At 39.1% G+C, this 141,952-nt stretch overlaps 29 protein-coding genes across 29 annotated transcripts; 17 read left to right on the top strand and 12 right to left on the bottom strand.

Annotated features, from left to right (window-relative positions):
- Nucleotides 1–4,466: 4,466 nt before the first annotated feature.
- Nucleotides 4,467–5,435, top strand: LOC141011476 (olfactory receptor 11A1-like). The gene has a single exon (XM_073484641.1). It carries the CDS (start codon nt 4,467–4,469, stop codon nt 5,433–5,435), a length of 969 nt encoding a protein of 322 aa, XP_073340742.1.
- A 1,809-nt stretch (nt 5,436–7,244) lies between these two features.
- Nucleotides 7,245–8,171, top strand: LOC141011465 (olfactory receptor 51G2-like). The gene has a single exon (XM_073484630.1). It carries the CDS (start codon nt 7,245–7,247, stop codon nt 8,169–8,171), a length of 927 nt encoding a protein of 308 aa, XP_073340731.1.
- A 1,050-nt stretch (nt 8,172–9,221) lies between these two features.
- Nucleotides 9,222–10,148, top strand: LOC141011434 (olfactory receptor 51E1-like). The gene has a single exon (XM_073484595.1). The coding sequence runs from the start codon at nt 9,222–9,224 to the stop codon at nt 10,146–10,148; it is 927 nt and encodes a 308-aa protein (XP_073340696.1).
- Nucleotides 10,149–14,916: 4,768 nt separating this feature from the next.
- On the top strand, nt 14,917–15,843 carry LOC141008147 (olfactory receptor 2A14-like). The gene has a single exon (XM_073480392.1). The coding sequence runs from the start codon at nt 14,917–14,919 to the stop codon at nt 15,841–15,843; it is 927 nt and encodes a 308-aa protein (XP_073336493.1).
- A 4,812-nt stretch (nt 15,844–20,655) lies between these two features.
- LOC141011426 (olfactory receptor 4B13-like) lies at nt 20,656–21,594 on the top strand. The gene has a single exon (XM_073484583.1). The coding sequence runs from the start codon at nt 20,656–20,658 to the stop codon at nt 21,592–21,594; it is 939 nt and encodes a 312-aa protein (XP_073340684.1).
- A 4,180-nt stretch (nt 21,595–25,774) lies between these two features.
- LOC141011415 (olfactory receptor 52D1-like) lies at nt 25,775–26,704 on the top strand. Its single transcript, XM_073484572.1, has one exon. It carries the CDS (start codon nt 25,775–25,777, stop codon nt 26,702–26,704), a length of 930 nt encoding a protein of 309 aa, XP_073340673.1.
- Nucleotides 26,705–34,541: 7,837 nt separating this feature from the next.
- On the top strand, nt 34,542–36,586 carry LOC141011406 (olfactory receptor 11A1-like). The gene is made up of 3 exons (XM_073484561.1): nt 34,542–35,457; nt 36,192–36,299; nt 36,489–36,586. Exons 1-3 carry the CDS (start codon nt 34,542–34,544, stop codon nt 36,584–36,586), a joined length of 1,122 nt encoding a protein of 373 aa, XP_073340662.1.
- A 1,143-nt stretch (nt 36,587–37,729) lies between these two features.
- LOC141011398 (olfactory receptor 11A1-like) lies at nt 37,730–38,680 on the top strand. The gene has a single exon (XM_073484548.1). It carries the CDS (start codon nt 37,730–37,732, stop codon nt 38,678–38,680), a length of 951 nt encoding a protein of 316 aa, XP_073340649.1.
- A 3,686-nt stretch (nt 38,681–42,366) lies between these two features.
- LOC141011387 (olfactory receptor 11A1-like) lies at nt 42,367–43,320 on the bottom strand. Its single transcript, XM_073484536.1, has one exon. It carries the CDS (start codon nt 43,318–43,320, stop codon nt 42,367–42,369), a length of 954 nt encoding a protein of 317 aa, XP_073340637.1.
- Nucleotides 43,321–46,682: 3,362 nt separating this feature from the next.
- On the bottom strand, nt 46,683–47,609 carry LOC141018349 (olfactory receptor 4E2-like). The gene has a single exon (XM_073493301.1). The coding sequence runs from the start codon at nt 47,607–47,609 to the stop codon at nt 46,683–46,685; it is 927 nt and encodes a 308-aa protein (XP_073349402.1).
- Nucleotides 47,610–50,312: 2,703 nt separating this feature from the next.
- Nucleotides 50,313–51,260, top strand: LOC141011375 (olfactory receptor 11A1-like). The gene has a single exon (XM_073484526.1). The coding sequence runs from the start codon at nt 50,331–50,333 to the stop codon at nt 51,258–51,260; it is 930 nt and encodes a 309-aa protein (XP_073340627.1). The 5' UTR covers nt 50,313–50,330.
- Nucleotides 51,261–53,488: 2,228 nt separating this feature from the next.
- On the bottom strand, nt 53,489–68,311 carry LOC141011359 (olfactory receptor 4B13-like). Its single transcript, XM_073484525.1, has 3 exons — nt 67,925–68,311; nt 56,780–57,283; nt 53,489–53,707 (listed from the first exon to the last, which is right to left on the bottom strand). The coding sequence occupies exons 1-3, from the start codon at nt 68,309–68,311 to the stop codon at nt 53,489–53,491; spliced, it is 1,110 nt and encodes a 369-aa protein (XP_073340626.1).
- Nucleotides 63,525–66,959, top strand: LOC141016449 (uncharacterized). Its single transcript, XM_073490822.1, has 3 exons — nt 63,525–64,554; nt 64,712–64,880; nt 66,391–66,959. The coding sequence occupies exons 1-3, from the start codon at nt 63,525–63,527 to the stop codon at nt 66,518–66,520; spliced, it is 1,329 nt and encodes a 442-aa protein (XP_073346923.1). The 3' UTR covers nt 66,521–66,959.
- A 3,103-nt stretch (nt 68,312–71,414) lies between the features above and the next one.
- LOC141018323 (olfactory receptor 4B13-like) lies at nt 71,415–72,344 on the bottom strand. Its single transcript, XM_073493260.1, has one exon. It carries the CDS (start codon nt 72,342–72,344, stop codon nt 71,415–71,417), a length of 930 nt encoding a protein of 309 aa, XP_073349361.1.
- A 3,042-nt stretch (nt 72,345–75,386) lies between these two features.
- LOC141018311 (olfactory receptor 4B13-like) lies at nt 75,387–76,316 on the bottom strand. The gene has a single exon (XM_073493248.1). It carries the CDS (start codon nt 76,314–76,316, stop codon nt 75,387–75,389), a length of 930 nt encoding a protein of 309 aa, XP_073349349.1.
- A 3,123-nt stretch (nt 76,317–79,439) lies between these two features.
- On the bottom strand, nt 79,440–86,273 carry LOC141016629 (olfactory receptor 10A6-like). Its single transcript, XM_073491109.1, has 2 exons — nt 86,246–86,273; nt 79,440–80,377 (listed from the first exon to the last, which is right to left on the bottom strand). Exon 2 carries the CDS (start codon nt 80,367–80,369, stop codon nt 79,440–79,442), a length of 930 nt encoding a protein of 309 aa, XP_073347210.1. The 5' UTR covers nt 80,370–80,377; nt 86,246–86,273.
- LOC141016637 (olfactory receptor 11A1-like) lies at nt 82,662–83,606 on the top strand. Its single transcript, XM_073491121.1, has one exon. The coding sequence runs from the start codon at nt 82,680–82,682 to the stop codon at nt 83,604–83,606; it is 927 nt and encodes a 308-aa protein (XP_073347222.1). The 5' UTR covers nt 82,662–82,679.
- Nucleotides 86,274–86,990: 717 nt separating the features above from the next.
- Nucleotides 86,991–87,914, top strand: LOC141018200 (olfactory receptor 5P62-like). The gene has a single exon (XM_073493120.1). The coding sequence runs from the start codon at nt 86,991–86,993 to the stop codon at nt 87,912–87,914; it is 924 nt and encodes a 307-aa protein (XP_073349221.1).
- A 2,760-nt stretch (nt 87,915–90,674) lies between these two features.
- Nucleotides 90,675–91,601, top strand: LOC141017948 (olfactory receptor 52D1-like). Its single transcript, XM_073492772.1, has one exon. The coding sequence runs from the start codon at nt 90,675–90,677 to the stop codon at nt 91,599–91,601; it is 927 nt and encodes a 308-aa protein (XP_073348873.1).
- A 1,667-nt stretch (nt 91,602–93,268) lies between these two features.
- On the top strand, nt 93,269–94,195 carry LOC141008046 (olfactory receptor 11A1-like). The gene has a single exon (XM_073480236.1). The coding sequence runs from the start codon at nt 93,269–93,271 to the stop codon at nt 94,193–94,195; it is 927 nt and encodes a 308-aa protein (XP_073336337.1).
- A 3,402-nt stretch (nt 94,196–97,597) lies between these two features.
- On the bottom strand, nt 97,598–98,542 carry LOC141017912 (olfactory receptor 11A1-like). The gene has a single exon (XM_073492723.1). The coding sequence runs from the start codon at nt 98,522–98,524 to the stop codon at nt 97,598–97,600; it is 927 nt and encodes a 308-aa protein (XP_073348824.1). The 5' UTR covers nt 98,525–98,542.
- Nucleotides 98,543–101,056: 2,514 nt separating this feature from the next.
- On the bottom strand, nt 101,057–102,022 carry LOC141011343 (olfactory receptor 4B13-like). The gene has a single exon (XM_073484524.1). It carries the CDS (start codon nt 102,020–102,022, stop codon nt 101,057–101,059), a length of 966 nt encoding a protein of 321 aa, XP_073340625.1.
- A 4,517-nt stretch (nt 102,023–106,539) lies between these two features.
- On the bottom strand, nt 106,540–107,466 carry LOC141018640 (olfactory receptor 52K2-like). Its single transcript, XM_073493561.1, has one exon. The coding sequence runs from the start codon at nt 107,464–107,466 to the stop codon at nt 106,540–106,542; it is 927 nt and encodes a 308-aa protein (XP_073349662.1).
- Nucleotides 107,467–109,548: 2,082 nt separating this feature from the next.
- Nucleotides 109,549–110,496, top strand: LOC141011327 (olfactory receptor 4B13-like). The gene has a single exon (XM_073484523.1). It carries the CDS (start codon nt 109,549–109,551, stop codon nt 110,494–110,496), a length of 948 nt encoding a protein of 315 aa, XP_073340624.1.
- Nucleotides 110,497–113,652: 3,156 nt separating this feature from the next.
- LOC141018730 (olfactory receptor 11A1-like) lies at nt 113,653–114,582 on the bottom strand. The gene has a single exon (XM_073493567.1). It carries the CDS (start codon nt 114,577–114,579, stop codon nt 113,653–113,655), a length of 927 nt encoding a protein of 308 aa, XP_073349668.1. The 5' UTR covers nt 114,580–114,582.
- Nucleotides 114,583–116,230: 1,648 nt separating this feature from the next.
- On the top strand, nt 116,231–117,160 carry LOC140992113 (olfactory receptor 4B13-like). Its single transcript, XM_073462374.1, has one exon. It carries the CDS (start codon nt 116,231–116,233, stop codon nt 117,158–117,160), a length of 930 nt encoding a protein of 309 aa, XP_073318475.1.
- A 5,425-nt stretch (nt 117,161–122,585) lies between these two features.
- Nucleotides 122,586–123,542, bottom strand: LOC141011311 (olfactory receptor 11A1-like). Its single transcript, XM_073484522.1, has one exon. It carries the CDS (start codon nt 123,510–123,512, stop codon nt 122,586–122,588), a length of 927 nt encoding a protein of 308 aa, XP_073340623.1. The 5' UTR covers nt 123,513–123,542.
- Nucleotides 123,543–125,751: 2,209 nt separating this feature from the next.
- Nucleotides 125,752–126,681, top strand: LOC141018903 (olfactory receptor 4B13-like). The gene has a single exon (XM_073493654.1). It carries the CDS (start codon nt 125,752–125,754, stop codon nt 126,679–126,681), a length of 930 nt encoding a protein of 309 aa, XP_073349755.1.
- Nucleotides 126,682–133,815: 7,134 nt separating this feature from the next.
- On the bottom strand, nt 133,816–134,769 carry LOC141011295 (olfactory receptor 11A1-like). The gene has a single exon (XM_073484521.1). It carries the CDS (start codon nt 134,743–134,745, stop codon nt 133,816–133,818), a length of 930 nt encoding a protein of 309 aa, XP_073340622.1. The 5' UTR covers nt 134,746–134,769.
- Nucleotides 134,770–141,952: the final 7,183 nt, after the last annotated feature.

Genomic DNA, 141,952 nt, shown 5'->3' with positions numbered 1-141,952 from the left:
ATACCGACTCACCTGGGCCCTCCCTGTTTATGTCGTGGATTTTCTCTATAAAATTAATGTTTAAACTTTATTAAATTCATGGGACCTTGCAAAATTCTGTAGCTGTACTCCAAATACTTTTTAAGTTCATGAATTCTTCAGGTTTTTGGCCCTCAGAGCTAAAAATCAACATGTGTATTCTCAGCCTCACCAACATCTTTTTTTTCGCCGGGTTGGGTTAAAATTTGTCCTGAACATCCAAGAAACCGGAAGGATAATTTACAACATGTAATCATTTAAATAGTTGTTGCTGAATCTTTACAGTCATAAAATTTAATAACAATAAATCATGTTTTCACTTTGATGAACCAAATGTTGATTCTGTATAGTGATCCAGGCATTATAAGGGCTGCATATAGCTCATATTACCACACATAATGCAGTCATACTGCTCAAGAAGACCCGCCCTACTCTGCCTCTGATTGGTTGACTTGGTTGGTTTCGTTGTCAATGCTTGACTCAAACTCCTACTTCATACAGTTGCTCCGGTGATGTTGGGTTTTTCTTTGTTTGAGCTGTTGTAACACTCCGACCTCTTCACTCATTCTCCGGAGCCGCTCTTTGCTGAAAGGGTGACTCGTTAGGTGGAGCAAGCAGGACGGTCTGCAGGGCGGGCTACTGTGCTGCTTCCCCGCCACCCATCCTGTCTGCTTCACCTTATGAGGCCAAAGACACTGCAAATGTGACAGCCAAGCGGTGTGTTTACCAGCAGGGAAACTACAGATCCGCTGCATCAGCTCCGCTGCATCAGCTCCACCGCGAGCATTTTGATTTTACAAGCCATCTGCGAGAAAAACTCGAAACCATTAAAACCCGACAACCACTGAACGTACAGTTAGGAAATAATAACTTGTCAATGACGCTGACAGAGATTTTGGTGGCCCTGGTAGTCCCACTGGTCGACCAGAGGGAGGAAGGGATTTCTACTGGCTGCTGTTCTGTTTTGCAGTCTTAAATAGTCCAATGGCTACTTGTTTTGGAGACTCAGTAATTACAGGCTGGCTGCTCTCAGTTATAATTGCAGAGGGTACTATTAGAATGCACTCCCAGTCAATCTCTTTACTGCACTTTAATGCAATAAACTTGTTGGGTGTGGGGGTGTGGTTCTGAAAGATGAAGCGATACAAGGTAGCCATTAATACAACTCACTCATAATAAATGCCTTAGCATTCAATAGCCACATATCTACTACCCTGCAGTTTAGCTACAGCACACAAGCTAACAAACTAAAATTAAACTAACACCACCCTATTCAAAGTAGGGTTTTAAAGTTTAAGAGTTTGCTAGAAACTTAAATAATCTTTCACAAATACTGAATGTATCATTGGCAACATTATCTACTTAAATTACAAACGGTCAGAAACATGAACATAAACATAAAAGGCCTCTTTAGTGCCGTTTGCGGCAATAATAACACATTTTAATACTACTCATACATGCTGTAATCACAGGATTGTAACAGTGCAATGACACACAGGAATGCAAGCGGTGGATCAACTGTGGACCGAGCAGCAAAATAAAGTTGAACATACAAAAACAACTGTATAACGCTGCACTCTCTTCACTCCCATAAAACCGGTAGGTCTACTTGGCTGAGTCCTCGGCATCATCCCTAGTGGCCTCCAATTAACCTGTCCGGCTATACAATCTTCAGAACACTACTTTTTACACATGCTAAGGTCATGACTGGCTACTTTTATTTTACTATAGAAGGAAAGCAGAAGGAGATCAAGTAAAACGTAAAAAATCTGTGGACAGATTTTTGTCTGCACGATAGCGTCACAAAACTTTACTGTTGGTGTAGTTGAAATCAGAATGAAGGCTGAGTTCGGAAATGGGCATGTTCCAAGCAAAGTGGCTGGAACTTTATACCTCTTGCCGACATTCGTTTCTATATTCCTGGAGACGCCTGTTTGAAACCTGAACTGCTACAGAAGCAGTTTTGAGTACTTTGCCAGGTATTTATATGTCTGTCTGTCTGTGGACAGATTTTGTAAATGTAATAGTGTCACAACCATGCAAGATGCAGTCATGAAACTTCACAGGTGTGTTATTTAGATAAAAATGACGGCCAAGTTTGAAGATGGGCGTGTGGGAGTAATGAGTACTCTATACTATACGAAATACTATAGTAATAATTACTGAGTAGTAATGGGTTGAAATTTGAACATGTTCATAAGTGTCATGGCTGGTGTGTATATATATCTATATATATGTGTGTATATATATATGTATATATGTGTATATGTGTATATGCATATATGTGTATATATATATGTATATATGTGTATATATATATGTATATATATGTGTATATATATGTATATATATGTACGTGTATGTGTGTGTGTGTGTATATATATATATATATAAATGAAAAAATGCTATAAACTAAGAATGCTTTGAAAAATGGAAGTGTTAATAGTTTATTTTCATCAATTAACAAAATGCAGTGAGTGAACAGAAGAGAAATCTGAATCAAATCAATATTTGGTGTGACCAGCATCAGTTCTTCTAGGTTCACCTGCACACAGTTTTTGGAGGAACTCAGCTGGTAGGTTGTTCCCAACATCTTGGAGAACTAACCACAGATCTTCTGTGGATGTAGGCTTCCTCACATCCTTCTGCCTCTTCATGTTATCCAAGACAGACTTGATGATGTTGAGATCAGGGCTCTGTGGGGGCCACTGTTCACTGTTGCCTGCAGACACTCATTATTGTACCGCTCTCCAGCCCTTCAGCGAAAAACTGCCTTCTGCTACAGCCAAATATTTCACATTTGACTTATCAGCCCAGAGCACCTGCTGCCATTGTTCTGCACCCCAGTTCTTAAGTTTTCATGCATAGCAGAGTCTCTTGGCCTTGTTTCCATGTCGGAGGTCTGGCTTTTTGGCTGCAACTCTTCCATGAAGACCACTTCTGGCCAGACTTCTCCGGACAGTAGATGGTAGCTGGGTCCCACTGGTTTCTGCCCGTCCTGAGCTGATGGCACTGCTGGACATCTTCTGATTTCAAAGGGAAATGAGCTTGATGTGTTTTTCATCTGCTGCACTAAGTTTCCTTGGCCGACCACTGCGTCTACGATCCTCAACGCTGCCCGTTTCTTTGTGCTTCTTCAAAAGATCTTGAATAGCACATGTTGAAACCCCAGTCTGCTCTGAACTTTTTGTCTGGTAGAGACCTTGCTGATGCAGTATAACTACCTTGTGTCTTGTTGCTGTGCTCAGTCTTGCCATGGTGTATGACCTGGGACATGAAACTGTCTTCCACAACCTCTTCCATCATCACAACTGATGCTGGTTTGAAGGTAAAGGGTAGTAACACCAAATATTGATTTGATTTAGATTTTTCTTTTGTTCGCTCACCTTGCATTTGTAAATTGATAAAAATAAACAATTATTATTTATATTTTTGAAAGCATTCTTAGTTTACAGCATTCTGCCTAAAACTTTTGCACAGCACTGTGTGTATATATGTATGTATATGGGCCCTTTATTGTGTTCCTCGAGCTGTTCCTGAGCAGTGTTTGCGGTGTGTCAGGGCACATTGTCCTGCTGGGGGGCCACTGCCATCGGGTAGTGTTGTTGTGATGAGGGGGTGTACTTGGTCCACAACAGTGTTTGGATGGGTGGTGCGTGTCAAGTGGCATTCACATAAATGGCAGCACCCAAGGTTTCCCAGCAGAACATCACACTGTGATGAGATGATCAATGTTATTCACGTCACCTGTCAGTGGTTTTAATGTTGTGGCTGATCGGTGTGTGTGTATATATTTATACATACATCATACACAATAGTAAAAGTGAATATCGCTTTGACAAAGATGACCTTCATTAACAGATGTTTGGCTCTGAGATAGTGTCTGATATGAGGAACAGAGGACAGAGGGGGAGGAGTGAAGCTTGCCCAGTAAGAGATTTGATTGGACAGGCCTAGTGTCATTAAAATGAACCAATGGGCTGCTGCTCCCGTTTTATCCAGTCGTTAGCAGTAATTTTGGAAAAATTGCTAAGGAGCGTTGGCCCACTGGGAAAAAGACAAATTAACAACTGAACAACAACTGAAGCTTTAACAATAAGTGAAAAAATTGTATTTGTTGTCAAGAAGGTGCTGCTAACGATAGTGACGTAGACTTCACTGGCTCTTTTGGGATATAAAACAGCAGATGTTGCTGCATCCAAAAGTTAGAGATGATCGCAGCAGTCCTGAAGGAAGGATAAGGGTGGTGAGTTCAATGGTTGCGTTAGTTTCAGCTGCATATGATGCTGTATGTATACACATTAAATCTTTCCACTTAGTTTTTAAATAATTGTTTTCAAAAAGGTGCCTTTTAACAAAAATTATTTGGTGTAGGGACGTGACGTTGACAATTTTTTTTTTTTTTAAGTTTTGCGGGCTTGAGCTTTTTTTTCCCTCTTAAAACAAGAATGATGTTAAATTCAACATCATCAACTTTGTCTCATTTTGTTCTTGGAGCTTATTTGCATGTTGGAAACTTAAGATACCTGTATTTTATGTTAATAGCTTTGCTTTACATTGGTATTGTGATTGTCAACATTTCCCTCATTGTTGTTATCTGTAAAAGAAAACGCTTACATGAACCTATGTACATGTTCCTGTGCAGCCTGTTTGTAAATGAACTGTTTGGTAGTTCAGGGTTGTTTCCGTTCCTTCTGACTCAGATTCTCTCTGACATTCATACTGTTTCTGCTTCTCTTTGTTTCCTGCAGATTTTCTGTTTGTATTCTTATGCAAATGTAGAGTTTTCTAATTTAGCCGTCATGTCTTATGACAGATATCTTGCTATCTGTTGTCCTCTACAATATCACACACGTATGACATCTAAAAAGGTATTTGTGTTAATAATTGTTTTATGGTTATACTCCTTTGTGAAATGTCTGATTACTTTATCCTTAAACATCAATGTGAAGCTTTGTGGGAACATTATGAACAGTTTGTATTGTCATAACTACCTTATTGTAAAACTGGCATGTTCTGACACCAAAGTGAATAACATTTATGGACTTTTCACCGGTGCTATATCAATTTTGGTCCCTCTGTTTCCAATCCTTTTCTCTTACATGAAAATTCTTAAAGTTTGCTTTTCTGGTTCCAAACAAACCAGACAAAAAGCTGTCAGTACCTGCACACCTCACATTGCCTCTCTCATAAACTTTTCTTTTGGGTGTTTGTTTCAAATAATTCAGACGAGATTTGATACGACAAATGTTTCCAATGTCCTACTCATCTTTTTGTCGTTATATTTCGCATTACTGCAACCACTTTTGAATCCTATTATGTTTGGACTGCAAATGTCCAAAATACGAAATACATATAAACATTTGTTCTGTTATAAAATGTTGACTGGTCGCAGAAATACTGTGCAAGTGCAATGAAAAAGTGTCAGTAAAATATTTCTAATGTCTGGTCCTGGTTGGAGTGTTGAAGGCTGCGGCTACAGACCAGTATGACATCTTATGTCAGTTTTTGTGAGGATTTGTTTGTGGACTAAAACCTTCTGCATCTGCACATATAACAACAATAAATTATAATCTACAGCTAAACTCAGTTTAGGCCAACGAGGAAGCCTAGAGGTGGGTACAGAATCCTATACAACCAGCCCGAAACACATGGACTAGAATAGCAAAGCGGAGCTACACTGACTAGTTCAGAAACGATTCTGCGTCAGTGTGGAGATGCATGCAACTGTGAATCTGTGAACATCCCCCCCGCTTCCAACAATCCACAATCACATGGCTACCAAAGAAACTCTACTGCAGAACTAAATGACCACAGGCCAGTCTCCCTGACCCGTTTGGTCATGACGTTCTTTTAGAGACTCGTGGTGACCAACCTGAAGGACATCACAAGCCCCCCGCTTGACCCACTCTGCAAACAGGTCAGTGGATAATGCAGACAGCATGAGACAAAACTACATCCTGAAACACCTTGACTCCCCAGAGTCAATGCCAGGATTCTGTCTGAAGTCTTTAGCTCCGTGGTCAACTCCATCATCCCAAACTCACCCAGACTGTGCCAACCTCCAACTGTCAGTGGATCACAAACTTCCTGACAGACAGGAAGCAGCAGAGACTAGGCTGGCGAAAATCACATCCGGCACAATCAGCACTGCTGCACCTCAGGGATTTGTGCTCTGCCCACTGCTCGTCCCCATTCGCATTAAGGACTGCACCTCCCGAGACCAGTCTGTTGTCAGTCTGCAGATGACCCAGCAGTCATCGGCCCAGCAGAGGATGTACTTCCTGTTCCAGCTCTGGAATTTAAATCTGCCTCGGAGCTGCTGATTCAACTCTTCTCTGCTAACACCATGGCGAGCACGCCGGCAGCTGCTTTGTCTTCACCTTTGGCTATTAAGACTTCACACATGCCCCAGTGATGTTGACAGGTATGCGTCATGTGTCTCTGACATAAAATCCAAAAGGACGCAGTGAACTCACTATCCATGTGTCCAGGGGATGCACCATATTTTATCCGTGATAATGCTACATTGTGAGGAACAAATCCTTAGTGAGTTTCCTTTTATAATTATTTCAATATCAAGACTGGAAAAACCCGCTGGTCACCGTCTCCGACCATCTCCACACGAACAACACATAATACTTTCTGCTGCAACAAAGACCAATTCTTGACACACACATTTCAACAATCGAAGCTACAAACTTGGTATCGGTGAATAAACTAACTGGGTCACTGTCAAGAATAATCATCTCTGATCGATTCTGTATTCTCTCGTGATGATGATGACAAGCGGATGATACTTACTGTCCAGGATAATGTGCTGTATTGAAACCATAACAAAAAACTAGTATTTAGTTTATTTAAATTTTGTAGATAACTGTATCAGGATGATGGACTAATGTTACCTAATATTGCTTGATGTAACTATAAAGCCAGTTTATTGAATGGTCTGAGTTTGAATTCAACTGCTTGAGCATCAATCAATACAGTAAAAAGTAACAGGGGGAGTGCCACATTACACACCACGTTCAGTTGGTGATTTTTGGAAGGGTCATTGAATGTGTCAGCTGATTAGTTAGCTGAGACTAGTATAGACTCTGTTGATGAGGTGGGACTGACCTGCTGTGCTTCCTGTTCTGTGAAGGTATAAAGCGTCAGATGTAGCTGCAGCTGACAGAAGTGACTGCAGCAGGTGATGAGAACATGTTTCATTCACAAATGTCATAATGGTGTTAAATTCAACTTTATCAACTTCATCTTATTTTATTCTTGGAGGCTATCTGCAGGTTGGAAACTTAAGATACGTATACTTCATGCTAACTGCTTTCCTTTACGTTGTTATGGTTGTTTTAAACACATCTCTCATTGTGGTTATCTGTATGAACAGAAGCTTACATGAACCTATGTACATGTTCCTGTGCAGCCTGTTTGTAAATGAACTGTATGGTAGTTCAGGGTTGTTTCCGTTCCTTCTGACTCAGATTCTCTCTGACATTCACACTGTTTCTGCTTCATTTTGTTTCCTGCAGATTTTCTGTTTGCATACATATGGCAATGTAGAATTTACCAATTTAGCCGTCATGTCTTATGACAGATATCTCGCTATCCGTTGTCCTCTACAGTATAACACACGTATGACATTTAACAAGGCAGTTATCTTTATTTGTGTATTATGGTTGCTCTCATTTGTAAAATTCTTAATTACTTTATCTTTAAACATCCGTTTGTCACTTTGTGGGAACATCATAAACAGTTTGTATTGTCAAAATTACCTTGTTGTTAAGTTGGCCTGTTCTGACACCAAAGTGAGTAACATTTATGGACTTTTTGCAACTGCTTTCTCCATTTCAGTCCCTCTGCTTCCAATCCTGTTTTCTTACATGAAAATTCTCAAAATTTGTTTTTCTGGTTCCAAACAGACCAGACAGAAAGCTGTCAGTACCTGCACACCTCACCTTGTGTCTCTTCTGAATTTTACTTGTGGTTGCTGCTTTCAAATAGTTCAGAGTAGATTTGATATGACCAGTGTACCCAGTGTGCTGCAAATCATTCTTGCTCTGTATTTTCTCATCATACAGCCACTTTTGAATCCTGTCATGTATGGACTACAAATGTCCAAAATACGAAAAATATATAAACATCTGTTCTGTTAAAAAATGTTGCCTGGTTAGAGTGATTATTTGTAAGTGCAGTATAAAAGTGTCAGTACATTCTTCATAATAGATGAAATATGCTGATTCTAAACTGAATGAAAGAAACTTACAGTCTTTTCTCACTGTTAATGTTGAGAGTGGTGAATTGAAATAATATTCCAGTGTAACATTTAAAACAACAGAGATTAAATAATGTTTAAAAGTAACATAAGATATTTTCAGTGGTGATAATAATACATATCTTCACAACTCCCAGTAGTCATTAACTCAGAGTTAACTCGTGTGCCTCCTGAATGTTTACACTGAGGTGTATACACATATCTGGAATGACAGGCCCTCTGACTGAACTGGTTAGAGTATGTTTGAGGCTGCAGCTACAGACCACAACCCTAAGCCTTCAATGAGTGAAACTCTGTGTTTTCCACTCCAGGCAGAGAGATAACTTTAATTCTGGATCAGTTAATGCTGTAACTGACTCTGTGAACTCAACCTGCTCACTGGCAGGTTTTCTTCAACAGTCCCACAAGTTTCTCTCTGACGCCTCCCCTCCTGCTGAGTCCGAAGCAGCTGTCTGACAAACCGTTTCATTTCCTTATTCATACAGTCCACATCCAAGCTCATATCAGAAGACATTTATTTCCAGGAGTTATGTCTTTATAAACATCGAAATCCTCATTAGATATTAGTCCAATATTAAGTTTTAAAGTATTTTGTGGAAGTACCAATAATCAAACCTACAATATTGTCATAGTATCAATATTGAGGCATTTGGTCAAAAGTATTGTGATATTTGATTTTGGCACTCAGTTTTAGGCCATTCAAGAATATCTATATATATATGTTGTATCACGATACGGTCTAAAAATATTGCGATATTATTTTCATATAATCCATGTGTCAGCTGATAGACTAGTATAGACTCTGTTGATGAGGTGGGACTGACCTGCTGTGCTTCCTGTTCTGTGAAGGTATAAAGCGTCAGATGTAGCTGCAGCTGACAGAAGTGACTGCAGCAGGTGATGAGAACATGTTTCATTCACAAATGTCATAATGGTGTTTAATTCAACTTTATCAACTTCATCTTATTTTATTCTTGGAGGCTATCTGCAGGTTGGAAACACAAGATACTTATACTTTATGCTAACTGCTTTCCTTTACATTGTTATGGTAGTTTTAAACACATCTCTCATTGTGGTTATCTGTATGAACAGAAGCTTACATGAACCTATGTACATGTTCCTGTGCAGCCTGTTTGTAAATGAACTGTATGGTAGTTCAGGGTTGTTTCCGTCCCTTCTGACTCAGATTCTCTTTGACATTCACACTGTTTCTGCTTCATTTTGTTTCCTGCAGATTTTCTGTTTGTATTCTTATGCAAATGTAGAATTTACCAATTTAGCCGTCATGTCTTATGACAGATATCTCGCTATCTGTTGTCCTCTACAGTATAACACACATATGACATTTAACAAGGCAGTTATCTTTATTGTTGCATTATGGTTGTACTCATTTGTAAAATTCTTAATCACTTTATCTTTAAACATCCGTTTGTCACTTTGTGGGAACATCATAAACAGTTTGTATTGTCAAAATTACCTTGTTGTTAAGTTGGCCTGTTCTGACACCAAAGTGAATAACATTTATGGACTTTTTTCCACTACTGTCTCCATTGTAGTCCCTCTGTTTCCAATCCTGTTTTCTTACATGAAAATTCTCAAAATTTGTTTTTCTGGTTCCAAACAGACCAGACAGAAAGCTGTCAGTACCTGCACACCTCACCTTGTGTCTCTTCTGAATTTTACTTGTGGTTGCTGCTTTCAAATAGTTCAGAGTAGATTTGATATGACCAGTGTACCCAGTGTGCTGCAAATCATTCTGTCTCTGTATTTTCTCATCATACAGCCACTTTTGAATCCTGTCATGTATGGACTACAAATGTCCAAAATACGAAAAATATATAAACATCTGTTCTGTTAAAAAATGTTGCCTGGTAAGAATGATTATTTGTAAGTGCAGTATAAAAGTGTCAGTACATTCTTCATAATAGATGAAATGTGCTGATTCTAAACTGAATGAAAGAAACTGACAGTCTTTTCTCACTGTTAATGTTGAGAGTGGTGAATTGAGACAATGTTCCAGTGTAACATTTAAAACAACAGAATTTGAAAAATGTTGAAAAGTTTACATCTTATATTTATATTGGTGAAAATAATGTATTAAGAATCCACTCCAAAATCAAATCCACTCCATTCCTAATAGTCATGAACGCAGACACAAAGGTTGTGTCACCTAAATGTTTTTCACTGAGGTGTTTTTCTCCTGACTGAACTGGTTAGCATGTGTTCGAGGCTGCAGCCACAGACCTTGATGAACTAATGTTCACACAGAGGTGCATACACTTATTTGAATAATAGAAATGATGAAAACATAAAAAAAAAAATGTTTTGGACACCATGAATCTAAATTGTTTAAAAGCAGAATTAAAACTTTACTTTTTTGAGTGTAAGTGTCAAAATGACCCCTCCACAACGACACAACCACAGCATTGAAGCAGAAACCTTCGAGTCAACGTCATATCTAGCTTGTTTTCCCTTTTTAAAATTGTGGGATTATGAAATGTTTCAAATTTGTATAATAATTTTCATTGCCTTTTTATGAATTTAAATGTTAATGGTAAGTTAATGCTATATTTAATATCTTAATATAAAGTAAATACACCAGAGGTTATAACTTCTCTCAGTGTGTATCTTTTCTCCAAAATGTTTAGACATGTGAGCAGAGTCACATACTCCCCCAGGTGTGTAATGCTTTCGCCATCTCAACTAACTGACTCGGCAAAAGAAGAAAGACCAACGACAACTTGCTGTTACTCTTCCACAGTTTGAAAACATAGGCGAGTAAACGTTGGTCTTCACCAGAACAGATACCACTTCAGGTTTTTCATGCGGTTGAGGAAAATGAATGCCTCATTTCCATACAGTTTCTTTCTGTCCACTAAATTTTGGACGTACGCCCCAACTGTTCAACGCAAGAAAGTTGTTTTCTTCTCGGATGAATAGTGTTGACACTGTTCATTTTAAAGAATAGTTGCTTTTGTCTGGTTGCACATGGAGCATCTAGACAAAAACAGTACCACTAATGTATAACAACCAATAACTGAGGCAGTTGGCTTGCCGGGTGTGCAGCCAGTTCTGTGAAATATTTTGTTAAACGTTGCGTGAACCACTAATGTTACGCATGCACTCTATATATTTCACAGCTAGCATTCTGCCAGTGCTAGCTACTGTCATGGTGAAAGTTCTCATCCACTCATAAAGAACGTCTTCGTCATATCAGTCTTCAGTTCCAATGATTTCTACAGCTCTCATGTTTCCGTGATGGAATGAGGGTAACTACTTTGTCTCTCGGCCATTTTCACCTCAGGTGCTTTTGATCTCCATCCACAAGCTTCTGGTCATCCTCTGGCTGAATTTTTAACCACTCCTCGCGATAGAATCGGTGAAGTTTAACTAAATTTGTTGTCTTCATGGCACAGACTTGTTTTGTTTAGCACAGTCCACATGTTCTCGATGGGGTTCAAGTCAGGACTTTTGGAAGGCCATTCCAAAACCTCAAATCTAGCCTGATTTATCCATTCCTTACCACTTCTGATGTGTGTTTGGGATGTTGGGACCCCACAGATGAAGTTGTTCACTGTGGATTTTAAAATGGACTCTGAACTGAACTTAGTTCCCCTGAATTCCCCAGTCTTCACACCTAGGTACAAAGACTGCCAAGAGACCCAGCTTTGAGCTACTATTGGTCAGGGTGACAGACCCCCCACTGACCAGATAGTCAAAACTCCAACTCCTTCCTTTGCTCTTGCTCTTCTCCATCTCTTTCCCCACAGGGCTGCATGCCCCCAAGTTACCTTCTCCTGGATTCTTCTGGGCCTAAAAGCTGCTGACAGTTGCCAGCTGCATTTCCAGCAGGCCCAAAGAACTTCATCTCACAGCAGCGACGCAAGGTCCTGCTAGTATTCCATCTTAGTTAGTGCCAGCAGCTGCGCCGCAAAGCTCACCAGCTAACTCCAAAATCCAAGGAGCACGAAGCAAGTTAGCACTGAGCCGCTATCCCTGCAAAGGAAAGGAGCGACCAGTTTCCTCCACCTGCTGTCTTTCATCAGACCTTGCACAGCAAGAACAGCACTGTTCAGCACTGGGATTACAACCTTCTCCTGCTTGGCTCATCAGCCAAGGAACCACCTGAACCTTTTCTTCAAAACAAGGCAACGTTGAACTGCACCTAGATAGCACACAGCATAGCATAGCACGGCTAAGTATAGGACTTTTTTAACTTCTTTTTAACACGTTAGTTGAATTATGCTTCACACAGACTCAGGGTCTTTGCATGTAACTAACCATCTACTCTAACCTGGCATCACTTCACACACACACACACTCCTTCAGCCTGGACCATATCACAACTACATGTGATATCAGTGAGCTAATGGTCTGAGCACCACCATTGTCTCCTTGTTCTCTCCTATCAAAGAAACAACTGGTGATCCACGATCTTGGACCTGAGTCCAACCTACTGATCAGCCATTTTGTTTGTAGTCTTCCTTAGCCCATGCCATGCAGAGTTTGAACCCTAGCCACCATTTTGCTTTTTTTTTTTCCACGTACACACACACACACACACACACACACACACACACACACACACACACACACACACACACACACACCTGTATATAGTACATATTAGTTAGATTGTGTTTTCATTTTGTGTTAAATAAAAGACTTTTGAACCTTCATGTTGTCTATTGAATATTGTACAAGAGTGAATCTTGCCAACCTCGACTCTGTCAAGGACTCCAAAATCCTTCGACCATTACAGCTGTTATGGTCATTTTGGCTGTACTTATTAAGTTAATTATTAATCAGAGTCACCAACTGACAGTTTAGTACCTTTGTATGAGACTGATTTGGTGAATTGGCTATCTTTTCCCTCCTTCAAGGGTGGTGCCCTGAGGTGATCTAATGTAAATTTGATCTTATTATTTATCATAATTAATAATTATCCCTGACAATCATTAATTATAATTGATAGCCAAATTTAACCCAAAATTCCCTATTAATGTTGCATGAAGCACCACAGGCATCATTATCCTGTTGGAACACCCAACTGCACCCAAGACCCAATCTTCTTCTGATGATTTTAGGTTTTCCTGAAGAATTTGGAGATGATCCTCCTTCTTCATTATTCCATTTTCTTTCTTTAGAGCAGCAGATCCACTGGCAGCAGAACCGCCCCTCAGCACAATACTACCAGCACCATGCTGGACAGTAGGTCTGGTGTTCTTGGGGTTAAAGGCCTCACCTTCTCTTTTCAAACATATTGCTGCTCATTGTGGTCAAACAGCTCAGTTTTAGTTTCATGTGACCACAGAGTTTTCATCCAGAAGGTTTTTTCTTCGTCCATGTGATCAGCAGCAGACTTCAGTCCAGCTTTAAGGTTCTGCGTCTGGATCAAGAGCTTCTCTCGACACAGCAGCCTCTCAGCTCATGCTGATGTATTACAACACTTGACTGTGGACTGTGACACCTGTGACTCTTCCAGCAGCTTCTGATTCATTGCAGACTTGCTTTTTGATGGTTTCTGGTTGACTCTTGACCATCCTGACCAGTTTTCTCTCAGCAGCAGGTGATAGTTTGATTGTGGCAGTGGCACAACTGTGCTGTGAACTTTATACGTACAAACAGTTGTTTGTACAGTTGATGTTGGGACCTGTAACTGCTTTGAAATGGTTCCAAGTGACTGCCGTGACTTGTTCAAATCAATAATGTGCTCTTTCAGATCAATGCTGAGCCCTTTAGACTTTCACATTGTAGTGTTTGTGGCTGAGTCTAGTGACTGTATCAAACAAGCCCTATTAAAATGGGCCCAGAAAAGTCACCAGCTGTTGTCAATCAGAATCAGTTAAGATGCTACAAAGAACATTTGATTCACACAACTTTCTATGATCACAAGAATTGATCGTTCAAGTTACTGTATGTATATTTTTGATCTAGCAGACCTATAATAAATTAATTACTGAACCAAACTTCATGAATGTTTTTGTGACAAAGTAGTTTGTGGTCCACTCATTCATCACAGAAACATGAGAGCTGTAGGAATCACTGGAACTGAAGACTGACATGATGAACATGTTCTTTATGAGTGGATGGAAACTTTTGACCACCACTGTAGGGAAGTATGCCATTGACCTTTTCACTTAGAAAAAATGTTTCTTTATGCTTTATTTCTTCTATCATTTGGCTAATTTGATTGTGCTTATTTACTGTGAACGTCATTGTACAATCTGATATTTGATCAAGCAAAGCCCATTGTAATGTTACTTTTCCTTTCCAAGTCCACTTTCTCAGAGGTAATGGAGACAATAATTGACCAGACAAAAAGCTGTAAATACCTGCACACCTCAACCAATCTTACTTTCAGTTGCTGCTTCCAGTTACTTCATAGTAGATTTGATATGGCCAGTGTACCCAGTGGTACACTTATGCTTATGCTTTGGTTGAAAATTCAACCCAGCATGTGTCAGCTGATTAGTTAGCTGAGAGTAGTATAGTCTCTGTTGATGAGGTTGGACTGACCTGCTGTGCTTCCTGTTCTGTGAAGGTATAAAGCGCCAGATGTAGCTGCAGCTGACAGAAGTGACTGCAGCAGGTGATGAGAACATGTTTCATTCACAAATGTCATAATGGTGTTTAATTCAACTTTATCAACTTCATCTTATTTTATTCTTGGAGGCTATCTGCAGGTTGGAAACACAAGATACTTATACTTTATGCTAACTGCTTTCCTTTACGTTGTTATGGTTGTTTTAAACACATCTCTCATTGTGGTTATCTGTATGAACAGAAGCTTACATGAACCTATGTACATGTTCCTGTGCAGCCTGTTTGTAAATGAACTGTATGGTAGTTCAGGGTTGTTTCCGTCCCTTCTGACTCAGATTCTCTCTGACATTCACACTGTTTCTGCTTCATTTTGTTACCTGCAGATTTTCTGTTTGTATTCTTATGGCAATGTAGAATTTACCAATTTAGCCGTCATGTCTTATGACAGATATCTCGCTATCTGTTTTCCTCTACAGTATAACACACGTATGACATTTAACAAGGCAGTTATCTTCATTGTTGCATTATGGTTGTTCTCTTTTGTGATATTCTTAATCACTTTATCCTTAAACATCCGTTTGTCACTTTGTGGGAACATCATAAACAGTTTGTACTGTCAAAATTACCTTGTTGTTAAGTTGGCCTGTTCTGACACCAAAGTGAGTAACATTTATGGACTTTTTGCAACTGCTCTCTTCTTCTTAGTTTCTCTGTTTCCAATCCTGTTTTCTTACATGAAAATTCTCAAAATTTGTTTTTCTGGTTCCAAACAGACCAGACAGAAAGCTGTCAGTACCTGCACACCTCACCTTGTGTCTCTTCTGAATTTTACTTGTGGTTGCTGCTTTCAAATAGTTCAGAGTAGATTTGATATGACCAGTGTACCCAGTGTGCTGCAAATCATTCTTGCTCTGTATTTTCTCATCATACAGCCACTTTTGAATCCTGTCATGTATGGACTACAAATGTCCAAAATACGAAAAATATGTAAACATCTGTTCTGTTAAAAAATGTTGCCTGGTAAGAATGATTATTTGTAAGTGCAGTATAAAAGTGTCAGTACATTCTTCATAATAGATGAAATGTGCTGATTCTAAACTGAATGAAAGAAACTGACAGTCTTTTCTCACTGTTAATGTTGAGAGTGGTGAATTGAGACAATGTTCCAGTATAACATTTAAAACAACAGAATTTGAAAAATGTTGAAAAGTTTACATCTTATATTTATATTGGTGAAAATAATGTATTAGAAATCCACTCCAAAATCAAATCCACTCCATTCCTAATAGTCATGAACGCAGACACAAAGGTTGTGTCACCTAAATGTTTTTCACTGAGGTGTTTTTCTCCTGACTGAACTGGTTAGCATGTGTTTGAGGCTGCAGCCACAGACCTTGATGAACTAATGTTCACACAGAGGTGCATACACTTATTTGAATAATAGAAATGACGAAAACATTAAAAAAAAAATGTTTTGGACACCATGAATCTAAATTGTTTAAAAGCAGAATTAAAACTTTACTTTTTTGAGTGTAAGTGTCAAAATGACCCCTCCACAACAACACAACCACAGCATTGAAGCAGAAACCTTCGAGTCAACGTCATATCTAGCTTGTTTTCCCTTTTTAAAATTGTGGGATTATGAAATGTTTCAAATTTGTATAATAATTTTCATTGCCTTTTTATGAATTTAAATGTTAATGGTAAGTTAATGCTATATTTAATATCTTAATATAAAGTAAATACACCAGAGGTTATAACTTCTCTCAGTGTGTATCTTTTCTCCAAAATGTTTAGACATGTGAGCAGAGTCACATACTCCCCCAGGTGTGTAATGCTTTTGCCATCTCAACTAACTGACTCGGCAAAAGAAGAAAGACCAACGACAACTTGCTGTTACTCTTCCACAGTTTGAAAACATAGGCGAGTAAATGTTGGTCTTCACCAGAACAGATACCACTTCAGGTTTTTCATGCGGTTGAGGAAAATGAATGCCTCATTTCCATACAGTTTCTTTCTGTCCACTAAATTTTGGACGTACGCCCCAACTGTTCAACGCAAGAAAGTTGTTTTCTTCTCGGATGAATAGTGTTGACACCGTTCATTTTAAAGAATAGTTGCTTTTGTCTGGTTGCACATGGAGCATTATCTAGACAAAAACAGTACCACTAATGTATAACAACCAATAACTGAGGCAGTTGGCTTGCCGGGTGTGCAGCCAGTTTTGTGAAATATTTTGTTAAACGTTGCGTGAACCACTAATGTTACGCATGCATTCTATATATTTCACAGCTAGCATTCTGCCAGTGCTAGCTACTGTCATGGTGAAAGTTCTCATCCACTCATAAAGAACGTCTTCGTCATGTCAGTCTTCAGTTCCAATGATTTCTACAGCTCTCATGTTTCCGTGATGGAATGAGGGTAACTACTTTGTCTCTCGGCCATTTTCACCTCAGGTGCTTTTGATCTCCATCCACAAGCTTCTGGTCGTCCTCTGGCTGAATTTTTAACCACTCCTCGCGATAGAATCGGTGAAGTTTAACTAAATTTGTTGTCTTCATGGCACAGACTTGTTTTGTTTAGCACAGTCCACATGTTCTCGATGGGGTTCAAGTCAGGACTTTTGGAAGGCCATTCCAAAACCTCAAATCTAGCCTGATTTATCCATTCCTTTACCACTTCTGATGTGTGTTTGGGATGTTGGACCCCACAGATGAAGTTGTTCACTGTGGATTTCAAAATGGACTCTGAACTGAACTTAGTTCCCCTGAATTCCCCAGTCTTCACACCTAGGTACAAGGACTGCCAAGAGACCCAGCTTTGAGCTACTATTGGTCAGGGTGACAGACCAGACCAGACCACTGACCAGATAGTCAAAACTCCAACTCCTTCCTTTGTTCTTGCTCTTCTCCATCTCTTTCTCCACAGGGCTGCATGCCCCCAAGTTACCTTCTCCTGGATTCTTCTGGGCCTAAAAGCTGCTGACAGTTGCCAGCTGCATTTCCAGCAGGCCCAAAGAACTTCATCTCACAGCAGTGACGCAAGGTCCTGCTAGTATTCCATCTTAGTTAGCGCCAGCAGCTGCGCCGCAAAGCTTACCTGCTAACTCCAAAATCCAAGGAGCACGAAGCAAGTTAGCACTGAGCTGCTATCCCTGCAAAGGACAGGAGCGACCAGTTTCCTCCACCTGCTGTCTTTCATCAGACCTTGCACAGCAAGAACTGCACTGTTTAGCACTGGGATTACAACCTTCTCCTGCTTGGCTCATCAGCCAAGAAACCACCAGAACCTTTTCTTCAAAACAAGGTAACGTTGAACTGGGCCTAGATAGCACACAGCATAGCATAGCACGGCTAAGTATAGGACTTTTTAAACTTGTTTTTAACACGTTAGTTGAATTATGCTTCACACAGACTCAGGGTCTTTGCATGTAACTAACCATCTACTCTAACCTGGCATCACACACACACACACACACTCCTTCAGCCTGGACCATATCACAACTACATGTGATATCAGTGAGCTAATGGTCTGAGCACCACCATTGTCTCTTTGTTCTCTCCTATCAAAGAAACAACTGGTGATCCACGATCTTGGACCTGAGTCCAACCTACTGATGAGCCATTTTGTAGTCCCTTTTGATCAGCCATTTTGTTTGTAGTCTTCCTTAGCCCATGCCATGCAGAGTGGCACTTTGAACCCTAGCCACCATTTTGCTTTTGTTCTTCCACGTACACACACACACACACACACACACACACACACACACACACACACACACACACACACACACACACACACCTGTATATAGTACATGTTAGTTAGATTGTGTGTTTTCATTTTGTGTTAAATAAAAGACTTTTGAACCTTCATGCTGTCTATTGAATATTGTACAAGAGTGAATGTTGCCAACCTCGACTCTGTCAAGGACTCCAAAATCCTTCGACCATTACAGCTGTTATGGTCATTTTGGCTGTACTTATTAAGTTAATTATTAATCAGAGTCACCAATTGACAGTTTAGTATCTTTTTATGAGACTGATTTGGTGAATTGGCTATCTTTTCCCTCCTTCAAGGGTGGTGCCCTGAGGTGATCTAATGTAAATTTGATCTTATTATTTATCATAATTAATAATTATCCCTGACAATCATTAATTATAATTGATAGCCAAATTTAACCCAAAATTCCCTATTAATGTTGCATGAAGCACCACAGGCATCATTATCCTGTTGGAACACCCAACTGCACCCAAGACCCAATCTTCTTCTGATGATTTTAGGTTTTCCTGAAGAATTTGGAGATGATCCTCCTTCTTCATTATTCCATTTTCTTTCTTTAGAGCAGCAGGTCCACTGGCAGCAGAACCGCCCCTCAGCACAATACTACCAGCACCATGCTGGACAGTAGGTCTGGTGTTCTTGGGGTTAAAGGCCTCACCTTCTCTTTTCAAACATATTGCTGCTCATTGTGGTCAAACAGCTCAGTTTTAGTTTCATGTGACCACAGAGTTTTCATCCAGAAGGTTTTTTCTTCGTCCATGTGATCAGCAGCAGACTTCAGTCCAGCTTTAAGGTTCTGCGTCTGGATCAAGAGCTTCTCTCGACACAGCAGCCTCTCAGCTCATGCTGATGTAAAACAACACTTGACTGTGGACTGTGACACCTGTGACTCTTCCAGCAGCTTCTGATTCATTGCAGACTTGCTTTTTGATGGTTTCTGGTTGACTCATGACCATCCTGACCAGTTTTCTCTCAGCAGCAGGTGATAGTTTGATTGTGGCAGTGGCACAACTGTGCTGTGAACTTTATACGTACAAACAGTTGTTTGTACAGTTGATGTTGGGACCTGTAACTGCTTTGAAATGGTTCCAAGTGACTGCCGTGACTTGTTCAAATCAATAATGTGCTCTTTCAGATCAATGCTGAGCCCTTTAGACTTTCACATTGTAGTGTTTGTGGTTGAGTCTAGTGACTGTATCAAACAAGCCCTATTAAAATGGGCCCAGAAAAGTCACCAGCTGTTGTCAATCAGAATCAGTTAAGATGCTACAAAGAACATTTGATTCACACAACTTTCTATGATCACAAGAATTGATCGTTCAAGTTACTGTATGTATATTTTTGATCTAGCAGACCTATAATAAATTAATTACTGAACCAAACTTCATGAATGTTTTTGTGACAAAGTAGTTTGTGGTCCACTCATTCATCACAGAAACATGAGAGCTGTAGGAATCACTGGAACTGAAGACTGACATGATGAACATGTTCTTTATGAGTGGATGGAAACTTTTGACCACCACTGTAGTGAAGTATGCCATTGACCTTTTCACTTAGAAAAAATGTTTCTTTATGCTTTATTTCTTCTATCATTTGGCTAATTTGATTGTGCTAATTTCCTGTGAACGTCATTGTACAATCTGATATTTGATCAAGCAAAGCCCATTTTAATGTTACTTTTCCTTTCCAAGTCCACTTTCTCAGAGGTAATGGAGACAATAATTGACCAGACAAAAAGCTGTAAATACCTGCACACCTCAACCAATCTTACTTTCAGTTGCTGCTTTCAGTTACTTCATAGTAGATTTGATATGGCCAGTGTACCCAGTGGTACACTTATGCTTATGCTTTGGTTGAAAATTCAACCCAGCATGTGTCAGCTGATTAGTTAGCTGAGACTAGTATAGTCTCTGTTGATGAGGTTGGACTGACCTGCTGTGTTTCCTGTTCTGTGAAGGTATAAAGCGTCAGATGTAGCTGCAGCTGACAGAAGTGACTGCAGCAGGTGATGAGAACATGTTTCATTCACAAATGTCATAATGGTGTTTAATTCAACTTTATCAACTTCATCTTATTTTATTCTTGGAGGCTATCTGCAGGTTGGAAACTTAAGATACTTATACTTTATGCTAACTGCTTTCCTTTACGTTGTTATGGTTGTTTTAAACACATCTCTCATTGTGGTTATCTGTATGAACAGAAGCTTACATGAACCTATGTACATGTTCCTGTGCAGCCTGTTTGTAAATGGACTGTATGGTAGTTCAGGGTTGTTTCCGTTCCTTCTGACTCAGATTCTCTCTGACATTCACACTGTTTCTGCTTCATTTTGTTTCCTGCAGATTTTCTGTTTGCATACATATGGCAATGTAGAATTTACCAATTTAGCCGTCATGTCTTATGACAGATATCTCGCTATCTGTTGTCCTCTACAGTATAACACACGTATGACATTTGACAAGGCAGTTATCTTTATTGTTGCATTATGGTTGTTCTCTTTTGTGATATTCTTAATTACTTTATCCTTAAACATCCGTTTGTCACTTTGTGGGAACATCATAAACAGTTTGTATTGTCAAAATTACCTTGTTGTTAAGTTGGCCTGTTCTGACACCAAAGTGAATAACATTTATGGACTTTTTGTGACTGCTCTCTTCTTCTTAGTTACTCTGTTTCCAATCCTGTTTTCTTACATGAAAATTCTCAAAATTTGTTTTTCTGGTTCCAAACAGACCAGACAGAAAGCTGTCAGTACCTGCACACCTCACCTTGTGTCTCTTCTGAATTTTACTTGTGGTGGCTGCTTTCAAATAGTTCAGAGTAGATTTGATATGACCGGTGTACCCAGTGTGCTGCAAATCATTCTGTCTCTCTATTTTATGATACTTCAACCACTTTTGAATCCAATCATGTATGGAATGGAAATGTCCAAAATACGAAATGTGTTTCTAAAGTTCTCTGGTGTTAGAAATGGGTGACTGGTCATATATCTAATGTTGACATGAAGAAAAAAGTAGCAGAAAAACATATATTATGTCTTGCATTGAAATATTTACCTATTCTCAAAGAGAAAAAACAGAGCTCATAGTGTTAAAATGAATGTGGCTTAGACATCACATGGTTGCTATGTTAGTAAGGTGTAGCCAGCGATAGTTTGTCTGTGCCGTCAGTAATGTAGTAGATTTAAAGGTAAGCAGCTCAGCAGATGATAATGTGATGGGGGTTTAACTCTGTTGATGGTTGACTTCAGGCTATGTTGTTATGTTGTAGGTGAGATGCAATGCTGGAAGTAAATAAAGAGTGTTGAAATTCTTTTAGGGATACTTAATAACTATTGGACTGATAAATTATCTGCCCGATATTGGAAAATTTATATTATCAGCTAGCCGATAAACAAGAAATTCGAAATTGCTTTAATTTACTTAATAAGTGCAGCATATACACACTCAGATAATGCAGGTGGCATGCCCCTTTTAAAGTTTGGTTTCTTATCCACCAATAAACAGAGAAGACAAAGAAGAAGTGCAGCACACTGAGCTTATGACATCAGACTGCTGCACCTGAGTAGAACCATGCAGTTCAGACTACATTACATTACATTTAGGGCATATAGCAGATGCTTTTGTCCAAAGCGACTTACAGTAGCCCCTTTTAGATAGAAAATGCGCCACATGTGCAGCCAGGTAAAGGCTGCAATCTGCCGCCTCGTCTATGTGAAACGGAGGTGTAATAGTCCTCCTTTGCAAAAAAGCTGCCACTGGGTTAGGCGTAAACATGTGACGTGACGTGAAGCACGAAGTTGGGCGTGAACAGTGACGTAAAACAACTGCTTTTTCTCCCGGCGAAAGCCACGTCGGCTCCTCACTTTTTGTACATAATACCATCTTTCACAGTCCCCGTGATCAGGTTGTTAATGATTGTTGTGAAAGGACCACAGAGTCCTACCTATGGTATAATGCACTGTACGCTGATTGTAAGTGTTTTTATGCTCTCTAGGAGCCAATTTGTGCTGATCCACTCGGTGGATAGCCTGTGTAGTCTTGCCGCCCTGTGTGACCACAGTATGTCGTGTTTCTGTCTGATCAGCGGACACACACACACACACACACACACACACACACACACATATACAGATCTCCACCCATATAAATATCTGTGCTGGCTTATGTTGTTTTGTAGAATTGCTAGTTGTAGTAAGCAAGTGTTTGTTAAAGGAAGTGGTTTATGGATTGAGGACAAGCTTTAATAAACACTGCTGATTATAACTGAGCAGTTTTATGTGATTATTTTGCACAATCTAATGTTATAATAACAGCTGGTTGAGACGGTCAGTGCTCAGATTTACACCTTCTATTTCTCTAATTATTGATATTTCTTTAATATTAAATTTTTTTGATAAACTACAGGCCTTGAGACAAAAGGCATATCATTTGATGATTGATCCTTGATTCCAGGGTGGTGCTCCGGTGATTATTAATAAATAGTAATAACATCCATTTCATTGATTAACATTTCATTAATAACTTAATCAATAGTCAATAATCAATTAATATTCCCTCATGATTTCAACTATGGTGCTCCGTGTGAGGCCTCTTTACACCAGCTTTATTGTAATATTCGTGCAATAATCCAGAGTTATAAAAAAGTATATTATTTTTTTAAGTTTCAATTTTAAATTTGATAGCAGCCAGATATAGCCGGGTGTGGTGTGTATGACATTTACATTTACATTTACATTTAGGGCATTTAGCAGACGCTTTTGTCCAAAGCGACTTACAATAAGTACTGTCATGCTATGCGGGGTCGAGGTGAAGTCTGAACAAGTGAGTCTTGAGTCTTTTGCAGAAGATGGCGAGCAATTCTGCTGTACTGACAATGGTCGGGAGTTCGTTCCACCACTCAGGCATCAGAACAGAGAAGAGTTGCGACTTCGCTGAGTGGCCTTTGTTTGCTCTCAGCGATGGCGGTACCAGCCGGCCAGCTGATGTAGTAGAGCTAAGTTCTTGCGTTGGGGCGTGTGGTCTGACCAGTGTTTGGAGGTAGATGGGTGCAGTTCCATTGACGGCCTTGAAGGCCAGCACCATGGTCTTGAATCTGATGCGGGCCGCAACAGGAAGCCAGCGGAGGTCACGGAGGAGGGGGGTCACATGGGAGAATTTAGGTAGATTGAAAACAAGGCGTGCTGCAGCATTCTGGATACATTGCAAGGGTTTAGTCGCAGAGGCTGGGAGTCCAACCAAGAGCGAGTTGCCGTAGTCCAGGTGGGAAATGACCAGCGATTGGACCAGGAGTTGCGTTGTGTCCTTTGTGAGGAAAGACCGGATCCTGCGGATGTTGTAGAGGGCAAATCTGCAGGATCGGGCCACTGCGGTGATGTTGGAAGTGCAGGATAGTCCGTCGTCGAGGATCACACCCAGGTTTCTCACATTCGTCATGATACTATGACGTTCTCGACAGTGACTGCCAGGTCCATGTGAGGGCAGTCTTTCCCTTGGATGAAGAGGAGTTCAGTTTTACTGAGGTTGAGCTTGAGATGATGCACAGTTGTCCAAGCTGAGATGTCTGCCAGACATTCCAAGATGCGTGTGGCAACGTGAGTATTGGAGGATGGGGAAAGGAGAGGAACAGTTGGGTGTCGTCAGCATAACAGTGTAACAGAGTATGAAGCACTGTAGCGTGCATTGTTGGTTAGTAATTTGGTTTGTTTAACAAAGCTGACTCAAAATTTACATAGCTATTGCTCCTGAGGTGTAGAGACCACCTCAATAACCCTTTTACAGGATTGGTTGTAAGGAGAACAATTGGCCTTAAACTTCCTACAGTCTGTAGGTCATGAGTCACAGGTACACCTCTCACCTTTGCACTAGCATCAGTATAACCAGGTTTAATTCACTCAGTAGACTAATTTAACCCAAGAGGAGTTAATCTTTCCTACTCAAGTAGAAATGAGTAGCCAGAATCCCCGTGAGACAGGAGCTGAAGCTCCTGCTGAGTCAGGCAACCCAGCCCTGCAGGATGCGGTCACTGGACTCATGTACCTCTCCTTAGAGGAGAGAAATTATTTAAATAGCTACAGCATTAAAACTTGCGAGGAGAAAATCAATGAGCTTGTCAGCTATGTAAATCACCCTGCCTGAAAGCCACAATGCACTATCTCGGGTGTTTTGGGTCAAATCATGCTACTTTACCAGTGTAAAGCTGAGTTACAGTCTAGAGAGACCCGAGAATAGCTCTCTGAGCTTTGGCAGGATCTTTCCTGCCTGCGAGAAGAGGCCCAAGTGAGGGATCAAGCAAGGGCTGCACTTGATCAGCAGTCTGATGATCCGGCACAGGTGACGCAGAAAGATTCATCAGATGAGGCATGAGTCAAGCAGTAATCCTCAGCTCAGAATAACATCTTATATCCTTCTTAATGACACTGTGAACATTAAAGCAGCTGTAAGGTTGTTAACCAGTTCCCCAGCCCTGAAATATTTAGCCTACGTTATGCTGTAGTAATCACTGTTTAAAAAATGACTCTGCATAGCACACCAATCAATGAACAATCATCTGGCATGTTGTGATTGGACACACTGATGGAACTTTGCTATTGTAGTTATTATATCATGTTGGATATTATGTTTATATTTCTGAGTGAACAAGCTGATTGTGGACTTATTGTAAAAATGGACTAAATGTAGTTTAAAAGTCAACTTTTGATTACAGGCTGCATTAGGACTGGGAAATATATACAATATGTGTCGTCATTGTGATATGAGACTGTATAATGTCAGCTTTTAAAGGCAGCATTATATTAAAGTAATGTAATTTTTAAAATATTTTGTGGAAATACCAATAATCTAACCTACAATATTGTCATAGTATCAATAATGAGGTATTTGATCAAAAGTATTGTGATATTTGATTTTGGCGCTCAGTTTGAGGCCATTCAAGAATATCAATATATATGTTGTATCACGATAAGGTCTAAAAATATTGCGATATTATTTTCATATAATCCATGTGTCAGCTGATAGACTAGTATAGTCTCTGTTGATGAGGTGGGACTGACCTGCTGTGCTTCCTGTTCTGTGAAGGTATAAAGCGTCAGATGTAGCTGCAGCTGACAGAAGTGACTGCAGCAGGTGATGAGAACATGTTTCATTCACAAATGTCATAATGGTGTTTAATTCAACTTTATCAACTTTATCTTATTTTATTCTTGGAGGCTATCTGCAGGTTGGAAACTTAAGATACTTATACTTTATGCTAACTGCTTTCCTTTACGTTGTTATGGTTGTTTTAAACACATCTCTCATTGTGGTTATCTGTATGAACAGGAGCTTACATGAACCTATGTACATGTTCCTGTGCAGCCTGTTTGTAAATGGACTGTATGGTAGTTCAGGGTTGTTTCCATTCCTTCTGACTCAGATTCTCTCTGACATTCACACTGTTTCTGCTTCATTTTGTTACCTGCAGATTTTCTGTTTGTATTCTTATGCAAATGTAGAATTTACCAATTTAGCCGTCATGTCTTATGACAGATATCTCGCTATCTGTTGTCCTCTACAGTATAACACACGTATGACATTTAACAAGGCGGTTATCTTTATTTGTCTATTATGGTTATACTCATTTGTGAAATTCTTAATCACTTTATCCTTAAACATCCGTTTGTCACTTTGTGGGAACATCATGAACAGTTTGTATTGTCAAAATTACCTTGTTGTTAAGTTGGCCTGTTCTGACACCAAAGTGAATAACATTTATGGACTTTTTTCCACTACTGTCTCCATTTCAGTCCCTCTGCTTCCAATCCTGTTTTCTTACATGAAAATTCTCAAAATTTGTTTTTCTGGTTCCAAACAGACCAGACAGAAAGCTGTCAGTACCTGCACACCTCACCTTGTGTCTCTTCTGAATTTTACTTGTGGTGGCTGCTTTCAAATAGTTCAGAGTAGATTTGATATGACCGGTGTACCCAGTGTGCTGCAAATCATTCTGTCTCTCTATTTTATGATACTTCAACCACTTTTGAATCCTATCATGTATGGAATGGAAATGTCCAAAATACGAAATGTGTTTCTAAAGTCTCTGGTGTTATAAATGGGTGACTGGTCATATATCTAATGTTGACATGAAGAGGTAGCAGAAAAACATATATTATGTCTTGCATTGAAATATTTACCTATTCTCTAAAAAACTGCAAAATGCAAACATTCCCTACAATGTTGAACTGTCACTGGATTATAAGCAGTGTGGTGTTCTGAAACAAGTAATTACTTTTTCAGTAATTAATTTTAATTAAAAAACAGTTCACCCAGGATTCAGGAGGAATTTTTGAATTTTCAGAACTGCGTTGTATTTGATCAATTCTAAAACGATAATACAGCACGAGTTTACAAAATTCATTTTTTTAATTTTTCCTGTAATACTACTGCTGTCAGAGCTCATAGTGTTAAAATGAATGTGGCTTAGACAGGCTCTAATTATAAGACTCCCTAGGTTTATATTATGTGTTTGCAGTTTGACTCCCCAGTTTTGGAGGTTACCTTCATTGATTGCCAGACAATCTTGAACATCAGTGCTTCTCAAACCCAAGTGACGTGCATTAATGCTCATCTAGAGTACAACCCGACAATTTTATCTGTCAGCCAATATTCAGCCTCTCACAAATATATCAGTACACAGCACACTGGTTTTCTGATATTCGCTGAAATGAAACTTTTCCCTTCTCAGTTAAGTTAATGATAGACATCGCAGCAAAGTTAATCAACAATAACCACATGATTTTTTTTTCTGAACATAACTTTATTATAACCCTGTCCCTGACAACAATCATGTCACTTATGCTTATCACGTTTGCCATTTTGGTAAGGTATAGCCAGCTATAGTTTGTTCGTGCTGGACCTATCAATTATCTGCCCGAAATTGGAAAATTTATATTATCAGCTAGCCGATAAACAAGACCAATAATATGAAGTGAAATTGCTTTCATTGACTTAATAAGTGCAGCATATACACACTCAGATAATGCAGGTGGCATGCCCCTTTAAAGTTGGTTTCTGATCCACCAATAAACAGAGAAGACAAAGAAGAAGCGCAGCACACTTAGCTTATGACATCAGACTGCTGCACCTGAGTAGAGCCATGCAGTGCAGACTAGAGAGCCAAACATGCCATATTTATTTTAGACAGTTTTAATGGAAGGCAACAGAATTATAATTTGCAACACGTCCCTCAGTGGTTCAGAGTCAAAGTTCTGAGTTTTAACACAACAATTGTTATTAGACCTATGGAATATTAAAGTGAAACTCTCGCCAAAATGCAACCTAGGCTTTTTTTGTGGATGTGTTTGAGTCACTTTAAATGATCTATTTTTGCTCACAACATCTTAGCCTTTGTTATGCTCATGTACGCTTAAATGACTAGGAATGTATTTTTAAAATACAAAAATGTGAAAATATCAGTAATCTTATCTGAATCAGCCATGAGAAGCAGGTAATTATCGATATATGCTGAAAAAAATGTATATTGTGCATCCCTACATTTTTTAGTCTTCTGTGACAATCATGGAGCAAGTGAAGCCAAGTTCAGACATTCATGCCAAATAGACAGTTATCATTTAAGAAAGCATCTCTCATGAATGGCAGTGATGGATAAGGTAACCCAGACCAGGTAAGGGTTTGGCAGATTGCTGGGAAACAAACGTTGTGGCAGTATGCTGCTCAAAAAAATTAAGGGAACACTTTAATCACAAGTCAGATGTCGATGAAAGAATTATTCAATTCCTGAGTTTGTTTCTGTGACAGGAGGGTGAGTATTGTCTCCACAGCTGTTTCTCCTGCTTTGCTATGCTCCGGCGTTAGCTCTCTTTGTCCCTCTCTCCACTAATCCACACGTACACAGATATGTTAGGAGTGACACATACATGTAATCTTATGAATGACTTGTTGGAGACTTATGGTTAATGACTGCTGTAACATTAGATACCTGTGTCCCGAGGTATCACCACCATAACATTAGATACGGTTGATACACCACTAACGTTTTGGAACGGTATCTTGTGTGTAACCATGTGAGAACAACTGTGTTCTGCCAAGGTTTGTTCAAGCCTCGCACAGCTTTGAACAGTCTGTGACGTCATCTTCCAAGAGATCGCGTCAGCCATCTTTGCTCTCTCTCTACGGCCTTTATCTTGGCTCCTTTTCTTTGTCTCTCTTACACACACACACACACACACACACACACACACACACACACACACACACACACACACACAAACACACAGACACACACATGCCCTAATACTATTGAAGTATAATTGATTATTGATCAATTTGCTAACATTAACAAATTCTATTATAGAATTGTACATAGCAGTTTTCTGTGATTTTTTTCGTGCATGTTCATGGTAATTGCTGGTTGTGATGGTCAGTCCTCAGATTCATTTCCTTCACTGTTCCTTTAATTCTGAATATTTTACAAATATATACATTTAAAGTGAACCCTTCTTTTGAGACTGTTTTTGGTCTGGTTCTGGTAAAGACAGTATTTTTACTGTTACTACTTGCCGGTGATATACAAGCGAATCCGGGGCCACCTGTAATCCAGCAATTACCAGCAATTACACCACGCCGAGACACACACCAGCTGCCGAGTTGGCCAGGGCTCCGGTCAGCGGCGCGGAGCGAGGTTGTGCGGTGCCCGACCTGGATGGAGGTGTCTCGGCCCTGGGCTTGGCTCCCAGCGGCGATGCGGGGTGGGATGGTGCAGCGCTCTGCTTGGATGGGGGTGTCTTGAGCCTGGGCCACTTGCGAGTGCAGGTGGAGCTAAACAGGAAGATGGCGCAAGCGGGCAGTGAACGGTGTGGACTCCGGACGGACTGCGCCACGCTCCCCGCGGACTACAGGCTGGTAGGTGGGTCAGAAGGCGTGCAGGCGCTGCCTGAGCCCAGCATGAGGGACATGCACGTGGGGGATGGAAGTCCAACCAAGCTGCGATGAGGAGAGGTGGGTGCCAAGCCCACTGACTCTCAAGCAGTGCGAAAACAAAAACAGTATCTTTTCTTCCAGACTGTCAACCATGCTAAAGTGATATGGGATTCACAATCCAAGCCGAAGGGGATTTTAGGTGGACATCTTAACATAAGAAGCATCATTGCAAAAGAAGATCAGATTCATACATTACTCACAGAGTCAAATGTGGACTATCTCTGTCGGAGTGAAACTTGGCTTCATAATAATATTCCTACAAACATGATAAATATCCCTGGTTATGATTGCTACAGGAAGGACAGATCTTTTGGCAAGGGAGGGGGGTGTTTTGATTTATATCAGAGATACCCTTAATTGTAATGAAATACAACTAAACACCTCTCTTGAATGTCTTGCTCTGAATGTAGTTTTATCACCTCAGACTAATTTCAGTATTGTGATTTTGTATAACCCCCCATCACACAATGTTTCTTTTTACAAAGATTTGCAAGATGTTATGAAAAAGCTTGATTACAAATCAGAGACTATTATATATGGGGACTATAACATCAATTGGCTGGACAAGAAAAGTAAACAAAAATTGAAAACAATCATGTCCAAATACAACTTCCAACAAATGGTCAACTCACCCACAAGAATAACTAGAAATAGTAAAACCTTGATTGATCTCATTTTCACTAATAGAGAGGAACAGATAACAAAAATATATAATTTAATAACGGGATTATCTGACCATAACATGACCTTGGCTGTAAGGACACTATCAAAAAAACGCCTCCAGATATATCCCTGTAAAGTTTCAGAAAAAACAAAAATGGGAATCCCCAAGACTAAAATCATACAGATGGAGAAGGATATTAAAGAAATTAACTGGGACAATACTCTGCAAATGGATGATGTTGATACATGTTGCAATTCATTGACTGATAGCTTAACCAGGATGGTGGAGAAATACACTGTGAAAATGAAACATTCGCAGAGGAAGACTCGCCTACCCTGGTTAAACAGTGAGATCTTCCTACTTATGAAAAAAAGAGATCTTGCTCTCAAAACAGCTCTGTCAAGTGGATTGTCCACTGATCTTCTTACTTACAAAGGACTTAGAAATAAAGTGACAATGGTTTTAAGAAAGGCAAAAGCCTCCTATTTTTCTCAGTTAATAGAGGAGGCCAAAGGCAACTCTGCATCCCTTTGGAAGCATTTAAACAAACTAACAAATAAAGAACCCAAGCATAATAAGATAAGAGAGCTGAAGATCGGTGGACAACCCACAACAGATAGTACGCTTATTGCAGCCGAGTTTAATCGTTTTTTTATTCAATCAGTAGAGGAACTTGCTCAAAGTTTTGACCCTCTATTACTAAATAACATTGTAAGGGAAGATTTACCCAATTCATTTTACATCAGAGAGGTCAACGAAACTAAAATCAGCAAAATATTAGACAAATTAACTAGCTCAAAATCCCAAGATGTGTCTAACTTGGACACAGCTTTTATTAAGCAGCATAGTTCCTCTATCATAAAACCATTAACTCATCTAATAAATCTTTCTATAATGTCAGGTAGGTTTCTAGATCAATGGAAAACAGCTGTTGTCTCTCCCATTTTTAAATCAGGGGACACAGACCAGCTATGCAATTATCGTCCAATCTCTATACTCCCTGCAATGTCAAAGATTTTGGAAAAAGTTGTGACAGAACAACTAGTTGATTATTTAGAGTCAAACCAACTTTTATATCCTGAGCAGTTTGGGTTTAGACATAAACACTCCACAGAAACAGCAATTTGCTCTTTTGTCGAAAATCTGAAGTGTTTTATGGATGGGGTAATGTCGTGGGTGCAGTGTTTCTCGACCTAAAGAAGGCGTTTGACACTGACAACCACGACATCCTGCTATCAAAGTTGTCAAAATTAAATTTTTCCAAACAAGCTCTTAGTTGGTTTGCTTCCTATTTACATTCAAGAAAGCAATGTGTGAGAATTGACCAAAAAAAGTCTGCTCCTCAACAAAATAAAATTGGCATTCCTCAAGGCTCAATCCTGGGGCCGTTGCTCTTTAGTCTTTACATTAACGACCTGCCCGAAAGCTGTCCGGGGGCTGGTTGTCAGCTTTATGCAGACGACACAGTCATATACGCGTCAGCAAAGACATCAAGTGAGGCAGCTGAGATATTATCTTCATTTTTGAGCAGGGTCTGTCATTGGCTATATGATAACAAGCTCACCCTAAATAAGAAAAAGACAGTTTCCATGTGCTTCTCCATCAAAAACATACCACAATCAGAAAAATTTTGCATAACATTGCAGGGAGAGGAAATTGAGATGGTAAAGGATTTTAAATATTTGTGTGTAGTTTTGGATTCCAGACTCAAATTTGACAAACATGTCAAAAAGATATCAAAAACAGTAAAAAACAATTTAAATTGCTTCAAACTAATTAGACATCATATACCAATCAAAGCGGCACAGCTTTATATGCATGCCATGATTTTTTCTCATATGTCGTATTGTGTTACAGTGTGGAGTCAGGCCTCTCCGACTACAATTAAGTTAATTGCATCTATGTATAATCAAACCTTAAAAATAATGGCCAAGAAACCAATAAGGTGGCATCACTGTCACATTTTGAAGCAGTATAATTTGCTTAGTTTTGATAATTTCCTAAAATTTTCCTCTGTTAAACTGTTTTTTAAGTGTTTGCAGAACTTGGCACCAGATGTTTTGTGCAGTCTTTTTAGCAGCCAAAATAGTGATAGGATCACCAGGGGTACAGCAAGTGGTAATTGTAAAATCTTGCGCCGTAAGACCTCCTTTGGGCAATCAGCCTTCTCTATAAAGGGTTCCCAGATGTGGAACTCACTACCAACCGAAATAAAACTAACCTGAGACATTAGGATTTTTAATAAAAATGTTAAAGTCTGGCTGAAACAAAATCAGAGCTGTATGCATTTTTAATGGGTCATGACTTGGTATGATTTTAGATGTATTGTACATTTTATTGTATTGGTATGTAATTTTGATGTCTTTTTTCTTACCCTCTTTCTTTTACTAAAAGCCTAACTAGGGACGGGAGTTGGAAACTAGCATTGGCTATAATCTCTGTATGCAGAACATCAGTCACATTGAATTGTTTGTAACAAGTGGAAGTGTTACTATGTTAACCTGCATTGTCCCTATCAAATAAACTGAAATTGTTCATTTCTAATAATCACAGCTACCCTACCATCAATTCCAATCAATTCTATCAATAACCCTAACCCAGATCCAACTTGTGTATCACAGCAACTCCTAATGTGACTCAGTAGTGTGTATGGCCCAGGTGGGCCTGTATGCACTCGTGCCAACGTCTGGGCATGCTTGCATAATGTCCCATGGTGCTCAATTGGATTTAGGTCAAGGGAACGAGAGGGCCAGTCAATGACATCAATGACTTCGTCATCCAGGAAACTGCCTACACACTCAGGCCACATGAGGCCTGGCCAAACCGGTCATGCTGGATGATGTTACAGGCAGCATAAAGTTCACCACAGCATCTCCAGACTCTTTAATGCCTGTCACATGTGCTCAGTGTGAACCTGCTCTCATCTGTGAAGAGAACGTGGTGCCAATGGCAGAGCTGCCAATTCTGGTGTTCTCTCACGGATGCCAGTCAAGCTGCACGGTACTGGGCTGTGAGCACAGGTCCTACTAGAGGACGTCGGGCCCTCATGTCACCCTCATTGGTTCTGTTTCTGAGTTTGGTCAGAAACATGCACACCAGTAGCCTGCCGGAGGTCATTTTGTAGGGCTCTGGCAGTGCTCCTCAGGTTCCTCCTTATACAACGGAGCAGAAACCGGTCCTGCTGCTGGGTTAATGCCCTTTTACGGCCCGGTCCAGCTCTCCTCGTGTAACGGCCGGTCTCCTGGTTTCTCCTCCATGCTCTTGAGACTGTGCTGGGAGACACAGCAAACCTTCTTGTGACTGAGCAGTGTATATATATAATATAATATTTTATCCATTCATTAACCTTTTTGTTAACTTATGTCATGATTGTTTTGGACGTCCTCTGTATTCATGTAACTGCTGGCAGTCATGGACAATGTCTCTCACCCCCTCCACAAAACTCTGGACAAGCTAAAGAGCAGCTTCAGCAACAGACTAATTCAACCCCGCTGCCTTAAGGAACGGCACGGGAAATCATTCCTACCTGGTGCCATCAGACTGTACAACGCTCACATAACAAAACACAAAACACACACATAACTACTGTGCTTTATATTATTTCTGTACATAAACCTGCACCTTTTTCTCTTGCACCTTATGTTCCACTTACCTCAACATTTAATTTTATCTATCTATCTATCTATCTATCTATCTATCTATCTATCTATCTATCTATCTATCTATCTATCTATCTATCTATCTATCTATCTATCCAAAATTTTGACATCATAGCTTGACTTATGACATTTTTCAGAAAGATCTCCACTTCTCCTCAACAGTTGCCTCTGGTATTTGCTGTTGGACATGTCAGAAGTGAGGTGGGACTACTTTGTTGGTAACCTCTTGTCATGCGGAGGTATAAAGCAGCTGATAATGATGCAGCCTCTCATTAGTTACTGCAGCAGTTTGCAACAGTCTGTGACAAATGTTGAGCTGTGTGTAAAGTGAATGTTTCTAATTTAAAGAAATCTGTTTAAATATATTTAATAATTATATTCATACATCAGTGAATGTGGGGAGTGAATGGTAAGTTTATGCTGCTTGTGTTTTTTTTGTTATGCTTGATCATGTTTAAAGGCCAGTGAAGCAGTGTTGTCAGTGTAAAGCTCGGCAGATATGGAGACAATGCTGTGTTATTCAGAACAATGTCCGTAATTAAAATAAATTATTCATTTTTGATTTAAAAAATTGATAAGCAAACCTTTTTATAAATTTGCCTACTGTTTTGTTATCAAAAACAAGAATGACGGTAAATTCAACTTTATCTTACTTCATTCTTAGCACATACATACATGTAGGAGCTTTGAGATACTTGTATTTTACATTAACAGCTTTGCTTTACATTGTTATTGTGTTTGTCAACATTTCCCTCATTGTGGTTATCTGTATGAACAGAAGCTTACATGAACCTATGTACATGTTCCTGTGCAGTCTGTTTGTAAATGAACTGTATGGTAGTTCAGGGTTGTTTCCGTCCCTCCTGCTTCAGATTCTCTCTGACATTCACACTGTTTCTGCTTCTCTTTGTTATCTACAGATTTTTATTTTGTATACATATGCACATGTAGAGTTTTGCAATTTAGCCGTCATGTCTTATGACAGATATCTTGCTATCTGCTGTCCTCTACAGTATAACACACGTATGACATTAAACAAGGTGGTGATATTTATTGCTGCAATATGGTTGTACTCTTTTGTGAAATTCTTAATTACTTTATCCTTAAACATCCGTTTGCCTCTCTGTGGAAACACCATAAACAGTTTGTATTGTCATAACTATCTTATTGTAAAGTTGGCATGTTCTGACATCGAAGTGAATAACATTTATGGAATTTTTGGTGTTATTCTCACCATCTTAGTCCCTCTGCTTCCAATCCTGTTTTCTTACATGAAAATTTTTCATGTTTGTTTTTCTGGTTCCAAACAGACCAGACAGAAAGCTGTCAGTACCTGCACACCTCACCTCGCTTCCCTCATAAACTTTTCTTTTGGTTGCTGCTTTGAAATACTGCAGAGTAGATTTGATGTGAGTGGTGTTCCCAGTGTGCTGCGAATCATTCTGTCTCTGTATTTTCTCATCATACAGCCACTTTTGAATCCTGTCATGTACGGACTGCAAATGTCACAAATAAGGAAAGCATGTAAACAACTGTTCTGTTGTAAAATGTTGACTGACTGCAGAGATAATTTATAGGTATAATAACAAAAGCTTCATTTAAGATTTTACAGCATCTTGTTTTAAAATGTTTGCTGTATAGCAATACAACTATTGTAATATAGTGGAGAATTGCAATAATCATATTGTCACTGATTACTGTTGGATATGATGAACTAAAATAGAGTTCCAGCAGTGAATTTGATAAACGATGAAAATGTGACATGTACTCAGAGTCAGTGGTAAATGTTGAGTGACTGATTTCTTGTATTTGTTTCAGACATTAACCTCCTATATGTTCTCTTGATAACAAAAATTATGCGGCCAAAAGTGAAGGGAACACTTTAATCACATGTCAGATCTTGATGAAAGAATTATTCAAGTTGACAGTCTGTGCTGATGTGCATTGTATCACTTCTTGAGAACTAAATGATGCAACAATGGTCAATGGAAACCAAAATCATCAACCCACTGAGGACTGGATTCAAAAACACACCAAAAATCAAAGTAAAAAATTGAATCTCAGACTGATCCAACTTGTGTGAATTTTATCACGGCAACTCATAATGTGACTCAGTAGTGTGTATGGCCCAGGTGGGCCTGTATGCACTCGCGCCAACGTCTGGGCATGCTTGCATAATGTCCCATGGTGCTCAATTGGATTTAGGTCAGGGGAACGAGAGGGCCAGTCAATGACATCAATGCCTTCGTCATCCAGGAAACTGCCTTCACACTCAGGCCACATGAGGCCTGGCATTGTCCTGCACCAGGAGGAACCCAGGACCCACTGCACCAGCGTAAGGTCTGACAATGAGGATTTCATGCCGGTACCTTTAAGCAGTCAGGGTACAGTTGGCTATGACATGGAGGTCTGCGCCACCCTCCAAGGATATGCCTCCCCAGACCATCACTGACCCACCGCCAAACCGGTCATGCTGGATGATGTTACAGGCAGCATAAAGTTCACCACAGCATCTCCAGACTCTTTAATGCCTGTCACATGTGCTCAGTGTGAACATGCTCTCATCTGTGAAGAGAACGTGGTGCCAATGGCAGAGCTGCCAATTCTGGTGTTCTCTCACGGACACCAGTCAAGCTGCACGGTACTGGGCTGTGAGCACAGGTCCTACTAGAGGACGTCGGGCCCTCATGTCACCCTCATTGGTTCTGTTTCTGAGTTTGGTCAGAAACATGCACACCAGTAGCCTGCCAGAGGTCATTTTGTAGGGCTCTGGCAGTGCTTCTCAGCTTCCTCCTTATACAAAAGAGCAGAAACCGGTCCTGCTGCTGGGTTAATGCCCTTCTACAGCCCGGTCCAGTTGTCCTCGTGTAACGGCCGGTCTCCTGGTTTCTCCTCCATGCACCTGAGACTGTGCTGGGAGACATAGCAAACCTTCTTGTGACTGCACTTATGGATGTGCCATCCTGGAGGAGCTGGACCACCTGTGCAACCTGATTTGGCTGCAGGTACCGCCTCGTGCTACCAGTAGTGACAAGGACACTAGCAGAACACAAAACTAGAGAAGAATCCGTCAGGAAGGATCAGGAGAGAGCAACTGTCTGTGGCCACCACATGAAGAACCATTCCCTTTTTGGGGGTTGTCTTGCTTTTCCCTCTCCACTGCTCCTGATGTCACTTTCATTTGCACCAAAGCAGCTGAAACTGATTCACAATCACTTGTTTCCTAAATGGACAGTTTGATATCCCTGTAGTTTAACTGATGGTTTTAGACGTCCTCTGTAATTCCCAATTTTGACATCATAGCTTGACTTATGACATTTTTCAGAAAGATCTCCACTTCTCCTCAACAGTTGCCTCTGGTATTTGCTGTTGGACATGTCAGAAGTGAGGTGGGACTACTTTGTTGGTAACCTCTTGTCATGCGGAGGTATAAAGCAGCTGATAATGATGCAGCCTCTCATTAGTTACTGCAGCAGTTTGCAACAGTCTGTGACAAATGTTGAGCTGTGTGTAAAGTGAATGTTTCTAATTTAAAGAAATCTGTTTAAATATATTTAATAATTATATTCATACATCAGTGAATGTGGGGAGTGAATGGTAAGTTTATGCTGCTTGTGTTTTTTTTGTTATGCTTGATCATGTTTAAAGGCCAGTGAAGCAGTGTTGTCAGTGTAAAGCTCGGCAGATATGGAGACAATGCTGTGTTATTCAGAACAATGTCCGTAATTAAAATAAATAATTCATTTTTGATTTAAAAAATTGATAAGCAAACCTTTTTATAAATTTGCCTACTGTTTTGTTATCAAAAACAAGAATGACGGTAAATTCAACTTTATCTTACTTCATTCTTAGCACATACATACATGTAGGAGCTTTGAGATACTTGTATTTTACATTAACAGCTTTGCTTTACATTGTTATTGTGTTTGTCAACATTTCCCTCATTGTGGTTATCTGTATGAACAGAAGCTTACATGAACCTATGTACATGTTCCTGTGCAGTCTGTTTGTAAATGAACTGTATGGTAGTTCAGGGTTGTTTCCGTCCCTCCTACTTCAGATTCTCTCTGACATTCACACTGTTTCTGCTTCATTTTGTTTCCTGCAGATTTTTATTTTGTATTCTTATGGAAATGTAGAGTTTTCCAATTTAGCCGTCATGTCTTATGACAGATATCTTGCTATCTGCTGTCCTCTACAGTATAACACACGTATGACATTAAACAAGGTGGTGATATTTATTGCTGCAATATGGTTGTACTCTTTTGTGAAATTCTTAATTACTTTATCCTTAAACATCCGTTTGCCTCTCTGTGGAAACACCATAAACAGTCTGTATTGTCATAACTATCTTATTGTAAAGTTGGCATGTTCTGATATCGAAGTGAATAACATTTATGGAATTTTTGGTGTTATTCTCACCATCTTAGTCCCTCTGCTTCCAGTCCTGTTTTCTTACATGAAAATTTTTCATGTTTGTTTTTCTGGTTCCAAACAGACCAGACAGAAAGCTGTCAGTACCTGCACACCTCACCTCGCTTCCCTCATAAACTTTTCTTTTGGTTGCTGCTTTGAAATACTGCAGAGTAGATTTGATGTGAGTGGTGTTCCCAGTGTGCTGCGAATCATTCTGTCTCTGTATTTTCTCATCATACAGCCACTTTTGAATCCTGTCATGTACGGATTGCAAATGTCACAAATAAGGAAAGCATGTAAACAACTGTTCTGTTGTAAAATGTTGACTGACTGCAGAGATAATTTATAGGTATAATAACAAAAGCTTCATTTAAGATTTTACAGCATCTTGTTTTAAAATGTTTGCTGTATAGCAATACAACTATTGTAATATAGTGGAGAATTGCAATAATCATATTGTCACTGATTACTGTTGGATATGATGAACTAAAATAGAGTTCCAGCAATGAATTTGATAAATGATGAAAATGTGACTTGTGCTCAGAGTCAGTGGTAAATGTTGAGTGACTGATTTCTTGTTTCAGACATTAACCTCCTATATGTTCTCTTGATGACAAAAATTATGCGGCCAAAAGTGAAGGGAACACTTTAATCACGTCAGATCTTGATGAAAGAATTATTCAAGTTGACAGTCTGTGCTGATGTGCATTGTATCACTTCTTGAGAACTAAAAATACAAAATTGTACATCCAGTGTTTCGGCATTCTGTGAGGAGAGTTAGTTGAAATATTGAATCTTGTCTAGATAGTTTTTGTGTAAATTCTTGTGAAACTGTTGACGCTGAATGGTTATCAGTCAGTTTTGGCCAACTCAGCTGTGGTGAATAGGCTTGAGTGCAGGGTGGAGCTAAGCCTGCATGAGGTAAATCTAGCACATATGGGCTCGTCACTACAGCGTCAGGACAGCCGACCAAAGACTTAGGGAGTCTCTCTGCGGGAGTCTATCAAGGAAGTCCAAGTAACTCACTGTCCACCACCCATCGTAGCCATGAGTCCTACCCAATCCCAGTCAGGACATCAAACTGGAGAAGATTTCACCGGAGACCCATTGCTCGAGGCTGTAACTCAGCCAGTCTCTGTTACCCAACATTCTCCACTGGCACTGAACTTGAAGTACTAGGGGGGCTATGGAACTGCCAGTCTGCAGTCGAGAAGGCGGACACCATTTCAGCCTATGCCTCCCTGCAGACTCTCCACTTCCTGGCCCTTATGGAGACCTGGGTCACTCCAGAAAACACTGCCACTCCAGCTGCCCTCTCAACTGCCTACTCATTCTCACACTCCCCGAGACTAACAGGTCACGGAGGAGGAACTGGACCCCTTATCAAACTTATGTAACTTGATAATGCTGGGTGGGTTTGCAGTGTTAGATGTTAGGCCATCAATCTAACTAAATCAGTGTCAGGTAGCCGGAGAGCCAGTGCTGTCTTCATCAACATTATCTAGATTAGATTAGATTAGATGGACTTTATTTATCCCGCAACAGGGAAATTCACCTTGTACAACAGCTCAAGATGCAACAAGTACAGGAAAAGAGTGAGTCAACTGTGGTGTCTTCCTCTGGAAGTTGATCACCATCTCCTTTGTTTTACTGGTGTTTATATGCAGGTGGTTGCATTCACACCAGTTAACAAAGTCGTTGATGACCCCCCTATATTCCTGTTCGTTCCCCTCAGACACACATCCAACAATGACTGTATCATCGGAGAACGCTTGGAGGTGACAGTTCACGGTGTTGTGCGTGAAGTCCGATGTGTAGAGGGTGAAAAGGAGGGAGAGAGCACCGTACCCTGAGGGGCCCCGTACTGCAGAGAACCACGTCTGAGACACAGTCCTGGAGTCTCACATACTGAGGTCTGTGGTCCATGCAGCCAGTAGCTCTGCTACTCACCCTATTCTCTAGCAGCCCACAGAGCCACCACTCAGGACTGTCCGTTGCATCCTTGGACACTGTCTCAACTTTTAGTGTGTCCCAACATGACGTGATAGACAGCAGGCAGGTGAGAATGGAAACGCAATCATCACGTACTGTGGTGCCCCCTGGTTATGCAGTTTATTTAAGGCCTTAAATCTCCCAGAGAAGCTGATATGGAAAAAAAAGCTTGTGACAGCTTCTCATGTGAAACTGAACTTAAAAACTGTCCTTTTAAAACTTTGGACTTGACTGCTATAAAAAAGGAAAATAAAATATACAGTAGAACAAATAAAAAGCTAGTAATATGAGAACAAATAAAATATCAGAATCAGAATCAGAAATACTTAATTGCTTCCATTACAGCTGCTCCCATTCAAAGTCCAGAAAAATGCAGAAGGAAAAAAACAAAGAAATTAAATAATAATAACAACAATAATAATAATGATAAAAAAACCATCAACATATACACTGGATATGTGCTGCCCTTCCTGGCACGCAATATCTGGACTGAGTGGTGGCTGTAATTTTTTGAGTTTTGACTCTTTGAGCAGCAATTATTAGTTTGTTTCCACAACATATGAAATACTATATATGCCTACAAATATAAGAACACATGTCATTTTATGTTAAGTGTGTGAGTGTGTGTAAAACAGATGATTTGTAAAAAAAAAAAAAAGGTTACTGCAACCTGAATTCGCCCAAAATGTCTCATAACTGTTCCGGCACCAAAGCACTTAAAGACCACAAATTTGGAGCAGATGCTCTCCTTGGGCCAAAATCAAGCGTCTAAAATCTTGTAGGTGCTCTGCAATAAATTAGCTCCATTTTCACATCACCACAGCGGCTGAAAGGTATAGAGCCCTGCCACCCTTTCATTAAAGTTGGTCATTTTAGACCTATAATCCAGGATCCCGTGTCTCGCTTTCTATCTCCTCTCCGCTGAGTTTCTTTTTTCTTTCAGGGGCACCGTAGAAACACACAGTCAACACCACTCAAGATTCAGGAGCTCACAGAGATCAACAGAGGCAATTCTGGAAATTCATTGAGGAACTGTAAATGTGGCCTTAGATAAATGGTCATTTGTCCACTGACCTTGATTTTTAAGAGGTCCTATTGAAACTTTGGGCCATTCATCCCCAGGGACAGAGCTTACTGTGTTCTGAGTTTGGAGTCGATGAGGACAACCTGAATTTTCAGCTCACAAACCTCTGAGGGACAAAAATCCTAATATGACCAAAATCGATTCTTCTTTTTCACAATGTTAGATTTTTTGGGTGAGAGGTTTTTGGGGCCCTTAAGTGACATCTTCATGAATGGCAGGACCTAAGGTTTCCCAGTAGAACACTGCATTATTACGAGATGATGATTGTTCTTCACTTCACCTGTTAGTCAGTACACTGTTGAAACACCTGTGATTCTTTGTGTACTTTATCTACCTAATGTTGTTGTTCTGTTTCTCTACATTGTCCTAGTCCGACTGCTCCAGCCGTCTACTCTTTCCTTTCTCAGAGGTTTCTCAGAATTTTCTTGGCCCATATAAACAAAACTGACTGAGCCCGACTGTGTCTGTGCTGTAAAGTCTTACTTACTTAAAGTCCTGGAAATTACAAGTAATCTGTTAAAGGTAGGCAGTACAGTAACATTTACATAGCCATGATGTAAAATCCCAAACAAAGCAACAGAATGACTCAAAGTTCAGGACAAGTACATAAACTTTATTTCTTAAGTACTTAACTTTAGGACTTCTTAACCTCATATTGATTTCAGCAGCATCATTGCTATACTGACAATAAAAGTGGTAAATAAAATACTTTTGGAAATAAACTGTTAAAATAAAATGTTCCTATATTTCGTAGACTAAAACGTGATCATGTGAAAATAAACACCTTTCACTGACTGCAAATGAAATTGTGGATTGATTGTTTGCTTTGAAACTGACCAAGATCACACCAGCATTAAAAAGACAAAATGTAAAACTTTCTTGATAAATTTAATACATTTTGATACATTAACTAAATAAATTATTACTGTTGACAGTAGTGAGCCAAGTGTTTGCTCCTGTTACAGGAGCTGAACAGATCTACACTTCCCAACAGACTTCAGAAGCAGACTTTTACATATGAGGCGTATTTTGGACATGTTGAGGCCATACATTAAAGGGTTGAAGAGCGGCTGGCATGTAAGAAAATACAATGATAAAAATATTCTGAACATATTTGGCACACTGTTCATGTCAAACCTGCTCTGTAGTATTTCAAAAGAAACCCCAAAAGAATAGTTGAGGAGGGAAGCGAGGTGAGGTGTGCAGGTACTGACAACTTTCTGTCTCGTCTGTTTAGAGCCGGAGAAACACACTTTAAGGATCTCCACATAGGTGTAAAATATCACAGATAGTGGAATACAGACTGTGAGAGAAGCAGCAGTGAGTTCATAGACATTATTTATTCTGGTGTCAAAGCAAGCCAGTTTAATGATGGAGTAGTTGTCACAGTACACTTTATTAATGATGTTCCCACACAGCTGTAAAGAGGCACTCAAAGATGTTGTCACAGAAACAGCAAAAACAGCAGGCAGCCATGTTACAGCAATAAGCATGGCAATTTTTCCAGATGTCATATGAGTGTTATATTGTAGAGGAAAACAGATAGCAAGATATCTGTCATAAGACATGACGGCTAAGTTAGTAAACTCTACACTTCCATAAGAATACACACAGAAAATCTGCAGGTAACAAAATGAAGCAGAAACAGTGTGAATGTCAGAGAGAACCTGAAGCAGAAGGAACGGAAACAACCCTGAACTACCAAACAGTTCATTTACAAACAGGCTGCACAGGAACTTGTACATAGGTTCATGTAAGCTCCTGTTCATACAGATAACCACAATGAGCAGCAGGTTGGAACAAATGATTACAATATAAAAAAACATAATGATTATGAAAGCTAAGTGTTTAAACAACTTGGTATCAACATAGGCACCAAGTGTGAAATATGAAACCTGTGTAGAGTTTATCATGATCATGCATTCGGTTCAACACGCAGTAACTATGCATAGGAAGAATTGGTTGCAACCAGTTTAAATTTTGTGCAGCAACACAAACAGTCGACTTACAGTCAAGAAATTACTAAGAATTCATTTGTGACAAACATCTCAAACTCACCACTCTCTTATTTATGACATGATTAGGACCGAAAATATAAACACATTTTTTGACATTGTTTGAATGATGCTCAGACTCCCTTCTGACGGAGCTGCCTCTGCTTCTGCTCCTTTTAAACTATATCAGCTAGTGGACGCCCACAGCAGCAGACCCGAAGGTCCAGTGATTAGGATGTAGGAAGCTCTATTGGAAGAAATAAAGTATTCGTAATTTTGTTTTTATTAGAGTATAATCATCTGAAACAATGAATGATTGTTTTCGATAATGAATTGCATCTATAGAGGGAGCAGGTCCTCTTACATGGAGTCTGTAATGGCATTACAAATAAATGGGGGTTGAAAGGAAGGTGAAATTAAAAGTATTTAAAATTGACAGCATCATATCTCATTAATGATGAATAAAATAATGAATGCAATTTACATCCGCTTCTGTCAGTGGCACTGTAGCAACATGCAACCAACTCCACTTGCTTCAGAAGCTAGCAGAGATCACCTGCTGCAGTGATGAAATCTCCAGATAACTTTTGTTTGTTAAGTGGTGCCATATAAATAAAATTGACTTGATGTGACTCCGCCACTAACATATTAAGATTGACATTTCAGAGGTTGTATTTCCAAAATTATTGAAATAATATAATATATAATATAATAATAAATCTTTGGCCATTCATTCTCAGGCATAGTTTACAGTTTGTCAAGTTTGAAGTGAAATGGAGAAATGTGAATTTTCAGTCTCTGAGGACCAAGAATCCATATACGAATGGATTCGCCAAAATCAAAGCATTTGCAATATGCTTCATTTTCACAGTGTTAGATCCGATGGGTGAGAGAGCGGTAGAGTTTAAATGTTAGCGAGATAGCATGAGCCATAGACAGGCCTGTACATTTGAGAGATTGATGTAATTTTAAGTAGACAACTGTTGGACACTGGCATTACCTGTTAGTGCAACGCGAATACCCAATAACTGTCTGACACTGGCTATTGCCATTGGATACTGTCCACTGTTAAGCCCAGGTATGTGCCAGCCTATCAGGTGGATGGTTTCCCAGGCCATCTGACGCAAATTTGAAGCTATATCTTTGGACAGGCCACCTGTTTGACCGTCGGTAATGCAAGACCAGTTTGAACCTCATGTCACAGGTGTCAAATTTGGGGCCTCTGTGCCTATTTTGTTGCGTTTCTGGTGAAAAATAGCTAAGTGAGTGAAGTGGACAAAAGGTCATCCAACAAGCCAGGACAAGGGTTCTGTCCAAAAGACAGCAAGTTGTGCTGGGCAGAAAGTCCACTTTATGGAAGGAGAAGAGGTCAGCCAAGCAGACGGTCCAAAAAGATGGTTTGCTACTGCCACTTAAAGGACTAGTTCACTCTAGAATGAAATTCAGTCATTATGGACTCACCCTCATGCTGATGAGAAGTCCGGTGTAGTTTCTTATTCCTCAAAGTGCAGCTGGAGACCCGCGGGGTTCCCTCCTGCAGCAATAATCCATATAAGGGGCGTTAATGGCGTCCGAGACGAAAAGGTCCATAAAACTACACAAAAACTTTGTAATATTCCTCCATACTGCTCGTCCGCTGCAGTCCAAGTGGCCTTGAAGTGGTGACATCCAGAGTTTACAGGAAATGACGTCATTCAGTACATTTTACAGCCTGAACAGTCACTATGCTGTTGCAGTCTCCCTCACAGCCGTTTGCACTACGAAAGCCGCGCCGGACAAGATGAACGAGACTCACGATAGATACACTTCGGTATTTACTTCCTGCTGTGAGTGTCAAAGTTTCAAATCACTAGTGCAGCAGATCCCTCTTGTGTTTGTGTGTCGTGTGGTCGCTCACAGCAGGACGTAAATACCGGGTTTTTTTTAAAGAGTACAGAGCATGTTCAATATGGACAGTGTACCCAACATATTGCAAATATTTGTATTATTATACTTTCTTATATGTCAACCTCTTTTCACACGTGTTAAGTTAAAATTAATGTATCTTAAATCTCTATCATGTGTAAAAGTCTGGTATGGTTGAAATGTAGAGTGTCTAATATAACAATTCGTAAGCTTCACTAGTGAGGGGAAAAAGTATGCTGTAGTTACTGATTTTGATTCATCTTAATTCTCAAAGCTCGAGGAAAATGATGTACCGATGTCTTTGTTTCTGGTGACTTTTAAGTGATTTAACAATGATAATATTCACACCTCTTAGTACAGTACACGCTGGTAATACTTTAAGATCCTCGGACAAGGTCTTTTGTCTGTTCCATAGGCCTGGCTGAAAACTGAAGGGGGCAGAGCATTTGTAGTCAGGGCCCTGAGATCCTGGAATGATCTGCCTGAACAAATCAGACTGGTTGAATCAGTGATCTGATCTGCAAATACTATGTATATACGAGTTAACTCTATTTCTTATCTCTTATTATATTGTTTATTTTTTACTTTTTATTATTGTTTAAGTGTGATACTGTCCTTTGGCTGCTGTGACTAAGGAATTTCCCCATTTGCGGGACAAATAAAGGAATTCTGATTCTGATTCTGATTCTGAGGTTGAACACTTCCAACTCACTTTGTTTATAGGGTTAGGGTTCATAGTTATCATTCATAAACATAATAGTTAAAATGTAATACTTGATTTCATTTTTGAACCACTGTTTTATAGGAAATCTCATTACAAATCAATTCTGAATGAAAATATTGATGGATCATTAAAAGTGGTGACGGTAGACCACATATGGTTTCACATTTCAGTTACTTATGTTAGTGAATTAACCATTTTTGGTAAATGGAGTTACAGTTACAGTTAGATTTGGCAGGAAAGGCTTTGCTGTTTGAGGAGTTCTCAAAGAAACTGAGCTGCAACAGGGATTCTGCTGGAGAACTGATCCCCCTTAATAAACACTTACATGATCAAATCAAAACTGCTGCAGGCATAGATACAAATTCAGCTCAGGGCTTTCATCAGGGTGTACTACTGTTACTGCTACTGCTAAACAATATCCAACTGAAGAGCCTCAATTTAAGGAACCTCTTTGGAGCAACAATTCATCACTTAAAGATTCAAACCAACTTTGATGTGGAAATTAATTTTATTATTACTCTTTGATAAAAACATTCACATTAAATAAACAAAATTATTATTGTTGACACTTACCTCATCAAAACATCCATCTTTTCAGAGTTTTCATGGTACTAAGGCTAAAAACATATTTTACATGATTTTAAACTGTACTTTACATTTTACCACCCACAAGATGCTTGCATAATGTACGTATTTTCGACATTTTCAGTCCATGAAGTACAGGGTTAAAGAGCGGTTGGCAAGTCAGAAAGTATACTGACAAAAAAATTTGCAACATGTTTGGTACACTGTTCATATTAAACCTGCCCTGCACAGTTTCAAAGAAACAACCAAAAGCAAAGTTGAGCAGGGAAGCGAGGTGAGGTGTGCAGGTGCTGACAGCTTTCTGTCTCGTCTGTTTAGAGCCGGAGAAACAAACTTTGAGAATCTTTATGTACGTGTAAAGAATTAAAATTATAAGAGCAAAGACTAATGTGAACATGTAAATAAGTCCATAAGCATTATTTATTGTGGTGTCATAGCAGGCCAGCTTGACGATAGAGTAATTGTCACAGAATACTTTGTGAATGACGTTCCCACACAGCTGTAAACGGGCACTCAAATATATCATGACAGCAACTTCAATTATTGGGCACAACCATGTGAGAAAAATAAGCATGGAAACCTTTTTATATGACATACGTGTGTTATATTGTAGAGGATGACAGATAGCAAGATATCTGTCATAAGACATGACGGCCAAGTTCCAAAATTGTACATTTGCATAAGTATACAAACAGAAAATCTGCAGGAAACAAAGAGAAGCAGAAACAGTGTGACTGTCAGAGAGAATCTGAAGCAGAAGGGGTGGAAAAAAACCTGCACTACCAAACAGTTCATTTACAAACAGGCTGCACAGAAACAAGAACATAGGTTCATGTAAGCTTCTGTTCATACAGATAAGAGCAATAAGAACAATATTGGCACCAACAATTAAAATATATAATAACAAAACAATCATGAAAAATAAATATCTTAAAATCCCAGTGTCAAAGAAGGCAGCAAGTGTGAAATGTGAAACACGTGTGGAGTTTAACATGATCCTCCTTTTTGGTTCACAACACATCAGTTAAACATTTTGTTGTTGGTTTTAACAATACGAGTTTTAATAATAATAGTCAACTTTAATGATTATTGTCAACCGACAGCAAACAAACAATATTCAGTCTAACATTAGAGAAATTCAATTTGATGAAATTAATTATATAAATTCTGTGTAATGCTCTGCTGAGAGTTTACAGAACATATGACACTGTGTGAGTCTTATTATCTGCACTGTGAGTTCCTCCTTACTGAAACGAAACTCCTTCTTTTAAACTTTTTATAGCTGCAGTCATGATGTCAGGCTGCTGTCAGCAACAAGAGTTCGAAAACACAGTTACTTTTTTTCAGAAGAGAGGTCAGAAAAAACAAATTTGCACCAAAGGGAATATTTCAAAGTGATGACTGTAGACGTCATATATATTATTTATTTTACGTGGGAACTATGTCGTGGAACAACATTTCACACACATGCCAGAAGTTATACATACTGTACATATTGTACATGCTGTACATGCTTGTCTGGCTGAAGATAGTGGAAAGCAGTATGTATTTTCAGTCATCATCAATCCTGTATTTTCAATTTTTTTTTTCATTTTCTCATTTTTGTTAACTGAATTTGCTGGATGTGACTCAAAGTTTTCTTACCAGAAGTGTGGGAGTAGAACTGGCTTGACCACATATACACTGCATACTCATACTGTATACACTACGCAGAGGTGGCTATAGTATAATAATGTATAGCAGTATTAGTTGTATAAATACTACTAAAATGTGATGCAATACTATTATATAATACATATGTTATAATACGTGTATGATTATAGAAAGTACAAAAATAGTAGCAGTAGTTTTAGAATTTATAAAAATAATAAAAAATAAAAGCTGCGTACAGCTTTGAACTTGTCCTCACACCCCCGCATAGCGGATATGAGGCAGCCACGGCCTTGTTGCTTGACACCGGCAGGTCACAAGGTTTCAGGAGTTTCTGAGCCTCCTTAATGGGCATTGGAACCAACAGGTGGGCTGCTGCCATGAGCCCCAACAACTGTGTGAATGTTAATGCTGTCGTGTTGCTTCCTGCCATAGTGTGTGACTTGCTTACAGAAGGGCTGTCTGTCTGAGATTTGACAGAAAAGCCTGTTGCCTGGATGCCATGGATGCTCTTCTTCCACTTGATTGCAATCGAAAAACATGGCCAATTCTCTGGCCATGGCCAAAGATCGTCTTGCCTCTGCTGCGTCGCAGCCGGAGCACCGCATCCCTGTAAGTGCAGGGAGCCAGGGAGTAGCCAAGCGCTTTCTGTTATATGGCAGGACCAATTCCAGCAACTGCTTGATACTTAGCATGTGGAATGATTTCCAGGTGATGTTCAAAATACAGAGATCTACACAATGTACAGCACAGTGAAACTGGTTTTCTGCAGACTCAGTCTAACATTCATGTTTTGATGGTGGGGGAAACCAGTGTATCAGGAGGAAACCCATGCAAACCCATGGGGAGAACATTCAAAACTCTGCACAGAAATTCCCTGCCACATTGGAATTTGAATCCAGGACTTTATTGCTGTGAGGCAACAGTGCTAATCACTGTGGCACCGTGCTGCCACGAATTAATGAATGCCACCAATTGCTGATGTTCTGGACACTGAAAAGACGTTCTTTAGAAATGCCTTTTAACAGTATTTTTATAGCCTGTCAAGAGAATAAACAAAAAAAAGGATTACAAACAGACTGCACAGACTGTACATAGGTTCATGTAAGCTTCTGTTCATACCGATAACCACAATGAGCAGAAGGTTGGAACAGAAGATTAAACAATATAAACACAAGACAACCGTGAAATATACATTTTTAAAATGCTCAGTGTTGAAGTAGGCAACCAGTGCCAAATATGAAACCTGTGTAGAGTTAATCATTAGCCTCTTTGTTACTCATATTACATTTTGTTATGGATTTGTAAACAGTTAACTGGTGTAAAGCTGCACTTGTGTTGCACAACATGCAGCAAAAGCATCATACATAACTTAGAAGTCAGTGTAATAACAAAGTAATAATCAGTGTTAAATCATTACCATGAAAATTGTCTAACAAATGTAGCACATGCTCCATCTCCTTTTTCAAGACAATGTAATGGTTTGTTAGTTACTCTAAAACTCATCTCTCTTGTGACATTGTGTGGAACTGTGCAAAGGGGACATTATTGATTAAAAATAGTTTATCATTTAGGAGGAAACCGTTCCCATTTCCTTATATTAAAAATAAAAGCAGGCGTTCTACAAAGTTTGATTTTTACAAACATAAATTAAACATGAGTATCAATAACCTCAACCTTTTATGATGAGGTCACACTGCTGCTGTGGGTGTCCTCTGCATTCAAAAGTTTTAAAGCAGAGTTTCAGCTCAGTTTGGAGGGACTCACAGTACGACTGCAGCCGGACAACTGGTGAACACTCTAATTCACACAAGGTTTCAAACTTAGTTTTGTCCTTTTGAACCTCAGCAGTGAACAGACTTTGCAAAGTAAATTTTCTGTTTGGGGTTGTTTAACAAAATGATATCCATTGTGATGAATCTGTTTCGTGCTATTGTGTTGACCTCTACTTGTTTTGCACAAAGTGCAGCTAAAACATAGAGCACAAATAAACAAACAATATAACTACCAGTTTAATATGTGACAAAATTATTACTTTGTGTTATTGTGAACCAGATGGAGGATCATGATGAACTCAACACAGGTTTCATTTTTCACACTTAGTGCCTACTTTGACACCGGGCTGTTGAAATACTTATATTTCATGATTGTTTTGTCTCTATACATTTTAATCATTTGTTCCAACCTGCTGCTCATTGTGGTTATCTGTATGAACAGAAGCTTACATGAACCTATGTACATGTTCCTGTGCAGCCTGTTTGTAAATGAACTGTATGGTAGTTCAGGGTTGTTTCCGTTCCTTCTGACTCAGATTCTCTCTGACATTCACACTGTTTCTACTTCTCTTTGTTTCCTGCAGATTTTCTGTGTGTATTCTTATGGAAGTATAGAACTTTTAAACTTAGCCGTCATGTCTTATGACAGATATCTTGCTATCTGTTATCCTCTACAATATAACACTCGTATGTCATACAACAAAGTTGCAATCTTTATTGCTACAACGTGGTTACTCATATTTCTTGTGAATTTTTTTACAATGCCTTTAATGATTCCTTCACAACTGTGTGGGAACATTATGAAAAAAGTGTACTGTGACTATCACTCTGTTGTGAAACTGGCCTGCTATGACACCACACTGAATAACATCTATGGACTCATTATTAGTACCTTCGTTGTCTTTGGTCCTCTAACTGTAATCTTTTACACGTACATGAGGATCCTTAAAGTTTGTTTCTCCGGCTCTAAACAGACGAGACAGAAAGCCGTCAGTACCTGCACACCTCACCTCGCTTCTCTGCTCAACTTCTGTTTTGGGGCTTGTTTTGAAATATTACAGAGCAGGTTTGATATGAACAGTGTTCCCAATATGTTGAGAATATTTTTATCTTTATACTTTCTTACATGTCCTCCACTCTTCAACCCTGTAATGTATGGGCTCAAACTGTCTAAAATCTGTGTCATATGTAAAAGTCTCATTACAAATGTAGGCTGTTAGTAGCGTACAGATTTGCCTATTTTCTTTAATGTTAATGGCCCCTTGTATTATTTTAACCATGCATTGTGTTATCATTTTAAAAACAGATTTATACTTGAGATTTGTGACTTGTGAAAAGTCTTTATTTTTTAAAATTGTTTTTCACATTAAGGAAATGTCTGACTAGCTGAATGTCATTCCAACATTATGACATCATAGCCAACACATCTGGTATGCACGGCCACAGGTGAGTGTACGCTGCAGCAGCAACACCGTGGTCAGCACACCTGCAACTGCTGTGCCTTCTGTCATAACCTATATGTTATAAACAGCTGTGGTCAAAAGTTTCCGTCCACTCATAAAGAAAATATTCATCATGTCAGCCTTCAGTTGATTCCTACAGCTCTTATGTTTCTGTGATCAATGAGTGAAACACAAACTACTTTGTCACAAAAACATTCATGAAGTTTGATTCAATAATTTAATTTATTATAGGTCTTCTGAACATGAGACCAAATCTGCTGGATCATAAATATACATACAGCAACTTGAATGATAATTTTTCTGATTGTAGAAAGTTGTGTGAATCAGATTTGTTCTGTAGCATGGCCCAAGCATGGTGCTGGTAGTGTTCTGCTGTGGGTCGGTTCTGCTGCCAGTGGATCTGCTGCTCTAAAGAAAGTAAATGGAGTAATGAAGAAGGAGGATCATCTCCAAATTCTTCAGGAAAACCTGAAATCATCAGCAGCAGATTGGGTCTTGGGTGCGGTTGGGTGTTCCAACAGGACAATGATCCAAACACACATCAAAGGTGAAGGAACGGATCAATCGGGCCAGAACTGAGGTTTTGAACGGCGTTAACGGTGTTCATTTTTTTGACGCATGATTAACACACACACGTTATGACCTTCAGCCTGCCCGTAGTTTGAGATATCAGAGAGCGATGCAGCAGTCACGTTGTGGACGGCAGCAGAAACAAACCGCCTTGAGCAGATGTAACCATAGAGGGTGGGCACAAGAAGGAGGAGAAGGATTCTGCAGTGTTTACAGCGTTTATTTGACCCAAACCTGCGGGAGACAGTTCAGATAAAAAATGTCATCATCCGTCTTTTTGTCTCACGCCTAAACATACAGAATGACACTCGTTACACACACACACACACACACACACACAGAACCACAGTCTCTGTATGTAGCTCTAAACGAGGCAGCCGAGTGGCGCCGATATCTGTAACATAAAATAGTTTGTAAAAACTTGTTCTGAACGTAAAAACTAGTGAAAACAACTGATAAAAACATTTTTACATTCTCTGTGCATATTTTTCTTCACACATTCAATAGGTTAAACCCACATTTACACGGCAAACGACAAAAATATGTTGGCGGGATTTCCCGGACGAACTCACCCTCAGCCATTGTAAACATTACTGTGAGGGGAAGAAGGGAGGGGCTACAGAAGCCTGGAGGACTACGGGGGCTCAGGAGGAACAAAAAGAAAGCAAAGTGCAGAAAAATGCCCTCTCACAGGTAAAGGAAAATAAAACTATTTAAATAAGATAAAATTCACAAACCAAATACAATTTAAATATAATAAATAATAAAGGTACATTTTTAACTCTGTTACACAGAAATGGATAATCAGAATCAGAATAAGAAATACTTTATTATCCCAAGGGGAAATTGTTTGTGTTACAGCTGCTCCCATTCAAAGTTCAGAATATGCAGAAATAATAATAATAGTAATAGTAGTAGTAATACTACTACTACTACTACTACTACTCCTACTACTAATAATAATAATATCAATACCAATATCAACAAAAACAAAACAAAAATACAAGAAATGTACATACATACATAGCAATAATGCCACACTCAGAGTGAGGAATTAAACAGTTTGATGGCCACAGGCAGGAATGATTTCCTGTGGCGCTCTGTGGTGCATCTTGGTGGATCAGTCTAGTGCTGAATGTTCTCCTGTGGCTGACCACCACGTCATGGAGTGGATGAGAGCCATTGTCCAAGATGACATGTGACTTGTACAGCATCCTCCGCTCTGACACCACCGTCAGAGAGTCCAGCTCCACTCCCACAACATCACTGGCCTTGCGGATCAGTCTATTCAACCTTTTTGCGTCCGCTACCCTCAGCCTGCTGCCCCAGCACACAACGGCATGGAGTATAGCACTGACCACCACAGACTCATAAAACATCCTGAGCATAGTCCGGCAGATGTTGAATGACCTCAATCATCTCAGAAAATAGAGATGACTCTGTCCCTTCATGTAGAGGGCATCTGTGTTCTTAACCCAGTCCAGTTTATTATCAATATGGACTCCCAGATACTTATAATCCTCCACAATGTCCACACTGATCCCCTGGAAGGAAACAGGGGTCAACGGCACCTTGGTCCTCCTCAGGTTCCCAACCAGTTCCTTGGTCTTTGTCACATTGAGCTGTAGATGGTTCTGCTCACACCATGTGACAAAGTTGTCCACAGTAGTCCTGTACTCATCCTCAGCACCTTCACTGATACATCCAACTATTTCTGAGTCATCCGAGAACTTCTGGAGATGACAGGTCTCTGTGCAGTAGTTGAAGTCCGAAAGAAAAGGGTCTTTTGAATAACAAGTTCAGCTTCAAAGCTGCCAGATGGTTTTCTCCACATAAACAAAGTTCAATCATCACAAACTGACAAACGATGTAGCTTACAAGCATTAAAATACACGCTAATTTCTAGTATCTGCCCAGACACTAAATACGCCTCACACGGGGCACCATTGTTGGTATTAATGGTAGGGCAGGTGTGGTTATTAGAAATGAATAATTATTTATAGTTATTATTAAAATTAAATTAATCAAATTTAATAATCAAATCATGAAAATGGGGCAGTTGTCACCTGCACAGTGTGGTAGCTGTTCTGCAGCTGGACAAGTCGTTCTTGGTTTGCTGCGGCTTGCAGCTGGGCTTTGCACTGGTAAAGTAGTGCTATTTGACCAAGCACCTCTGGTATGGTGCGTTGCAGCTTTCCAGCTGGGTCATTAACCTAGCTTATTAGCTCCTGTAATTTCTCATCACAGGTTCTAATGTTATAGCTATTTAGGTGGCCTCTCTCTTCTATGGAGAGGCAAAGAAGACCAGTGACCGCATCCTGCAGGGCTGGGTCGTCTGGCTCGTGAGTAGCTCTGGCTCCTGTCACACTGGGGTTTTGTCTACTCATTTTACTGAAGTAGCGGTGATAGCCAGTTGGTTCAATAAGTTATGTGAGGGAGTGCTATGTTGCTGATGCTGATGCACAAGTGAGAGGCTATACCTGTGACTTACAATCCTACCTGTTAGTAGGTGTTATGCTTATTACTCTCATGCAAGCTATCCTGTTAGGATGGTAATGAGGTGGCTTCAGCACCTCTTGGGGAGTAATAGCCAAGGTTATGGTGTTAGTGACCTGAGAATTGAAATAGCATGTAAAGTATTTAGGGCTAAAAAAAACAACAATGAACCACTTCTACACTACAGCAATCTACAAACCACAGTTTAATATATTTGGCGAGTTATGAGTGCTTAATTTGCAAACAAAAATAAAAGATTTCTACCTTTGAGGTTATTCTGGAGAATATACTGGACAGTATCTGCTGTTTTGGATTTTGCAATAATAGTAAACATACATTTCCATGAAGCACATTTGTTCATTCCCATGTTGATGAGAGTATTAAAAACTTGAAAAATATCCCTTTAAGGTTTATTTGGAACAGATAAAAAACGTCCGATTAATTTGCGATGAATCGCGAGTTAACTATGGACAATCATGTGATTAATCGCAATTAAATATTTTAATCGATTGACAACTCTAATATATTGATATATATAATATACATATATAATATCATATATACAATATGATATTATATATGTTTGTATAATAACTGTACACAAACAAAATAATCTCTAAATGCGAAGTCTCTGCCATCAAAATAGAGGATGCTGGACTGACCACAGCAAACTTCATCAGGCTCCTGAAAACGCACCTTGACAGGTGACTCACTTCATAATGTTAAAGCTTATGTGCCTTTGAACGGTTCGTTCAAGTGAAACTGTTCACCGTTCCATATTAATATGCTTTAGCCTGAAATATGAGTGACGTTGGGATCAGCTGGCTGCAGACAGGCTGACGTTTAAAGCAAATTAAATGAAAAATTACAAATCTTAATTACGTCACTGAGTGTATTCCCTCAGTGCATCATCCACTGAACACCACACACACACAAGCTGCAAGAAGTACACTGCCTTTGGCTGATAGCTGAGGGTTTTCTGAGCCGAGGCAGGGGTCACTAATGGGTCAACTGCGGGCTCGGTCCGGACTCAGACGCCGTCCTATCTGGACCTATAACCGATAAATTTTTTTAGAATTATTCAATTGTGACGAAGTTCTTCTTTTCAATTGGTGCAGCTTTTCTAGCCTTTACAGCACCGGTTTAGCGGCTCACAGACCAGTTGCATGTGTTGTACATCATATCACGTGATGCTAATCAGCCAATCAAATCTGTGCATTCAGAAAAGCAGTGGCTGCTCGAGTCAGTGAGTGAGTTACACAGACAAGAGACAATAACTGAGTCAGACCAGATATATTTCACATGGTGTGCTCTAAAAAGAGAAAAGTGAACAACAAATGCAGAATACTCGGCACTTTGAGCAAACAAGCCCACTCAAATCCACATTAAGAGCACAGAAAATAAAGTCAGCTTTCTTCACTATGAACTTCATTAAACCAGAATATAATTCCAGGCTCACCACTGAGAACCTACGCATGTGTGTGATGATGGCTCTGAGGTTTCTGCTTGTTTTCCTGTTAAAGGGGTTTCAACAACAACAGGAGGTGTAGAGAGATTGAAAAGACCTCTGATGCAATGTAGTTTGTTATTTTGAGCATGAAGGCCGAGGGCGTTTGACTGTTGTAACTCCAGCATCAATTCATTGAAAATAAAGTGTAACTTTGAGGTGATGGACTCTGTGAGAGAGATTTCTGAACATTTTCCCGTCACACAGCTGGAGCCACAGATACACAGCCGACTGCTGTTAATACTGCTGCTGCTGAAAGTGGAACGACTACTGTAACATCTGATTTTGGTGCCACATAGAAATAATATACACCCATCAGCCACAACAGGACTAACAGGTGAAGTGAGCAACATTACTCATCTCGTTACAATGCAATGTTCTGCAATGCAGTTTCAGAACATTGCATCCCAACCCTAACCCTTCAGTTCCACTGTCAGCTTATGTCTCAGTCTGACCCAACATGGTGCATGCTCCCATTAATAAATGTGTTGTACAGATTTATTGATAGTATTGTGATTGATTGTGCCTCTACAAGCAAAACAGGTCAAATACTTGGATTAATTTAATTTATTTGTCAAAATAGAACAAAATGCACAACTCTACAATAGAATACTTCAAAAGTCTGATTACACAATGCTAATAAATACGTCTGTGAAAAAACATATCAAAAGCTGAAATTTGATATGAGATTTTTACTTATGACACTGATTTTGGACAATTTCAGGCCATACATTACAGGGTTAAAAAGTGGCTGGCATGTAAGAAAATATAATGATAGAAAAATTCGCAACATATTGGGTAAACTTTTCATATCAAACCTGCTCTGTAATGACTCAAAGTAGCAACCAAAAGAAAAGTTAAAGAGGGAAGCAAGGTGAGGTGTGCAGGTACTGACAGCTTTCTGTCTTGTTTGTTTAGAGCCAGAAAAACACACTAGAAAAATCTTAATGTATGTGTAAATAATAAAAATTAAAGTACCAAAGATTGTGCCGAAAGATACGAGGAGTCCATATATATTAACTGCATGGGCATCTGAACAAGCCAGCTTGACAACAGAGTGGCTATCACAGTAAACTTTAAGAATGATGTTCCCACACAGCTGTGACTGGGAATTCAAATATATTATCACAATGCATGCAAGCAAAGGATATAACCATGTTAAAGCAATAAGCAGGGCAATCTTGTTATATGTCATACGTGTGGTATATTGTACACTGTAAAAAAAAATTGTAATATAACAGAATTTTACTGTCTATTTTACAGATTTTTTCTGTATTTTTAAAATACCATTTAATTTACAAAAATAGACTGTGTTTTTACATGTCAAATGTAAAATAACATTAAATAACTGTAACTGTGAAAATACACTATATTTCTGTTCTTTTACAAAAAAAACCCATTAGAAATACATATATTTATTGTTAAAATACATTCACAAATGTATCGTAAATTCACAAATATTTGTCTGTTATTTAAGGGAATAAACTGTAAAATTCAACTTTAAAACCCTAAAAAAGAGGAAAAAATAATTTAAAATTACTGAGGAATTAATAGTAAAAATTTGTAATTTTACTATAATTTCTTTGTTATTTGACTAATATTTTCATTGAAAATAAATACAATTACTCTCATTTCTAGATGGTAACATTATATTAATAAATTATATTTATTTTGAAAGGACATCTAAAGAGACACAGGGAAAGGGGAAAGCTTGAGAGGGTGAATAATAAAGAGTTGGACTTGAACTGATGCAGCATCAGCACTAAGTGAGCTGCAATTAAATGCTTTCAATAAAGCATTTTTTTTTTCTTCCCTGGCACAACAGTATTGTTCTGGACATTTCTGTGAATAAAGTTAAAAAAAAAAAAAAAAAGCGCGGTTCCCGCTTGGGTTGATCAGCTGTTTCGACGTGACACTTGAGCAAGATCAACAACCAACGCGCCGCGGTTGCGGTTCCAGACTTCCTGCTCGCCCGACAGAACTTTGTGCGGACAGCAGCTAACGTCGAGGCTCGAGGAAGGACGACGGTAGACGGCAAGTATCAAACTGAAGCTGAGTAGCATTAGTTTTATTTACCACCATGCCTCTGAGTTTACTCACTCCGCAAAAGGCACAGAATACGCCGGCATGTTGTCAATTGAAATGTTAGCTAACTATGATGCCAAAAGCATGGCCGCCGGCGTCTGCCAGCTGCATTTACTGTAGTATTCAGCCAGACCAGCTACTAACTTTACCTTGCCATTGCGTTTGCTTTTGCGAACTAACTGACACAGGCGGAGAAAAGGATGAACAGTTGTTTAGAGCTGCAACAATGAACAGATACATTTTCACTAGTTTTTTTGTCCATAACTTCCACTGTATGACTTGAAATGCCATGATTTTTGGCTAGAATAGGAAGCTTAATTTTATGTAACTTTTCAATATCTGGTTTTGAATTTTTTTCTAACGTCAATAATCCACTATTGCAAAAAAAAAAAAAAAAAACTCTTCTAGCCCCCACCTGTTCCTTTCTTTTCACGAGTGCTCAGAGCCATTTTAAGTGTACTTTCTTCCAAAGAAGAGAGAACAGATATTTTATAAATGATACTGAGATTTGGTAATGGTTTATTTCAACCAGTTACTCTTTCTTAAAACAAATTTTTTGATCTTCCTCTTGCCTTTTTCAAGGTTTTTCAAATCTTCATTTTGGTGCAACACTAGTCACTGGTCAACATGAAATTCAAACAATACTGAAAAATATGTAAAGGATAAGCTAATGGTCATCTTTTAGTTAATTGAGGGGAGATTGGCGAACACAGTTTAGGTTAACTATTTCACAGTCAATAGCATTTATTTTGATTTTGGCAAATTTCATGTTTCATAAATGTGTTTTTATTTTTTTCTTTCTCTCTGCAGATAAATGATGAGTTGATTTCATGGAGTAAACTGAAAAAGTGAGTACTGCACTGCAGTTAAGGATGTCAAAACATTACACCTGTCATAGTTGTGGTGCTTCAGTGAATACCCTAAAAGGGTACGTGATGCATCAAGGGCTTCATAAAAATGAGCCACATTATCAGTATGCATGTTGTATGGAAAGTTGTAAGTTTCGGTTCAGAAATTACAATGCTTATAAATGTCATGTTTACCGCCATCATCGGCGGTCATCTACCGTGTCACAGTCTCAAACTTTGCAGGCACCCTTTCTATGTCAGCTTCCACATTGTCAGAAACAGTTGATCGACCTTAAAGACCTTCTCTGTCACCTAAAATCTCACATTTCAAGAAGAGAGGTAGTGCATTGCCCCTTTAAAGACTGTGATAAAACTTTTTCAGTGACATCATCTTTCACAGCCCACCTATCTAGGAAGCACAAAAACCCCACAGCTCTGCATGTCTCTGGTGCATACTGCCCTCCTTCAGTTCCTAGTGAGTCTCAGTCCTCTGTTGCTGAAAGCCAGGCAAATGAAGGGTCAGCTGATGATGAGCCTGAGGCAGATGTCCCAGACCTTGCACAAATGAAAAGTTTGTACATGAAAAATCTGTGCATGTTTTATATGAAACTACAGGCCAAACAACTTATCCCTTCCTCTACAATCCAGTTGATCGTAGAAGAACTGAATAGTCTTAATGGAATGTGCCTGCAGTACACGAAAAGTCAACTGAAAGCATCTCTTCAAACAAAAACTGAACTATCTGAGACTGAAATTGAAGATGTTTTGAAGACCCTAGATGATGTAGATATTCATGGATCCTGCAGCTCCTCCCTTTCCACAGACTACAACAGAAAACGGTATTTTGAGGAGAATTTTCCATACGTGCATCCACAACCGATTTTTTGGGGGGTTGATGAAAATAGAAAGGAGCAATATGCTCAGTATGTTCCCATAAAGCATACATTGACAACTCTGCTAAAAAATACTGATGTGCTGGAACAGGGTTCTACATCTGAGAATGAGAGTACACCTCATATTTTAAATGATGTGTGTGATGGATCGGTATTTAAGTCCAATCCTCTTTTTGCTGAGTCAGGTCTCACATTAAAAGTGATACTTTATCAAGATGCTTTTGAGGTGGTAAATCCCCTCGGTTCGGCAAAGAAAAAACATAAGATGCTTGGAGTCTACTTCACTCTTGCAAATTTTGAACCTTTTCATCGATCCACTATTGACAACTTGCAGCTTTTGCTTTTGTGCCGAGAAGTTGATTTCAAATATTTTGGCCACGAGAAAGTGTTCTCTCAATTGATAACCGATCTTGGAGAACTGGAGACAAATGGACTGAATATCTCTGGAAACATTGTTAAGGCAACTGTCTTTTGCATTGCCGGTGACAATTTAGGGTCACATAACATTGGTGGATTCACAGAAAATTTCAGTACATCTCAACATTTCTGCCGATATTGTCATGTAACCAGAAGTGAGCTAGACAATTTGGAACACCATGCTCCAATCCGTACAGTACAAGAGTACAATGACACTGTTCAAGAACTGCAAAATGGTGATGCAAGTGTAGTCAGAGGTGTGAAATGTAACTCTGTCTTTAATTCACTGACATTTTTTCATGTTTGCCAGCCAGGCCTCCCACCCTGTATTGGCCATGATCTCTTTGAGGGTGTCGTGGCATTTGACCTTGCCATTTACCTGAACCATTTTGTCAAGGTGAAGAAATTCTTCACATATTCACAGCTTAATCGAAGGATCAAACAGTTTAGTTACCAGGGATCTGATGGTAGCTCTAAACCAGCTGAAGTTTCAGAGAAGGGTGTGAAATTAGGTGGCCAGGCAACAGAAAACTGGTCTTTGCTGAGACTTCTCCCCATTATCATTGGTGAAAAGATCACAGACACAGAGGATCCTGTATGGCAACTGACTGTCCAGCTGAAAGAGTTAGTGGAACTGATATGTGCCCCTACTATATCAGTACCCCAGGTTGCATTGCTCAGTGTTTTGATCGGTGATTATCTGGAAGGAAGGAAAGAATGTTTTCCTTCACAAAAACTAAAACCAAAGCATCATTACCTCACCCACTACCCTGCATTAATACTAAAGTTTGGCCCACTCATTCGGCTGTGGACAATGAGGTTTGAGAGCAAGCATTCATATTTCAAAAGATGTGTGCGAAGGACACAAAACTTCAAAAATGTATGTCACACACTTGCAAAGAACCATCAGCTACTGCAGGCATACCTACATTCCGGCTCCTTTTTTGCACCCTCATTGGTGGTTAAGAACTCCACTCCTTTCCATGCTGAACTGTACAGCGAAGCAGTGCGCTCTGCAGTAGGAGAAACCTTAGTCAAAGAACCCAAAGTTGAGTCAGCTACAGAGGTGCAGTGGAAAGGCACTCAGTACAAAAAGGGACTCTTTCTGTGTTTAAACCAAGGTGAGGCACTTGAATTCGGACAGATTGAGCTCATGCTTGTGACGCAGGACCAGCATGTGTACTTTATCGTGACACCTCATGACGTGTCCTACATGCCAGCGTTTGCATTGTATGAAGTGAAACAAGCAAGGCAGAGCATGAAATGTTGGAAGCCTGAGCAGAAACTAGATTATTATCCTTTGCCTGTGTACAACCTTTGTGGGACAAGGGTAATTTCACTTAAGCATAGCATTGTTGACTCAGAGTAATCTGGAGTTTGAGAGATTAAAATCTGACAGTAATGCTTGAGCAGTATTTTTCATCCCTTCTAGTCCTCCTAGTCATGGATACAGAAAGTCCGCTCCTGTCTTTCATCAAATCAAGTCTTCCTAAACTGAGAGACCCTGAGCCTTTGCTGGAGCATCTGCAAGGTTTAGGAGTTGAGGACCTGGAGGACCTGAGCTACCTGCAGGAGAGTGACCTCCTTTCTGTCCTGAGACCAGTTGAAGCCAGGAAACTTCTGTCACTGCTCAAAAAGAAAAGTATGTGTTTCAATTTGTACATAATAAACTTTCACATTAGAAAAATGTACAAAGTCAAAATATACTTATTAGGTACACCTGTTCAAATTAATGCAGTCCAATACAGCAGTTCTACTATGAATTATACTTCAAAGAATCTTCTCTACATTTTTGTTGATGTTTTCAAAAAGGTGATAACTATAAACTATACGTTGTTCATTATTGATTTCATAGTGAGTGTTAGTGGTGGTGTACTGTACTGCATTATATTGAGAAAGGAACACTTTGAAATATATCAATTGGCTACTGAGTATATAATTATGTTGGGTATTAATATACCCAGATTGAGCAATGTGATGTCTGTATGGTTTAAATATTACTACTATCTCTCCTTTATTAAGGCCAGCAAGATGTCTTGGACAGTCCTCCAAGCAACCAGAGCAACCAACATTTCAGCAGAGCCAGCACCAGTACAAGTCCAGTAGCACAGTCTGACGAGATGGCCCTTTCTGGTGAGTATATGCATTTATTGCACAGAATCATTCTTTTGGGTTAGATGGGCTGAAACATTTTATAATCTACCAGTAACTAACTGTAATATAGTACAATCACCAGCAGTGAATTGACAGTGTGCCTATAAATCAGTATCATAAGTTGGGTCTATCTTCTCTAGATTCTGATTCGGTAGCAAATCACACACAACTAATCAGGGATGAACACAGGATATTTTATTACAATGTACAGAAAAAAATGACTTTTGTATCCACCAGTAGCAATCCCCCCAACAAGAATGTGTTGTTCATTTAGTTCCCATGTATAGTCAGTCTGATGTGTATTTTCTTTGCTACTCTATGTGGTGTGTTATATTGAGATCTCGCAAGCTTGTCTGTCCCAAAGCAACAGTGTCATCTCTAGTGTGACTGCTGTGGTGTTGGAAAAGGCTGGATATTCTTGCACCTTTATCCTGGTCCTGGCTCGTAAACTGGATCACTTGTAAATGTTTTCAGACTCAATAAAAGCTCCAACCTAACAAAAGAATAAAAACACACAACAAAAACAGTCAGTTCTCCCAGCCAACAACAGTAAGAGAAAAAATGAAAATTTTCAGCCCAATGCTGATAAAGAAAACTCATGAACTCACCCATGTGACCATGCAGGTAATATTTCCACTGTTGCTGTGCTTAGTTGTTTTCTTTTCCTCCCATTTCCATTACTGCAATCAGTATCAGGACTACTAACTACATGCTGGGGTTAAAATGATATCCACTGACTATTTGTGGAAATATAGATGTTTGAGTTAAAATTATGCATGTTACATTATACAATGTGTAAAATTGGATAGCTTTAACTGTTGCATCAGTAAGTAAGTACAAGTTCTTTATGGGTCTGAAAAATAAAATTCGACCAGAACCATGGGTGTTGAAGCCTTGACTCAGCGCATCTCACTACCATTAAGTCTCGGTCTGAACACTGCAAAAAAAAGAGGACAAATGACAGTCATTTCTATATAGTTTTGCCTGGAACCAACATCCCGAAAGAGGAAAAAGGCTTAATGAAAACCCACCTATTATTTAATAACAGCTAATGTTCTCTGTGTTCTCTCCAGGTGGTTACAGCTCAGAAACTCCAAGTTCACCACGGTCAACAAGTAGTTCAAGTACAGATATCACACCTCGTCGACTGTCTGACAACAGCTGGCATTTTAAATTTCAAATTCCTTGGCAGAAGATTCCATCTGAGATCATCAGAAAGTTGGAAAGGGGAAAGCGGCCAACAAAAAGTGATAGACTTGAAATCATACGGCTCATTGTCAGTGAAATCTTAACCATGTGCCCAACACCTGGGAAGAAACATATCAGTGAGATAGCAAGGAAGATGACAAAGGCCTACCCTGTGGCATTTACTGATGTCATTGAAGGTGAAGTTGTAGGCAGTGGATATGACTCACTCACCAAACAGATGGTCAGCAGAGTGGACAACCTCAAGAGAGGAAACACTTCACTTTCGTTAAAGAGACAAAGTATTAGCAACAGTGAAGGAGAGGATACCCCAACTCAGAAAAAAAGACTAGACACTTATGGGTGTACAAACTGGCAACCAACACAGCTGCCACCTGATGAAACCCCTGAATCTCAGAAACATGCACAAGAAGAGTTAAAGAAAATGTGGAGAGAAAGATGCTGTGACAGCAAAGCCATTGAGAATATGATGAGAGTCACTTTCTTCACTCAGAGAAAGGACATTATCAGTGGGACTGAGACTTCTGACTTGATAAAGGAATGGCCATATCTGTTTGAGACAACTGGCATGAAGACTCATTTTAAAGAGCTTACAGGTGTGGACATGGAAGACAAAAACATAGCAAATAAATGTGCCAGAGTCATTTCATTTCTTAAATCGGCTGACAAGCCAGGGAAGATGGAGACCATCTTCAGGGAAATGGAAACATCAAGCAAAAATGCTGCAGATGTGAATGTTGCTGTGTTTCTTCCACTACTCCTCAAGTACTTCAATGAAGAAGAAGAACAGATGTTCTACAAAGTGGATCAAACAACCCTGCCCTCTGAAGTGGACTGTGCTGGACTTCCAAGTACACCATGTATTGTTGTTTGCGGTATGAATATTTATCTTTCTCCACCACAATAAATTAAAACCAAAAAACAGAAAACTATTAGTACTATTACTTTGTTATTGTTGTACTGGACTCAGTTGTAAGATGATAATTTAATTGTATTTTTCTCTTGTCCTTCTCTTGTCCCTGTACACAACAGGAAACTCGACTTTGGCGGCAGAGAATTTCATGCTGTCTGTTGACCAGACCATTGTGAATGGCCACATCAGAATCTTCAGTGATGCTCTTTTGCTGATGTTTGGTTCGTACTACTGTATGAACATATCTTACCCAGCAGCCCAAGCATCAACTTTGGAGTTCTTACAGAGGTAAGACACCACTAGTCAATTCAATACATCAAAATAAGATATATAATGCACATACTGTAAAACTGAGCACTGCTCAAGTGCTGAAATGCTGAAATACTCACCTGTTGGTCACAATGTGGTACATTCTCACACCTTTAAGTTCATGATCCACCCATCAATTTATTTTATTTGGATATTATATTTATTTGGGGGAATGCTTAGAGATTTGTGGAGGTGCAGGTGCTTTACTTTCAGCCTACATGCAGAGCAGGAAAGCCTGACTGTGCATGAGCACTCATGCCAGGAATCACTCAGACCAGACAGGAGCCAGCACTGCCACTGAGGAGGCCCCACTAGGAGGTGGAGTTGGGTCGCGGAGAGAAGCAGCGTGGAGCTGCCGAGATGGACCTGTGTTGTGGATATTTCTGTGGGCTGAAGTTAGTTTACTGTTCTGCTCAGCTGTTGGATAATGTTATTAATCTCAGGAGGCTGGAGGAACTTTACTGAAGATGGTGCTGGGTCCTGTCCGGTCTGGGAGACCCGTCTCCTGCCATGAGTAGTTGCAGTCTGCAGGCAGTTGGCAGATAGATCTCCGGTCAGGCTTTCCTGCTGTGCATGTAGGCTGAAAGTAAAGCACCTGTACTTCCACAAGTCTCCAGGCATTTCCTGAATTTATCAAAAGGCCACAATAACAAAATAATAAAATCAAAAACTTCATTTTAATGTTCTGATTTTATTGTAAGAGAAAAACAACCTTATTTTCTCTTTTTCTGATTGAGTTATGAAAGATTGACCCATACACTGAGTAGGACAATGTATTATTGACCTCTTCTATCACTAATCTATCACTAAAAAATGATGTGAAAACTGCCCCCTACTGGATGAAAATGGTCCAAACTTTACCTGAGAGTTCATTTTTGTTTTTCAGGTTTTTAGACTGACTGTGTCTCTTATTTATCCTTGATTCATGCTCATGTCAAGTTACAGAAACACGTGCTTGTTAATTCTTATTTATGAAATAATGACAAAACAAAACTCAAATGCCCAAGAAACCTTTGAGTAGCAGATCCTCCTGACCGAAGTTACGTTATTCTCCCTGAAATAGTACTAATACTAATACTAATACTAATAACAGTAATAATGGCTTGGATTTATATAGTGCTTTTCAATCACCTAAAGCGCTTTACAGAAACCATTATTCATTCATACACATTCTTACCAGTGGTGGTAAGCTACGTTTGTAGCCACAGCTGCCCTGGGGCAGACTGAGGGAAGCGTGGCTGCCATTTCACACCAAACCCCCTCTGACCACCTTCAAACATTCAAACACATTCATACACAATTCACATACACAGTACTCACATGTTAATCTTTTCATTACATCACTGTTCCAAAGTTCCTGTATGTCCAAATACTCTTTCACAAGCAAGCTCTGTCTACACTGTTGTGTAACTTTTTTGCAAATGTATGACAACATTACATTACAGTACAGTCCACACTTACTAAAGTTGTTTTTTTTTTCATTTGACAGGTGCCTCTTCAAGATAAATCCAGACAAGGGATCAAAAGTGGAGCGGAACGCCACCAAAAAACAACTTGCCGTCAGTCCAAAGGTTCTCACACTCATCACCAAAATTGCAGACTACGAGTGGAGGGAATAAGAAGTGCTCACAAGTTATGGATACTTTGTCTAAGTCACAGACTATTGTGGATTAATGTCAAGTGAGGTTTCATGTAAGCTATTTGTTATGTAGCTTTGTTATCAATGTTCTAATGAGGTTTGACAAAGTCTGTAATCAATGTTGTGGATTTATGGTTACTTGACCAGGTTATGGATGACTTGGATAGAGTGTGTATTCATTTACAGTGAGGTTTGACTAAGTTTGTTATCAATGTTTTGAATGTATGGTCACTTGACCAGGTTATGGATGACTTGGATAGTGTGGATTAATTTACAGTGAGGTTTAATGTAGGCTTGTAATCCATGTTGTGGATGTACAGTACAGTGACTTGACCAAGTTATGGATACCTTGGATAGAAATAACACTGAATTGGTAACTCAACTTTTTTTTTTAACTTTTCTTTCATTTCCAAATCAGTTGTTTCAGAGTCATATTGCTATAATAATGGTTACCTGTTACAATAAAAATACTGAAAATGGAAAATTGTAGCTGTTCTTGTTCAGCTTACTCTCATTTGAGTACAACAATTCATTTAAGCCCCTTTTCCCACTGGCCAAAAAACAGTTTAAACCATTTAAAATAAAAAATAATTCTGGTGTTATTAGGTGAGGAATTTTTAGTTGAACGTCCTTTTAAATATTCAGGAAATTAATGTAAAAGGAAAAAAATGTACACCCAACGTGGAGTTAAGTCTTTTTGGCATGTTTTGAAAGATTAATCAAATTATTGTGTTATATTACATCTAATATAAAGTAATATACAGTTTTTTTACATAAAACAATGCCATTAAAACCAACTAATAACAGCACATTTCTGTAAATTTAAGCATTATTATTCATATTACAATGTTAATTTACCATCTTTATGGGTAACTTAATTGTTTTAAAACGTAAAATGTTTGTAATTAAACGTTAAAAACAACGTAAAATAACATTTGATATGATCTAAAAATGGTAAATTCTTGCAATTTTAAACCCAATATCTAGTTTTTCTACAGTTTTTTGATATAATTTGAAAGATGAATCACATTATTTTTGTGTCATATACTGTTTTATTACATCAAACACAAATTATTATACAACTTCTTTACATAAAATAATGTCATTAAACCAATTAAAAACAGCACATTTCTGTAAATTTAAGCATTATTATTCGTAATCCAGCATTTACTTACCATATTTTTAGGTAATTTAATTGTTTTAAAATGTGAAAATGTTTTTAAAATGAGGCAAAATCTTGTTAAAATTACAACTAAAAACTGTATTTTAATTATGGAAAAAAACTGTATTTTTATGAGAAAGTAATTTTCCGTTATTTCACAATATTTTTCTGGCGCCCCAGCTGCCGGAAAATTACCGTTTTTTTAGGATTTTTTTTTTTACAGTGTAGAGGATAACAGATAGCAAGATATCTGTCATAAGACATGACGGCTAAGTTTAAATATTCAACACCTCCATAAGTGTGCACGCAATAAATCTGCAGCAAACAAAGAGAAGCAGAAATAGTGTGAATGTCAGAGAGAATCTGAGTCAGAAGGAACGGAAACAACCCTGAACTACCATACAGTTCATTTACAAACAGGCTGCACAGGAACATGTACATAGGTTCATGTAAGCTTCTGTTCATACAGATAACCACAATGAGCAGAAGATTTGCACTGACAATAAAAATATATAAACACATGACAATCATAAAATATAAGTATTTCAAAGTTCCATTGTCAAAGTAGGCAGCAAGAATGAAATATGAAACCTGTGTAGAGTTTATCATGATCCTCCTGTAGGTTCATAAACGTTATATTGGACATACGAAGCAATAATTGCAAAGCAATTGTATTAACTTTAAATTTTTGATTTGTTGGACACAAAGTTGAACTTAAACATAAAGCACACATGAACATAAGTCAATGTAGTAATGCTAAACACATTGATTATCACAGAAACAATGTAAAAAATATCCCTAAATGGAGCATTTTCCTTTTAAAATCACAATAATGTTTGGGTTAAAATTAGTCTGTAACATTGTGTGAATTTGAGTGTTCACCTGTTGTCCTGCTCTACTCATAGTGTGAGTCCCTCACAACTGAGCTGACACTCTGCTCTGACTTCTTTAAAAGTTAAAGACAGAGGACAACTACAGCGCCAGTGTGACCTCATTATGTAATGCCAAACAGGAGAAAGATCCCACTGGTTCATACTGTTTAGTTATTGTCAACAGAAAGTCAAAAATCTCACCCTAACCCTGAAGGAAGTGTCGGCGTCCAATGATGATAATAATAATAATAATAATAATAATAATAATAATAATAATAATAATGACAATACTACTACTACTACTACTACTACTACTACTACTACTACTAATAATAATAATAATAATAATAATAACAATAAATAAGTAAATAAATATACACCGATCAGCCACAACATTAAAACCACTGACAGGTGATGTGAATAACATTGATCATCTCATCACAATGCGATGTTCTGCTGGGAAACCTTGGGTGCTGGCATTCATGTGAATGCCACTTGACACCACCACCATCCAAACACTGTTGTGGACCAAGTACACCCCCTCATCACAACAACACTACCCGATGGCAGTGGCCCCCCAGCAGGACAATGTGCCCTGACACACCTCAAACACTGCTCAGGAACAGCTCGAGGAACACAATAAAGGGCCCGAGGTGTTGACCGGGCCTCCAAATTCCCCGGATCCCATCTGATCGAGCATCTGTAAGACGGGCTGGAGCAGGTCTGATCCACGGAGGCCCCACCCCCCAACATACAGGACCCAGAGGACCCACTATAAAACACCCTGGTGCCAGACACCACAGGACACCCTCAGAGGTCTGAAGTCCATGTCTGCACAAGGGGAACCTTCACGATATTAGTTATGCCTGATCGGTGTGTGTATATTTATAATCCACTCACACAAGAACATTGACAACTCTTGATCGAATTCGTGGAACAATCAAAATGCGATGCTGTAGTCACAAATAGCATCCAGTAGGCTCCAATCAGAGCACTGATGGATGAATGTGGGTCTCACCACAGGTACCAATAGAGTTCATACTTTGGCAGCTGTACAGCTCTGATATGTGTCAGACCTGCCATAATGTAAAACCATCCAAATCTAGAAGTCTAGCTCCCAAGAACAACAGTGTTGTATAGTTTGGTTTATTCTAAGATAGGTGGACAGATCATACACATTGTCTGGAAATAAGGTTGTGAAGAGCCTGAAGAAGGTTGGTACAGAACCAAATTCAATCACAGTGTCTGTAAAGGAGATGTTCACAAAATTCAAAAATGAATGGCCTACCCCGTAAGTTCAAAGCTTTACAGCCACCAACATGAGACCTCCCAAGATTCCTGTGGCCACTGCTGGTGTGATCCAGCTGTAAATAATTAGTCTTTTAGATTTCTACAGCCCAGAATCGCAGATTTGTGTCAGAACATGAGGCACATACTTTATTTAGACTGTTGATTTAGAATAAGGTAAAACTGAGAAGAACCTTAGAAAAAGAAACAGAGGAATACAATCGGTGTTGAGAATATAAAGAGTTTGCCTGGGTTTAACCACCAGGAAAAGCAGAAGAAACACAATGACAAGGGCTGCAGATGGAGGTTCAGTGGTGGAAGAAGAGGACAGGTATGCCAAGCTATAAATGTGAAATTGCAATAGAGCTTGACTAGTGGGGAGAGTATGGATGGGAGCTGGGGGGACATGTGGTATTTGGAGGGACATTGAATTGAAGGTTCTCTCTGGTTTGTCCATGGTGTCAAACAAATGTCCACATATAGAAATTGACAGATAATCCCTGAAGCATCCACTATGATGGACCTGCCAAAACCCTCATCCTGCCAATTGAGCATGAACACCATGTCCTGTTGGCCCACGAGAAAAGTTAAAGCCAAAGAACATCTCCAAAGCAGAGTCCTTCACTTCAGCTCCCTGACTTTATTTCCGTCCACTACATTTTGTCCATTAGGATCCCAAATTATGTCATACGTCACATCAATATGGAAATCAAGTTTACAAAGTGCAGTCTAGCTTGGATCTTTGGGTGGTTTTGGGGTTAATTAACAAATTGGATGAGATGAGGATTTAATACCCAGCCTACATGCAAAACTTCATTACTCTGAGATTATTTTATTGTGATTAAAATCATTGAAACAAGTCTGTCATTCTAATTAACTTTAAGATTGTCATACTGGCACTGACTTGTCAAATTAGTTGTTTTCTGTTTGGTCGTTATATACGTATAAGGAAAGATCTTCATTTCAGATCTTGATAAATTGATATCTTAAAGCAGCTCAGTAAATGGACTGGAGAGGTAGGAAAGATATCAGCAAGTGTTAAAAATGAACTCAATACAAGTTAAAAAAGCCAAAAGTTAAATGAAATTTAAAAGTTTTGTACACTATACGTGATTTATGTATACACAATAGTAGCATAATAGTGATTTGTGCATTTTTTATGCAAATGTGTGCAGAAAAGAAGAATTGTAGTTGTGCAAATCTGAATGCCTCGTAGTCTGACTTGTTAACAGTTTAAGATACCAACAAAGAGATATGTGTCTGTAGTTGTGTGTAATATACATAATGTTATTCAATAGAAATATGCTTATATAGGTGTCATTGTACGTTTGATTTCCTGTCTGCTAGTAAATACAATCAGCTCACACGACTTCTTCTTAAACTGTTTGTACAGCTTTAACAGGAATATTGTTGACATCATGTTCTCGGTTCACAGAGGTAAAAATGGCTGGAAAAGCTAATGTTATTGTTAAATTTTAAAACAGTACAGTGATCTACATTAGACAAAGGTTTAACTGAAGTAACGCAAACAAGAAAACCTCTTGGATGACATATTAATAGTCTGCTTTTGATAACAGACGTTTACATGTGAGACGGATTTTGGACATTTTCAGGCCATACATTACAGGGTTAAAAAGTGGCTGGCATGTAAGAAAATATAATGATAAAAAAATTCGCAGCATATTGGGTAGAGTGTTCATATCAAACCTGCTCTGTAATATTTCAAAGCTAGCCCCAAAAGAGAAGTTGAGCAGAGAAGCGAGGTGAGGTGTGCAGGTACTGACGGCTTTCTGTCTCGTCTGTTTAGAGCCGGAGAAACAAACTTTAAGAATCCTCATGTACGTGTAGAGAATTAAAAGCAAAGCACCAAGGATTGTGCCAAAAGTGGCAATGAGTCCATATATGTTGATTAAACTGGTGTCAGAGCAGGCCAACTTAACAACAGAGTGGGTAGCACAGTACACTTTGTTGATGATGTTCCCACATAACTGTAAAGGGGTACTCAAAGACAACAAAACAACCATTGCAAAACAAGGATATAACCATGTTAAAGCAATAAGAATGGCAATCTTCTTAAATGTCATACGTGTGTTATATTGCAGAGGACAACAGATAGCAAGATATCTGTCATAAGACATGATGGCTAAGTTTAAATATTCAACAGCTCCATAAGAGTGTACACAAAATATCTGCAAGAAACAAACTGAAGCAGAAACAGTGTGAATGTCAGAGAGAATCTGAAGCAGAAGGAACGGAAACAACCCTGAACTACCATACAGTTCATTTACAAACAGGCTGCACAGGAACATGTACATAGGTTCATGTAAGCTTCTGTTCATACAGATAACCACAATGAGCAGCAGGTTGGCACTGACAATAAAAATATATAAACACATGACAATCATAAAATATAAGTATTTCAAAGTTCCATTGTCAAAGTAGGCAGCAAGAATGAAATATGAAACCTGTGTAGAGTTTATCATGATCCTCCTGTAGGTTCATAAACATTACATTGGACATACAAAGCAATAATTGTATTAACTTTTATTAATGATTTGAAAAAAATTAACAATCATCAACTTGGATTTGTTGGACACAAAGTTGAACTTAAACATAAAGCACACATGAACATAAGTCAATGTAGTAATGCTAAACACATTGATTTATCACAGAAACAATGTAAAAAATATCCCTAAATGGAGCATTTTCCTTTTAAAATCACAATAATATTTGGGTTAAAATGAGTCTGTAACATTGTGTGAATTTGAGTGTTCACCTGTTGTCCTGCTCTACTCATAGTGTGAGTCCCTCACAACTGAGCTGATACTCTGCTCTGACTTCTTTAAAAGTTAAAGATAGAGGACAACTACAGCGCCAGTGTGACCTCATTATGTAATGCCAAACAGGAGAAAGGTCCCACTGGTTCATACTGTTTAGTTATTGTCAACAGAAAGTCAAAAATCACCCTAACCCTGAAGGAAGTGTCGGCGTCTAATGATGATAATAATAATAATAATAATAATAACAACAACAACAACAACAACAACAATAAATAAGTAAATATATATACACCGATCAGCCACAACATTAAAACCACTGACAGGTGATGTGAATAACATTGATCATCTCATCACAATGCGATGTTCTGCTGGGAAACCTTGGGTGCTGGCATTCATGTGAATGCCACTTGACACTCACCACCCATCCAAACACTGTTGTGGACCAAGTACACCCCCTCATCACAACAACACTTCCCGATGGCAGTGGCCCCCCAGCAGGACAATGTGCCCTGACACACCTCAAACACTGCTGTGTAACAGCTCGAGGAACACAATAAAGGGCCCGAGGTGTTGACCGGGCCTCCAAATTTCCCGGATCCCATCTGATCGAGCATCTGTAAGACGTGGTCTGATCCACGGAGGCCCCACCCCCCAACATACAGGACCCAGAGGACCCACTATAAAACACCCTGGTGCCAGACACCACAGGACACCCTCAGAGGTCTGAAGTCCATGTCTGCACAAGGGGAACCTTCACAATATTAGTTATGTCTTATCGGTGTGTGTATATTTATAATCCATGCACACAAGAACATTGACAACTCTTGATCGAGTTCGTGGAACGATCAAAATGCGATGCTGTAGTCACAAATAGCATCCAGTAGGCTCCAATCAGAGCACTGATGGATGAATGTGGGTCTCACCACAGGTACCAATAGAGTTCATACTTTGGCAGCTGTACAGCTCTGATATGTGTCAGACCTGCCACAATGTAAAACCATCCAAATCTAGAAGTCTAGCTCCCAAGAACAACAGTGTTGTATAGTTTGGTTTATTCTAAGATAGGTGGACAGATCATACACACTGTCTGGAAATAAGGTTGTGAAGAGCCTGAAGAAGGTTGGTACAGAACCAAATTCAATCACAGTGTCTGTAAAGGAGATGTTCACAAAATTCAAAAATGAATGGCCTACCCCGTAAGTTCAAAGCTTTACAGCCACCAACATGAGACCTCCCAAGATTCCTGTGGCCACTGCTGGTGTGATCCAGCTGTAAATAATTAGTCTTTTAGATTTCTACAGCCCAGAATCGCAGATTTGTGTCAGAACATGAGGCACATACTCAATTTAGACTGTTGATTTAAAATAAGGTAAAACTGAGAAGAACCTTAGAAAAAGAAACAGAGGAATACAATCGGTGTTGAGAATATAAAGAGTTTGCCTGGGTTTAACCACCAGGAAAAGCAGAAGAAACACAATGACAAGGGCTGCAGATGGAGGTTCAGTGGTGGAAGAAGAGGACAGGTATGCCAAGCTATAAATGTGAAATTGCAATAGAGCTTGACTAGTTGGGAGAGTATGGATGGGAGCTGGGGGGACATGTGGTATTTGGAGGGACATTGAATTGAAGGTTCTCTCTGGTTTGTCCATGGTGTCAAACAAATGTCCACATATAGAAATTGACAGATAATCCCTGAAGCATCCACTATGATGGACCTGCCAAAACCCTCATCCTGCCAATTGAGCATGAACACCATGTCCTGTTGGCCCACGAGAAAAGTTAAAGCCAAAGAACATCTCCAAAGCAGAGTCCTTCACTTCAGCTCCCTGACTTTATTTCCATCCACTACATTTTGTCCATTAGGATCCCAAATTATGTCATACGTCACATCAATATGGAAATCAAGTTTACAAAGTGCAGTCTAGCTTGGATCTTTGGGTGGTTTTGGGGTTAATTAACAAATTGGATGAGATGAGGATTTAAACCCCAATCTACATGCAAAACTTCATTACTCTGAGATTATTTTATTGTGATTAAAATCATTGAAACAAGTCTGTCATTCTAATTAACTTTAAGATTGTCATACTGGCACTGACTTGTCAAATTAGTTGTTTTCTGTTTGGTCGTTATATACGTATAAGGAAAGATCTTCATTTCAGATCTTGATAAATTGATATCTTAAAGCAGCTCAGTAAATGGACTGGAGAGGTAGGAAAGATATCAGCAAGTGTTAAAAATGAACTCAATACAAGTTAAAAAAGCCAAAAGTTAAATGAAATTTAAAAGTTTTGTACACTATACGTGATTTATGTATACACAATAGTAGCATAATAGTGATTTGTGCAATTTTTATGCAAATGTGTGCAGAAAAGAAGAATTGTAGTTGTGCAAATCTGAATGCCTCGTAGTCTGACTTGTTAACAGTTTAAGATACCAACAAAGAGATACGTGTCTGTAGTTATGTGTAATATACATAATGTTATTCAATAGAAATATGCTTATATAGGTGTCATTGTACGTTTGATTTCCTGTCTGCTAGTAAATACAATCAGCTCACACGACTTCTTCTTAAACTGTTTTTACAGCTTTAACAGGAATATTGTTGACATCATGTTCTCGGTTCACAGAGGTAAAAATGGCTGGAAAAGCTAATGTTATTGTTAAATTTTAAAACAGTACAGTGATCTACATTAGACAAAGGTTTAACTGAAGAAACGCAAACAAGAAAACCTCTTGGATGACATATTAATAGTCTGCTTTTGATAACAGACGTTTACATGTGAGACGGATTTTAGACAGTTTGAGCCCATACATTACAGGGTTGAAGAGTGGAGGACATGTAAGAAAGTATAAAGATAAAAATATTCTCAACATATTGGGAACACTGTTCATATTAAACCTACTCTGTAATATTTCAAAACAAGCCCCAAAAGAGAAGTTGAGCAGAGAAGCGAGGTGAGGTGTGCAGGTACTGACGGCTTTCTGTCTCGTCTGTTTAGAGCCGGAGAAACAAACTTTAAGGATCCTCATGTACGTGTAGAGAATTAAAAGCAAAGCACCAAGGATTGTGCCAAAAGTGGCAATGAGTCCATATATGTTGATTAAACTGGTGTCAGAGCAGGCCAACTTAACAACAGAGTGGGTAGCACAGTAAACTTTGTTGATGATGTTCCCACATAACTGTAAAGGGGTACTCAAAGACAACAAAACAACCATTGCAAAACAAGGATATAACCATGTTAAAGCAATAAGAATGGCAATCTTGTTAAATGTCATACGTGTGTTATATTGCAGAGGACAACAGATAGCAAGATATCTGTCATAAGACATGACGGCTAAGTTTAAATATTCTACACCTCCATAAGAGTGTGCACAAAATATCTGCAAGAAACAAACTGAAGCAGAAACAGTGTGAATGTCAGAGAGAATCTGAGTCAGAAGGAACGGAAACAACCCTGAACTACCATACAGTTCATTTACAAACAGGCTGCACAGGAATATGTACATAGGTTCATGTAAGCTCCTGTTCATACAGATAACCACAATGAGCAGCAGGTTGGCACTGACAATAAAAATATATAAACACATGACAATCATAAAATATAAGTATTTCAAAGTTCCATTGTCAAAGTAGGCAGCAAGAATGAAATATGAAACCTGTGTAGAGTTTATCATGATCCTCCTGTAGGTTCATAAACGTTATATTGGACATACGAAGCAATAATTGTATTAACTTTTATTAATGATTTGAAAAAAATTAACAATCATCAACTTGGATTTGTTGGACACAAAGTTGAACTTAAACATAAAGCACACATGAACATAAGTATATGTAGTAATGCTAAACACATTGATTATCACAGAAACAATGTAAAAAATATCCCTAAATGGAGCATTTTCCTTTTAAAATCACAATAATATTTGGGTTAAAATTAGTCTGTAACATTGTGTGAATTTGAGTGTTCACCTGTTGTCCTGCTCTACTCATAGTGTGAGTCCCTCACAACTGAGCTGACACTCTGCTCTGACTTCTTTAAAAGTTAAAGATAGAGGACAACTACAGCGCCAGTGAGACCTCATTATGTAATGCCAAACAGGAGAAAGGTCCCACTGGTTCATACTGTTTAGTTATTGTCAACAGAAAGTCAAAAATCTCACCCTAACCCTGAAGGAAGTGTCGGCGTCTAATGATGATGATAATAATAATAATAATAATAATAATAATAATAATAATAATAATAATAATAATAATAATAATACTACTACTACTACTACTACTACTACTACTACTACTACTACTACTACTACTAATAATAATAATAATAATAATAATAATAACAATAAATAAGTAAATAAATATACACCGATCAGCCACAACATTAAAACCACTGACAGGTGATGTGAATAACATTGATCATCTCATCACAATGCGATGTTCTGCTGGGAAACCTTGGGTGCTGGCATTCATGTGAATGCCACTTGACACCACCACCATCCAAACACTGTTGTGGACCAAGTACACCCCCTCATCACGACAACACTACCCGATGGCAGTGGCCCCCCAGCAGGACAATGTGCCCTGACACACCTCAAACACTGCTCAGGAAACAGCTCGAGGAACACAATCAAGGGCCCGAGGTGTTGACCGGGCCTCCAAATTCCCCGGATCCCATCTGATCGAGCATCTGTAAGACGGGCTGGAGCAGGTCTGATCCACGGACGCCACACCCCCCAACATACACGACCCAGAGGACCCACTATAAAACACCCTGGTGCCAGACACCACAGGACACCCTCAGAGGTCTGAAGTCCATGTCTGCACAAGGGGAACCTTCACGATATTAGTTATGCCTGATCGGTGTGTGTATATTTATAATCCACTCACACAAGAACATTGACAACTCTTGATCGAATTCGTGGAACAATCAAAATGCGATGCTGTAGTCACAAATAGCATCCAGTAGGCTCCAATCAGAGCACTGATGGATGAATGTGGGTCTCACCACAGGTACCAATAGAGTTCATACTTTGGCAGCTGTACAGCTCTGATATGTGTCAGACCTGCCATAATGTAAAACCATCCAAATCTAGAAGTCTAGCTCCCAAGAACAACAGTGTTGTATAGTTTGGTTTATTCTAAGATAGGTGGACAGATCATACACACTGTCTGGAAATAAGGTTGTGAAGAGCCTGAAGAAGGTTGGTACAGAACCAAATTCAATCACAGTGTCTGTAAAGGAGATGTTCACAAAATTCAAAAATGAATGGCCTACCCCGTAAGTTCAAAGCTTTACAGCCACCAACATGAGACCTCCCAAGATTCCTGTGGCCACTGCTGGTGTGATCCAGCTGTAAATAATTAGTCTTTTAGATTTCTACAGCCCAGAATCGCAGATTTGTGTCAGAACACGAGGCACATACTTTATTTAGACTGTTGATTTAGAATAAGGTAAAACTGAGAAGAACCTTAGAAAAAGAAACAGAGGAATACAATTGGTGTTGAGAATATTAAGAGTTTGCCTGGGTTTAACCACCAGGAAAAGCAGAAGAAACACAATGACAAGGGCTGCAGATGGAGGTTCAGTGGTGGAAAAGAGGACAGGCATGCCAAGCTATAAATGTGAAATTGCAATAGAGCTTGACTAGTGGGGAGAGTATGGATGGGAGCTGGGGGGACATGTGGTATTTGGAGGGACATTGAATTGAAGGTTCTCTCTGGTTTGTCCATGGTGTCAAACAAATGTCCACATATAGAAATTGACAGATAATCCCTGAAGCATCCACTATGATGGACCTGCCAAAACCCTCATCCTGCCAATTGAGCATGAACACCATGTCCTGTTGGCCCACGAGAAAAGTTAAAGCCAAAGAACATCTCCAAAGCAGAGTCCTTCACTTCAGCTCCCTGACTTTATTTCCGTCCACTACATTTTGTCCATTAGGATCCCAAATTATGTCATACGTCACATCAATATGGAAATCAAGTTTACAAAGTGCAGTCTAGCTTGGATCTTTGGGTGGTTTTGGGGTTAATTAACAAATTGGATGAGATGAGGATTTAAACCCCAATCTACATGCAAAACTTCATTACTCTGAGATTATTTTATTGTGATTAAAATCATTGAAACAAGTCTGTCATTCTAATTAACTTTAAGATTGTCATACTGGCACTGACTTGTCAAATTAGTTGTTTTCTGTTTGGTCGTTATATACGTATAAGGAAAGATCTTCATTTCAGATCTTGATAAATTGATATCTTAAAGCAGCTCAGTAAACGGACTGGAGAGGTAGGAAAGATATCAGCAAGTGTTAAAAATGAACTCAATGCAAGTTAAAAAAGCCAAAAGTTAAATGAAATTTAAAAGTTTTGTACACTATACGTGATTTATGTATACACAATAGTAGCATAATAGTGATTTGTGCAATTTTTATGCAAATGTGTGCAGAAAAGAAGAATTGTAGTTGTGCAAATCTGAATGCCTCGTAGTCTGACTTGTTAACAGTTTAAGATACCAACAAAGAGATACGTGTCTGTATTCAATAGAAATATGCTTATATAGGTGTCATTGTACGTTTGATTTCCTGTCTGCTAGTAAATACAATCAGCTCACACGACTTCTTCTTAAACTGTTTGTACAGCTTTAACAGGAGTATTGTTGACATCATGTTCTCGGTTCACAGAGGTAAAAATGGCTGGAAAAGCTAATGTTATTGTTAAATTTAAAACAGTACAGTGATCTACATTAGACAAAGGTTTAACTGAAGTAACGCAAACAAGAAAACCTCTTGGATGACATATTAATAGTCTGCTTTTGATAACAGACTTTTACATGTGAGACGGATTTTGGACATTTTCAGGCCATACATTACAGGGTTAAAAAGTGGCTGGCATGTAAGAAAATATAATGATAAAAAAATTCGCAGCATATTGGGTAGAGTGTTCATATCAAACCTGCTCTGTAATATTTCAAAGCTAGCCCCAAAAGAGAAGTTGAGCAGAGAAGCGAGGTGAGGCGTGCAGGTACTGACGGCTTTCTGTCTCGTCTGTTTAGAGCCGGAGAAACAAACTTTAAGGATCCTCATGTACGTGTAGAGAATTAAAAGCAAAGCACCAAGGATTGTGCCAAAAGTGGCAATGAGTCCATATATGTTGATTAAACTGGTGTCAGAGCAGGCCAACTTAACAACAGAGTGGGTAGCACAGTAAACTTTGTTGATGATGTTCCCACATAGCTGTAAGGAGGCACTCAAAGATGTTGTCACAGAAACAGCAAAAACAGCAGGCAGCCATGTTACAGCAATAAGCATGGCAATTTTTCCAGATGTCATACGTGTGTTATATTGTAGAGGATAACAGATAGCAAGATATCTGTCATAAGACATGACGGCTAAGTTTAAATATTCAACACCTCCATAAGAGTGTACACAAAATATCTGCAGGAAACAAAGAGAAGCAGAAACAGTGTGAATGTCAGAGAGAATCTGAGTCAGAAGGAACGGAAACAACCCTGAACTACCATACAGTTCATTTACAAACAGGCTGCACAGGAACATGTACATAGGTTCATGTAAGCTTCTGTTCACACAGATAACCACAATGAGCAGCAGGTTGGCACTGACAATTAAAATATATAAAGACAAAATAATCATGAAATATAAGTATTTAAACAGCCCGGTGTCAAAATAGGCAGCAAGTGTGAAATATGAGACCTGTGTAGAGTTTATCATGATCCTCACTTTGGCTCATCAGAATTCTAACAAGCTCATCAAAGTTAATTATGTTACCTTTGGTGACAGATTTTTAGAAATTTCATCAACTTAAACTCGGACTTGAACATCAAGTACACATGAACATATGTCATTGAAGTAACACTGAATAGATTAATTGTCATGGGAAGAGTTTCAACAAACACCCCTAAATGTACCATTTCCTTTTAAAAGTCAATTAAAATCTCAAAAAAAAGTTTAACTTACTAATAAAACATCCATGATATTGTCTGTGCTTGAGTTTTCACTTGTTGTCCTGCTGTAGTCGCACTGTTAGTATCTCCTAACGCAGCGGAAAGTTTGCTGACTTCTTTTCAAGACACCCATAGCAACAGTGTGACGTCATAAAAGGTCTCATTGATTGATTCTTGTGTTTAACCAATATCAGACAAAAAGAAAACTTAGTTGAACAGCTGCTGTTTGCAATTTAAGACAGTTAAGGAGGAATATGAATAAAGACAAAGGAATGGTTTTCATCATTATTGAATTATCTTGCTATCTTCCACTCTGTTGATCATGTCATCAGTAAGAGAGCGCCACCTGCTGAGCCAGTTGATAAATTAACTTTGCTGCTGTTTGTTTTTTTCTTCTTTCAATGAACTGATGCTACAGCAGCTATGCTAACCTCTCTCCCTTCTCTCGCTTGTTGCACCTAAATCATGCCTGTAGCTGCCAGTAGTTACTCAAAGGATGCTGATTTGAATGACCAATGCCTGTTCAGCCACAAGCGCATAGCTTTAGGCCTGGCAAGATGGATTTGCAAGATAACATGATTGCATGAATCCAACTGCCTAGGAAGGTAATAATTGTTCCACAGGTCTTAACAATTTTCCTTAGCTTGTTTTTGTGAATTGTTGTGTTTTGATATCTGCAAACAATGCATAAGAAAGGACAGTCTCAGTAAATAACTTATAAAACAGAGCAAGAATGGTGATTCTGCTGGGCATGTCTCCATGACGTTGCATGTGCAAAGCATTTTTTCCTCCAGTCCTGCATGCAGCTTCATGCCAGTAGTTAAAATGTTTCGGTTTTTGTCTGTTTTAAGTGTATATTGTTGTATTGTATATATTTAATTGTCTATCGTCATTTCCGACTTTGTTGTGCTGTAAAACCTCAAGTCTGCACAGGGTGTTTTATTTTGAAAATTGACTGGATGATTTATGGCATTCCAGTGTCTTACTTCCTGCCTAGCTTGATCTGCCTCATGCAAGCTTGGCACTTCTGTCTACTTCCGTCAAAAATGGACTAGGCCCATATTCTTCTTGAAGCAGGGTGGAGAGCCGTCCCGGGCCTTTATGTAGAAGGATTTGTGCTTAGCATGGTAACTTCAGGATAACCATGGGGTTTTCAGTTCTACGACTTCTTAGCGGCGACACTGTTTGCCAGTTGTCCTTCCTGAATTTGGCAGCTGCAACTGTGTGGTTTTAGTCTGGATTATGTGTTTAATTCATTCTTCTGTTTTTCTAATAGTTTGCTCTTCTTTATAAAATATTCTGCTCTGCTGCCAGCAGACTTGTCCATGTTTGTGATTGGTCAGATACTATACACACCTCCCCTTTTATGTGAACGCGCTCATGGCTAGATGTTGAAAACTGGGGTCAACTTATCAAGTTGATAACCAGCTAAGTGTGATTGCGATTGTTTGGCTTAGTGAAACCAGATAACAGAAACATATCCTGAGTATGTTGAACACGCTTCGTAGTATAGGCCAGATCCAGACGATATCTTATTCGGACCTGAACCTGTAACTGATACATTAATGAGAATTATTAAATTTTGACAGAGCAGCTCTAATTTAACCTGCACAGCCTCGATAAAGAAATGGTAAACAAGAATCATTCTGTAAGCAGAAAAGACAAAGAGTCAGTCCCTATTCGTTTACATTTGTATAGACTGATTCATCTTTTCCAAAGTGCAACAATAGTTAAAGTTTCATCATTGTATCATGGACACTGATTGCGCTCTGTCATGATGTCAGACTGTTGTGGATGTCCACCCCACTGACTGGTTTAAGAGAAGCAGAAGCAGACGTTCAGCTCAGTAAGGAAGGCCTCTGTGTGAGTCACACAGTGTCATAAATGCTGTTCTGTACCATATAATCCAAGATTTATGATTTTATATTATATTGAATTGACTGAACACTGTTTTTCTGTTTATGCTACAGATTTAACTTTAAATTATTTATTTTAACTTAAAAAAAATGTCCAATAATTATTGCAAATGTTTTGTGCTGTGCAAAACTGTATTTTGTTGTAAACCAAAAGGAGGATCATGATAAACTCTACACAGGCTTCATATTTCACACTCAGTGCCTACACTGACATCGGGCTTTTAAGATACTTATATTTCATTATCATTATGTTTATATATTGTTCAATAGTTTGTTCCAACCTGCTGCTCATTGTGGTTATCTGTATGAACAGAAGCTTACATGAACCTATGTACATGTTCCTGTGCAGCCTGTTTGTAAATGAACTGTATGGTAGTTCAGGGTTGTTTCCGTTCCTTCTGACTCAGATTCTCTCTGACATTCACACTGTTTCTGCTTCATTTTGTTTCTTGCAGGTTTATTGTTTGTACTGTTATGGAAATATAGAGTATTTGACTTTAGCCATCATGTCTTATGACAGATATCTTGCTATTTGTTATCCTCTGCAATATAACTCACGTATGACATCTAAAAAGGCTTTCACCCTCATTGTTCTAGCATGGTTATATGCCTTTCTTGAGGTTGGTGTGATGGTAGCTTTGAGCGCTCCTTTACAGCTGTGTGGGAACATCATTAACAAAGTGTTCTGTGCCAACTACTCCATTGTCAAACTGGCATGCACTGACACAACAGTAAATAACATTTATGGATTGCTTTACATGTTCACCATGATACTTGGTATTATAATTTCAATTCTTTACACTTACACAAAGATTCTTAGAGTTTGTTTTTCTGGCTCTAAAAAGACGAGACAGAAGGCTCTCAGTACCTGCACACCTCACCTCGCCTCACTGCTCAACTTTTCTTTTGGTTGTTTCTTTGAAATTGTGCAGGGCAGGTTTAATATGAAACATGTACCTTATATGTTGCGCATGTTTTTGTCATTATACTGGCTTACATGTCAACCGCTCTTCAACCCTGTAGTTTATGGACTGACTTTGACCAAAATCCGCATAATATGTAAAAGTCTTGTCTTTGGTAAAATGTAAGTTAGGGTAATATCAAGAATAATGGTGTCTATTAGGAATGTAACAATACCAAAAGTTCACGGTTCAATATTATTATGATATATACTCCCCGGTACGACATTTATCACAAAATTTAAAAAAAAGAAAAGAAAAAGATCACCTGAACAATGTCCTTTAATAGTTAATATGATGTGCACAACATTTACTTTTAATTTACAATCCGTTTTACGTTTACTTTAGTAATAGTAGTACACACTGATGAAGATCTTTTGCAGTAGAGTGCAGACTCTCAGTCAGTGAACCTAAAACATTAAAACTCTCATAAAAGTGTGATGTGACTCGACCACTCTGACCTCCTCGTCATGTGATTAAGCATTTCGTACTTTTGACTTTGTAAAGACCTCCTGCTCTTTCTTTCCTGTGTTTGTTATGTGAGGGATTCGTTCTCTGAATGCTGCTGCTGGTCTGAGTCTGTGGGCACTCCCTCAATGAACACTTTATTTCCCATCACATCTAACTGCCACACGTGGTCACTGAGTCTCTGACTGAATTGTAATGGACTGGATTATACACTGTACTCAGATTTCAACTGAGAAAAATAAAGTTATTAGTTTGACATATATGGAGTCAATGTATTTTCTACTCTGATGATACTCAGCTATATGTGCCTGTAAAAGCAGGTGATCATTCCCAAATTACTAATTAAGAGGCCTGCTTGGAAAAACTAGATGTGACATAATTTCCTGCTCCTAAATTCAGGTAAAACTGAGCTGTTAGTCACTGGCCCCACTCCAAATAGACACTAGATTGATCAAGTAACAGTAATTCTCTAAAACAACGTGATTTGTCAAATTGTCAAGAATCTTGTTGCATTTGGTCCTTCCCTCTCCTTTGATCGTAGCTCAAGGAAATCACCAAGATGCCCTTTTCCACCAATGTTGCATAGCTAAAATAAAGTATTTTATGTCCTATGATGCAGAGATCCTAATTCACACCTTTGTTTCTTCCAGACTTGATTTAAAGATTCAAGATCCAATAGAGACACTATGGTCTATCACATAATAATGGAAAAACTGTCTTAGGTTGGGGGCTCACAAACGTGAAAACATACACTAATGAAAGACTCATAGAATTACTTTAAAACACAATTTCATGAATTAATAGGAGCAGGTGTGCAAAGCTGCAGACAAAGTAGTGTCTATTTGGTCTTGTTTAAAATGGATATTGCAAGTTGTCTTTCTGACCAGAGGTGCTCTGGAGCATCTGCCTGATGGGAGTAGCTTATAGGGGGTGTGAATGGTCTGGTGGAGTGGCAGCAGACTGGAATGGTCTGAGAGTTGGACTTGCCCTTTGCTGGTAAGTTCCACTGTGTGTGATGTTTTGTTTTTAGAATTTAATTAAAACTATAAAACGACCATATCACAACAAGCTTCACTTCATCGGCTCCCTATCCGTGTCAGCTCAAGGTGCTTCTGAATACTAATGTCTGTAGTCCTTAATCCTCACATCCCATCCTGAGCTGTGTCCAGGAGATAAACAGAAGTCAGCAGGCTGCATGCACCCTTCCTCTGTAATAACCTCCCTGCTGGCATTAATAAGTGGTTCACAAGTGTTCCTGGTACCAGGGATGAGTTGCATCATGAAGAAGGGGAGGGTTCTGGGCAGACCGTATAAATCCAAATAAATACTGAGGGTTTATTCAGAACATCTGGCTGAGGCCTCTGTTTACTTCAGTGATCTTCAAGATCTTCAGTGACCAACTTTGAAGGAATCCAAGTGGGCTATGCTCAGAGCCTCCATTGCAGGCGTGGCTTCTCAAAGTTGTGACCAGAAGGTCTATGGTCCCTCTTGTAGCAGCAACTAAGAAAAGCAACTGCTGGACAGCAGCAGTGAAAGAAGTTGGAGTCCTGTGCAACTTGGTTGTCCCAAGGAACTCTTGAACCAGTATTCGGAGGCTGCAGCCTTTGTGGTCAAAACAAAAACCTTGTTTGTGAGAGTGGGATGAGTTCAGGGAGGCAATGGTGGAAGACTTTTGATTGTCCTCAAAGAACTTTGTGTACCTGTGGAGGTTATCAAACTGCTCAACCTCACTAGTAAACATGTTGATGAAAGTTCTCAGTCATCCAGGTCAGTGCTGTATTGTAGGCAACCTTCTTTGAACAGAGGAGATGGCCTACGACATTACTTATCACCCACCTACAATGCTGTACTGAGTTCCCTCCCCAGACAGCTTAACAACCATTCACACCTGGGCTCACCTAGCCCTAGCAACACACATGAATGCCCCCTGAAACATGTCCAGTTGCCTACGATGCAGCCCTTAGAAGGACTCACTAGTACAGCTTATACCAGGGTGCTGAAAAACAAGAGCAATGCAGATTTTGTCTGAGTTGTTGCACAGCTGTTTACTTTGGCCAAGATATTAGAGACGTTGTGGAAGTTTATCTATCCAGTGGGACAGTGCTTGAGGATCATGGGCTACAGGCGCCATTGCTATTGAGGTCATTTTGTCCTTGTATAACTGAACTGAGAGCTGTGACCACACTCCTGGCAAGAAAAGGGTGTTCTCATTGGGCCATTGGTTCAAAGATGCTTTGTCACCATTTCTGTTTGTGATTCACATGGATAGAACTATTAGAGGATAGAGCCTTTGTGTTGGCATTTTACTTGGTGTATTTTTATGACAATTAAAAAACATTTTGTGCCCCAATGTGAGAGATTTTTGAGCTTGAACATCCATGAGAAATTCACAAAGCAATCAAAAACTACAGATTCCTTACACTTTCCTTATCTGAAAGACTTTCTCTGGCTACTGTACAAAAAAAGGATAATGTCATGGTCTGCCAGTACTAGAATAAGGTTGGGTTCTGAGAGTCACTTCAACCAAACCTGGATGAGACACGAAGAGTTCTTCCTTTTAGTTTAAGTGTTGGTTTAAACTGACATAACTTTTTCTAGAATTGATAACAGTAAGCAGTCTGAAATACTTCTTGAAAAATTAGAAATCAATAACAAGCAGTCCCACTGATAAGGAGGTCAGACTGTTGCTGTGGGTGTTTCCCGACTTTAAAAGGTTAAAAAGAAACGGAGACAGAGTTTCAGCTCAGTTAGGAGGGACTCACACCGTTGCTACAACAGAACAGGAGATACATGGTAGGATTTATGCAGTGTCATTAACTGTGTTGCTTTTATTCCACCTCTAGTAGTTGTTAGTAGACTGACTACTGTTATGTGCTATTGCAGATGATTTACATAAGCAAAACGTATTCAAACCAGCAAATCCACCAAATGGAATTATACACACTTGGCATCTCTAGAAGGGAACTCCACTAGTAATGTAGGTTTGATCAACATTTGGCTGAAACACATGACTTAATGTCAGAATAACTCATGGATCTGCAAATCATGTTAAACACTACAACATCTTCATATTTCACCCTTGCTGCCTACTTTGACACTGCAGTTTTTAAATACTTGTATTTCCTGATTATTTTGTCTTTATATATTTTAATTGTCAGTGCCAACCTGCTGCTCATTGTGGTTATCTGTGTGAACAGGAGCTTACATGAACCTATGTACATGTTCCTGTGCAGCCTGTTTGTAAATGAACTGTATGGTAGTTCAGGGTTGTTTCCGTTCCTTCTGCTTCAGGTTCTCTCTGACATTCACACTGTTTCTGCTTCATTTTGTTTCCTGCAGATTTTCTGTGTGTACACTTATGCAAGTATAGAATTTAGTAATTTAGCTGTCATGTCTTATGACAGATATCTTGCTATCTGCTGTCCTCTACAGTATAACACACGCATGACATCAAACAAGATTACTATTCTTATTGCTCTAACATGGTTATATCCATTTCTTGCTATTTTTATTTTGATATCTTTAAGTGCCTCTTTACAGCTGTGTGGGAACACCATTAACAAAGTGTACTGTGACAACTACTCTATTGTCAGATTGGCATGCTCTAACACAACAGTAAATAACATCTATGGAATAGTTTACACTTTTACATTCATTATTATTGTTCTTGCAATATTTTACACATATATAAAGATTCTTATAGTTTGTTTCTGTGGCTCTAAACAGACGAGACAGAAAGCCGTCAGTACCTGCACACCTCACCTCGCTTCTCTGCTCAACTTCTCTTGTGGGTGTTTCTTTGAAATAGTACAAAACAGGTTTAATATGAAACATGTACCTCATATGTTACGCATCTTTTTATCATTATACTGGCTGACATGTCAACCGCTCTTCAATCCTGTACTCTATGGACTGAATATAACCAAAATTCGCATTACATGTAAAAATATTGTGTTTGGTAAAATGTAACTTTTTACAATCTGCTTGGATCGATTTACCTTATAACACTTAATATTTACTTAATGTTATAGTATTTATATTTTATTTATCAAACATTAACGTCGTTTTTTCCAGAGAGTAATTGTCCTTCTGGTCCAGCTGTCTAAAGACGACACCTTTTGCATTGCAGGTCTGTCCAGAATGATCCCACCTCTGTTGCTCTTGTTGAGGTTTTAACTCTTTCCTTTTAACAGCTTTTGTAGAGTTTTTCTTATCTGAATTGAGTGTTTAAGGATAGAGGATGTCATATGTGTCACAGCGTGTAAAGACCACGAGAGAAATTAATGATTTGCGTGTAAGCTACAAATGAGTAAATTCTAAAAACAAATCCTCGGCTTCTAAAATTATTAAAATATCTGAAGAAAAGGATGCTGTGACACGTAGACACAGCAGCATCAACAGTAAGGCTGTCTGTATGTGTTCATTTATTGAAAAATATGTAAAGAAATGATGTAAATCTCTTAAATAAATTCTGACCACTAATGCTGTGTTAGAGTCCTGTTTAAAGGCCTGTAAATTGGCAAAGTCTATAAACTTAAACTCAAATGAAGGACTGTTGTATTTAATGTTATTTTGCACACAGCTATCTGTGCTATATGAGCTATCGTTTTTTGTTATTGTGCTCTGCATCTGAAGCACCTAAAGATCAGACAATGAAGAACTTATTCTACCTTGTTGGCTTTGGTCAGCTCAAAGAGAGATTAGATTAGAACAAAGATCGGAACAAATGGTTATTTAACGGCATGTTACCGTTATGGAGTTATGGAGGCAAGTGAATGGCTGGGAGGCAGTGTGCTGAGCGAACAGTGAAGAGTGGTGGACCAGGGAGGATTTAATAAAAGCAACATGAGGAATCACAGAAGTAGTGTTAACTTGTAGGGTTAGTGCTATGTTGGCAAACTGGACAATCTACTGTGTGAGGAACCAGGCTTGATGTACTGAAGGGTTGATGGGATGATGAAGTGCAGGTAAGCTGCTTGGAACAGGTGTGTCAGCTGAACAGCAATTAGGGAGCTGGAAGGAGAGCAGCGCCACACCCACAACACAGACATACAAACAAAGAGAAACAGATGGGGGAATACAAGCGACACCAGGGCAGTGAAGAAATACCAGAAACTCATGGATTACCCCCCCATGAAGAAAGCCAAACTTTAAGACCTGGTTGGTATTCTGGTGCCGGGGTCTGGTGCCGGGCATCGATATGTCGGTTGTGGTCTGCAGAGTGAAGCAGAGCAGAGCGGTCGTCACTCTAAATCTCACGGCAACTGCAAAGGTGCATTTGGACTGAGGCCAACCTCAAGTTCATCCCCAAGTGATGACTGATCCCGAGGAGGCCTCAAAAGAGGACAATCAGTGGTCGTGGTGGTCAGGGAGATAAGAAAATGTTGTTGGACGTCAAAAAGTCTTGGTAACTGTCTCTGTTGGGCCAGCAGTAGTCTGTCTGTTGAGGAGGGACAGAGTGCGGTTCACTTCTGGATGGCAAGCAAAGCAGAAACCATGCACCAGCTGGAGAACCGGAGAACAAGCTGAGTCAGAAACAAAAAGACAATTAGGTGAACCATTACCTGGGTCCGTTTGTTTATGTTGAGCCTCTCTTGCAACAGAATCCATCTCTCAGGAAACTTCTGCACACATAGAAGGGAGGATGGTGTCCTGGCGGGAGGGAGACTTCTCATGTACACAGGCAAGAGAGCATCTGGTTTAGCATTTCTTGAACAAGGACTGTCAGTGAGGGTGAAGTTACCTACCAAAAAACACAGCCCACCAGCTTGACTGGAGTTCAGCCATTTGGGTCTAGAATGGAGCACTGACACGGTACTGCCCCAACACCAGTGTGAGAAACATCCACCTCAACAATAAACTAATGAGTTGTACGAAGATGGGGACGGAGGTGAAGGCACTTTCTAACACTGAAAAAAAAGGGAATTCAGAGGTCCAGGAAAATGGAGTGGAGGACGAAGTGAGTTTGGTGAGGGGCACAGCAACCCAGCTGGAGTTCCTCATGAAATGCTGATTTAAGCTGGATCAAGTGAAACCCAATATCACTGTAGTTGTTTATGTGTGGTGGGTTTTGGCTACTCAGCCAATGGATCTGATTTAAACTGGATGATCATCTCCAACACAATCATGTCTCCCATGTCCACCAGGTCCTCCAAAGGCTTTTGGAGAAAAAATCTGCTTGAAGGCTCAGAAGTGCAAATTTCACACCAGTACTGTTTCCTGGGCAACACAAACGCATATGGATTGAGAAAATTTCCCAAAGCTTGAAAAACATCAGGAAATGACTGTTTAATACATTCCCTTCAGAAAAAAAAGTAATTCAATCTATTCATGCACCCTTTTGTAAATCCTAGCACCATAATTTAGCGCTTCTTGGCATTTAGGACAGAGTTGTTGGCCTTAAGGTGACCCCTGTGTTATTAGCTGACCTTAATGTCCCATCCTGTAAAAGGGCCTTGAGGTGCCCAACAGAGACCCAGCCTCCACTTGTATGTGAGAAGTTGTTGTGACTGCTGCTGTGGGTGTATCCTGTATAGTGATGTTTGAAAAGAAGCAGAAGCAGAGTTTCAGCTCAGTTAGGAGGAAGTCACCGGTTGACAACCTGAAGCTTACCTGTCACATTTGTTTTTACAATTTACAATTGTTTAACAATTTTTCATCCAGATCAAAAAGGAAATACTCATTTCAAATGGTTCATGCAGTGTAAATGTTCTGTGAACCAACAGGATGATGATGATAAACTCAACAAAATTGTCATATTTCACTCTGAGTGCCTACTTTGACGCTGGGCTTTTTGAGTACTTATCTTTCATGATTATTCTGTCATTATATATTTTAACTGTTTGTGCTAATATTTTGCTCATTGTGGTTATCTGTATGAACAGAAGCTTACATGAGCCCATGTACATTCTTCTGTGCAGTCTGTTTGTAAATGAACTGTATGGTAGTTCAGGGTTGTTTCCACTCCTTCTGGTTCAGATTCTCTCTGACATTCACACTGTTTCTGTTCCTTTTTGCTTCCTGCAGATTTTCTGTGTGTACACATATGCAAATGTGGAGTTTTGTAATTTAGCAGTCATGTCTTATGACAGATATCTTGCTATTTGTTGCCCTCTACAGTACAACATGCATATGAATCACAACAAGACAGCCATACTTATCACTCTAACATGGTTATACCCTTTTCTTGCAATCACTGTTTTGATATCTTTAAGTGCCTCTTTACAGCTGTGTGGAAATGTCATTAACAAAGTGTACTGTGACAACTACTCTGTTGTCAAACTAGCATGTTTTGACACCACAGTCAATAATGTCTATGGAATAGCTTACACAATTGCAACAATTTGTGTTGTAATTTTAATTTTTTACACATATATAAAGATTCTTAGAGTTTGTTTTTCTGGCTCTAAACAGGCGAGACAGAAAGCTCTCAGTACCTGCTCACCTCACCTCGCTTCCCTGCTCAACTTTTCTTGTGGGTGTTTCTTTGAAATTGTACAGAGCAGGTTTAATATGAAGCATGTACCTCATATCTTGCGCATCTTTTTATCATTATACTGGCTGACATGTCAACCGCTCTTCAATCCTGTACTGTATGGACTGAACTTGACCAAAATTCGCATCATGTGTAAAAATCTTGTTTTTGGTCAAAAGTGAGCTCATGATGTTTAAAATCTCATATTTCCTCTTTTTCTGTAGTATGAGAAAAGCTGCATGAAAATATATGTTTTGGCAGTCTGTGGCAAGTGTTGACAACATTGTTAAAAACAAGTTAAAAGTAGAATACATAAAAAAATAAAAAAATAATATAAAAGAAAGGTGTTTGTGCTGAATAGTCTTTAAATCGCTAAGATTCACTTTAATGGTTCTAATGGTGACTTTTTTGATGTTTAAAGACCATTGAGCTATTGAGAACGGAAAACAATTCCAATCCTGATTATTGAAATTTTACTTAGTTACTCAGTTTTATAAGTGGTAAAACAAGTGTGGGGTCTTTCTTAGAACTTCATACATGTAGATTAAGGCCCTTTGATGAAACTGGTTGAATAAAGTGCAGACTCTTCCAGTGACTAAATGTAGCAATGTTCTACCTTTTTAAAATCATCATCTTCAGAAATGAGTTTAATTCAAAGAGCGTTTTGTGACTTTATTCATAATTAGAATCATTCAATAAAATTTAACTTTTTTGATCCCTCACTGGGGAAATTCACTTGTTGCAGCAGCTCAAGAGTCGGAAGCAAAGGGGAGAAAAGTGATAAATAAAAAAGAAACAAAATAAAAGAAGACAACGATAGAATAATTGAAAAATAAAATAAAATAATGACTATAAACCCTCTTTTTTCCTTTCACATATACAGATATGACAAAGCATAACGGACATCTTAATAAGTAAGGGAGTAAAAAGTGAAGCAAAGTGAGTTAACTGTGAGTCGAGTGAAGTTTTGTAAATTAAAATGAAGTGAATTTAATTGAAGAAAAGTGAGCATTTTTAGGATTCCTGGGGTTGAAGCAATGCAAAGTGTAGTAATATCATCGATGGAAAGTGATTTATAGAAAAGAAAAAATGAATGAAGGAATGTGAAATGAACTTAAGTGACATTAAGTAAACTTACTAACATGGGTTAGGAGTCAGACTCCAAACTGGACCCAATTCCCTATTAATGTTGGGTAAACCACACCAGTGAAAAATATGACATTGGTGAGGCAGAGATTACACATGAAGAATCACTAAAATGCACAACTCAGAAAGTATTTGGAATACAGCCCCATGAATATAATCAAGGTTATTACATTTTTTTTTCAAGAAATTTCATGAAAAGAATTTCAGAATTATTTGGAACAATCCATGCTGATATGTTATAAGAAATAATTCTTACTTTTATTTAATAAAGTGTATGTGTTTTTTCAGACATCAGTTAGATGTGTCCTTTGTTGATGAAGTCACTGCTGATGTGCTCATCATCTGACTTGTAGAGTTTAAAAGAAGCAGCATTTACGCTCAGTTAAGGAGGAGTCTTACCAGCACAGCAGAATGCAGAAATACACAAAATGTAAACTGTGTTCTTTAACATTATATTGACTTTAAAGTATGGAATTGTAATTTTAGATAATCTATCTTGGTTTTGTAAGAACTGTTTTTTTTTAGTTTTTTTTTTTTTACTGTTCACAGACTGAAATGCTTGTGCGTCAATGTGGTGAGTTCAATATTAGCAATTTTGACATTTAAACGATTTAAATTTCTACACGTCTACTTAAAAATGAAACATTGCAAAATGTTCACCCTGTGCAAATTAATTGTTGTGTTGTGAACCAAAAAGACAATCATGATGAACTCTTCAAAGGTTTCATATTTCACTTTTGGTGCCTACTTTGATATTGGCCTTTTTAAATACTTATTTTTCTTGATTTTTATGTGTTTTTATATTTTAATCATTTGTGTCAACCTGCTGCTCATTGTGGTTATCTGTATGAACAGAAGCTTACATGAACCTATGTACATGTTCCTGTGCAGCCTGTTTGTAAATGAACTGTATGGTAGTTCAGGGTTGTTTCCGTTCCTTCTGACTCAGATTCTCTCTGACATTCACACTGTTTCTGCTTCTCTTTGTTACCTGCAGATTTTCGTTTTGTATACGTATGTCAACGTACAGTTTTATAATTTAGCCGTCATGTCTTATGACAGATATCTTGCTATCTGTTATCCTCTGCAATATAACACACGTATGACATCTAACAAGGTTGCCGTGCTTATTGCTCTGACATGGTTTTTCCCTCTTCTTGCAATTATTGTCATGATATCACTGAATGCCTCTTTACAGCTTTGTGACAACATTGTTGACGGAGTGTACTGTAACAACTACTCTGTTGTAAAATTGGCATGCTATGACACTACAGTCAATAATTTGTATGGATTAATTTACACATTCATAGTCTTATTTGGTCTTACAGTACTAATCCTTTACACTTATACAAAGATTTTTAAAGTGTGTTTATGGGGCTCTAAACAGACGAGACAGAAAGCCGTCAGTACCTGCACACCTCACCTCGCTTCTCTGCTCAACTTCTCTTGTGGGTGTTTCCTTGAAATAGTACAGAGCAGGTTTGATATGAGCAGTGCACCCATTATATTGCGCATTTTTTTATCTTTATACTTTATCATTTGCCAACCGCTCTACAACCCTTTACTATATGGAATGAATTTGACAAAAATCCACATCATATGTAAAAGTATTTTGTTTGGGAAAATGTAATGTAATAACATGTAGTTTTTTTCTGTCAGCTTCAGTGACATAAAAATATTCTAAAATAACTGTGAGGTTTGGTTTGGCATGTTGGTTATGGGTTATAAATGTAAGAATTCTAAGCCTTAAAAATAAATATCTAAACAAAGGTTTGTTTGAAGGTTTGAATTATTGAATGACCAATGGTCAAATGTGTCATTTGTTAAATAATTAATCAGAATCAGAATGACAATAAAGGCATTCTGATTAATGTCTCACATATTGTTGTGTATGTAGTTGTATGTAGTAGACCTCTTAGTGTGTTACAACAGCAATACTACAAATTCTGTCCCTACTATAAATACCATATCACTAAACCTTTCTATTTTCACAAGTTATAAAAAGTATAAAGTTGCTATTTTAACAGTAGTAGGAGCAGCAACACACTGTGATGAAAGTCCTGTACTGAAACACAGTATAATATACAGTATATCAATCTACGTTGTGCATAGTGTGCATGGAGATCAGAAAACATCATGAAGACATCAAACTCCAGCAACAACATGTTTATCAAAACAAGTTGGTCTGATGATAAAGTTGTTTCTAATAAAACACCTCGTTGACCTTTTAACAATATCATCCTAAAAGAAATAGTGTAGGTTACAGTCCTTTTCTTAGTGTGTGTGTGTGTGTTGCTGTTAACTGTGTAACTTGAAACTGAACAACCGAAAATGAAAATTCAACTACGCAGTGATGACAGCTTGAAATGCAATCACTGAACTTTTAATAATTTCAGGTTCTCCTCACAAAGGAGTATAGTCACATAAAAGCATGGTTTACTGAAAAGTACTTTTCTGCTGTCATATGTAAAATGCAAGTCCTTATTTATCCCAACAGAATTTTAAAATGTGCATTAAGGTATCTATACACGAATCACTAAAACGAAATCACAATATTTGGGATGATTATTTGTGTTATGTGGTTGTATAACTATATATTGTAGGCCGTATCTTAAAAGGTTTGAAATGGCTTTACTGCAGATAATAACAAAAGCAAATGAAAACTGAAAATAAGAGAAAACATAGAAATCGCAAAACAACAGTGGATGAAATAAGGTAAGAAAACAAGACAGTAAAATGCAAGAGTGGGATGACACTGTAAAACTCAACAACATATTGATAGTCATTCATGCTTTTCTATAAAATAAAGTTTTATGGAGGGATTTAAAATGTGCAAATGAGCTGACCTGTCTGATCTCAGTAGGCAGTATTCCCCATTCTGGGTGCTATAACAGTAAGGCCTTTGGTCACAAGTCAGGACTAAGGAACTACCAGCAAGGATGAATACAGAAAACTAAAGGAATGCCCAAACACATATGAGGTCAATACACCCATGAATTTGGAGAAAGGCCATTTAACATTTTAAAAGTGATCAGTTGAATTTTAAAATCAATACAGAAGATCAAGATTATTTTTTTCAGTAACAATTGAATAATTGCATTTTTAAAAAACAAATGAGAAACACTGTCTGAAGTGTGAGAAGCTTAACTTAGAGAGGAGTACAGAGTACTGACCGTGAGCTTTATCACATGATGCAGTTACAATTCAACATTCAGTTCAGTTCAGATGTGATCAAGTCTGAAAATATGGTCACAATCTCCCTTGTGTTCCTGAGTTATGGCATTGAATAAGGGCCAAATAAGTGTTTTTGCAGAACTTTATGATGTCACAGTGGAGTTGACCTTTGACCTTTTGGATATACATTTCCATTTTATTCAATTAGACATTCATGTGAAATTTTGTCATGATTAACGTATCAATCCTTTGGTTATGGCCAAAAATGTGTTTTGTGAGGTCACAGTCACTGTGACCATTGCCCATCAAATTTTCAGTTCTTCCTTAAGTTCAAGTGGACATTTGTGCCACATCTTCAGAAAGATTTCCTCCAGGAGGAGATGTGTCTGCCCATCTGAACTGTCTGGTGTCTGTTTTTGATGAAGTCTGATATCCTGAAGACTGAGTGGAGGGCAGTGGATATGGTATCCTCTGAAAGCATACTGGTCCAGGCTGGATTGGACCAGGCAATGATAACATCAACTTGCTGATTGGCACAGGTTTTCAGTACATGGCTAGGGTTGTTATCAGGCCAGGCAGCTTTACTCAATGTCACTCTCCCATCCACTGTGGATACTGACAGTGGCTGTTCCTCTAAAGCTGGAACAGACTTTACAGCTGACACTTTGTGGTACGGATCAATGCGACCATAAAATGAATTCAGCTCATCTGGTAACATGACCTCACACATGATGGAGGTTCTGGTTCTGTAATGTTTTGGATCGCCTGCCACAAATCTCTTGTATTGTTGATGTTAAGGTCTGTCACCAGTCTCTGCTTTTCCTCTTTAACACCAGCTCTCAGTCTTGCTCTAAAGCAGCTTTTTCGGCTCTTGATAGATTCAGTAAACACAATAATCATCTAGAATGGTGTTGGTGAGATCTCATGTGGTATTATATTTAAGTCTGAGATGATAATTAATTGACCATTCATAGCAACTGGTAACACAGATTTGGCAGAAGAAGTTCTGTTCTTTGTGGGAGCTCCCAAAGAATCTGTGCTGCAACAGGGATGTTGTTGCAGAACTAATCCCCCCTCAAAGGTGCAGTAAGGGATCCTGGAGAAAGTGAGTTGATAGTTGAGTCTCATTTGGCGAAAATGAGACTCATTAATTGGTTGTTGGTGTTACGTTGGAGGACCAACAATCAATTGTGTACTAACCCTAGGTGTAAGTACTTGGCGACCTGGGAATGAGACTATCAACTATTCTTTCAGAATCACCTACTGCACCTTCAGTAAACACTCACATGAATCTTAGATCTAAGTAAAATCTAAATTATTGCAAGGATAGTACATCAGGAGGAGGAGGTCAGGTGCTGTAGGGAATGCAGAAATGGTCAACATTGACAAGAAAGTAACAGCTGGTACAGTCAGCCAGTAGCCAACCAGCTGATGCAGACATGCCTTCAGTGATCTTCCTGAACTAATGCAGTCTTCCATACATTCAACTACACTGTCTCAACTTTTGTAATGCACAGTTGTTAAAAGTTGAAAAACCAATTACATCGGCAGCAATAACTGACTTAATGGAAGAGTTTCCACTTTAAAGTGGTCACTTTGTTTTCTGCATTAAGGTTTAAAACCCTACTGAATGACTTAATTTAGGTCATCTCTCTGTAGCAACTGAATGACAACTTAACAACGTAAACATTCAAATAAATTTGAGGGAGAAATTTATTTTGTTCTGACTTATTAATAAAAGTATTCACATTTAATAAACAATCATTGTTATTGTTGACACGTCAATGCTTCCATCTTTTCAGGATATTTTATATGAGAGTAAAACATAATATACAGTATTACATGATATTACAGTACTTTACATTTTACCAAAGACAAGACGTTTACATAATGTACGTATTTTTGACATTTTCAGTCCATAAAGTACAGGGTTAAAGAGCGGTTGGCAAGTAAGAAAGTATAATGACAAAACAATCCGCAACATGTGTGGTACACTGTTCATATTAAATCTGCTTTGTAAAACTTCAAAGAAACAACCAAAAGAGAAGTTGAGCAGAGAAGCGAGGTGAGGTGAGCAGGTGCTGACGGCTTTCTGTCTCGTCTGTTTAGAGCCGGAGAAACAAACTATAAGAATCTTTAAATAACTATAAAAAATTAAAGTTAAAACGCTAACTATTATGGTAAATGTGTAAACAAGTCCATAAATGTTGTTGACTGTAGTGTCGGAGCAGGCCAGTTTGATGATAGAGAAGTTGTCACAGTACACTTTGTTAATGATGCTCCCACACAGCTGTAAAGGAGCGCTCAAAGCTACCATCACAGCAACTTCAATAAATGGGTACAACCATACCAAAGCAATAAGCATGGAAACCTTTTGAGATGTCATGCGTGTGTTATATTGTAGAGGATAACAGATAGCAAGATATCTGTCATAAGACATGACGGATAAGTTACAAAATTGAACGTTTGCATATGTATACAGACAGTAAATCTGCAGGAAACAAAGAGAAGCAGAAACAGTGTGAATGTCAGAGAGAATCTGAGTCAGAAGGAACGGAAACAACCCTGAACTACCAAACAGTTCATTTACAAACAGGCTGCACAGGAACATGTACATAGGTTCATGTAAGCTCCTGTTCATACAGATAACCACAATGAGCAGCAGGTTGGAGCAAATGATTAAAATGTATAATAACATAACAATTATGAAAAGTAAATACCTGAAAATCCCAGTGTCACAGTAGGCAGCAAGTGTGAAATAAGAAACACGTGTAGAGTTTACCATGATTCTGCTTTTAGTTCACAGCACATCAGTTTTAATAATGTGATTAAGAATCAAAAGTATCCTTATTTTAGACAAACAGCACTTTCAATACATAAAGAATATACAACAAATCATCAAGCAGTTACATTTCAATAAAAAACTCTTGTGAAAAAATCAACTAAACTTATTAAACAATTATGAAAGTCGGTGTAATGCGTCGCTGGTAGTTTATTTACACAGTTTGACACTGTATGAATCCCAAAGATTACCTGCACCACGTCCCTCCTCACTGAGATGAAAGTCTGCTTCAGCTTCTTTTAAAGTTTCCACAACAGCAGTAATGATGTCAGACTGCTGTCAGCATTATTCCAGCTCTGCACGCTGTTTTCACATGTTAACTACTTTTGCCCTGCACCTCTTTCCTGCCCCCCCCCCTTCTCGTCCCCGGATTCATAGTCCTGGTCAGAGCCGCTGTAAATTACCTTCATATATTATCCCCTGTCTTCAAACTGGCCTCTGTCAGTGTCAGAGGCTGTGTTCAGTCCCAGTCAGATGTCCAGCTCCTTTCACTGGGGGGCTTCTGAGGCCCGTTGCCTGGACTGCTCCCGTGATTCAAGGTCGCAGTCCATGCAGACACAAGTCAGGTACTGTGATCACATAGGTGCAAGGCCAAAGACCAAATTAGTTTTAGATGTGATGGAGCTATAATAATGCTACACAGAATCAACATTAGGTTCAACAAAGTGAAAACTAGTGGAGATATTAATGTTTGAAGTTAAAAAAATGATTTATTTTGATTAATTTGATGAATGTAAACACTCTGCAGCAACTGTTTAAATGAATACATGTTGTAAATGATCCTTTGGGTTTCTTGGATGTTCAGGACACATTTCAACACAATGCAGTAAAAAATAAGCAGTTGGTGAGAATGAGAATACAAAGAATCACTAAAATTATGACATTTAGCTCAGAAATTCACAGCTAAAAACGTATTTGAAGTACAGCTGTAGGATTTCACAAGATGCCATAAATTTAATATGAGTTTTTGTATAATTTGTTTTCCAAAAAATTTAAGACATGAACTCGGAGGTCCTTTGTGAGTTGGTATGGAACGACTCATCACAGATAAACAATATTTACTCGAAAAATCATTGATTGTAATCAGCCTGTGATTGGTTTAAATACTACTTACAACTTAAAAGAAATGGTAACATTTCCTACAGTAGTAAGTGGCCTAAATTTTACTTGACACTGGCAAAATGATAAGAGAACTTTATAAAGTATCTTACAAAAGATTTTTTCAGTGTAGTTTATAACTTATCAAAGACAAGACGTTTACATAATGTACGAATTTCTGACATTTTCAGTCCATAAAGTACAGGGTTAAAGAGCGGGTGGCGAGTGAGAAAGTATAATGACAAAACAATGTGCAACATGTGTGGTACACTGTTCATATTAAATCTGCTTCGTAAAACTTCAATAAAACAACCAAAAGAGAAGTTGAGCAGAGAAGCGAGGTGAGGTGTGCAGGTGCTGACGGCTTTCTGTCTCGTCTGTTTAGAGCCGGAGAAACACACTATAAGGATCCTCATGTACGTGTAGAGAATTATTATAATTATAAGAGAGAAGATGACTGTAAACATGTAAACAAGTCCATAAATGTTGTTGACTGTAGTGTCGGAGCAGGCCAGTTTGATGATAGAGAAGTTGTCACAGTGCACTTTGTTAATGACGCTCCCACACAGCTGTAAAGGAGCGCTCAAAGCTACAACTTCAATAAATGGGTACAACCAAAGCTTAGGGTTAAATAACATCAGGACTGTTTCTCGTTCCTCTCCCTCTCCTCCTTTGTCCTCTTATCAGCTGATAAGGGACATTTACTGTTTTGCAGCCAATCGTATCTTTGCTATTCTCCTCTCTTGCTGTCAGCTGTGTGTTATACTTTGCTTCATGGAAAATTGCACTCACTGTAAAACTTTATGGACGTGTTTTCACTGTAATATCATTAGTGATATATCTTTTGTGAATCAGAGATACTCCATATGATGTTAACCTCTTAAGTAACATTACATTAGCTCATCATTACCCTGTATTTATTAAACAGCCTGCTCGGTAATATCCATCAACCTTTACAGGTGTTGAGCCAGGTAACACCATAAAGTCAACAATGAATTCTGCTCAAGAATACTTTAATTTAGCTTTGTACAACAGTGACATAATGACTACGTGCTTAAACTATTTTGAGAATGTTTCAATTTTCATATAAGAAATACATGTCTTATATTTTAGTTGATATTTTTGGCCTTTTATTGTGCAGAGGAGTGTGTGTTGATACACTTCAAAACATACACAGGCTTTTAATTTTAGACTCTCTTCCTAAGTCATATTCATTACTAACTTCATTAATTATTAAATATGTGACTGTAATTATATTTCAGTACACCACATTACATATTATCCAGTCAAACATTGTCAGGAATGTTACATTTTCCATCTTTTTCTAAAATATGCAAATATTTCAATGCAAAATATAAATGATTCATTGCTGCTTTTTTACGTTAATGTCAGATCTCTGTGAGCAGTCAACATTTTATAACAGCAGAGAATTTTACATGTATTTCGTATTTTGGACATTTGCAGTCCGTACATGATCGGATTCAAAAGTGGCTGAATGATGAAAAGATACAGAGACAGAATGATTCGCAGCACACTGGGTACACTGTTCATATCAAGTCTAGTGTGAATTATTTCAAAGAAACACCCAAAAGAAAAGTTCAGAAGAGACACAAGGTGAGGTGTGCAGGTGCTGACGGCTTTCTGTCTGGTCTGTTTGGAGCCAGAAAAACAAACATGAAAAATTTTCATGTAAGAGAAAATGATTGGAAACAGAGGGAGGATGACAGAGAGAACAACAGCAAACAATCCATAGATGTTATTCACTTTAGTGTCCGAACAGGCCATCTTGATAATTAGGTAGTTACGACAGTACAAACTGTGTATAATGTTTCCACACAGTGTCAAACGTAATGCTAAGGATAAAGTAATGAAGAATTTCACAAACGAATACAACCATATCACAATTATAAATATAAACACCTTGTTTAATGTCATACGTGTGTTATACTGCAGAGGACAGCAGATAGCAAGATATCTGTCATAAGACATGACGACTAAATTACATAATTCTATATTTGCATAAGTGTACAAACAGTAAATCTGCAGGAAACAAAATGAAGCAGAAACAGTGTGAATGTCAGAGAGAATCTGAGTCAGAAGGAACGGAAACAACCCTGAACTACCATACAGTTCATTTACAAACAGGCTGCACAGGAACATGTACATAGGTTCATGTAAGCTCCTGTTCATACAGATAACCACAATGAGAGATGTGTTGGCAATAAGAATAACAACATAAAGCAAAGCTGTTAACATAAAGTATAAATATCTTACGTTTCCAACCTGCAAATAAGCTCCAAGAATAAAATAAGATAAAGTTGATGAAGTTGAATTCAACATCATTCTTTAAAAGGGACCTAATTATTATTAAAATGTCCTCTTTTATATCCCAAAAATTAACAAATTAGCAGTTTGCTTCAAAGACATCTTTTAAAAAAGCAATAACATTGTAATACTTCTGGCTTTTTCCTTTAAAATGATCGACATGACAAAGGTTTAAAGAAGACAAACATGCCTGTTGCATGTGTCACCTGCTGGTGCTGCTGCTTTATATTCACACCAGCGAGCCAGCCCCACCTTATCATCAACGCCCAATACCTGTTTATTGACCAACATGTTAATGATTGATTTACTGTATTAGCAACGTCAAACAAATTCTTCTTTTTTATTTTTTATTTAGTGATGCAAGACATAACAATTGAGACAAGAGAAGACGCAGCTAGAGAAGAGAAAAAATCTCATTTCTCATTTCTATTTCTCAACCTTTTTTTTTTTTTTTTTTTACCCCTTTTTCACTTTTTCCTGCCCAGACGTCATTATCAGCTCAACAGCATCGTTTGTCTTTGACTTGTCTGCTACAAATCGTTGTTGAAACTGAAATCTCTTAAATGGTCTGAAAACGCTGTGGTTAAAAGGAATAACCAAATAAAGCAACATTACTGTATTTAACTATTTTACCTTAAAATAACAGTTTCAAAATCATTTTAATTCTACGTTGACTCATGATAGTGTCTGTCTCAGCTGCTCCACCCGACTGTTGCATTTTCCTGAACTATGAACTTCATGTGAGCGGGTAGGATCACAGTGCATAATGCTTTCTGCAGTACATCACTGCATTAGCTGTCTGTGGTGTGCGTGCGTCTAGCCTCCAGATAGGTCTTAAAGAGGTCTACAGACAACAGAACACAGTGTTAGGAGGACAGTAAAATGTTAACAAAAAGGCTCGAGTGCAGAATTGTTTTATTCCTGCTAATTGGTAAAGTTTGGGCTGTTGCTTGCAAACTCAGCGACATGAATCAGTTTTAAGTCTCTCAACCAGAGAAGATCCCCTTCAAGGCTGACGACTGGCCGAAGTGAAAGATTTTGCATTACATCTGGATTATAAACTCAAGTGGATAAAAAACAGGTGTTGATCACACACTGACCTACACCATGGGAGAGGAGGCAGAGGACATACTGGTCTCCCTCCACCTAAGCCTCGAGGAAGTAGTTAAAAGAAAGTTTGACGGTCACTTTGTGGCGAGGAGAAACGTGATCTTTGAGAGGTCAAAGCAATGAGCGAGTTGGCTGAGGAAATGGGTGAGCGACAGATTTTTCGTGGGTCTGAGTGATAAATGTAAAGCTAAACACTAAAGAAGCAACAAGGAATGCTTATGACTAATTTTAGTGGATGTCTCCAACAAGAAGCTCAACAACCGGCACACGCAGCAGTGCGACAGCAAGCATCCAAAGCAGAAAGATACCAAAGATAGCAAAAAATGTGGAGACACAGAGGACATAGTCTGCCACAAAGTCCAGCAAAGGGAGACTGTGTGCAATCACTGCAAACAAAAGGGACATTATACGAGAGTTTTCTAAACAAAAAATTGTTCTGAAGTAAACATAGCTCCAGTGATTGAGGACACTGAAGACAGAAGTACATTCCTTGGCTCTCTGTCAGCTGACGTAGAGGCCACTACATGGATGACAGACGCAGTGTTCAAATTAAACACTGTGATGGATGTTACCACAGTCCCAGTTCAACTGGAGCCAGTTGGGACACCTCTGAAGGCCAAAAAGGCAAAGAACTGGTGTTGGCCGGGCCGTCGAGGTAGAACAAGGAGCAGGTGTCAGCCAGACCACCGATGGGAAACAGAAGCACATTTCAGCTGACCAGGAGGGGCGTCTGCCGGGACCCACAACACGCAAACAGACAGGACTGTGGGTGTCCAGCATCAGAATAGAGAGGATGTCGACAGGGGCCATCAACTGGGCGGCAGAGAGGCACAACATTAGCAGGAACCATACTTCCTTTGGGGTGACTCCAGGGTATCTGACAGGGAAATGGTTGGTGGCTCTGTGTTAAACCACTGTTCAACTGGCTGAAGACAGTGTGGTTCTAGAGCAAGGTCTAATAGGAAAGACACCAGGGAGCTAGATGATGTGATCAGCTCCTCAGAAGTCTTGTCTTCTCGTGGGGGCCTCCTTCAACTGAGTCTTCATTAACCGGGCCCCCCTAGAAAGGGTCCAGGGGATCATCAGATTAAGAACTGGCTGGAGGCTAGCAGGTTGGTGGTTAGCTAAATTAGGGCAGGACGGCTGCAGACAAACCCGAGCTTAACTGGCAGGGATGCAACCTTGTTGCTTGCAGACTGGTGCAGATAACTGGGGACCTGGGACTGAGGCTCGGGCTTAAAACTGGGAACCTGGGCTCAGGCTTGGCCGGTTCTATGCTAAACACAGCATGGGGGCCACCGGAGGAGTCCAGAATGGCCAGCATATTCTTTCTAAGATTTACTTTGTCCCGGACAAAAGGTCAGCCATGCCTGGAGCTCCCAAAACACAGGGCTTAAGTAAAGTGTTATTTCAAAACGGTTACGGCCTTCAGCCTGTCCTTAATGACCTTGTTAATGTTTATACAAACAGTAACTCAAAACCTTTTTTTCCAGTTTTATGTGACAATATAAAAGATTTTAGGACTTTTGACCTCTACTGTTAGTGACACACAGGTTGTTGCTGGGATTCATCCAACTATATAATATCTTAATATCACCACCCTGAGAGCCAAGAGGCGTCTCTACAGCCACAGCCTGTCTGCAAAACTCTACATCTACATTAATTACCTAGCATTACTTACCCTGAGATGCACTGCAACAATACCAATAATAATAATAATAATAATAACAATAATAATAATGTGTTAAATAATAACAGTAGCAGCTGTAAAAAAAACAACAAACTATGATAAAATATAATCAATCATAGTTAAGTCGCAAAAAATGTTTAGGTCATTCGTGTTTTTATGTCCTTAACACATACCTCAAGTTAATTTATTCATTTAATTTGAATTCATGGAGTGTTAGACGACGGTAATAACTAAAGCAAGGATCGACAAGGTTTCTAAGCAATTGGATGGTGGGCCAAAACAGGCTGTTTTTTCAAGCAGGATCAAGCAGATGCTGCTTTTATTTTATTCAATTTTATTTATTTCTATATTTAGTTTTGTATTTGTTTTCATAAAAAGAAACATAATTTGCTTTGTTACTGTTCATATGTGTGGCACAGTGGCTCATAGGGCTGAGTATTGTCAAGAACCTCACAACTCAATTCAATTTTGATTCTTTGGGTCACGATTCGATTTGGATTTGGATTTGATATTGATCCAATGGCTTTGATATCGATTCAATAATGTGCATAGATGTCAGAAATACCCTGGAATACCCTTTTTTTTAAACCAAACATGGCATGGCAGCTATTTGTCAGTTCAAGCAACAGAATCTCTTTAACTCTGCTCATAACTTGACCAAATAAAGGCTCTAAATTCAGTTTGACATTTTTGTTTTTGTGCAGATAAGCAAAGAATTACAAAAATAATTAAAAAATCTCATTATAGAAATCATCTGGCTGGCCAGATATTAATGCTGGTGTACCAAGCGAGCCGTCAGTTGCTGACCACTGACCTAAAGGAAGCATATATGAGGTGAGAGTTACTGTTGAGAGTTATATATAGTGTCTATATGGAGCTGGACCAATGACCAATATCTCCGTTTTACCTGAATTTAGGAGCAGGAAATTATGTCACATCTAGTTTTTCCAAGCAGGCCTCTTAATTAGTAATCTGGGAATGATCGTCTGCTTTTACAGTCACATACAGCTGAGTATCATCAGAGTAGGAAACAAACTCAAAGACTGCAAATATGTCAGACTAATAACTTTATTATTCTCAGCTGAATTAGCCAAGAGTAGAGTGTACAATATCGAGTGCATTACAGTTTATTCACAGACTCAGAAGAAGTTAGATGTGATGGGAGTGCTCACAGACTCAGACCAGCAGCAGCATTCAGAGAACGTATCCCTCACATAACAAACACATGACAGAGCAGGAGGTCTTTACAAAGTCAGAAACGTAAAAAGCTTCACCGCATGATGAGGAGGTCAGAGTGGTCGAGAGCATAAAAGTATTAAGCATTAAAAATGTTCAACATCCACTGACTCACTACGACTTGTACAGTATTGACAGTACCTTCTTTATACAAATGCAGTTAATATGGATATACAAAAAACAAGAACAAGAAAAACATTTGTGGGAGATCCTCAAACATTATTCTATATCGTTTGACAATAAAAAAAATGTCTGTTTTCAAGTTTGATGATGTTTCAAAAGGATGTTTAAAAGGTATTTACACAGAGAGTTGATTTCAGGAATCTGCTGTTGTTAAAGAAAAAAATGCCATTTAAAGATTCAAAGCAACCTATAGTTCAAATCCTCACATCAGATACACACCTTTTATAGACACCATTATTGTTGACATCACTATTTTGTAAACATTTGTTCTTCTTCTGTAAGAAAAGAGAAACTTTACATGACTTCGAAAAGTAACTCACATTCTACCAAAGACAAGATTTTTACAAATGACGCGTATTTTAGTCAAATTCAGTCCATAAATTACAGGGTTGAATAGCGGTTGGCAAGTCAGAAAGTATAGTGACAAAATAATGCGCAATATGTTGGGAACTCTGCTCATATCAAACCTGCTCTGTACAATTTCAAAGAAACACCCAAAAGAAAAGTTGAGCAGCGAAGCGAGGTGAGGTGTGCAGGTACTGACAGCTTTCTGTCTCGTCTGTTTGGAGCCAGAAAAACAAACTCGAAGAATCCTAAAATATGTGTAAAGAATCAAAATTATAAGACCAAGTATCAAGGTAAACATGTAGGTCATTCCATAAATGTTATTTACTGATGTGTCAGAGCAGGCCAGTCTGACGATTGTATAATTGTCACAGTACACTTTGTTAATGATGTTCCCACACAGCTGTAAAGAGGCACTCAAAGATATCAACACACCAACTTCAAGAACAGCCAATAGCAACGCTGCAGCAATGAGGGCGACAACCTTTTTAGATGTCATACGTGAGTTATATTGCAGGGGAAAACAGATGGCAAGATATCTGTCATAAGACATGATGGCTAAGGTAAAAAACTCCATATTTGCATAAGAATACAAACATAAAATCTGCAGGAAACAAAGCGGAACAGAAACAGTGTGAACGTCAGAGAGAATCTGAAGCAGAAGGAACGGAAACAACCCTGAACTGGCACACAGCTCAGTTGCAAACAGACTGCACAGGAACATGTACATAGGTTCATGTAAGCTCCTGTTCATACAGATAACCACAATGAGAAACACATTAGCACAAATTATCAAACAATATATAAACATAATGATAATAAAACATAAGTACCTCAAAAGGCCGATGTCAGTGTAGGCACCGAGCGTGAAATATGAAACCTGTGAAGAGTTTATCATGATATCATTAAAACTGTTTGCACGGCACAAACCCTTTGCGAAAATGATGGTACATTTTAGTGAAGTTCAAGAAAGTCTGATGTTAAATCTGCTCATTTCAGATCAGCATTAACACAAAGTGTATGACTTTTTGTGAGTCCCTCCTGACTGAGCTCAAAGTCCGAGTCTGCTTCTCTTAAACCGTTCAGTCTGCTCAGCGCTGTGTCATCATGACGACAGATCACACCTACTGATACTGATGAAACTCAGAGCTGTGTTGGACTCTGGAAAACAAATATTTGGAAATAGGAACTGATTCTTTCTGTCGAATCTCCTCACAGAGTCATTCTTAGTGTTTTGGTATCAGCAGTAACACCTAATTCTGACGGTTATCTTCATTTAAACTGGAAGCCAAGGGACGGATTCATTACTCGGACAGGAATGAAGGTGGTGGCTTCTTTGTAATAACCATGAATCAGGACTGTGAATAGTAAATTCACACATTTCTACCTAATTAAATGTTTATATTACTTTAAAATAAACTCATAAATTAGAGACCTCAGATATCTCATAGACTCTTGGACTTATTTCACCCTGTGAACAGCATTAACTCCTTCAAACTCCTAACTTCTGTTTCTAACAGTAAATTAGTAGCCAACAGTGCGATACTGACTATAATCTAACTGTGTAATAATTCATAACAGCACCATTGTGTGTAATATTACTATTCACCTGTTCACCACCTGGTATTGTAATTCACCTTTTTTATTTTTTTATTTTTTCTATGAATATCATGCAATACTACTGTACAAGTACTGCTACTGTAGTATTTGTTATACTGTAAATTATTGGCAATTATTATCTATATCAGTATTATTTAATATTATTTTCTCCCTGGGTCAACAGGGGGAAACTTCAGGGGCTCTGCCAAATGATCATTTGATAACATTTTGAAAGTGTGTCTGAAAATACACATTAATGAATCCCGTATATTATTAGTGACAGCTGAGTGATCCTGGAAAGTGAACGGAGGACGGCAGATGAATAAACGGTGTGAAAGGGATAGAACGCCCTTACGCTACACTGATCGGGAAGGCCAGGGCATAAAATAGAATTATTACTAACAGAAGTTAGTTTATTAAAACATCTTTAATAAGGGGAAACGTGTATCACATGCAGCAATCCCTCCAGCAGCAGGAATGATATGTGCGGCTCACCATTGCTGTGCACATTTAAGCACAAGGAAGTTAAATACAAAGGAAGTTAAACTGAGCAGGCAAGATAGTAATGCTCTATCAATAATCAATGCTGCTGACAACACCTTTTAAGATCAACACGCCCGTGGGGGCCCAGATGGGCACAAGTACATTGGCTGCAACACAACGTGGACACTGTGTGTTAAAATGTCGGTCGGACCAACTGTGTTGCTCAGAAACTACCAGCGACACTCAGTCTGCACTGTGCAGAGCTCTGAGCGGGAGTGAGATCGGGCCAATAACATATTGAGGCAGACACTTTAACTACGTTCGGCCCAGTTTGACAAAATGCATTTAGAGCTGCAGTGAGATTTAGGAAACACAAATGAACACAGTGCTGTTATACTGTGACACTCTGACATCACTCAGTGACCAGTCAGTCTCTGGATCTTCTTTTTACTTTGTTTCATAACTTCATGTCCACCTTGTTTTTATAAAGAGCAAAAAGAAAACAAATCAGAAATTAAAGAATCAAAAGCACCATGTTACATGTACATCATAAGTTCAGGTTATGTTTTCTGTACATTTATTTTCTTATCTTCTCTAACGTATAAACAGCAGTGTGTTTATTAGTGACAGTCAGCTCATAGCTCCATGATGATGAGGTCAGCCTGCTGCTGTGGGCGTCTTCTGACTCCAACACTTTAAAGAAGAAGACTCAGAGTTGGGCTCAGTCTCTCTGAGGGAGGGACTCAGACTCACTGCAACAGGTGAATGTCACAAAATGTCAAAAACCAACTGTGGCTTTGTCATTTCTAAACTTAACGTTATATTGGCTTTAGTGAAGGGATAGCTGAACTGGGGGTTTGGTGACATAATAGTGATCTCTGTTTATGTGAAGACGATCATGATAAACTCCTCACAGGTCTCATATTTCACTCTGACTGCCTACTTTGACACTGGGCTTTTAAAATATCTCTACTTTATGATAATTATGTGTTTATATATTCTAATTGTTTGTGCTAATGTGTTTCTCATTGTGGTTATCTGTGTGAACAGGAGCTTACATGAACCTATGTACATGTTCCTGTGCAGCCTGTTTGTAAATGAACTGTATGGTAGTTCAGGGTTGTTTCCGTTCCTCCTGCTTCAGGTTCTCTCTGACATTCACACTGTTTCTGCTTCATTTTGTTTCCTGCAGATTTTCTGTTTGTATTCTTATGTGTGTGTTGAATTTTTAAACTTAGCCGTCATGTCTTATGACAGATATCTTGCCATCTGCTGTCCTCTGCAGTATAACACACGTATGACATGTAACAAGATTAAGATACTTATTTCTGTAGTTTGGTTATATGCCTCTGTTACATGTGTTCTTCCATTGTCTCTGAGTGCCTCTTTGCAGCTGTGTGGGAACATCATTAACAAAGTGTACTGTGACAACTACTCCATTGTCAAACAGGCATGCTATGACACCACAGTCAATAACATTTATGGACTCATTGCCACTTCTCTCATAATCATATGTCCTGTTACTCTGATCTTTTACACTTATATAAAGATCCTTATAGTTTGTTTCTCCGGCTCTAAACAGACGAGACAGAAAGCCGTCAGCACCTGCACACCTCACCTCGCTTCTCTGCTCAACTTCTCTTTTGGGGCTTGTTTTGAAATATTTCAGAACAGATTTGAAATGAACGCTGTGCCTAATATGATTCGAATCTTGCTATCATTGTATTTTCTCACATGCCAGCCCCTTTTCAACCCTGTAATGTATGGGCTGAAAATGACAAATATCCGTAACATATGTAAAAGTCTCATTTTTGCTGGTCGTTATCATAGAGATTTACTGATTTGATTTAAGATGGCTGTGCTTTCTAAACACTAACTGTGCTGTATGTCATATATTTGAGAATGATGGTAAATTACTTTTGTATGATTAAAACCAGACATTTAAGTTTATCATAGTAATAATAGTCATTTATTTTGAAAACGGCTTGCTTCATGTTGTGTCTGATGAAGAAATGACTTGTGCATATTTAATAGAGGGAAAAACAAAATCCATTGTTAAGCAGCAGGAAGCATCAAGTGCAGGTATTCACATAAGAAAAAAATAAACAATTAAAGCCTTAAATATTTGTTTCTTTCTTCTGGGCCTTTCCAGTACAGCTCCAATAGTGTGGAAACACGAAGAAGACCTGAACATGTGAAGCTTTGTGAGTTTGTGTTCCTGAGCACAACACCACATTATCTGTAACTTGCTAGCTTTGCACTGCAGGTCCTGACAGATGGCTTAGCTTTAGCTTGATTTAGCTTGCTTAAAAGCTGATGAGTTAGAATGATAATGATTTATAACTCTCACACAGTCATATGCATCAGTGCGACGGGTTTTAAGACAAGATCTTGGTGTTATGTTGAAGAGAGCAGGAGGCCCAAAGATGGGCGAAGGTTTCTAACTGTTCCTGAGGGAACTCCAGGGCTAAAACGAAGGCACAAACATGATTCAGATCACATTCAGAAGGGCATTCAGCCACATTGTTCCCTGAGGAGGTAATTAAAAAGCTTTTACACATACCCCTATGTGCTCAAGTGCAACAGACATTGACATTATCAATGAAAACAAACAGCAAACACATCTCAGCTGGATGTGACTTAACAAAGACATTAAAGAATCAGTCTGAGCTGACCAGTCTGTCAAACAAGCAATTTAATTAACGAGCTGCAAAACATCATCACTGAACATTAAACATAGAAAGAAAAAGGCAGAGGTGACATCTGTCCAAATTTAAGATGAAGCCACGACACATTGATGTTTACCATCGTTAGCCTGTCTCATCTTAAATATTTCAACACAGAGGCGGCTCGGTCAGGTGATCATTGCAACATTATATGATCCTTGCACATATGTGATCCTCTCGCTCTTCCCCTGTTGCTTGTCACTTCATTCATGAAGGCGACACTACTCTAAAGAGTATAGGCTACAATAATAACAGAATTGAGTTTTTATAGATTAATGTTAAAATAATATTATAGATTCAAGATGAAGAGAGACTGAGGGGAAAAGGTGCGTTTAAAAATGAAATGAAATTCAAGAATAAACCTTTTACAGGAAACAAAGCTGAAACCTCAGGAATAACGATAGGAGGGATTCCTCCTCCGGGTCAGCCAGCCATGCAACAGTCTGTTTACTGTAGACAGCAGAGCAATAAGTGAATGATCGCAAATGAATGACACTACTAAGTTAAACAAAGAACAAAATATAATATGAATTGGGTTAAATTGTACCCTTGTCCACAGTAGATGTTTACATTTCAAACAATTTAAAAAATTTGAACTGAACTGAACTGAACTGAACAATTGTCAGGAATTCTTGTGTTCACTTTGTTTACTTTGTATACTTTGTTTACTTTGTATACTTTGTTCACTTTGTATACTTTGTTCACTTTGTTTACTTCGTATACTTTGTTCACTTTGTTTACTTTGTATACTTCGTTTACATTGTATACTTTGTTTACTTCGTATACTTTGTTTACTTTGTTCACTTTGTATACTTTGTATACTTTGTTCACTTTGTTTACTTTGTATACTTGGTTTACTTTGTATACTTTGTATACTTTGTTTACTTCGTATACTCCGGGTATTCGTGGTTTCACCGGTGCCTCTGCCTGACCTGAGTTAAAACAAAACTCTCACTGAGACCTTCATTGAAACATACCAGCCAATCATGTTGATGCACTGAAGTGAGGCACAGTTGAGATTTAGGATAGTTTCTAACGATGTGGTGCGGCTGCAGAAGAACTTCTAATAAGCGTTGAAAACGACGATATTATGCGAATGTACACCAAGAAAAGTGAGGTCATTCAAACATTACACTTACGTTTGTTCAGTGGCCTTGTTGGCCTGACATAACTACCCGCGGGTGCTGCAAAAGATGGCCGACGACTGGCTGGACTTGCCTTAAAGAAATTTTCATGACACGACCAAGTCCAAGAGAGGAGTAACCGAGGGGTTTGGTTTTTTTTACATCCAAACCCGACTTGAGCATGTAAGCTGAAGCACCGAGTTTGTTTTACCATGGTTGCAACTTTCCTGTTTGCCCTGATTAGACACGAACAGTGTAGATGACCATGAAAGGGTATCGCTCTACACACAAAGTTATAAAATCAACACATCCGTCCGTCCCGTCCCAAACTTCAGTTACTTTCAGGCAGCAACTATTGCTCCTATTTGTTTTAACACCTATACACACACCTTTTAGTCATCACCAGCAGTTCTCAATGTAATACAATTTGACACTTACTATTGACAACTGTCAACAGTTTTTTTTAACTGTTACTATTGTTAACTAAAGAGATAAAGCTCCATGTCAACTGACGTGAACAAACCTGACTCAAACACACATCATTTCTGAATTCTGGACCCAGCAGGCCGGGTGTCCATGTTCTAGCTCAGACCTGACCAGCCAGACATCAAGACGGAGGAAGAAGTCTTGTTTAACTGCATGCAGTGACAGCAATTCTTTATTTTGTTGTCTCTTTTACAAACATCAGGATCATACCCAGGACACGGACATGTATGACAGATGTAAAGCACTTTTTGGGCTGTGATGTGGAAACTTGAAGCACCCCCGACCCCCTGGCACTGGTCTCTGTGATTCAAGTCAGGTCAAGACAACTGATAGTTATTATGTTGATTACTTTGGTTGCTGCTTCAACACTTAGTAAAATATGTTAAACATGCTATTTTATGACTGCAAAGAGTTTTCAGTATTTCTTTCTGCCATTTATATTCAGCTGCACACAGCTGTTCCTAAAACTGTTGTACAGCATTAGCATTACTACTGTAGGCATCGTGTGTCTGTAATTTCTATATACAAAACAGGTTGAAACATGTGTTTGAGTAAACATACTTTATGTTTTAAATTATCACATACCACACTCCATCATTAGTATAATAATACAAGGGTCCATTAACATTAAAGAAAATAGGAAAATCTGTTAGGTAGAGGCTAATACTAATAGCTGACATTCATAATCAGACCTTTACATGTATCACGGATTTTAGACAGTTTGAGCCCATACATTACAGGGTTGAAGAGTGGAGGACATGTAAGAAAGTATAAAGATAAAAATATTCTCAACATATTGGGAACACTGTTCATATCAAACCTGCTCTGTAATATTTCAAAACAAGCCCCAAAAGAGAAGTTGAGCAGAGAAGCGAGGTGAGGTGTGCAGGTACTGACGGCTTTCTGTCTCGTCTGTTTAGAGCCGGAGAAACAAACTTTAAGGATCTTTATATATGTGTAAAAGATTACAATTAGAGGACCAAAGACTGAGAATGCACTAATAATGAGTCCATAGATGTTACTGACTGTGGTGTCATAGCAGGCCAGTTTCACAACAGAGTGATAGTCACAGTACACTTTGTTAATAATGTCCCCACACAGTTGTGAAGGAATCATTAAAGGCATTGTAAAAAAATTCAAAAGATATATGAGTAACCATGTTAAAGCAATAAGGATTGCAACTTTGTTGTATGACATACGAGTGTTATATTGTAGAGGATAACAGATAGCAAGATATCTGTCATAAGACATGATGGTTAAAGTCAAATACTCTATGTTTCCATAAGTGTACACACAGAAAATCTGCAGGAAACAAAGAGAAGCAGAAACAGTGTGAATGTCAGAGAGAATCTGAGTCAGAAGGGACGGAAACAACCCTGAACTACCATACAGTTCATTTACAAACAGGCTGCACAGGAACATGTACATAGGTTCATGTAAGCTTCTGTTCATACAGATAACCACAATGAGCAGAAGGTTGGAACAAATGATTAAAATGTATAGAGACAAAACAATCATGAAATATAAGTATTTCAACAGCCCGGTGTCAAAGTAGGCACTCAGTGTGAAAAATGAAACCTGTGTTGAGTTCATCTTGATCCTCCATCTGGTTCACAATAACACAAAACAACAGTTTTGTTAGATTGTCATAGATTTAACTGGTAGTTATAACGTTTGCTTGTCGTGCAGCTGAAATATCAAATCACATATAAACAACACAATAGCACGAAACAGATTCATCACAATGGATATCATTTTGTTAAACAACCCCAAACAGAAAATTTACTTTGCAAAGTCTGTTCACTGCTGAGGTTCAAAAGGACAAAACTAAGTTTGAAACCTTGTGTGAATTTGAGTGTTCACCAGTTGTCCGGCTGCAGTCGTACTGTGAGTCCCTCCAAACTGAGCTGAAACTCTGCTTTAAAACTTTTGAACACAGAGGACACCCACAGCAGCAGTGTGACCTCATAAGTTATTGATACTCATGTTTAATTAATGTCAGCAAAAAACAAATTATGTAGAAGCCTGCTTTTATTTTTAATACAAAGAAATGGGAATGGTTTCCTCCTAAATGATAACAAACTATGTTTAATCAAAAATGTCGGATTGGGATGTGGGTAATTCTGAGGCCAGCTCGACACCTTGAGCTCTTTGACATGATCCTCGGGCCACTTTTGAGCAGTTTTTGTGGGGGCAAACGGCACATTGTCCTGCTGGGGGTGCCACTGCCATGAAGCGGTGAACTTGGTCTGCAAAATGAAGTGGGATTTTAGTGCGTGTCAAGTTACATCCAGATGAACGTCCAGACTCAAGGTTTCCAAGCAGAACATTGCATTGTAACGAGATGAGCAATATTGCTCACTTCACCTGTTAGTCCTGTTGTGGCTGATGGGTGTATATTATTTCTATGTGGCACCAAAATCAGATGTTACAGTAGTAGTTCCAGTTTTAGCAGCAGCAGTATTATCCTGCTGGGGGGCCACTGCCATCGGGTAGTGTTGTTGTGATGAGGGGGTGTACTTGGTCCACAACAGTGTTTGGATGGGTGGTGCGTGTCAAGTGGCATTCACATAAATGGCAGCACCCAAGGTTTCCCAGCAGAACATCGCATTGTGATGAGATGATCAATGTTATTCACGTCACCTGTCAGTGGTTTTAATGTTGTGGCTGATCGGTGTTTATATTTACTTATTTATTATTATTATTATTATTGTTATCATCATCATCATCATTGGACGCCGACACTTCCTTCAGGGTTAGGGTGAGATTTTTGACTTTCTGTTGACAATAACTAAACAGTATGAACCAGTGGGACCTTTCTCCTGTTTGGCATTACATAATGAGGTCACACTGGCGCTGTAGTTGTCCTCTGTCTTTAACTTTTAAAGAAGTCAGAGCAAAGTATCAGCTCAGTTGTGAGGGACTCACACTATGAGTAGAGCAGGACAACAGGTGAACACTCAAATTCACACAATGTTACAAACAAATTTTAACCCAAACATTATTGTGATTTTAAAAGGAAAATGCTCCATTTAGGGATATTTTTTACATTGTTTCTGTGATAATCAATGTGTTTAGCATTACTACATTGACTTATGTTCATGTGTGCTTTATGTTTAAGTTCAACTTTGTGTCCAACAAATCCAAGTTGAAGATTGTTAATTATTTTCAAATCAATAATAAAAGTTAATACAATTATTGCTTCGTATGTCCAATATAACGTTTATGAACCTACAGGAGGATCATGATAAACTCTACACAGGTTTCATATTTCATTCTTGCTGCCTACTTTGACAATGGAACTTTGAAATACTTATATTTTATGATTGTCATGTGTTTATATATTTTTATTGTCAGTACCAACCTGCTGCTCATTGTGGTTATCTGTATGAACAGAAGCTTACATGAACCTATGTACATGTTCCTGTGCAGCCTGTTTGTAAATGAACTGTATGGTAGTTCAGGGTTGTTTCCGTTCCTTCTGCTTCAGATTCTCTCTGACATTCACACTGTTTCTGCTTCTCTTTGTTTGCTGCAGATTTATTGCGTGCACACTTATGGAGGTGTTGAATATTTAAACTTAGCCGTCATGTCTTATGACAGATATCTTGCTATCTGTTATCCTCTACAATATAACACACGTATGACATATAACAAGATTGCCCTGCTTATTGCTTTAACATGGTTATATCCTTTGCTTGCATGCATTATGGTAATATATTTGAATTCCCATTCACAGCTGTGTGGGAACGTCATTCTTAAAGTTTACTGTGATAGCCACTCTGTTGTCAAGCTGGCGTGTTCAGATGCCCATGCAGTTAATATATATGGACTCCTCGTATCTTTCGGCACAATCTTTGGTGCTTTAATTTTTATTATTTACACATACATTAAGATTCTTCTAGTGTGTTTTTCTGGGTCTAAACAAACAAGACAGAAAGCTGTCAGTACCTGCACACCTCACCTTGCTTCCCTCTTTAACTTTTCTATTGGGGCTAGCTTTGAGTTATTACAGAGCAGGTTTAATATGAAAAGTTTACCCAATATGTTGCGAATTTTTCTATCATTATATTTTCTTACATGCCAGCCACTTTTTAACCCTGTAATGTATGGCCTGAAAATGTCCAAAATCCGTGTCATAAGTAAAAATCTCATATCAAATGTCAGCTATTGATATATTTTTTCACAGACGTATTTATTAGCATTGTTTAATCAGACCTTTGAAGTATTCTATTGTAGAGTTGTGCATTTTGTTCTATTTTGACAAATAAATTAAATTAATCCAAGTATTTGACCTGTTTTGCTTGTAGAGGCACAATCAATCACAATACTATCAATAAATCTGTACAACACATTTATTAATGGGAGCATGCACCATGTTGGGTCAGAGTGAGACATAAGCTGACAGTGGAACTGAAGGGTTAGGGTTGGGATGCAATGTTCTGAAACTGCATTGCAGAACATTGCATTGTAACGAGATGAGTAATGTTGCTCACTTCACCTGTTAGTCCTGTTGTGGCTGATGGGTGTATATTATTTCTATGTGGCACCAAAATCAGATGTTACAGTAGTCGTTCCACTTTCAGCAGCAGCAGTATTAACAGCAGTCGGCTGTGTATCTGTGGCTCCAGCTGTGTGACGGGAAAATGTTCAGAAATCTCTCTCACAGAGTCCATCACCTCAAAGTTACACTTTATTTTCAATGAATTGATGCTGGAGTTACAACAGTCAAACGCCCTCGGCCTTCATGCTCAAAATAACAAACTACATTGCATCAGAGGTCTTTTCAATCTCTCGACACCTCCTGTTGTTGTTGGAACCCCTTTAACAGGAAAACAAGCAGAAACCTCAGAGCCATCATCACACACATGCGTAGGTTCTCAGTGGTGAGCCTGGAATTATATTCTGGTTTAATGAAGTTCATAGTGATGAAAGCTGACTTTATTTTCTGTGCTCTTAATGTGGATTTGAGTGGGCTTGTTTGCTCAAAGTGCCGAGTATTCTGCATTTGTTGTTCACTTTTCTCTTTTTAGAGCACGCCATGTGAAATACATCTGGTCTGACTCAGTTATTGTCTCTTGTCTGTGTAACTCACTCACTGACTCGAGCAGCCACTGCTTTTCTGAATGCACAGATTTGATTGGCTGATTAGCATCACGTGATATGATGTACAACACATGCAACTGGTCTGTGAGCCGCTAAACCAGTGCTGTAAAGGCTAGAAAAGCTGCACCAATTAAAAAGAAGAACTTCGTCACAATTGAATAATTCTAAAAAAATGTATCGGTTATAGGTCCAGATAGGACGGCGTCTGAGTCCGGACCGAGCCCGCAGTTGACCCATTAGTGACCCCTGCCTCGGCTCAGAAAACCCTCAGCTATCAGCCAAAGGCAGTGTAATTCTTGCAGCTTGTGTGTGTGTGGTGTTCAGTGGATGATGCACTGAGGGAATACACTCAGTGATGTAATAAAGATTTGTAATTTTTCATTTAATTTGCTTCAAACGTCGGCCTGTCTGCAGCCAGTTGATCCCAACGTCACTCATATTTCAGGCTAAAGCATATTAATATGGAACGGTGAACAGTTTCACTTGAACAAACCGTTCAAAGGCACATAAGCTTTAACATTATGAAGTGAGTCACCTGTCAAGGTGCGTTTTCAGGAGCCTGATGAAGTTTGCTGTGGTCAGTCCAGCATCCTCTATTTTGATGGCAGAGACTTAGCATTTAGAGATTATTTTGTTTGTGTACAGTTATTATACAAACATATATAATATCATATTGTATATATGATATTATATATGTATATTATATATATAAATATATTAGGGTTGTCAATCGATTAAAATATTTAATTGCGATTAATCACATGATTGTCCATAGTTAACTCGCGATTCATCGCAAATTAATCAGACATTTTTTATCTGTTCCAAATAAACCTTAAAGGGATATTTTTCAAGTTTTTAATACTCTTATCAACATGGGAGTGGACAAATGTGCTTCATGCAAATGTGTGTTTATTATTATTGCAAAATCCAAAACAGCAGATACTGTCCAGTATGTTCTCCAGAATAACCTCAAAGGTAGAAATCTTTTATTTTTGTTTGCAAATTAAGCACTCATAACTCGCCAAATATATTAAACTGTGGTTTGTAGATTGCTGTAGTGTAGAAGTGGTTCATTGTTGTTTTTTTTAGCCCTAAATACTTTACATGCTATTTCAATTCTCAGGTCACTAACACTATAACCTTAGCTATTACTCCCCAAGAGGTGCTGAAGCCACCTCATTAACATCCTAACAGGATAGCTTGCATGAGAGTAATAAGCATAACACCTACTAACAGGTAGGATTGTAAGTCACAGGTATAGCCTCTCACTTGTGCATCAGCATCAGCAACATAGCACTCCCTCACATAACTTATTGAACCAACTGGCTATCACCGCTACTTCAGTAAAATGAGTAGACAAAACCCCAGTGTGACAGGAGCCAGAGCTACTCACGAGCCAGACGACCCAGCCCTGCAGGATGCGGTCGCTGGTCTCCTTTGCCTCTCCATAGAGGAGAGAGGCCACCTAAATAGCTATAACATTACAACCTGTGAAGAGAAATTACAGGAGCTAATAAGCTATGTTAATGACCCAGCTGGAAAGCTGCAATGCACCATACCAGAGGTGCTTGGTCAAATAGCGCTACTTTACCAGTGCAAAGCCCAGCTGCAAGCCGCAGCAAACCAAGAACGACTTGTCCAGCTGCAGAACAGCTACCACACTGTGCAGGTGACAACTGCCCCATTTTCATGATTTGATTATTAATTTTGATTAATTTAATTTTAATAATAACTATAAATAATTGATCATTTCTAATAACCACACCTGCCCTACCATTAATCCCAACAATGGTGCCCCGTGTGAGGCTTATTTAGTGTCTGGGCAGATACTAGAAATTAGCGTGTATTTTATTGCTTGTAAGCTACATCGTTTGTCAGTTTGTGATGATTGAACTTTGTTTATGTGGAGAAAACCATCTGGCAGCTTTGAAGCTGAACTTTATTCAAAAGACCCTTTTCTTTCGGACTTCAACTACTGCACAGAGACCTGTCATCTCCAGAAGTTCTCGGATGACTCAGAAATAGTTGGATGTATCAGTGAAGGTGCTGAGGATGAGTACAGGACTACTGTGGACAACTTTGTCACATGGTGTGAGCGGAACCATCTACAGCTCAATGTGACAAAGACCAAGGAACTGGTTGTGAACCTGAGGAGGACCAAGGTGCCGTTGACCCCTGTTTCCTTCCAGGGGGTCAGTGTGGACATTGTGGAGGATTATAAGTATCTGGGAGTCCATATTGATAATAAACTGGACTGGGTTAAGAACACAGATGCCCTCTACATGAAGGGACAGAGTCATCTCTATTTTCTGAGATGATTGAGGTCATTCAACATCTGCCGGACTATGCTCAGGATGTTTTATGAGTCTGTGGTGGTCAGTGTTATGCTCCATGCCGTTGTGTGCTGGGGCAGCAGGCTGAGGGTAGCGGACTCAAAAAGGTTGAATAGACTGATCCGCAAGGCCAGTGATGTTGTGGGAGTGGAGCTGGACTCTCTGACGGTGGTGTCAGAGCGGAGGATGCTGTACAAGTTACATGTCATCTTGGACAATGGCTCTCATCCACTCCATGACGTGGTGGTCAGCCACAGGAGAACATTCAGCACTAGACTGATCCACCAAGATGCACCACAGAGCGCCACAGGAAATCATTCCTGCCTGTGGCCATCAAACTGTTTAATTCCTCGCTCTGAGTGTGGCATTATTGCTATGTATGTATGTACATTTCTTGTATTTTTGTTTTGTTTTGTTGATATTGATATTATTATTATTATTATTATTATTATTATTATTATTATTATTATTAGTAGTAGTAGTATTACTACTACTATTACTATTATTATTATTTCTGCATATTCTGAACTTTGAATGGGAGCAGCTGTAACACAAACAATTTCCCCTAGGGATAATAAAGTATTTCTTATTCTGATTCTGATTATCCATTTCTGTGTAACAGAGTTAAAAATGTACCTTTGTTATTTATTATATTTATGTTGTATTTGGTTTGTGAATTTTGTCTTATTTAAATAGTTTTATTTTCCTTTTACCCGTAGTCCTCCAGGCTTCTGTAGCCCCTCCCTTCTTCCCCTCACAGTAATGTTTACAATGGCTGAGGGTGAGTTCGGCGGGAAATCCCGCCAACATATTTTTGTTGTTTGCCGTGTAAATGTGGGTTTAACCTATTGAATGTGTGAAGAAAAATATGCACAGAGAATGTAAATATGTTTTTATCAGTTGTTTTCACTAGTTTTTACGTTCAGAACAAGTTTTTACAAACTATTTTATGTTACAGATATCGGCGCCACTCGGCTGCCTCGTTTAGAGCTACATACAGAGACTGTGGTTCTGTGTGTGTGTGTGTGTGTGTGTGTGTAACGAGTGTCATTCTGTATGTTTAGGCGTGAGACAAAAAGACGGATGACGACATTTTGTATCTGAACTGTCTCCCGCAGGTTTGGGTCAAATAAACGCTGTAAACACTGCAGAATCCTTCTCCTCCTTCTTGTGCCGACCCACTATGGTTACATCTGCTCAAGGCGGTTTGTTTCTGCTGCCGTCCACAACGTGACTGCTGCATCGCTCTCTGATATCTCAAACTACGGGCAGGCTGAAGGTCATAACGCGCGTGTGTTAATTATACGTCAAAAAAATGAACACCATTAACGCTGTTCAAAACCTCAGTTCTGGCCCGATTGATCCGTTCCTTCACCTTTGATGTGTGTTTGGATCATTGTCCTGTTGGAACACCCAACCGCACCCAAGACCCAACCTGCTGCTGATGATTTCAGGTTTTCCTGAAGAATTTGGAGATGATCCTCCTTCTTCATTACTCCATTTACTTTCTTTAGAACAGCAGATCCACTGGCAGCAGAACCGCCCCACAGCAGAACACTACCAGCACCATGCTTGGGCCATGCTACAGAGCAAATCTGATTCACACAACTTTCTACAATCAGAAAAATTATCATTCAAGTTGCTGTATGTATATTTATGATCCAGCAGATTTGGTCTCATGTTCAGAAGACCTATAATAAATTAAATTATTGAATCAAACTTTATTAATATTTTTGTGACAAAGTAGATTGCACTCATTGATCACAGAAACATAAGAGCTGTAGGAATCAACTGAAGGCTGACATGATGAATATTTTCTTTATGAGTGGACGGAAACTTTTGACCACAGCTGTTTATAACATATAGGTTATGACAGAAGGCACAGCAGTTGCAGGTGTGCTGACCACGGTGTTGCTGCTGCAGCGTACACTCACCTGTGGCCGTGCATACCAGATGTGTTGGCTATGATGTCATAATGTTGGAATGACATTCAGCTAGTCAGACATTTCCTTAATGTGAAAAACAATTTTAAAAAATAAAGACTTTTCATAAGTCACAAATCTCAAGTATAAATCTGTTTTTAAAATGATAACACAATGCATGGTTAAAATAATACAAGGGGCCATTAACATTAAAGAAAATAGGCAAATCTGTACGCTACTAACAGCCTACATTTGTAATGAGACTTTTACATATGACACAGATTTTAGACAGTTTGAGCCCATACATTACAGGGTTGAAGAGTGGAGGACATGTAAGAAAGTATAAAGATAAAAATATTCTCAACATATTGGGAACACTGTTCATATCAAACCTGCTCTGTAATATTTCAAAACAAGCCCCAAAACAGAAGTTGAGCAGAGAAGCGAGGTGAGGTGTGCAGGTACTGACGGCTTTCTGTCTCGTCTGTTTAGAGCCGGAGAAACAGACTTTAAGGATCCTCATGTACGTGTAAAAGATTACAGTTAGAGGACCAAAGACAAAGAAGGCACTAGTAATGAGTCCATAGATGTTATTCAGTGTGGTGTCATAGCAGGCCAGTTTCACAACAGAGTGATAGTCACAGTACACTTTTTTAATAATGTTCCCACACAGTTGTAAAGGAACAACCAAAGATGTTGTACAAGAATGTAGAAGAAACATGAGTAACCATATTAGAGTAATAAGCATGGCAATCTTGTTATACGTCATAAATGTGTTATATTGCAGAGGATAACAGATAGCAAGATATCTGTCATAAGACATGATGGCTAAGTTTAAAAGTTCTACACCTCCATAAGAGTATAAACAGAAAATCTGCAGGAAACAAAGAGAAGCAGAAACAGTGTGAATGTCAGAGAGAATCTGAGTCAGAAGGAACGGAAACAACCCTGAACTACCAAACAGTTCATTTACAAACAGGCTGCACAGGAACATGTACATAGGTTCATGTAAGCTTCTGTTCATACAGATAACCACAATGAGCAGCAGGTTGGAACAAATGATTAAAATGTATAGAGACAAAACAATCATGAAATATAAGTATTTCAACAGCCCGGTGTCAAAGTAGGCGCTAAGTGTGAAAAATGAAACCTGTGTTGAGTTCATCTTGATCCTCCATCTGGTTCACAATAACACAAAGTAATAATTTTGTCAACTGGTAGTTATATTGTTTGTTTATATGTGCTCTATGTTTTAGCTGCACTTTGTGCAAAACAAGTAGAGGTCAACACAATAGCACGAAACAGATTCATCACAATGGATATCATTTTGTTAAACAACCCCAAACAGAAAATTTACTTTGCAAAGTCTGTTCAATGCTGAGGTTCAAAAGGACAAAACTAAGTTTGAAACCTTGTGTGAATTTGAGTGTTCACCAGTTGTCCGGCTGCAGTCGTACTGTGAGTCCCTCCAAACTGAGCTGAAACTCTGCTTTAAAACTTTTGAACACAGAGGACACTCACAGCAGCAGTGTGACCTCATAAGTTATTGATACTCATGTTTAATTAATGTCAGCAAAAAACTAATTATGTAGAAGCCTGCTTTTATTTTTAATACAAAGAAATGGGAATGGTTTCCTCCTAAATGATAACAAACTATGTTTAATCAAAAATGTCCCCTCTGTCCGTCCATCATCTACACCCATTTGTCTTGTTAAGGTTTGCATATATCATAGGGCATTTCACAGATGGGCAATTTTATGTCACAGACGTAGAAACTGCAAATTCAGTCTCGTCTTTTAAGTCACTTTTGAAAACCCACTTTTTAAAAGTTGCTTTAAAGGTTTTTATTTGCCTTATGACATTTTCTTGTTTTATTAAATTTGTTGTATTCGTTCCTGTTTTTATTGTAAGACACTTTGTAACTATGTTTGTAAAGGTGTTATATAGATGAAGTGTATAATTATTATCATTTATACTGGAATACTCAATACTGACAAGGAACAGCACAACTTTTTTCACTCTGTACTGTCCTCCTGAACTTCAAACCAGTGTTTGGTCTACAAGGTTTTTTTTTCTTTACTGGACATTAATTTAACATCAATATGTAACAGTAGGGTCTTAGATAATGAGGTCCTTCAGCTTAAAAGTTTAAAAGCAAGTTTAAGTTTACGTTCCTCACACAAACACACACAATGTACAGTCCATCAAATCATAAAAAGATTCAGGTTCACATTTCACTACATCACACAGATGCTCGATCGGATTGGGATGTGGGTAATTCTGAGGCCAGCTCGACACCTTGAGCTCTTTGACATGATCCTCGGGCCACTTTTGAGCAGTTTTTGTGGGGGCGAACGGCACATTGTCCTGCTGGGGGTGCCAGTGCCATGAAGCGGTGAACTTGGTCTGCAAAATGAAGTGGGATTTTAGTGCATGTCAAGTTGCATCCAGATGAACGTCCAGACTCAAGGTTTCCAAGCAGAACATTGCATTGTAACGAGATGAGCAATGTTGCTCACTTCACCTGTTAGTCCTGTTGTGGCTGATGGGTGTATATTATTTCTATGTGGCACCAAAATCAGATGTTACAGTAGTAGTTCCAGTTTTAGCAGCAGCAGTATTATCCTGCTGGGGGGCCACTGCCATCGGGTAGTGTTGTTGTGATGAGGGGGTGTACTTGGTCCACAACAGTGTTTGGATGGGTGGTGCGTGTCAAGTGGCATTCACATGAATGCCAGCACCCAAGGTTTCCCAGCAGAACATCGCATTGTGATGAGATGATCAATGTTATTCACGTCACCTGTCAGTGGTTTTAATGTTGTGGCTGATCGGTGTTTATATTTACTTATTTATTATTATTATTATTATTATTATTATCATTATCATCATCATTGGACGCCGACACTTCCTTCAGGGTTAGGGTGAGATTTTTGACTTTCTGTTGACAATAACTAAACAGTATGAACCAGTGGGACCTTTCTCCTGTTTGGCATTACATAATGAGGTCACACTGGCGCTGTAGTTGTCCTCTGTCTTTAACTTTTAAAGAAGTCAGAGCAGAGTATCAGCTCAGTTGTGAGGGACTCACAGTATGAGTAGAGCAGGACAACAGGTGAACACTCAAATTCACACAATGTTACAAACAAATTTTAACCCAAACATTATTGTGATTTTAAAAGGAAAATGCTCCATTTAGGGATATTTTTTACATTGTTTCTGTGATAATCAATGTGTTTAGCATTACTACATTGACTTATGTTCATGTGTGCTTTATGTTTAAGTTCAACTTTGTGTCCAACAAATCCAAGTTGAAGATTGTTAATTATTTTCAAATCAATAATAAAAGTTAATACAATTATTGCTTCGTATGTCCAATATAACGTTTATGAACCTACAGGAGGATCATGATAAACTCTACACAGGTTTCATATTTCATTCTTGCTGCCTACTTTGACAATGGAACTTTGAAATACTTATATTTTATGATTGTCATGTGTTTATATATTTTTATTGTCAGTGCCAACCTGCTGCTCATTGTGGTTATCTGTATGAACAGAAGCTTACATGAACCTATGTACATGTTCCTGTGCAGTCTGTTTGTAAATGAACTGTATGGTAGTTCAGGGTTGTTTCCGTTCCTTCTGCTTCAGATTCTCTCTGACATTCACACTGTTTCTGCTTCATTTTGTTACCTGCAGATTTATTGCGTGCACACTTATGGAGCTGTTGAATATTTAAACTTAGCCGTCATGTCTTATGACAGATATCTTGCTATCTGTTATCCTCTGCAATATAACACACGTATGACATATAACAAGATTGCCCTGCTTATTGCTTTAACATGGTTATATCCTTTGCTTGCATGCATTGTGATAATATATTTGAATTCCCATTCACAGCTGTGTGGGAACGTCATTCTTAAAGTTTACTGTGATAGCCACTCTGTTGTCAAGCTGGCATGTTCAGATGCCCATGCAGTTAATATATATGGACTCCTCGCATCTTTCGGCACAATCTTTGGTGCTTTAATTTTTATTATTTACACATACATTAAGATTTTTCTAGTGTGTTTCTCTGGCTCTAAACAAACAAGACAGAAAGCTGTCAGTACCTGCACACCTCACCTTGCTTCCCTCTTTAACTTTTCTATTGGGGCTAGCTTTGAGTTATTACAGAGCAGGTTTAATATGAAAAGTTTACCCAATATGTTGCGAATTTTTCTATCATTATATTTTCTTACATGCCAGCCACTTTTTAACCCTGTAATGTATGGCCTGAAAATGTCCAAAATCCGTGTCATAAGTAAAAATCTCATATCAAATGTCAGCTATTGATATATTTTTTCACAGACATATTTATTAGCATTGTTTAATCAGACTTTTGAAGTATTCTATTGTAGAGTTGTGCATTTTGTTCTATTTTGACAAATAAATTAAATTAATCCAAGTATTTGACCTGTTTTGCTTGTAGAGGCACAATCAATCACAATACTATCAATAAATCTGTACAACACATTTATTAATGGGAGCATGCACCATGTTGGGTCAGACTGAGACATAAGCTGACAGTGGAACTGAAGGGTTAGGGTTGGGATGCAATGTTCTGAAACTGCATTGCAGAACATTGCATTGTAACGAGATGAGTAATGTTGCTCACTTCACCTGTTAGTCCTGTTGTGGCTGATGGGTGTATATTATTTCTATGTGGCACCAAAATCAGATGTTACAGTAGTCGTTCCACTTTCAGCAGCAGCAGTATTAACAACAGTCAGCTGTGTATCTGTGGCTCCAGCTGTGTGACGGGAAAATGTTCAGAAATCTCTCTCACAGAGTCCATCACCTCAAAGTTACACTTTATTTTCAATGAATTGATGCTGGAGTTACAACAGTCAAACACCCTCGGCCTTCATGCTCAAAATAACAAACTACATTGCATCAGAGGTCTTTTCAATCTCTGGACACCTCCTGTTGTTGTTGAAACCCCTTTAACAGGAAAACAAGCAGAAACCTCAGAGCCATCATCACACACATGCGTAGGTTCTCAGTGGTGAGCCTGGAATTATATTCTGGTTTAATGAAGTTCATAGTGATGAAAGCTGACTTTATTTTCTGTGCTCTTAATGTGGATTTGAGTGGGCTTGTTTGCTCAAAGTGCCGAGTATTCTGCATTTGTTGTTCACTTTTCTCTTTTTAGAGCACGCCATGTGAAATACATCTGGTCTGACTCAGTTATTGTCTCTTGTCTGTGTAACTCACTCACTGACTCGAGCAGCCACTGCTTTTCTGAATGCATAGATTTGATTGGCTGATTAGCATCATGTGATATAATGTACAACACATGCAACTGGTCTGTGAGCCGCTAAACCAGTGCTGTAAATGCTAGAAAAGCTGCACCAATTGAAAAGAAGAACTTCGTCACAATTGAATAATTCTAAAAAAATGTATCGGTTATAGGTCCAGATAGCACGTCGTCTGAGTCTGGACCGAGCCCGCAGTTGACCCATTAGTGACCCCTGCCTCGGCTCAGAAAACCCTCAGCTATCAGCCAAAGGCAGTGTACTTCTTGCAGCTTGTGTGTGTGTGGTGTTCAGTGGATGATGCACTGAGGGAATACACTCAGTGATGTAATAAAGATTTGTAATTTTTCATTTAATTTGCTTCAAACGTCAGCCTGTCTGCAGCCAGCTGATCCCAACGTCACTCATATTTCAGGCTAAAGCATATTAATATGGAACGGTGAACAGTTTCACTTGAACGAACCGTTCAAAGGCACATAAGCTTTAACATTATGAAGTGAGTCACCTGTCAAGGTGCGTTTTCAGAAGCCTGATGAAGTTTGCTGTGGTCAGTCCAGCATCCTCTATTTTGATGGCAGAGACTTAGCATTTAGAGATTATTTTGTTTGTGTACAGTTATTATACAAACATATATAATATCATATTGTATATATGATATTATATATGTATATTATATATATAAATATATTAGGGTTGTCAATCGATTAAAATATTTAATTGCGATTAATCACATGATTGTCCATAGTTAACTCGCGATTCATCGCAAATTAATCAGACATTTTTTATCTGTTCCAAATAAACCTTAAAGGGATATTTTTCAAGTTTTTAATACTCTTATCAACATGGGAGTGGACAAATGTGCTTCATGCAAATGTGTGTTTATTATTGTTGCAAAATCCAAAACAGCAGATACTGTCCAGTATATTCTCCAGAATAACCTCAAAGGTAGAAATCTTTTATTTTTGTTTGCAAATTAAGCACTCATAACTTGCCAAATATATTAAACTGTGGTTTGTAGATTGCTGTAGTGTAGAAGTGGTTCATTGTTAGTTTTTTTTAGCCCTAAATACTTTACATGCTATTTCAATTCTCAGGTCACTAACACTATAACCTTAGCTATTACTCCCCAAAAGGTGCTGAAGCCACCTCATTAACATCCTAACAGGATAGCTTGCATGAGAGTAATAAGCATAACACCTACTAACAGGTAGGATTGTAAGTCACAGGTATAGCCTCTCACTTGTGCATCAGCATCAGCAACATAGCACTCCCTCACATAACTTATTGAACCAACTGGCTATCACCACTACTTCAGTAAAATGAGTAGACAAAACCCCAGTGTGACAGGAGCCAGAGCTACTCACGAGCCAGACGACCCAGCCCTGCAGGATGCGGTCGCTGGTCTCCTTTGCCTCTCCATAGAGGAGAGAGGCCACCTAAATAGCTATAACATTAGAACCTGTGACGAGAAATTACAGGAGCTAATAAGCTATGTTAATGACCCAGCTGGAAAGCTGCAACGCACCATACCAGAGGTGCTTGGTCAAATAGCGCTACTTACCAGTGCAAAGCCCAGCTGCAAGCCGCAGCAAACCAAGAACGACTTGTCCAGCTGCAGAACAGCTACCACACTGTGCAGGTGACAACTGCCCCATTTTCATGATTTGATTATTAATTTTGATTAATTTAATTTTAATAATAACTATAAATAATTATTCATTTCTAATAACCACACCTGTCCTACCATTAATCCCAACAATGGTGCCCCGTGTGAGGCTTATTTAGTGTCTGGGCAGATACTAGAAATTAGCGTGTATTTTATTGCTTGTAAGCTACATCGTTTGTCAGTTTGTGATGATTGAACTTTGTTTATGTGGAGAAAACCATCTGGCAGCTTTGAAGCTGAACTTTATTCAAAAGACCCTTTTCTTTCGGACTTCAACTACTGCACAGAGACCTGTCATCTCCAGAAGTTCTCGGATGACTCAGAAATAGTTGGATGTATCAGTGAAGGTGCTGAGGATGAGTACAGGACTACTGTGGACAACTTTGTCACATGGTGTGAGCAGAACCATCTACAGCTCAATGTGACAAAGACCAAGGAACTGGTTGGGAACCTGAGGAGGACCGAGGTGCCGTTGACCCCTGTTTCCTTCCAGGGGATCAGTGTGGACATTGTGGAGGATTATAAGTATCTGGGAGTCCATATTGATAATAAACTGGACTGGGTTAAGAACACAGATGCCCTCTACATGAAAGGACAGAGTCATCTCTATTTTCTGAGATGATTGAGGTCATTCAACATCTGCCGGACTATGCTCAGGATGTTTTATGAGTCTGTGGTGGTCAGTGCTATGCTCCATGTCGTTGTGTGCTGGGGCAGCAGGCTGAGGGTAGCGGATGCAAAAAGGTTGAATAGACTGATCCGCAAGGCCAGTGATGTTGTGGGAGTGGAGCTGGACTCTCTGACGGTGGTGTCAGAGCGGAGGATGCTGTACAAGTTACATGTCATCTTGGACAATGGCTCTCATCCACTCCATGACGTGGTGGTCAGCCACAGGAGTACATTCAGCACTAGACTGATCCACCAAGATGCACCACAGAGCGCCACAGGAAATCATTCCTGCCCATGGCCATCAAACTGTTTAACTCCTCGATCTGAGTGTGGCATTATTGCTATGTATGTATGTACATTTCTTGTATTTTTGTTTTGTTTTTGTTGATATTGATATTATTATTATTATTATTAGTAGTAGTAGTAGTAGTAGTAGTATTACTACTACTATTACTATTATTATTCCATCCATCCATCCATCCATTTTCTACCACTTATCCGGGGCCGGGTCGCGGGGGCAGCTGCCTGAGCAGGTACACCCAGACTTCCCTCTCCCCGGACACTTCCTCCAGCTCCTCCGGGAGGATCCCAAGGCGTTCCCAGGCCAGCCGGGTGACATAGTCACTCCAGCGTGTCCTGGGTCTTCCTCGGGGTCTCCTCCTCCCGGTGGGGCATGCCTGGAACACCTCCCAAGGGAGGCGTCCAGGGGGCATCCGATACAGATGCCAGAGCCACCTCAGCTGACTCCTCTCGATGTGGAGGAGCAGCGGTTCTACTCCAAGCTCCTCCCATGTGTCAGAGCTCCTCACCCTATCTCTAAGGGAGCGCCCTGCCACCCTGCGAAGGAAACTCATTTCGGCCGCTTGTATCCAGGATCTCATTCTTTCGGTCATGACCCAAAGTTCATGACCATAGGTGAGGGTAGGAACGTAGACTGACCGGTAAATCGAGAGCCTCGCCGTTCGGCTCAGCTCTCTCTTCACCACAACAGACCGATACAGCGACCGCATTACTGCGGCCGCCGCACCGATCCGCCTGTCAATCTCACGCTCCATCCTTCCCTCACTCAACTCAACAAGACCCCGAGATACTTGAACTCCTCCACTTGAGGCAGGAACTCTCCCCCAACCCGGAGGGAACAAGCCACCTTTTTCCGGTCGAGAACCATGGCCTCAGACTTGGAGGTGCTGATTCTCATCCCAGCTGCTTCACACTCGGCTGCAAACCGCCCCAGGACATGCTGGAGGTCCCGGCTCGAAGGAGCCAACAAGACAATCTGCCATCTGTGAAAAGCAGGGATGAAATCCAGTGGCTCCCGAACCAGATCCCCTCCAGCCCATGACTGTGCCTAGAAATTCTGTCCATAAAAATAATGAACAGAACCGGTGACAAAGGGCAGCCCTGCCGGAGTCCAACATGTACTGGAAACAGGTCTGACTTACTGCCGGCAATGCGAACCAAGCTCCTGCTCCGGTCATTCAGGGACCGTACAGCCCTTAGCAGAGGGCCCCCGACCCCCGTACTCCCGACGATATCCCCAGTCGAGGTCAACAGCTCCCCGCCTCCACCATGAACAGTGTTGGCAGGGTGCTGCTTCCCCTCCCCGACAGAGGGTTCCACCAGACGTTCCCAGCAGACCCTCACAGTACGTTTGGGTCTGCCAAGTCTGTCCAGCTTCCTCCCCTGCCAGCGAAACCAACTCACCACCAGGTGGTGATCAGTTGACAGCTCAGCCCCTCTCTTCACCCGAGTGTCCAAGACATATGGCCGGAGGTCAGATGACACGACCACAAAGTCGATCATTGACCTCCGGCCTAGGGTGTCCCGGTGCCACGTGCACCGATGAACACCCTTATGCTTGAACATGGTGTTCGTTATGGACAAACTGTGGCTAGCACAGAAGTCCAACAACAGAACACCACTCGGGTTCAGATCAGGGAGGCCCTTCCTCCCAATCACACCCCTCCAGGTAACACTGTCGCTGCCCACGTGAGCGTTGAAGTCCCCCAGTAGAACGATGGAGTCCCCAGTTGGAGCACTCTCCAGTACCCCTCCCAGGGACCCCAAGAAGGCCGGGTACTCTGCACTGCCGTTTGGCCCGTAGGGCGAAACAACAGTTATTATTATTATTATTATTATTATTTCTGCATATTCTGAACTTTGAATGGGAGCAGCTGTAACACAAACAATTTCCCCTAGGGATAATAAAGTATTTCTTATTCTGATTCTGATTATCCATTTCTGTGTAACAGAGTTAAAAATGTACCTTTATTATTTATTATATTTATGTTGTATTTGGTTTTTGAATTTTATCTTATTTAAATAGTTTTATTTTCCTTTTACCTGTGAGAGGGCATTTTTCTGCACTTTGCTTTCTTTTTGTTCCTCCTGAGCCCCCGTAGTCCTCCAGGCTTCTGTAGCCCCTCCCTTCTTCCCCTCACAGTAATGTTTGCAATGGCTGAGGGTGAGTTCGGCGGGAAATCCCGCCAACATATTTTTGTTGTTTGCCGTGTAAATGTGGGTTTAACCTATTGAATGTGAAGAAAAATATGCACAGAGAATGTAAATATGTTTTTATCAGTTGTTTTCACTAGTTTTTACATTCAGAACAAGTTTTTACAAACTATTTTATGGTACAGATATCGGCGCCACTCGGCTGCCTCGTTTAGAGCTACGTACAGAGACTGTGGTTCTGTGTGTGTGTGTGTGTGTGTGTAACGAGTGTCATTCTGTATGTTTAGGCGTGAGACAAAAAGACGGATGACGACATTTTGTATCTGAACTGTCTCCCGCAGGTTTGGGTCAAATAAACGCTGTAAACACTGCAGAATCCTTCTCCTCCTTCTTGTGCCGACCCACTATGGTTACATCTGCTCAAGGCGGTTTGTTTCTGCTGCTGTCCACAACGTGACTGCTGCATCGCTCTCTGATATCTCAAACTACGGGCAGGCTGAAGGTCATAACGTGCGTGTGTTAATTATGCGTCAAAAAAATGAACACCGTTAACGCCGTTCAAAACCTCAGTTCTGGCCTGATTGATCCGTTCCTTCACCTTTGATGTGTGTTTGGATCATTGTCCTGTTGGAACACCCAACCGCACCCAAGACCCAATCTGCTGCTGATGATTTCAGGTTTTCCTGAAGAATTTGGAGATGATCCTCCTTCTTCATTACTCCATTTACTTTCTTTAGAGCAGCAGATCCACTGGCAGCAGAACCGCCCCACAGCAGAACACTACCAGCACCATGCTTGGGCCATGCTACAGAACAAATCTGATTCACACAACTTTCTACAATCAGAAAAATTATCATTCAAGTTGCTGTATGTATATTTATGATCCAGCAGATTTGGTCTCATGTTCAGAAGACCTATAATAAATTAAATTATTGAATCAAACTTTATTAATATTTTTGTGACAAAGTAGATTGCACTCATTGATCACAGAAACATAAGAGCTGTAGGAATCAACTGAAGGCTGACATGATGAATATTTTCTTTATGAGTGGACGGAAACTTTTGACCACAGCTGTTTATAACATATAGGTTATGACAGAAGGCACAGCAGTTGCAGGTGTGCTGACCACGGTGTTGCTGCTGCAGCGTACACTCACCTATGGCCGTGCATACCAGATGTGTTGGCTATGATGTCATAATGTTGGAATGACATTCAGCTAGTCAGACATTTCCTTAATGTGAAAAACAATTTTAAAAAATAAAGACTTTTCATAAGTCACAAATCTCAAGTATAAATCTGTTTTTAAAATGATAACACAATGCATGGTTAAAATAATACAAGGGGCCATTAACATTAAAGAAAATAGGCAAATCTGTACGCTACTAACAGCCTACATTTGTAATGAGACTTTTACATATGACACAGATTTTAGACAGTTTGAGCCCATACATTACAGGGTTGAAGAGTGGAGGACATGTAAGAAAGTACAGTGATAAAAATATACTCAACATATTGGGAACACTGTTCATATCAAACCTGCTCTGTAATATTTCAAAACAAGCCCCAAAACAGAAGTTGAGCAGAGAAGCGAGGTGAGGTGTGCAGGTACTGACGGCTTTCTGTCTCGTCTGTTTAGAGCCGGAGAAACAAACTTTAAGGATCCTCATGTACGTGTAAAAGATTACAGTTAGAGGACCAAAGACAAAGAAGGCACTAGTAATGAGTCCATAGATGTTATTCAGTGTGGTGTCATAGCAGGCCAGTTTCACAACAGAGTGATAGTCACAGTACACTTTTTTAATAATGTTCCCACACAGTTGTAAAGGAACAACCAAAGATGCTGTACAAGAATGTACAAGAAACATGAGTAACCATATTAGAGTAATAAGCATGGCAATCTTGTTATACGTCATAAATGTGTTATATTGCAGAGGATAACAGATAGCAAGATATCTGTCATAAGACATGACGGCTAAGTTTAAAAGTTCTACACCTCCATAAGTGTACACACAGAAAATCTGCAGGAAACAAAGAGAAGCAGAAACAGTGTGAATGTCAGAGAGAATCTGAGTCAGAAGGAACGGAAACAACCCTGAACTACCAAACAGTTCATTTACAAACAGGCTGCACAGGAACATGTACATAGGTTCATGTAAGCTTCTGTTCATACAGATAACCACAATGAGCAGCAGGTTGGAACAAATGATTAAAATGTATAGAGACAAAACAATCATGAAATATAAGTATTTCAACAGCCCGGTGTCAAAGTAGGCACTAAGTGTGAAAAATGAAACCTGTGTTGAGTTCATCATGATCCTCCATCTGGTTCAAAATAACACAAAGTAATAATTTTGTCAACTGGTAGTTATATTGTTTGTTTATATGTGCTCTATGTTTTAGCTGCACTTTGTGCAAAACAAGTAGAGGTCAACACAATAGCTTGAAACAGATTCATCACAATGGATATCATTTTGTTAAACAACCCCAAACAGAAAATTTACTTTGCAAAGTCTGTTCAATGCTGAGGTTCAAAAGGACAAAACTAAGTTTGAAACCTTGTGTGAATTAGAGTGTTCACCAGTTGTCCGGCTGCAGTCGTACTATGAGTCCCTCCAAACTGAGCTGAAACTCTGCTTTAAAACTTTTGAACGCAGAGGACACCCACAGCAGCAGTGTGACCTCATAAGTTATTGATACTCATGTTTAATTAATGTCAGCAAAAAACAAATCATGTAGAAGCCTGCTTTTATTCTTCATATAAATTGCTAGGAATTATAGTACACATAGCTATATTTTTTTAAACTTCATTTAAAGCATTTTCGATATAAACACTCAGTACATGATTTGAATGGCTCTGCCATGAATGCACATATAAATACAGTAAGAAGAATACAAAAGTAAGGACTCATACTATCAGCAATATTAAATACGGCAGGACATATCTCCGCAGGCTTCATAACGAAGTAGACTTAACTGAGAAAACAACATCACATATTATATATATGTATATATATATACATATATATATATATATATATATATATATATATATATATGTATATATATATATGTATATATATATACATATATATATATATATATATATGTATATATATATATACATACATATATATATATATATATATATATATATATATATATATATATATATATGTATATATATATATATATATATATATATATATATATATATATATATATATATATATATATGTATATATGTATGTGTACATGTCTGTATGTATGTATGTATACATGTATATGTATGTCCTAACTTCAACCTGGACACTAGCCTGGCAAAATGGAAAGTGGAGAACACAGTCCGGCAAGCAAGAGCAGCATCAGCTCCGGGGCCTAATGGAGTACCATACAAGCTCTACAAGAACGTGCCGGATGTCCTACGCTTTCTGTGGAGGCTAATGAGGGTAGTGTGGCAGAAGCAAAGAATACCCAAGGCTTGGTGAAGGGCTGGCGGTGTGCTTGTACCAAAAGAAAAGGATGCATCAATCATCAGTCAATTCCGACCAATCTGTCTTCTCAACGTAGAGGGGAAGATCTTTTTGAGCATTGTAGCACAGAGGCTATCCACCTACCTGGGAAGAAATAAGTACATTGGTACATCTGTCAAGAAAGCCGGAATTCCAGGATTCTCTGGTTGCTTGGAGCATACAAGCATGATCTGGCACCAGATCCAAGCAGCAAAGACGGACAAGCCTACATGTGGTCTTCCTTGATGTAGCCAACGCGTTTGGCTCAGTTTCCCATGAACTTATCTGGGAATCCTTCAACTTCTTCCATGTACCAGAGCTCATCACCACACATGTCAAGACCTATTTCCAGGACCTGCAACTGTACCTCACAACGGCCGACTTCAGCGCTTGGAAGGAGGCACCATGGCAGGTTGCACAGTCTCACCTTTGGCTTTTATGATGGCCATGGAAGTCACCATCAGGGCCTCAAAATGGGTAGTGGGCGGTGAACGAACCACGGCTGGGCTATGTTTCCACCTATCAGGGCATACATGGACAACGTGACAACACTGACCACTACTATAGCATACTTGGAAAGCTGCAGGAAAACATCAAGTGGGCCCGAATAAAAATCAAGCCCAACAAATCGCGAAGCATCTCCATAGCTAAGGGGGTGCTGAGTGACACAAGGTTCTTCACTGACAACGACCCAATTCCAACGGTGCCTGAACAGCCGGTCAAAAGCCTGGGCAGGGGGGCGTGACCTGACCATGGCTGACTGAAGACGTGTTTTCACCGAGCTCCCGTTCCCACTTAATTTTATCCGAATTATCTGCAGGTTAGTTGTCCTTTTTTGACTCGATACGCTAGTACAGTGCCGAAAGACTCAACCAGACGAAGAAAAGTAAAATTTTGACAAGCTGCAATGTCGAAACAGACGAAGATTCAAGCACGAAAGGGGGCTAATGTTTTAGCCGCTAGCGCTAGCCAAGAAGAGTACCCGCCGCCACAAGCTAGCGAAACCCCACCGGCCATGGACACGGCTGCTCTTATCCACAAGGTAACACAAAACTTCAGTGAAGTGATGGAGGAGAAACTCGATAAGTTTTCCAACATGCTAGAGAAAATTTCCTCGACCTTAGAGAGCCAGTCGAAGCGTATTACTGCCGCGGAGCAGCGTGTCTCAGATGTGGAAGAAGTAGTGACAGACCTAGAGACCAGACTCGCCTCCGCGGAAAATAAAATAAAACAAATGTCTGATGGCATGGATGATCTGGAGAACCGAAGTAGGCGAGACAATATTCGTATCCTCAATTTGGAAGAAGGCACAGAGGGAAAGGAGCCTATACAGTTTTTTGAATCCTGGCTGCCTACTGTGCTCGGATTGTCTACGAGCGCCGAGAGGAGCCGCATCAAGATTGACCGGGTGCACCGCAGCCTGGGACCGAGGGGGGCGCGTCCTCGGCCGGTGATAATAAAACTTCATAACCCCAGAGACAAACTGAGGATAATGGCAGCGGCGAGGAAGAAGTCTGTCCTGGAACACGGCGGGAGGCACATCCTCATTCATCAGGATTTGTCTCCCGTGATCAGAGGGAAACGCCGCGCCTTCAACGACGTGTGTCAAGCCCTGATAAACAAAGGCATCCGATTCGGGATGCGCTTCCCCGCTACGCTCACCGTGAACCACAACGGCAAGGAACACAGGTTCGGGGCAAGGGGGGATGCTGAGGACTTTCTGAAGACGCTGGGCTAGAGGTTGACTCGGGACTGCACATCATCTTACGTGGTTACACATCTGCGCAATGAGGTTCTGAGTAAGTTATCATACTGATACGGAGGCTATACATCTCTGACAGAGTATCAGTATGACTGGACAGCAAGGGGGGTAAAAGGACTGTTTAAGTCGAGTTGCAGTCACAGACACTAGATTGTGGGTTGAGAGGGATGACACTACATTCATTTAAATTACCAGAATATGGACATGTATATCAATATTTGTATCTTGTGGGAGCGGGAGGGAAGTGTGGAGATCGTTTGGGGTTTTATTTTATTTTATTTTATTTTTCTTGATATTACGGGCTCTGAAGAGCTTGCTGCTTGGTTCTTTGGCAGTCGTCTTGTTTTAGGGATGATTAGAGGCTATGCCTATGAGTGGAATACACTCGTTTAGACCTTTTTTACATGTTGTAATTTTGGTCTTATTTGCACTATGTGTGCTTTTTCCCACAGAGAGGGCAGGTTTCACCTCTCTGCCCCAATATCATCGGGGATCTGATGCAGTTGTAGTTCAGTTCCTGCGTCAGATTGATGAAGTGGAAGGTCACTTTTGTGTTCTCTATGTGGTTCTTTGTTTTTTGTTTTTCCTGACACATGCTATAGACAATGCCTTAATAGTGAGAAGACTAACTGTCAAATTTAAGTTAAAACAGGTAGGGAGTTGTATTATAAAACCCCACAGAGATTATGGCTGAATTGAACTTCGTAAGTTATAATATAAGAGGAGTTAATAATCCAATCAAAAGAAAGAAAATCCTGGGACAATTTAAGAGGTTACAGTGTTCTGTTGCTCTGATTCAAGAGACACACTTGTCACAAACCGAACACTTAAAACTAAAGGGAGAATGGGTGGATCAGGTGTACAGTGCTTCATGTGGGAGAAAAAAGAAGAGAGGAGTCGCTATACTATTTCATAAATCGGTGTACTACAGTAACGAAAAGATTTTCCAGGATGATGAAGGTCGATATGTTATGGTAATAGGCACGATTGGAGGGAAAAAAATAACTATACTGAATATATACGCCCCAAACGAAGACTGCCCTTTCTTTTTTAAAAAAATAGCAACTCTGTTAGCTGACAAAGGTGAGGGGATCATCATAATAGGAGGTGACTTCAACTGTACCCTGAATTCAAAATTGGATAGACTGCCTGCAACCAGGAAACCTCCATCCAAAATGTCTAAGGGCTTATCATATATGATGAAAGAACTGGGTCTAGTAGACATCTGGCGACAGCTCCATCCTAATGAGAGAGATTTCACTTATATGTCTCAAGTGCATGGGAGCTACTCAAGAATAGATCTTTTTTGTGTATCAAGGACTGAAATGTATAGAATAAAAGATTGTACAGTTGAACCAATTACTATTTCAGACCATGGCCCTGTGACTATGAAAATCAACCTAGGTACGGACAATCACTTCAGACACTGGAGGCTTAATGTATCCCTGCTAACAGATATGAATATTAGGCAAGAATTGAAGGAGGCTCTGACTGAATACTTTATCGTAAATGATGATGGTAATGTCTCCCCCTCAATTATATGGGATGCTAGTAAAGCCACTATAAGAGGGAAAATTATTTCTATAGGGTCCAGAATAAAAAAACAAAGACTCGCTAAACAACAGAGTTTGGAAGATGAAATAAAAAAATTAACGAGAGAACACAAACAATTTGGAAAGAAAGACGCTTTGAAAATGCTAAAGGAGACGAGACAACAACTGGATGAGGTTCTGACATATAAAGCAGAGGGTGCTCTGAGATTTACTAATAGAAAATATTATGAAATGGGTAACAAAGCCAGCAGGCTTTTGGCTTTTCAACTCAGAAAAGCCCAATCTAGCCGTGCAGTTCCAAAAATTAGGAATCCTGAAACCAATCTTATTGAGGCAGATCCCACTAAAATAGCAAACTCATTTTCCACGTACTACAAACAACTATATAAGGCTGAAGACCTTGAATTCAAGGAAAAAAGAATATTAGAGTTTTTAAAACCCCTTAAAATGAATAAACTATCAAATGAGGAGGTGGAATTTTTAATACAGCCTATCACAGAAAAGGAAATTAGGGAAACCATTCTTAAAATCAAAAACAATAAATCACCAGGAATAGATGGTTTCTCTGGAGAATACTATAAGATATTTATGAATGAACTTACACCTATATTGTGTAAATTATATAATTATGTTCTAAAATCAGGAGACCCCCCAAATTCATGGTCAGAAGCCATACTATCAGTAATACATAAGGAGGGAAAAGATCCCCTTCAATGTAATAGCTATCGCCCAATAAGCTTACTCTGTGTAGATTATAAAATCCTAACCTCTATATTAGCAGTCAGAATTCAAAGAAATATAAAAAAATTAATTCAACCAGATCAAACAGGATTCATATTAGGACGTCAAGGATCAAATAATATAAGACGAGCTTTAAATCTGCAAGCAATAGCGGCAGGAGACAGTCAACCGTCAATGCTCCTCGGTTTAGATGCCGAGAAAGCATTTGATCGGGTGGACTGGCAATTTCTGAAACAGACACTAATAGAAATGGGCTTTGGGAATGAATTTGTGAACTGGATAAACCTACTATATAAAGAACCCTGCTCGAAAGTCAGAGTTAACGGTCACTGTTCTAGCTTTTTTAGGATTGAACGAGGGGTGAGACAAGGAGACTCTCTGTCACCCATCTTATTTGCTATCAGTATCGAGCCTCTGGCAGAGGCAATACGCCAAAATGCTCAAATCCAAGGGATAACAGATGATGGAGGCTCAATTCATAAAATAGCTTTGTTCGCGGATGACATTTTACTTTTTGTAAAAAATCCACTTTCTTCCATTCCTGTACTTATGAAAACCTTGCACGAATATGGATCAGTGTCCGGATATAAAATTAATGAAAATAAATCAGAAGCCATGATGATTTCAGGCACCTGGCCTACACAACTGAATAATAGTGTCTCCTTTCGCTGGTTTTAGGTATTTGGGAATAATTATTACCCCTAATCCCACCCAACTATTTGAGGCGAATTATAACAAATTAATTAAACAAATAAAAAATGATGTGGCACGTTGGGAAATTGTACCGCTGTCCCTCGTAGGAAGAATAGAGACGGTAAAAATGAATCTACTACCGAGACTTCTCTTTTTATTTCAATCCCTCCCTATTAAAGTACCGGTTTCCACATTAAAAATGCTAGATAGGTTAGTTTCAACATTTATATGGCAAAAGAAGAGACCAAGGATAAGATTGAAATCTCTTCAACTACCTAAAGATAAGGGCAGTTTAGGTTTACCAAATCTCAAAAGCTATTACTGGGCTGCACAGATAAGTGCTATAGTGGCATGGATCAGAAATGACCAAGAGACAATATGGACTAAGATAGAGCAAGATTCTGTAAAGGAGGTCTCCTTAGCGGTACTCCCTTTCATAGATATAAAGTCTGTTAATAAAATCAAAATAAAGAACGAATGGATAAAACACACCTTAAAAGTCTGGACAACTGTGAAGAAAAAGCTTAAGGGACCGGAGTCGATCTCAAGGGCCCTACTGATTGTAGGAAATATAGATTTTCCGCCCTCCCTATGGGACAGTGGGTTCAGAGGGTGGGTGGACAAAGGTCTCCGTACAATTAATCAACTTTTTATAGGGATGGAATTTAAATCGTTCTCTCAACTTCAGGAGCAATTTGGCCTCTCATCAAAAGATTTTCATAGATATCTTCAGATCAGACATTATGTCACATGTCACAAGGAAAGGGACATGGTCAGAAATAACCCTAATGAGATAGAAGAGTACTTAATCAACATTTTAGAGAAACAACACCCAACAAAAAAAACATCTATCTAACATATACAAAAGACTAGTAATGGATGCTTATCAAAACACGGAATATATTAAAGAAAAATGGGAATTAGAAATGAATGTTATAATTGAAGACTCTGAATGGAATGACATGTGGGCAGGATGCCATAAGGGCATTAATAGTCAATTATGGAAAGAATTTGACTGGAAGATAAAAATTAGATTTTTTAATACTCCCCTTGTTGTTTCTATGTACGTGAAGAATTCCAGTGCAGCATTATGCTGGCGTAATTGTGGAAATACTGGAGACACCACACACATTTTCTGGGATTGCCCAGTTCTGCGTGGATTCTGGGGGGACATCAAAAGGGAGATTGATACTATGTTGGGGACAGATGTTGCTTGGGATCCAAAACTGTTTTTATTAGGAATTATTCCGAAAGATGTATA

This window comes from Pagrus major, chromosome 2 (assembly GCF_040436345.1).
Source record: "Pagrus major chromosome 2, Pma_NU_1.0".
NCBI classification, from domain to species: Eukaryota; Metazoa; Chordata; class Actinopteri; order Spariformes; family Sparidae; genus Pagrus; species Pagrus major.
Note: the sequence above shows the minus strand (reverse complement) of the source record. Positions and strands in the feature narration are given on the sequence as shown.

Coding starts and splice junctions, on each gene's coding strand:
- LOC141011476 (XM_073484641.1), top strand. CDS start 4,467: ATGATGTTAAATTCAACATCATCAACTTTGTCTCATTTTGTTCTTGGA.
- LOC141011465 (XM_073484630.1), top strand. CDS start 7,245: ATGGTGTTAAATTCAACTTTATCAACTTCATCTTATTTTATTCTTGGA.
- LOC141011434 (XM_073484595.1), top strand. CDS start 9,222: ATGGTGTTTAATTCAACTTTATCAACTTCATCTTATTTTATTCTTGGA.
- LOC141008147 (XM_073480392.1), top strand. CDS start 14,917: ATGGTGTTTAATTCAACTTTATCAACTTCATCTTATTTTATTCTTGGA.
- LOC141011426 (XM_073484583.1), top strand. CDS start 20,656: ATGGTGTTTAATTCAACTTTATCAACTTCATCTTATTTTATTCTTGGA.
- LOC141011415 (XM_073484572.1), top strand. CDS start 25,775: ATGGTGTTTAATTCAACTTTATCAACTTTATCTTATTTTATTCTTGGA.
- LOC141011406 (XM_073484561.1), top strand. CDS start 34,542: ATGACGGTAAATTCAACTTTATCTTACTTCATTCTTAGCACATACATA. Junction 35,458..36,191: donor ATGTAAACAACTGTTCTGTT/GTAAAATGTTGA, acceptor CTTCACACTCAG/GCCACATGAGGCCTGGCATT. Junction 36,300..36,488: donor GGTACCTTTAAGCAGTCAGG/GTACAGTTGGCT, acceptor TCATCTGTGAAG/AGAACGTGGTGCCAATGGCA.
- LOC141011398 (XM_073484548.1), top strand. CDS start 37,730: ATGACGGTAAATTCAACTTTATCTTACTTCATTCTTAGCACATACATA.
- LOC141011387 (XM_073484536.1), bottom strand. CDS start 43,320: ATGATAAACTCTACACAGGTTTCATATTTCACACTTGGTGCCTATGTT.
- LOC141018349 (XM_073493301.1), bottom strand. CDS start 47,609: ATGTTAAACTCCACACGTGTTTCACATTTCACACTTGCTGCCTTCTTT.
- LOC141011375 (XM_073484526.1), top strand. CDS start 50,331: ATGATGAACTCAACACAGGTTTCATTTTTCACACTTAGTGCCTACTTT.
- LOC141016449 (XM_073490822.1), top strand. CDS start 63,525: ATGTTCTCTGTGTTCTCTCCAGGTGGTTACAGCTCAGAAACTCCAAGT. Junction 64,555..64,711: donor ACCATGTATTGTTGTTTGCG/GTATGAATATTT, acceptor TGTACACAACAG/GAAACTCGACTTTGGCGGCA. Junction 64,881..66,390: donor ACTTTGGAGTTCTTACAGAG/GTAAGACACCAC, acceptor TTCATTTGACAG/GTGCCTCTTCAAGATAAATC.
- LOC141011359 (XM_073484525.1), bottom strand. CDS start 68,311: ATGATAAACTCTACACAGGTTTCATATTTCATTCTTGCTGCCTACTTT. Junction 57,284..67,924: donor CTATCTGTTATCCTCTACAC/TGTAAAAAAAAA, acceptor TACAGTGTACAA/TATACCACACGTATGACATA. Junction 53,708..56,779: donor TGAAATTGTCCAAAATCAGT/GTCATAAGTAAA, acceptor TGGTGTGAGCAG/AACCATCTACAGCTCAATGT.
- LOC141018323 (XM_073493260.1), bottom strand. CDS start 72,344: ATGATAAACTCTACACAGGTTTCATATTTCATTCTTGCTGCCTACTTT.
- LOC141018311 (XM_073493248.1), bottom strand. CDS start 76,316: ATGATAAACTCTACACAGGTTTCATATTTCATTCTTGCTGCCTACTTT.
- LOC141016629 (XM_073491109.1), bottom strand. CDS start 80,369: ATGATAAACTCTACACAGGTCTCATATTTCACACTTGCTGCCTATTTT.
- LOC141016637 (XM_073491121.1), top strand. CDS start 82,680: ATGATAAACTCTACACAGGCTTCATATTTCACACTCAGTGCCTACACT.
- LOC141018200 (XM_073493120.1), top strand. CDS start 86,991: ATGTTAAACACTACAACATCTTCATATTTCACCCTTGCTGCCTACTTT.
- LOC141017948 (XM_073492772.1), top strand. CDS start 90,675: ATGATGATAAACTCAACAAAATTGTCATATTTCACTCTGAGTGCCTAC.
- LOC141008046 (XM_073480236.1), top strand. CDS start 93,269: ATGATGAACTCTTCAAAGGTTTCATATTTCACTTTTGGTGCCTACTTT.
- LOC141017912 (XM_073492723.1), bottom strand. CDS start 98,524: ATGGTAAACTCTACACGTGTTTCTTATTTCACACTTGCTGCCTACTGT.
- LOC141011343 (XM_073484524.1), bottom strand. CDS start 102,022: ATGATGTTGAATTCAACTTCATCAACTTTATCTTATTTTATTCTTGGA.
- LOC141018640 (XM_073493561.1), bottom strand. CDS start 107,466: ATGATAAACTCTTCACAGGTTTCATATTTCACGCTCGGTGCCTACACT.
- LOC141011327 (XM_073484523.1), top strand. CDS start 109,549: ATGATAAACTCCTCACAGGTCTCATATTTCACTCTGACTGCCTACTTT.
- LOC141018730 (XM_073493567.1), bottom strand. CDS start 114,579: ATGAACTCAACACAGGTTTCATTTTTCACACTGAGTGCCTACTTTGAC.
- LOC140992113 (XM_073462374.1), top strand. CDS start 116,231: ATGATAAACTCTACACAGGTTTCATATTTCATTCTTGCTGCCTACTTT.
- LOC141011311 (XM_073484522.1), bottom strand. CDS start 123,512: ATGAACTCAACACAGGTTTCATTTTTCACACTTAGCGCCTACTTTGAC.
- LOC141018903 (XM_073493654.1), top strand. CDS start 125,752: ATGATAAACTCTACACAGGTTTCATATTTCATTCTTGCTGCCTACTTT.
- LOC141011295 (XM_073484521.1), bottom strand. CDS start 134,745: ATGATGAACTCAACACAGGTTTCATTTTTCACACTTAGTGCCTACTTT.